The following is a 144,179-nucleotide window of genomic DNA, read 5'->3' as shown; positions in this document are numbered from 1 at the left end:
TGGGCTTCCGCAGGCTACTTAAGCATCTTGCCCCTTGGTTCTCCATGCTGTCGCCACGCACCCTTGCCTGTCGAGTCCTGTGGGTATCTCGAATGAGGGCTGGCACATTTGTGTCAGGTTTAGCCAGGCCCACTCCCACTGCTAACAGGCTTCTGAGGCCTTGCTAGGCCTTCCTGGAACGGCCAGATCATCATCATGATGACACCTCCTTTCTGCAAAGGCAGGAAAGTGGTTGATGCTGGCGGCAGCCTCCTTTGGGCACTTGTGCAACAGCTCAGGAGCTGTTGCACATGTAGTTGAGCTGCATGGTGGCCCTAACCACTGCAAATGCTGTGCCCTCTGAACAGGGGGAATGGGTCCTTCGACTCATGTCCTTTCCACAAAGGCAGAAAGGTAGCCGAAGTCAGCTGCTGCTGCTGACCCGTTTCTTTCTCTCCCTCTCTGGAACCACTCTGACCCATCCAAGCAACCTCTCCTGTCCCGTCCATCCCCTCTTTTCCACGAAGGCACGAAGGTGGTTGGTGTCTGGCAGTGCCACCCAAACTTCTATGAGTAGTGCCCATACTGCCTGCACAGGTGAAGTGTCTCGGAGTGGTGTGGAACTGCTCTGGCCCCCCCTCATTTCTTGGGGCTGCTTGTCCCTCTTTCTACCTCTCCCTCTGTGGAACCACTCTGACCTTTATGAACAACCTCTCCTGTCCTGCCCATCCCCTTCTTTCTTGCGAAGGCAGGATGGTGGGTCATGTCAGCCGCCGCTTCATGAGGGACTATCATGTTACTGCTCCCTCCTTGGTCATGAGGGACAGCTCAGCTGCGATTGCACAGCCAATTGTATCATGTAGGGATACAGCATAGTTGCATAGCATGGCAGCTCCCCTGTCAACAGGACTGACTGGACCCCTTTGAGCCTGGTGGGAATGTATCCTGCGACTCCTGTCCTTTCCACAAAGGCAGGAAGGTGGGCGATGGCAGCTGCTGCTGCTGCCCTATTTCTTCCTCTCCCTCTCTGGGACCCCTCCGACCCCTCCCAACTACCTCTCACTTGGGAGCTTTCCAGTTCCCGGTCCATACCTCCCTCCCAGGTACCACCACGAGTCCCTTCCCAACCACTTGAACCGCCCCGTCCCCTCCTTTCCATGATGGCAAGGAGGTGGGTGATGCCTGAAGCCACTGATTCAGGGTCTTCCATGCCCTTTCACAGGATCTTTCAGGTGCAGCTCGTTGCCACGCGCAGAACCCCTTGGTCCCCCTCTCCCAACCTGACCACTTTGTGTTCCCTCTGTCCTCCTTTCTCTCTCTGGTACTGCCATAAGTCCCTTCCCCACCACTTGCACCACCCCATCCCATCCTTTCTGTGACAGCAGGGAGGTGGGTGATGCCTGCAGCCACTGATTCAGGGTCTTTCCGTTTCCCTCACAGGATCTTCCAGGCATGGCTTGTCACCATGCCCAGAACCCCTTGGTCTTCCTCTCCCTGACCACCGGACGACCGCAGTCATCGACCACCTTGCTGCGTAAGCGGATACTTCATCTGCCTCTGACCCAGAGGCCTGGTGGGCAGGCACATGGAGGGTGCCGCCAGCAAGCTGCCAGACTCCCCACCCCAGGAGAGGAGGCCACCCGCCACCACCTCCCTAAGCCCGCCATGGGCACATGGGGGGTGCTGCTAGTGAGCGGTCAGACCCCCCCACCTCTGAGAGGGGAGCCGGCCTGCCACCGCCTCCCCAAGCCCGCCAGGCCCAGTGGCCGCAGTCTTCACCCACCTTGCTGCATAAGCAGATACTTCATCCACCTCCGGCCTGGCGGGCAGGCACATGGGGGGTGCCGCTGGCCAGTGGCCAGATCCCCCATCCCCAAGAGGAGAGGCAGCCCACCACTGCCTCTCCAAGCCCGCCAGGCCCAGTGGCCACAGTCTTCACCCACCTTGCTGCATAAGCAGATACTTCATCCCCCTCCGTCCTGGCGGGCAGGCACATGGGGGGTGCTGCCAGCCAGTGGCCAGACCCCCCACCCCCGAGAGGGAAGGCAGCCTGCCACTGCCTCCCTGAGTCCGCCAGGCCCAGTGGCCGCAGTCTTCACCCACCTTGCTGCATAAGCTGATACTTCATCTGCCTCTGACCCGGAGGCCTGGCAGGCGGGCACATGGGGCGTGCCACCAACAAGTGGCCAGACCCCCCACCCCCGAGAGGGGAGACAGCCTGCCACCACCTCCCTGAGCCCGCCAGGCCCAGTGGCCGCAGTCCTCACCCACCTTGCTGCATAAGCGGATACTTCGTCCGCCTCCAACCCAGAGGCCTGGCGGGTGGGCACATGGGGGGTGACGCCTGCCAGTGGCCAAACCCCCCACCCATGAGAGGGGAGGTGGCCTACCTTCAGGACCACCGCACAGGGCCAAAGTGAACTGGCGAGGGTGGCTCCATTTGTGTTGAATGGGAGTTTCCTGGGGGCATCGAATTTGGGAATGTATAACTCCGAGATCCATATTGCAATCTTGACCAAACTTGGATGATGGCTGAAGAGCCTGCTGCACATTCCCTGTGAATATGGGCTCTCTAAGTGCTAAGGGGACCACTCTGGCGCTGACGAACACCGGACACCGAACACATTTGTTAACAGGACATGTTCAGTTCCGTTCGTCTGTTCATGTTCGTCATTGGGAATGAACAACGAACAGCCTGTTTGGGTTTTTTTTTCCTGTTCATGCCCATGTCTAATCATGAGGAGACAAGACTCACTGGAAAAGATAGTAATGCTAGGGGAAGTTGAAGAGAGTAGGAAATGAGGAAGACCCAAAATAGCTGCAGTGATCCAGGCAATGGTCATCTCTAGACTGGATTACTGTAACTCACTCTACATGGGCTATCCTTGAGACTGACCTGGAGATTACAGCTGGTCCAAAATGCAGCTGAGCATGTTATTGCAAGAGTGCCAAGTGGGACTCATATAACACCTGTACTATGCCAGCTGCATTGGTTCTGGTGTTAACCTACAAAGCCCTATGCAGACTGGGACCAGCATATCTGCAGGACCGCCTCTTCCTATATATTCCTCGGAGGACGTTCCAATCAGGAGAGAAACAGCAGTTGGTGGTCCCTGGCCCCAGGGAGGCCCACCTAGCCTCAACCAGAGCCAGGGCCTTCTTGGTCCTGGCTCCGACCTGGTGGAACGCTCTGTCTATGGAGACCAGGGCCTGGCCAGATTTGTTATCCTTTCACCGAGCATGTTAGACAGAGATGTTCCACCAGGCATGTGGTTGAGGCTGGGCCAGGCCTCCACTGGCCTGGAAGGGAGGGAAGAGAATGATCTTAACCCTCCCAATTAGGTTGTCCATCGTTCTGTTTCCACATTGGTTAATACTGCCATCTGTTGTCATCTGTTTTAATTAATTGTCTGTAATGTTGATTGAATTTAAATGTTTTAAATTGTTTTTATAGAAATGTGGTATTTATTGTGGTTTTTAAATGATGTGATCTGCCCTGAGCCTGCTTGCGGGAAGGGCGGAATAAAAATCTAAAATAATAAATAAATAAAAATGAGATGGCTTGAAGCCATATTTTGGAAATCTTTCTTGCAAGGGTCGCCACAATCAGAACCAACTTGACATCACACAACACACAAAAGTTGAAAGGGTTTATCCTGCATACTGTACCTGCTGAGTTAAAACACCTATGCCAGTATTCTGTTGATAATCAACAAGAAAAGAAACTACCCGTCTAGAAATTAACCTCTCAGGTAGTGATCTGTGGGGCAAGCAACTGTACCATTCCGTAAATGGATCATTACTATAGAAACAAGTAGATTCCTGTGAAAAAGATATACAAATTGGTACTATCAGTGGATTTACATGCATATTATATATCTAGTTTAAAAAATTTTTTGCTGAAGAATATATCCATTCATTTAGAAACGAAACAACAAAGAAGAGGCTAGGGTCTAGAAAACATATGGAGACAGAACACTATAGAGTGCAAAAAAGCCTAACCAGAGCGCTGAAAGAAGGGTTGGTTCTGTGCGGAACTGCACATTACATTCAGTTCTGCAATATTTTAAAGGTTTTTTTCCTTCTATAGATCGCAGCCATTGGGGCTGTGATTTTCAGAGTGGTGGCAGTAAAAGCAGCACAGAGGTGGCCATTTTCAGAAGGAAATAGCACAGAAGCCCCCCCACCATCTTTTCTCTCACTGAAAATTGCAACCTGGGCAGCTGCAGCTGTAAAAGAAAAAAACTCTTATAAAAAGAGTCAGTGTGGTCTAGTGGTCAGAGCATCAGACTAGGATCTGGGAGACCCTGGTTTGAATGCCATGAAGCTCACCTTGGGCCAGGCACACATTCTCTCAGCCTAACCTACCTCACAGGGTAGTTGCGAGGATAAAATGGAGGAGGGAAGAATGATGTAAGCCGCTTTGGGGGCCCGCTGGGAATAAAAACAGAATATAAATGTCTAAATTATAAAATCAAACAGAACATGTAGTTCTTTCCTTGCATTGTTGGCACTCTAAGCAAAACAGTGATTTTAGCCTTTTAGCTTGTCTGCTTTCATCTTTGCCCATTTGATCCTCCTCCATGGCTTTTCAGGATTTCAGGGATCCTCCTTTATCCTCCCACTGCCAATGAGTCTGTTCAGGCCCTTCAGAGAGCTTGGATCATTGAATCAGAATGTGTGATCTGTTCATCACATATCAGCTGCAAGCAGGTCTTTTTTTCTGGGAAAAGAGGTAGTGGAACTCAGTGGGTTGCTCTCGGAGAAAATGGTCACATGGCCGGTGGCCCCACCCCCTGATCACCAGACAGAGGGGAGTTTAGATTGCCCTCCGCGCTGCAGCGTGGAGGACAATCTAAACTCCCCTCTGTCTGGAGATCAGGGAGCGGGGCCACTGGCCATGTGACCATTTTCAAGAGGTTCCGGAACTCCGTTCCACCGCGCTCCTGCTGAAAAAAAGCCCTGGCTGCAAGACTTCTAGAGTATAGGTCACCCACAATTCCTGTCTCCATTGATTGGCAGTGGCCATACGTGAGCTTCAGATTTTCTCTTCAACAGCATACGAAGCACATGACCAATGAAAAGGGAAATTGCAATGGGTTTTTGATAAGGGATATTCCTGAGCCAAAAATAAAACCAAAATTCCCAGTTTCATTTTGGTTTGGGGACATCTGAAACAATACAAAACACTCTCCAAATTTATTTCTTTTTAGTCCCTTAAAAATGTTCTTTTAATATTATTTTTGATAAAGGCATGATTTTCAGGTGCTGACGTTCCCAAACCTGAATTCTATGCCCAAACAGTGATCAAATCCACATTACTCATTCTAAGTCGCATGTTCCCCGCATTCCCCATGCAATCCCGAGTGCCGGTCACATTACCTCATTAAACAGCATTTCATTCGCATTTCTCCCGAATATGTGGTCACAGGTTTTCAATGGGAGTTTCACGGTGGCCGTGAACGGGCCAATGCGCAATTTACGTGGTTTTTTAAAAAACCACCCCCCTTCCTGTCTCTCCGGCCGTTCCGAGAGTTCCTATTGGCTGATTCAACTTGCAAGTGCTCCGTAGTCTGCAAAAGACTGTTTTTGACTTCATAGCATTGGATTTATTGATTATGCTGTTTCTGAATCAAATCTGGTAGTTTGAAAAATCATTTTGGGGTGAATCCGTCCTCAGAACGGACTCGCGAAACTTCCTTTTAACTGTTTTTTATTTTTTTATTTTATATTACTGTAATATCGAAATTACGAAATATCAAAATAATGACACTCCAAGGAAGTGAAACTTCAGTAAAATTCAGGCACTGAACTGTCCTGCATAGGAAATGCCCACGAAAGCTTCCCACATGCTTCCAAATTTCCAAAAACGAAACGGGAGAGAGCCATCAGTGCTGTCAGTGGGGGAAAAAGAGGCATCATTATCTTCAATGATGTTTCTTTATAAGGCAAGATCGAAATAACGGAAAAGTGCGCTCAAAATTTTTTTTAAAAAAATGGGTGGGAAAAAAGGTCTCGCCCAAAAAAGCGGTTTTCGAGCAGCCATGTGACCGGAGGGATGCGCGAGAAAGGCAGATTGGAAGCAGGAATGTGAACGAATAGGAAAAAATTGCGGCTTGGAGGCAAACGGAAGATATCCGATAAACATGCGGGTAATGGGTGAATGTGGATTTGACCAGTGTCCTAAAACATTATCATGCCCCTGAAACTGAAACAAAATTAAAATAAACTGTTTCAAAGTACAAACTTATAGCTGAGCCTTTATCAGACATTAAAAATATCTATATATTGCAGCTATCATGGAATAAATATTATTGAACTAACACAAAGCTGATCAGGAAACAAAATTCTTTGCCACATTTCAGCTGTTATGCAGAAATGAATAACCAGATCCCAACTAGTGCTCATCAGGGTTTTTCATCCTTTCTCATACCTGACTTAATGTTTTATCTTTGTCGAATGTGAGAGAAATATAATCCACTGGAAGAAAAGGAGAAAAATATTATTCATGCAAACGTGTCTGGATTTCTACAATATGTTTTTTAAAATGTATAAATCAACCCCATTTTCAGTGAAGATCTGCATATAACTCATGACCACATGTTAACATGTTATGCACTTCAACAAAATGATAACTATATATAAGACAGAAACAATCAGGAATCATCTTGGTAGATGATAATTAGCCTTTATGTTACTGATAGTGCAATCTTAAGAAAACTTTCCTGGGAATAAGCTACATCACATAGACATAATCTGCACAGATTTTCCATGTAGAGCAGCAAAATCAGTGAAATAACTCCCCCTGGCATAGTTTTCATGAGAAAAAATTGTGTTAGGAGGATGGCAGGAGAAGCTGGAAAGGCAACCAAGATGATTAAAGAGTTGGAGCACAATTCCTATAAGGATGGTTAAACAGGCTGAGGTTTTCATTTTGAAAAAAAGATGTCTAAGAGGGGACATATTAGGAGTTTATGTGTGGAGAAAGTGGAGAGAGAGAACATAAGCGTTGACCTATAAAGCCCTTTGCGGACTGGGCCCAGCATACCTTCAGGACTGCCTCTCCCCATATGTTCCCCGGAGGTCGCGTTGATCAGCCACTAAGAACTTGCTGATGGTCCCTGGCCCCAGGGAGGTCCGCCTGGCCTCTACCAGAGCCAGGGCCTTTTCAGTTCTGGCTCCGACCTGGTGGAACTCTCTGTCTGACGAAACTAGGGCCCGGCAGGATTTGTTGTCTTTCCGCCGGGCCTGCAAGACGGAGATGTTCCACCAGGCATTTGTTTTTTTATTTAAAGAATTTTATTGGGTAGGTTAATACACACATATATCTAATACATATATCAGTTCCCTATAACACTCTACAACTTTTATACCATATATTAATTAATTAAAACATATATTCCCCACCCTTCCTCCCCTTTTCTTTCTTGACCCCCAACAGCACTAAAACTTTTTAAATTCTCTTCATATTTTATCTATTCTAGTATTTCTAATATTCCCGTTTCTTAAAGGTAAAGTTTCTGCCTAAACTTTAATTCCACTATCATATAGACATTAGTAATTATCCATAGATCGTAACTGTCCCTTCACATCCCACTTATTTTCCAGATATTCTTTAAATTTCTCCCAGTCTTTTAAAAATTCATTTGAATTTTGGTCCTTCAATTTTCTAGTCAACTTGTCCATCTCCATCATGTACAACAGTTTTTGTATCCAATCTTCGGTCTCTGGGATCTCTGCCTGCTTCCAATACTGCGCATATAATAATCTTGCTGCCACCATCATATAATATAATAATGTCCTGTTGTGACGGATCCCCCTTGCCTTATCTGGCTGACACCCTTCGATGCCACCCCTTGTGAATGATTCTGCTAGCTTAGGACAGTTCTGATTTGGGATCTCACAGCTCCTGTCACCACATGTGAAGTATTCACTGGTCGAGGGACCCTTCTGACAGGGAATAGAAATAGGGACCACTTACACTCCGGCTCAGCAGGTGTGTTGTAGACCTCTCCTCATGAGGCTAGAACTCAGGCTGGAAGCGGGTTCACTCTCTGGACAGAATGGCATCCTCCTCAGCTCTCACAGACACACACTGGAACTAGAATGTCACTTCGTTGCACCAGCACCTCCTCAAACTCTGCCACTTAGTCTGACAGGCTGAGAGCTGGTTCCCCTCAGGGCGTATAAGATAGGCAGGAATCATCAAACCGGACTCAGATGGTTAACAGAACAAATGAACTTTACTGAAGCACATTTTATCTTCCTCCTGCACAGCCTTAAATGGTTAAACGTTCCAGATACCTCATTAACTAGTCCTTCTCAGAGAACTCGCAAAACTCATCTGCCTTCTCTGGTTGCTAGCCCTCCACTCTCCTTTTCCAGTCTCCCTTAACTGCCAAAACTCCAAACTCCCTCTTCTAAACGGTCTTAACTGCCACTCTCCACATTCTATTCAGGACCTGTCACTCAAACAGGGCCTGTCCATCACACCTGTCCATTACATTAATTTTTTCCATGCTAAGTCCTAACAGAAACAGCTCAGGGTTTTTTGGCAAGTTACCTTTTATAATTATCAACATTTCCGCATATATCTTAGACCAGAATTGTTTAGCCTTATCACAAGTCCATCACATATGATAAAAAGAGCCTTCATGTTGTTTACATTTTCAACACTTGTTTGACATAGCATTACTCATGTTTGCTAATTTTTTTGGTGTTAAATACCATCTATGTCAGGATCAGAATGCTCTTTTGTATACCTATGCTTAACCGACTCCATATTTAATCCTTTCAGTGTGCAGTGCTTTCTTCCCCAGGTGCAGAGGTTCCCAGGCAGCTATCTCACAGACCAGCATTGTTTTGGCTACCGACATTCCACCAAGAACCGGCCTTGGGGAAGCTTTCGCTTTTGCAGCTTCAAAGGGAATATTTTGAGAACTGTGGGGGGAGGATGGGACAGCTATGATATTTAATATGTATCTCTTGCTTTGCCTGGCATTGGTAACAATGCATATGTACCAACCTGGATATTGCATTCAGGCCAGTGGACTATAATAATCTTTTTCTTCATTAAATGCTTTTTGGAAACAATGGACTTTTGTCTAATTGCAGAAGGCAGACTGGAGTAAGGATTTTATCTAGCCACAGTTCTGACATTTTGTTACCAATCTTCTTTCCAATGCCTCAACCGGATCAAACGGACTCCAAAGCTGTCCCGCCCTGGGACCCTTTGTTCGATCCGTATGTCTCTCCCGGTCCCCGAGGCTCGGAATCTTCTCAAGTTGTGCCAAGGAGACAAGGATCCACGGTTACAACCATTTTTACCCTCGCTCCTAGTATGGAGAGAACGAGGCCCAGCGCATCAGCCGTTCCATTGTTCAGCGTGCCGACCCCGACGCAGTGGGGCGCCCGGCCCAGAGAGACGAGGGAGCGGAGGATCAGCGCGATGTTTACCCAAATACAGTTGGATAGCCGGCGTAGCCTGGGATCTATACCGGAGCAAGCTGAGGGCCGTCCATGGCTGTTCTGGAACCGGACGGCAGAGCGAACGGAAGGGGATACTTCCCAATGGAGTGCTCTGAGCTGGGACTATGCCGAAGTCACCCCGAGAGCGGGGGAACCAGATGTCGGAGAGCATCAATGGGCACAGCTCCAGAGTAGAACCATTGCCATTGATTCTGGGATTTCAGCAATCACTGGATTAACCAAAGGTGTACTTGCAGCGCGGTCGCAGGAGGAACAAGGGGTGGAAGCCCCCCTGCCGTGGCAACAGACGCTGAGCACGGACCACCCGACAACCCCTCCAACTACTGGGGATACGGGGGATCCGCAGCAGTCCACAGACAGAGTACAGAGGTTGGAGAACAGACTACAGAATATGGAAGAGAGTCTAGCCAACGCTGTACATCTGCTTTCAGTTTTAGTGGCGGGAGACAGAGACAGGGCCCCGCCAACGGGCCTGTCTGGCATTAGCCAGAGTCTGGCTAACTTGCAAGACCAGATATGGCCGCAGCAACCGTCGGAAACGGGTGAGGAGATTGGGGCCACTGGAGGGGGATCCCTCTTGACGGGAGAAGGTGGTGAACCGTGTCCGGACGACCGGTACCCAGACCAGCCTGCAACCACTGATACCAGCAGCAGCGAGGAGACGGAGGAGGAGGAGGAAGAACCGCCATGCAGACCGGTTTCCCCTATAATTCCTCCACCAACCACTCAAGCGAGTCAGCCCCCCACACCGACGGTGGTTCCAGGAACTTTGCCGGCACAACCACGCGGGCCGACTTCCCCTATAGTTTACCCACCGACAACCCAAGCAAGTCAATCAATTACGCCGCGGGTGGTTCAAGGAACGCAGACATCGCCGAGGGGACCTCGCCCCACCCGACCAGCGCCAACCCGACCGACGCCGCGCCAGCCGACACTGAGGGGACCCCTGCCGTCTCCGGGGTCGATACCGCTAACGGGGCCGGTGGCCCCTCCGCCCCTACAACCTCTGCACCCGCAGCCGACGCCAAGGCAACCGGTCCCCCAACCTCAACCGTATTCCCACCCGCGCCAGCCTCCGCTGCAACTGGGGCCAATGGACGTTTATCCCATGCCAGATCAAACCCCCAGACAGGATTTACCCATGGGATGGGTCAAACTGGACGCTACTTTTGATGGAGACCCTTCCAAATTGGGATTTTTCCTGGTACAAGTGGTGCAATTTTTTAATCGTTGGGGACACCTGTTTGGAAGCGAAGCCAGCCAGATAGAGCATCTGGGATCGCGTCTCCAAGGTAAAGCTGCTGACTGGTACGTGGGATTATATAATGTGGGGGCCCCCGAGTTAGAAACTCTCCAAGGGTTAGTGGATGCTTTTCGGGCACAATATGAAGATCCCTTGGAGGAAACTCGGGCTAGAACGGAGTTGCAAGCAATTAGACAAGGCAGCATGTCGGCTAGAGACTATGCCACACAATTCCGACAGCTCGCTGCCAAATGCCCGAGGTGCGAGGAGTCCACCAAGATCATCTTGTATAAACAAGGATTGAATCCAAAATTACTAGACCGAGCGCTCATGCAAGACAATCCGCCTACACTGTTAGGATGGATACAGTTGACTTGCGAAGTTGAAAATCGACTCCTGGAAGTTCGCCTAGCGGAACAACATCAGCAACCCCCGAGCCAAAGACGCTCCTCCACACCTTTGTCTCTGAGAGGGAGCAGGGGAACTGGGTATGCCACCCGGGGAGCGCGAGATGCTAGATGGCAACAGGGATTGTGCTTACAGTGCGGCCAGGGTGGCCATTTCGCAGCGCAATGTCCATATCGGCCTGTTCAAAGACCTCCGCTCCAATTACGACGCCCAGCTCCCCTCACCAGCCCGGCGCTGCCGTGCCCTTCTCCAGTACCCAGAGCTGCCCCGAGGAGTAGGGGAGCGCCAAGAAAAAGTTTCCCAGATAGAGGACTGGAGTTGGAGGAGATCACCGAAGACGATCAAACAGCCCTGATCGGGGAAGGAAATCCCGAGAGCCCGGAGTCGGGAAACGAAATGGATCTGTCGTAAAAGGACCCAAACGGCAGATCACACGTAAGTCTGGTCCGGTGTTAAACCGACCCCCGGGGTCCATACTGTTCATTCCTGTAACGTTAGTAAATGCTGACAAGAAGATGCACATCCGTGTGCAAGCTCTTATTGATTCGGGCTGCTCTAGAGACATTATTGCACCTGCCTTAGTTAATGGACTAGTACTCCCAGTGAAAGATTTGGATATACCTGTCATTTTTGAACAAATGGATGGCACTAACATGAATCCGGTTACCACAGAGACTGCTCCGATCATAACCGGCATGGGATCACATTGGGAAGTCAGATCCTTTGTCATTAGTGCCACAGCTAAATATCCCCTGATACTGGGAAGCCGATGGTTGTGTGATCACAACCCCCACATTGATTGGGCAGAAGGGAGTATTACTTTCACCCATGAATCTTGCAAAAATCATCGTTGGGATCAAAACTGGGGAAGAAATCCCACTATGTCTGATTCAGCTCTACTCACTCAAGAAGAAATTAACCAAATACCTAAACAATATAGGGCATTCACTCAAGCCTTCACAGAAGCAGAGGCCAATACGCTCCCTCCGCATAGGAGGACAGACTGTGCTGTGGAAATTTTACCAGGGGCCTCACTGCCGAAGGGTCGGTTATACCCTATGAGCCCCAACGAAAGAGACGAACTTCGGAAGTTCATTGATCTCAATTTGCAAAGGGGGTTCATCCGCCCAGCTAATAGTCCCCATGCAGCCCCAGTTTTGTTCGTGAAAAAGAAGGATGGGGGCTTGAGACTGTGTACTGATTTTCGGGGGCTAAACGCTGTGTCCGCTAGCAACGCCTACCCCATTCCCCTCATCAAAGATCTACTCAACGTCGTGGCCCAAGGTAAGATCTTTACTAAATTGGATTTAAAAGATGCTTACTTTCATGTCCGTATCCGAGAAGGGGATGAATGGAAAACCGCGTTTAATACCCCACTCGGACAATATGAATATTTAGTAATGCCTTTCGGCTTGACTGGCGCCCCGTCAGTTTTCATGTCCATGATCAATGAAGTCCTACATGAATTTCTGTACCAGGGGGTAGTGGTGTATCTTGATGATGTGTTGATTTACTCACAAACGGAGGAAGAACATGTGGAACTTGTACGAAAGGTGCTAACTACGCTCATGAATAACAAACTGCCTATTAAACTTTCAAAATGTGAGTTCCACAAAACAAAACTCACTTATCTGGGCTATTGTATATCGTCAGAGGGCTTGAAAATGGACCCAGAAAAAATACAAGCTGTATTAAATTGGCAAGTCCCCTCCACCAGAAAAGAATTGCAGTCGTTTCTAGGGTTTGCCAATTTCTATAGAGAATTCATTGCTAATTTCGCCCAGACCACGCTCCCCTTAACTGAACTGTTAAAAACAAAAGACAAGGGGGAGCAAGCAAAAAAACCTGGTGCAAAGCTCTCATGGACACCCGAATGCGAGGCAGCATTCAATCAGTTAAAAGAGCAATTTGTCTCAGAACCCGTCCTACAACACCCCAATGAAAACCGCCCCTTCATAGTACAGGTCGATGCCAGCGATATGGCAATTGGGGGTGTGTTATTGCAGCGAGGAGAGGACGGAAATCTCAAACCTTACGCCTTCCTTTCTAGAAAGTTTTCTGAGGCAGAGAGAAACTGGAATGTGTGGGGAAAGGAAGCCTTCGCTGTTAAAGCGGCGCTCACAAATTGGAGACATTGGCTAGAAGGAGCCCGACATCCGTTCGAAGTCTGGACGGATCACAAAAATTTAGAGGCCCTGCGCAGCCCTCGCAGACTAAACGCCAAGCAATTGCGGTGGGCGGAATTCTTCTCGAAGTTCAATTTTACCTTAAACTTCCTACCAGGCAAAACTAACTTCCTCGCTGACGCTCTATCACGCATGCCCCAACATAAAAGCAAAAGGGAGGAGATGGTCGACACGGTGTTTTCGCCTACGCAATTAGGGGGTGTGATGACTACGCGCAGCCGCGCTAAGCCCTCCCCGGCTCCCGATCAGGGGTGGAGAGAAAAGCTGAAAGCCGAGGTGGAGAAGGAGGGGGGGGAGGCGCCCAAAGACAAACTGCAACAATCCGCCATGGGGGAATGGCTTTGGGGAGACCGTTTTTATGTGCCTAAATGTCTGAGAAAGGATGTTTTACAACGATGTCACGATGCCCCCACAGCGGGGCACTACGGTTACTTAAAAACGCTCCACTTGGTGCAACGCCAATTTTGGTGGCCAGGCATGCGCAAGGACATTTCCCAATACGTAGCCTCTTGCCCCATCTGTCTCAGCGCCAAATCCCGAAAGGGCAAACCTCCGGGGCTTTTGCAACCCTTAGAAACGCCAAGTCGACCATGGGAGATTATTTCTATGGACTTTATTACTGATCTACCTCCCTCTAAGGGACATAATTGTATTTTGGTCGTGGTCGATTTGTTTTCCAAGCAAGCACACTTTATACCGTGCACCACCATTCCCTCCGCTAGAAAACTGGCTGATATTTTTATGAAAAACATTGTGAAAATACATTCTTTTCCATCCAAGGTGATTTCGGATCACGGCGGGCAATTCGTTGCCAACTTCTGGCGGGAGCTTTTGCAACTACTGGGAATTGAACAAGGGCTCAGTTCAAGCCATCACCCAGAAACAGACGGACAATCCGAAAAAACTAACCAGATATTAGAACAATTTCTAAGATGCTACATCAACTCCCAACAAGACAATTGGGTTGATTTGCTCCCATTAGCAGAGTTCTCCTATAATAACAGTGTACACGCGTCTACAGGAGAAACTCCTTTCAAAGTAGTTTATGGCTTCCACTTCAAGCCGTTCCCGTTCGAAGCGCTCCCCCCTCCAACTACAGCTTCCCAGGACGTCACCGAGTGGTGGGGGGAAGCAGCTCAACAATGGACTCTAATCAAAAAACACCTCGACAAAGCCAAACAGAACTACAAGAAATACGCAGACCGCCACCGTGTGGCGGAATGGGATTTACAACCTGGCGATCTTGTCTATCTGTCTACAAAAAACCTAAAATTATCTCAAACCAGCAGGAAACTAGCTTTAAAGTTCTTAGGACCTTTCCCAGTGCGTAAAGTAATCAACAAAGTGACTGTTGCTTTAGATTTGCCAAAGAACCTACGCTACGTGCATGATACTTTCCATGTCAGCCTCCTAAAAAAGGCTCCAACAGATAACCAGTGGCACAGCTTCGGCCCCCCTATTCCAACGTTAATCGATGACCAGACCCACTACGAAGTACAACAAATACTGGACTCAAAAATTAAACGAAACCAGCTGTTTTACCTAATTAGGTGGAAGGACTTTGATTCTGGGTTTGATGAGTGGGTCAGTGCTGTACATGTCCATGCCCCTAGACTGGTGAAAGCGTTCCACTCTCGCTATCCACATAAACCGGGGGGGGGTTCTTAGGGGGGGCAGAATGTCAGGATCAGAATGCTCTTTTGTATACCTATGCTTAACCGACTCCATATTTAATCCTTTCAGTGTGCAGTGCTTTCTTCCCCAGGTGCAGAGGTTCCCAGGCAGCTATCTCACAGACCAGCATTGTTTTGGCTACCGACGTTCCACCAAGAACCGGCCTTGGGGAAGCTTTCGCTTTTGCAGCTTCAAAGGGAATATTTTGAGAACTGTGGGGGGAGGATGGGACAGCTATGATATTTAATATGTATCTCTTGCTTTGCCTGGCATTGGTAACAATGCATATGTACCAACCTGGATATTGCATTCAGGCCAGTGGACTATAATAATCTTTTTCTTCATTAAATGCTTTTTGGAAACAATGGACTTTTGTCTAATTGCAGAAGGCAGACTGGAGTAAGGATTTTATCTAGCCACAGTTCTGACATCATCTTATATCCACAGTTCTACATCATCTTATATCCATTCTCTTTTAAATTTACACATGTAGATATTTTCATAGTATTTTTCCACAAGTGCTCCCATGCCTCCATTGTAATCTCTTTATTAAAATTTAATGCCCATTTCACCATTTGTGTCTTTACCATTATAAAGTATACCATTTCAATAACAACTTATAAAACTTAGAAATTATCTTTATTCCTTCTCCAAGCAAAAGTTCTTCTAACTCTGAGTTTCTACTTCTGAAACCTACTTTCCTTCTGTCTACTTCAAATAGGTCTTTAATTTGTCGATGTTGTAGCCATCCATATTTAAAAGATAAGTCTTCTTCTTTCTTCATTTTAACAGTGTCTCTTTCTGTCATCAATAGTTCCTTATAAGTTATCCAGTCTTTGCCTTGGTACTCTGTATGTGGTTTTATCACCTCTGCCGGAACAATCCACAAGGGCCTTTTCTCTTCTAGGTATTTTTTATATTTTTGCCAAACCGAGAAAACATTTCTCCTTACATAATGATGTTGAAACATATTATCCGCTTTACATTTGTCATAACATAAATATGCATGCCAACCAAACAAATTGTTGTGACCCTCCAAGGTTAGTAATTTTAAATTAGATAATTTTACCCAGTCTCTTAACCATGTTAAACATACCGCTTCATGATATAATCTCAAATTTGGTAACTGTAATCCTCCTCTTTCTTTTGCATCACATAACACTTTCATCTTAACTCTTGGCTTCTTCCCAGTCCACACAAAATCTGATATTTTCCTTTGCCATTTATCGAATTGTTTGTTGTCTCTCACAATTGGGATAGTTTGAAGCAAAAACATCACTCTTGGTAACACATTCATTTTCACAACTGATATACGTCCCAACAACGACAAATTCAATTTGTTCCACTTTATCAAATCCTTTTCTAATTGCAACCATAGTTTTTCATAATTATTCTTAAATAAATCTATATTTTTCATTGTTAATTCTATTCCCAAATATTTTGTTTTCTGGACCACTTCACACTTCACAACACTCATTAGCTCGGCCTGTTTCTTTTTCGTCATATTTTTACAGAGCAATTTAGATTTAGCTTTGTTAACATAGAAACCCGCCAGATCTCCAAATTCTTTAATCTTGTTTAATAATAACGGTAATGTCTGGACCAGGTCTTCAGTAATAAACATCACATCATCTGCAAAAGCTCTGAATTTGTAAGAAAAACCTTTGAGCCTTATACCTTTAATACAGTGGTCATCCTTTATCTGTCTTAACAATATTTCCAAAACCATAACAAACAACAAAGGTGAAAGTGGACATCCTTGTCTCGTTCCTTTTCTAACTTCAAATTTTTCTGTTGTATCATTATTTATACATATTGTTGCTTGTTGGTCCTTATAGATGGCTTTTATAGCTTCTGTAAATTCTTGCCTCAATCCCATCTTATCCATTAATAAAAACATAAAATCCCAATTTAAATTGTCAAAGGCCTTCTCCGCATCTGCGAACAGAAAGCCCACCTCTTTCTCAGGATGTTTATCATAGCACTCTATGGCATCCATAACAACTCTCAAGTTATCCCTTATTTGTCTATTCGGTAAAAATCCAGCTTGTTCTTCCCCCACGAAGTCCATTAAAAATATTTTCAATCTCTCTGCTAAGACTCTTGAAAAAATCTTATAGTCGTTATTTAACAACGATATAGGCCTATAATTTTTAACATCTGTCAAATCCTGTGCCTCCTTTGGAATCAATGAGATACTTGCCTCGTTCCAGGTTGTTGGTAGTCCTTTTTTCTTCACTATTTCATTCATCAACTCTTGCGTAGTTGGCACTAGGTCTTCTTTCAGTATTTTGTAAAATTTTGCTGAAATTCCATCTGGACCCGGTGCTTTTCCTAGTTTTGTTGAGTCTATGGCTTTTGAAATTTCCTCTTCCGTAATTGGGGCATTTAAATTTTTCTTCATAATATCTGAAATCCTGGGTATCTTCGCCTTATCCAAATACTGTTCTATTTCTTTTACATTAATAGTTTTTTTCTTGAATAATTTAGCATAATATTTGTAAAATATTCTCTTTATACCTTGGTGTTCCACAACTTCTTTTCCTTCTTCAACTATTTTGCCAATTAATTTTCTCTCTCTCTTTTTCTTCAATTGCCAGGCTAAATACTTCCCTGGTTTATTTGCTCCTTCAAAAGTTTTTTGCTGTAAACGTTTTAAGTTCCTTTCTAGTTCTTTGTTCGCAAAAGACCTCAGCTGCTCCTGTAATATTCTTATTTCTTGAATTATTTTCTTCTTCCCTGGCCTTTTCTTCTTCCCTGTTCTTTTTTATTTATTTTCTCCTGAATCTCCTGGAATTTCTTCTCTCTATTTTTCCTTTCTTTACTATTCAAAGTGATCAGGTTTCCCCTGATCATTGCTTTATATGCATCCCAAACCATATGTATTGGCACTTCTTTCCCAATATTATATTGAATTTTTTTTTGTTTCCCTTTGAATATAGTCCACATTTTCTTGTCTCTGAAATAAATCTTTGTTCAATCTCCATCTAAATTTCTTATACCCTGTTGCGGCTTTCCACATGGTTGGATTATGATCAGAGCTCACCTTTGGCATCACTTCTATTCTTTTGATCAACAAACTTATGTCCTTGGTTGCCCAAATCATGTCTATTCTTGAAAAAGACTGGTGTCTTGCAGAATAATATGTGTGGAGAAAGTGGAGAGAGAGAACATAGGTGTTGACCTATAAAGCCCTATGCAGACTGGGCCCAGCATATCTTCGGGACCGCCTCTCCCCATATGTTCCCCGGAGGTCGCGTTGATCAGCCACTAAGAACTTGCTGATGGTCCCTGGCCCCAGGGAGGTCCGCCTGGCCTCTACCAGAGCCAGGGCCTTTTCATTTCTGGCTCCGACCTGGTAGAACTCTCTGTCTGAGGAAACTAGGGCCCGGCAGGATTTGTTATCTTTCTGCCGGGCCTGCAAGACGGAGATGTTCCACCAGGCATTTGGTGGGGGCTAGGCTGTCCTCTCACCAGCCATACCACTGAAGACCTTCCACCACCCATGCAGGAAAATGCTGTATTTTAATATTTTATACCCACCAATTTTAATTGTTTTGATATAATGTTTTAATGTTTTTATAATGTTTTTACTGTTTTAAACTGTTGTTAAACCACCCTGAGCCCATCTGACGGGGAAGGTGGTCTAGAAATGTGATTAAATAAATAAATAAAAATAAATAAATTTTCTCTCTTTTTCATAATACTACTCAAGGCCAAGGCCCTCTGACAAAAATTGGATCTGCCCCTCCCCTATGACCCTGATCCAAAACAAATATCATAACAAATCACTTGGATTTCTATTGTTGTGAATAGAATAATAATTCTTCATTAAGTAGGAAACATCAAAGGGAAGGGGACAGGATTATTAAATAACAGAGGGTCAGAGCCAGATAACACTTTCTCCAATGATGTGGCCTTCAAACGGAGAGCCCTCTAATTTCTGCCCTTAGAGGTGAACTGTTGGCAAAACTTGGCTGTGATATATGGCCTTACCCAAGCAAAGTAGACAGAGATCATGCTCGTCAGTGTGGGTCATCTTAGTACCACATCTAGTACACTTCTTAAAGAGTGCCCTCTGAGACATTTTGAGGGACTGTAACAAGTTCAAAGAGTGAAGTGAGGACAAGTCAAGCTTGGTCAAAGCCATTCAAGAAACCCAAGAGCTGAATCACAAACCATAAACAGAAATCAAACAGTCCAAGGTCAATATCAAGCCCAAAACACAGTAAATGAAAGATAATGAAAACAGAGCTCACAAGCAAAGTTATCTTTGTGGAGGCAAAGAGAGGAAAAGGGTTCACTCCTCCCAGGTAGTCATGTGCCCGTTTTCAGTGGGAAAATGAGCTGGGATGCAACAGGGCGAAGCAGCCCCTCCCACCAATGGAGCTCTATGGAAGCTATAAAAACTTCTTTAGTCAGCAGGTCTGTGTGTACACAGTCCCTGAAATGTGGGACTGTACAGAAGAACAACAATGAACTGTTGGTAACTGTGACTGTTAGAGCTCCAAAATCTGTCCTAGCAACACAAAAGCCCATCAGAACAGAGTTCTGAACCAACCAATAGGAGCAGTGTTATTATGGAAAAATTAAGAACTGACAGGAGGAGGTTTAACCAGAAGATAGACTTTTGTTAGGATAGGACAAACACTATCCCTTCCTCAGGTTTCAAAATGGGACAAACCAGAAAGGTAGAAGGATAGAGAGGTCAGATATCTGTTTATTCTACTCTTTACTGTCCTGAACTATCCTTTGACGTGTAGATTGCTAACCTCAGGACTTCCTCCTTGTGACACCTTCTTCTACCTCTTTTTGTCACAATCCATACACTATTATCTCCTCTCCATCTTGTACAATGGATGCGGGACTTGTCTTATCAGAGTATGGGGTTCCTATAATAACTCATTTCTTTTCTAAATCTAAGCCAAGCCTCAGAGTGTTGTTTGTTGTTTTCACATGCACACTAACCAACAAAGCTCCTGCACCCCTCATGCTCTTCCCTGCAAATGTTGTAACTCTGCAACCCTCCTAATAGGTTATAAGTTCAAGTCCAGTCTCTTTAATAGTTTTGAGAGTGAAGGGAGAAAGGTGAGTTTAACAGAAGTGTAACCTGAAGATCTGAGGAAACATCAGATATTTGGTTAAAGTTCCCTGCTTTGATTTTCTCCCCACTATTTTTTCTCGTTCAGTCCTCAACATCAGAGAAGCCAGGTCTGAAAGTTTTAGACAAAACATTAACAAAGTGATATTGAAAATCATCACATGGTACATACGTGGTTCAGCCAACATATGCTTGCTTTCCTTGGCAATAAGCCATTGTAATGTTACAATCACATTAAAGAACATCTGAATGTATACCAAAAATATTACTTTTAAAAACCCACTTCATTAATTTTTTTAAATTTTATACCATGTAAATATTTCAACTAACGTAACTCTGTATTTTATAAAACTGATTGATGGGCCACTGCTTTGCCATAAACTATGCACCTCAAAATGTTTTAACTTAAAAAAAATTACCATCCCAGCTACCCTTCATACATTTATACTGCTTGCAGATCTGGTTACCCCACCTTCGTAGCTTTCTTGGTTAGCCAGACATTGGACGTTATACCATATTTTTGCTCTGAAATAATCACTCTGTGGGAAAGAAAAAATATGTAATTAATATGAGTACAATTATTCTTGTAATTTGCATGATGTAGCTGATAAGATACTAAGGGGTTCAGTAGATTACAGACTGCATTTTCTGCTGCCACAGCAATTTGCTGAAGATGAGGGAGATAGTCAATAGGATCATCAAAGAGAAGTGTGCTGGTACTGGTGGCAATGGCATTAATAGTAATGGTTGCTTATCCAGAGAGGCATTTACCATGATACCATGAGGGATGAAGGATGGAAGTGCCTTGCTGTGAGAGGGCAGGAAGATCTTAGCTTTGTTAAAGAGAAAAGAACAAGCAAAGGACATGAATGGCAAGGAAAGGTATCTGCCTATTACATTTGACAGGTAAATGAAGGTAACCTGTAGGATCTCACTGGTGGGAGAAATGTAAGCCTTTACTCAAGAAAGAAGTGTTAATGTATAAAGATTGGAATCCAGTGGCAAGTGGTAACACTTACGATATTTTCATATCACAGGTTGTAGAGTTAAGCTACATATTCAGTATAGGCTGTGATCCAGAAGAAATATACTTGGAAATAAGATATACCAAAATAAATGCCAGGAGAAAAATGAATGGGCTTATAAGAGTTTCATGTTATTTGAGTTCTTCTGTCTTTTGTATAATGTTATTTGGCATGAACAATATTTTATGATTTCTCACCTTTTCAAATCCACAGAAGTTTGGTTTCTTGAACTAGAAGAAAATAGGATAATAAAATAATACATATTACTGTCCGGAACTGGCCAATGGGAACATATCTTGCCAGTATAAAAATTATTGCCATTGCATTTCTGGCTACAATTGAAAATGCTGGTCTTCACAAATTTTCCTGGAAGTAAGCCTCATTGAATAGATTTCAGTAAGATTCTATGTAGGGGTAAACTTACTGGGATTCCCCCCCCCCCCCGAATGCCTATCAAAAGCTTTAGAACACTAGATTACATATAAATCAGAGCTTACTTACGTACTTTTAAACCTTGGAAGCTTCCATAGCGCAAATCTTCACTGATAAATAGCCCCAGTGTAGTAAGAAATACTATGTGTGTGTTGGTTAAAATGACATTCAGAAGTGAAAGATCAGCACAGTCTTGTAAGAGAAGAAATGGCATGATGAGTAATCTTTCCGGTTTGTGTATTCCATTCCTGCCTTTTCTCATTTCTTGGTATATATGTGTTTTAAACATTAAATATGAATCCTTTCCTTATTTTAGTCCTACTGTCTCTCTCAAATTTGATGTACAAGATACACAAATTAGCTGGTAATCCCACATACTAAATGTGCATTTGAGGTAAGGCTAGTGCTGTGGGACTCAAGGGGGTCTGCAACTTTCCCCTTTCTTAAAATAAACAATTTATGAAAGAGAAAAGAAAATGGTGTACTTAGAACACTAGTCTGCGGTTTCAACCTTTCAGGTGAAGATCAATGTGATAGAACATTGCCCAGTATTGCAAAGTGTAAGGCAGCAATACACGGTGCAAGGAATTATATAGTGTCCAATGACCACACGTGTAACAAATTTAGTACATTTTGTGGTGGTTGCAAATATTTAGTTACTGTTATTTTCTTAAACCCTTCCTATAACATTGGTTTCTTGATTTATATTATTCACAACTAAAACTAAAATTTACTGTTTATGAGGTAGTATAAAGGATATGCCCTTCAAACTGCCAAGAAAATAAGTTGTAGTTGACTATGCAGAATAAGTAAAAATGGGTTAATATGTTTGATTCAGATTTGGGGGATTTAAATTGGATTAGTATGGAGAGTATGACCTTAAATAAGCTGTATATTTTGAAACCCTATAAAATTAGAGCCCTACAATTTACAAGGACATAGGGAAAATTCCATCTTAACCAGGACAGGAGTCTATTACCAACCTAAGAGGAAATAAAATTGAGCAAATTGTCAGTCTCAGGATGAGGTAGCAGGGCCCCATCAGAGACCATGCAACACAGTCTAGAGAGTCATGTTGGACAAGACCAGTGAGCCATTTAGTTTAGCATCCTGTTTTGCACAGCACCAAACTGCTGCCCTGGCCAATAAACAGGGCATAGAGGCCAAGGCCTTCCCCAGACATTGCCTCCTGGCACTCTGCCTCTGAGTATGGAGGTTTCCTTTACTCATGCTAGTAGCCTTTGATGAACTTGAAACTCCACAAGATCACACCAAATTCCAAACTCTCAAGATGGTCAGTGCTTGTGAAACATCAGAAAATATTCTAGGAACACTTAACAAATCTCCAAAATAATGCCCAACTATAAGACAGAGCAAGGAATTTGTTGCATTTCCAAAGACAGAACCACATCCTATCAAAATTAGGACAGTCCCCATAAACGTTCCCGGGGAGGTAACATTTGAGCCCTCACAACAATCACAAGATTAGCACCAAAAATGTGATACCTATCCCAGCTTTCAACTAGCATTTCAGGTTCATTTTCAAGATCTCTAGTTACCCTCCTCCTCCACCAAGACCATTCTTATTCTTCATACAGGCAACATATGACTTATTTCTCTCTCTAATTCCCTCTCACCACAGCGGTCTCTGCCAAGGCTGCTGTCCCCCTCCTTTCTTGACTCTCCCTCTCCCCCCCTTTCCCCCCCCCCTCCAGCCACATCCACCTTCCTTCCTAGAATCTGCAAAGCTGTTTTGTCGCCTCAGATTCTCCCTTCCTCACTCTTCAAGTGCTAGTCTCCCAGATCTCTTTTCAGGCCTGCCCTCAATCCCCATCTAATTTCCATAATTCTTGCTTCTTTGAGAAATACTCACAGATGGGTTTCATCAGAATTAATTATGGGTGGGATTCATCTAGTTATGTAACATATACAATGTTACAATTAAAGTACAGAGAAGTAGAAGCAATTACCATATTCAAGGATAACACAAATGCTGTCTGTCAAATTAGTCCAATATGTATCCGTAGAAATAAATGCAGACCAAGTAATTCCTAAATATATTCCTATGAATAAAAAAGTAAATATAGGTGTGTAAAAGAAGAATCAGTATAGAAACAGGTTTCTAGCAGTAAAGCATTGTAACATGACCAACATGAAGTAAGGATTTTTCCATACTTGTAATTTATGCAGCACAGAAGGGGAAAGAAATCCTTATGCTGAAAGAGCTGCACTGGTTACCCATTTGTTTCCAAACACAATTTAACATGCTGGTGTAACCTCCGAGAACTAGTTGATCTAGGCCAGTAGAGTGGAATCAGTGTATAGAGCTAAACTGGTTGCTGGGAAGGTTAATAAAATTTTCTGGGTTCTTATACTTTGTATAAGGTAATTAGAAAAGCTACTATGTGGAAATTAATTAGTAAAGGATGGACTAAATTCAGTGTAACTGGTATTATTGTAATAATACCAGGGCTATAGTTTTCAAGTTACAGATCACATTCTGATTATTGCATTGCCGAGTTTGTTGGAACTGAATCCTTGAGAAGTGTATGAGAAGAATAGAGCAAGTGGACTTGAGAAGTAGGACTTAACTCACTACAAAGTTTTGCAAGCAAGAACCTGTTCTCTAATTGAACAGAGAGATGATCTGTTGTAATTTACTGTCCACTGCTATATAATTCTGTGTTATCTACATGAGTTTTGTTGCATTGTTCTGAATCATGGAAAGGATGAGTTAAAGAAATTTCTTTTCTTTTTAAATTATTTGGCTTTCAAGTTCTGTTCCTGAATTAGCCCCATAGAACCCATACAGAAAGAGGTTATGCTTGATTCTTACCTTTAAGGCTATAAATGGGGGCCAGGAGGACACCTAAGAAACATCTCCTTCCATATTATCCAATCTACCAGTTACAATCTGCCTCTTAGGCACTGTTCTGGGTGCCCCCACCTTCACACATGAAGGTGGTGGCATTTTCTGTGGTAGCGCCTCACCTTTGGGACTCCCTCCCCCTTGAGGTTCACCTGGTGCCTACTTTACTGTCTTCTAGGTTCCATGTTAAAATACATCTTTTAGTCCAAGCTTTTAATTAGTGGTTTTACCTTACTAGTTTTTTTTAATGGTCCGCTTCTAGTCTGAGATCTGTTTTAGGGATAGTTTTTGCACTGTTTATGTCCAGTGACTTGTTTTTTATGGCTTATTGTTTTATATTTTATATTATTTTAATTGTAAGCCACCTGAAGTGGGATTCTGAGGAGGTGGCATAGAAATATTCTAAATACATAAAATAATAAAACTGTCCAAAGAGCATTAAACATGCTCATTGCCTCCCAGAACTATAGAATATTGGGCATCAATTAAAGGAGAAAAAAGTACAAGGCAGAATAAAGGGAAATTGGCCTGTGAAAACCATTGCACGGAGAGATTAGGGCTAGGAGGTATGTGTACTGAAACATGTGTATCCCCTGACCCTGTCTCCCCCACTAGTCCACAGTGTTAAATACTTTTAAATTCTCTGACCATATTTGATGCAAAAAGAGTCCTTGCAGAATTAATTGGAGGAAAAGCATGCAGCTCTTCTAGACATATCATGCCACTCCTGGAGATCTCTGAACATCACCATGGCCATGAAGTTCATTTTAGCAGAGAAGGAGGGGAGAAGAGGGAGAAATAGGCAAGCTTGTAAGCTCCTCCCCTCCACCAGAGGTCACGGGGGGGGGGGGGAAAGCAGGAAAGCAGAGCGTGCAGCCACAAAGCTCACCGAGGGGGTCTCATCTCCAGAGGCTCCATGTGCCCAGCTGCAGCAGCAACAGCAGCACGAAGTGAACCAAGGAGCCAGACCGCCAGCTGGCCAAAGCAAGCACATGCGCTCCTTACCCTCCCCTTGGCCAGGCAGTTGGGCTGACAGTGGGCGGGCATGGTGCAAGGCCAATGTGGTTGAGCCAGACTAGAGATGTGACCATGGCACAAAACCAGGTGGCTTCTGACAGATGCTTCCCTCCCTGGCTGTTTAATCAAAATTTGCAGCATTGCCCCTCACCCCCATGGAGGTAAGACAATAAAGACCAAATGGACAACTGTACTGAAAGCCACTGATAGATCCAAAAGAATCAACAGTGCTGGCAAGCTTTTGTCCAAACATAAATGGAGATAGTCAACCAAGGTAACAAGAGCTGTCTCGGTACCAAACAGGCCTGAAGCCCAGTTGAAAAGGGTCAAGGGCAGATGTCTCATCCAGAAAAGCTTGGAGCTGCATGGCCACCGCTTGTTCAACTACTTTCCCCAGAAAGAGAAGATTAGACACTGGTTGGTAATTAGCCAGCTCCTTTTTATCCAAGGAGGATAGCCTCCTTAAGGAAGTTAAGGAAACAGCCCTGTGTGAAAGATATATTAATTATTTGTCATAGAGGGCCTCTTACCACTTTGTGGTATGAGTTTACCAGCTACGAAGAGCAGGGATCGAAGGAGCGGGTAATTGGCTTCATAGCTACAAGAATTCTGTCAACATCCACAAGGGTGAGCAGGCAAAAGAAATCCAAAAAAAGACGCACGAGATGGTGCAAATGGAGCCAGCCTCCATCCCATTACAGTTATCAAGTTTGGCAGACAATTCTAGGCAAAGCTTAGAGACTTTGTCCGCAAAAAAGGTCACAAACGAATCACAGCCAAAGGCGAAATCAGTATCAGCCCCTCTGAAGGAGCATGGTAGCATGGGGGTGCTGGGACTGCAGCCCTCCCCTGTGACATGCTGTCCTTTCTGTCAGCTTTGGCAGATGCACCAGCTGTGGCCTTTCCTTTAGAAGCAGCATCAGGGAACAGTGATCCATGCTCTGCTCATATCCATTTTTGATTACTGTAATGCATTCTGCATGGGGCTGCCTTTGAAATCTGTCCAGAAATATCCAAAGTGGTCCAAAATGCAGTAACCAGGTGCATCCCTGTATCCCATCACCCCTTTGCTGAAAAATTTGCACTGACTGCTCACTTGTTTCCAGGCACAAAATACTGCTTCTTACCTATAAAGTCCCAGATAGCTTGGGACTGAGATATTTGAACAGCCACCTTCTCCCTCACTGTCCAGCCCCCAAAGTAAAAATCCTCCACACAGGCCCAATTTTCTATGCCCAAACTTGCAGACATGAAGAAGATGGTGACCAGAGACAGGGCTTTTTTGGTGGTGGCACGTCATCTGTGGAGACTCACCTGGTACTGACTATACACTTTTAAGCACCAGGCTAAAACATTCCTTTTAACTCAGGTTTCTGTTGATTTTTAAAATGGTTTTTACACAGTTTGCTCTCACCCCTTTTATGGGACTTTTTTAAAGCTGTTAAATATTGTATACTGTACCTATGCTCTGGCCAGGTCTTTTAAAATTAGTTTTTAATGCTGGTTTGTGAACAGCGGATCTTGCCTTCAGGTGTATATAAAGGGCTGAAGGAATTAATGATCTAGTGTCCGTTTGAGCCTGCACCATTTGCATGGAGAATATCTTGTAAGAACCATACCTTTCATAGATACAGCCAGGGCTTTTTTTCAGCCGGAACATGGTGGAACAGAGTTCCGGCACCTCTTGAAAATGGTCACATGGCTGGTGGCCCCGCCCCCTGATCTCCAGACAGAGGGGAGTTTAGATCACCCTCCATACACAGCACAGAGGGTGATCTTAACTCCCCTCTGTCTGGAGATCAGGGGGTGGGGCCACCAGCCATGTGACCATTTTCGCTGAGGACAATTTAAACTTTAAAAAACTCCCCCCTTGTTCCAGCTGACCCAAAATGATGTCATTGCGTGGTCCCAGAAGCATGCGCACACTTTGTGTGTGTACATATGGTACCAGGAGCACCACCTGCCGCCAGGATTTGTCCCCTGTGCTGGCAACCCACTGAGTTCCACCACCTCTTTTCCCAGAAAAAAAGCCCTGAATGCAGCCATTTGTTGAACATACCCTGAGAAAGTGAAGCTGTTCAGATTCAGTGGATACAGCCTGCACTTCTCTGTTGATATACCATTATAAGAGACACTGCACTTACCACCCTTAACGTTTTCATCAAATATCAGGCCAAGTATACCCACATCACTTGCACAAGGGCTTTTTGTTACTGTGATGTTTATTACATTTGGTATCACTCTGGATATATTTTTCCTATAACCAAGATCCCACTGAAGGATAGGCTCTGTGAAAAGAAACAAAAATGTGGTTTAATGTACAAGAAAACAATAATACATGCAACTTATACTTTAAAAAGGAAGAGTAGTTGAGTGGTAACACTAGTTGACTCTGTCATTGATGTTTGTGCAAATCAGTATCAAGAACACTGAAAAATATGTATTTGTTTGTTTGTTTAGATTTGTATTCCTCCCTCCCCGCACCGTCAGGCTCAGGGCGGATCACATTTATATTAAAATTACAGCCACGAGATAAGGCACAATCTTATCTCCCATGTTATTCAGCCTCTATGTAAAACCTTTAGAAGAACTCATTCACATCTATGGAGTTGGATGTCATCAATATGCAGATAACACGCAACTCTACATCTCGCTATCCAGGTCCCCACAGGATGCAGTGGAAATCTTAGATAGCTGCCTGACAGCCATGGTGAAATGGTTGAAAAACAACAAATTGAAATTGAACCCCGACAAGACCAAAGTGATGCTGGTTGAGAAAGCAGAGATATTGAAGAACATTGTACTCCCCACTTTCGATGGAGTTTGTCTGACCCTTGCAGATTCAGTTAAGAGACTAGGGGTTATACTGGATCCAGCATTATTACTAGAAAAACAAGTGAAGGCAGTGGCAAAAAATGCTTACTACAACCTCACTCTAGTCTGGAGGATGGCTTCTTAACTTGACACGGCTGACCTGGCCACTTGGATCCATGCTATGGTAACATCAAGGCTTGACTATTGTAATGCTCTATACATAGGTGTCCCATCTAAGTTAACTAGGAGACTCCAATTAGTGCAAAATGCTGCAACTCAACTGTTATCAGGATTAAGCAGGAGCATGAACATTACTCCCATCCTACAGTCGCTCTATTGGCTACCCATCAGTTACTGTGCTCAGTTCAAGGTATTAGTTATTACATACAAAATTCTTTGTGGCTTTGGTCTGGCACACCTATGGGACCGCCTCCCTCCCTATGTTCCTCCACGGCAGCTTCGCTCATCTGAACAGGGTCTTTTGCAGGTGCCAGGCTGCACACAGGTGAAGTCAGCAGGAGCTTGTACACGGGCTTTCTCTGTGGTGGCTCCTATCCTGTGGAATGACCTGCCTGAAGAAGTCAGAAGAGCCTCCACTCTCCATAGTCAAACTGCATTCGTTTCCTACCAAAGTGATTGAGGTGTACAGTTCGTTGCCAACTTCTGGCAGGAGCTTCTGAAAGTTGCTGGTATTGAACCAGGTCTTAGCTCTGCTCATCATCCTCAAACCAACGGACAAACCGAATACACAAATCAAGTGCTAGAACACTTTTTAATTTGCTACATTAATTATCAACAGGATGATTGGATTGATTTTCTTGATTTTGCCGAATATGCATATAACAACTTGCTACTAGAGATGGGCATGAACAGCAATACGAACAAAAAAAAGCCACAAACAGCCCAATCTGCTGTTCGCGAACAAGCTGTTCCTGAGGTCCCATTCTAAACGAACAGGTGATTGTTTCAAGCCTCTTTCATTGCTGTTCGTCAAGCCAGACAGTCTGGCACCTGCAATCAATTCCCTTGGCAGCTTAGGCAGGGATTGTCTGAACTCTGTCTGAACTCCTGCTGTTGCCCTGGAAACCCCAATCTAGGCCCAATTTAGCTTGATAGGCAGGTCTTCCTTTTAGGTGTGGAGCTCCAAATTTGTTACAACAAGGGAGCAAAGACCAGGGGGGAGGGGGGCTCCCAGCTCTGACTTTGCAGACAGTGGAGAGACAGTTGCTGTTGGCATTTTGATAGAGTGCATTGGAGTTTGAATTTTCTTTGTGTGTGGTGGGATAGGGATCTACCCCTTCAAGTTCCAGGGCTGCTGCCAGGCTCTGGGGCCAAGCTATTATTTATTATTGGTACCTTTCCTGGTGCCTGCTCAGGTCAGGTTTCTGGAAGTGCAGTAGAGATCTTGACTTGGATGATGGCTGGAGGAGAGCCTGCTGACCCCCACAAACATCCAACCATGAACATGTTCATGAACAGGGCCATGTTTGTGGTTGTTTGTGAGTCCCTGTTTGTGGATGGCAATGAACAACGAACATCATGTTCATTTTTTTTTCTGTCCGTGCCCATCTCTACTCGCTACACAGCTCTACAGGAGCTACTCCATTTAAAATAGTACATGGATATGAAGGAAATGCCTTGCCTTTTGCTACAACACCTAACCCCCAACAATCAGGAGATTTAGGAGAATGGTGGACTACTTTAACTTCCCAATGGGGAATCATACAAAAGACTTTGGCCAAAGCAAAAGAGGACTATAAAAAGTTTGCTGACAGAAAACATTCTGAACAATGGGCACTGCAACCAGGAGATTTTGTGTATATCTCCACAAAATATATAAAAGAGGAGCAACCAAGCAAAAAAATAGGATGGAAATACTTAGGGCCATTTCCTATTAGGAAATTAATAAATGAAGTGACTGTGGAAATAGAGCTCCCCAAAAACTTAAGACAAATCCATCCCATTTTCCACTTCAACCTTCTGAAAAAGGCTCCCCCACCTGACCAATGGCATCCAGAAAGGGGGGCTCCACATCCAATGCTAATAGATGGGCAAATTCATTATGAAGTAGAAGAAATCTTGGACTCTAAACTGAAACACAACAAACTTTTTTATCTTGTCAGGTGGAAGGACTTTGATGAATCTTATAAAGAATGGGTAGAACAATCCCACATGAATGCTCCTAGACTTATTGCAAAGTTCCACAAACTTTATCCTGATAAACCTGGCCCTTGAGAGGAGGGGGCCATCTTTGGGGAGGCAGAAATGTCATGTTTGTACCCCATCCATGCAATGGTACAGGGATCTATATGCCATAGCCTGTCATCCATAGCCTGACATCATTGCCGCCAAGAAGCCTTCTGGCAGATGTCGTGCAAGATATACCAATGCTAAAAGGAGGAAGCAACTTAGAGATGCGGCAAAGAAATAAGCACATCATACTCCTGTGGTGCACTGAGCAGCAAGGGCCAAGTACCAGCAAGTCCCGAGTCCAAGAGAAAGGTGACCATCCCTGCAGGCCTGGGCACAGCAGTGACAACCCTAGCAGAATTAACAGCCACGATATACCCTGATATCGTCACTATCATGAAGAAGTTCATGGCCTGGCTGTGCAAGCGTGCCACTCTGACCCCCAAGAACAACAAGGCTGCCATCCTTAATGAAACACAACTTAACTCCCTTGAAGGGGCAGAAATGGAGTACAGATCTGTGGACTCAGTGGTACAAATGGATGATGTAGTACACTACTCTGTGGAATTCCTCAACATGCTCAACCCTCCAGGCTTCCCAGCCCACAAGCTTCTCCTCAAAGTGGGGGCTCCAAAGTGGGGGGAACCACCAATGATATCTACAAAGAGATCCTTCAGTAGAAAAAAAAAGGTTGTAGCTATTTTTCACTTTATTTATTGCACTACAAGCTTTTCCTTTTAAAAATCTCTTCAATAAATGTTATATTTAGAAATTCACTTCATCAGTTTTTGGCATCAACATGCTTCGCTTTATTCAAACACCCTCGTGACGCTCAGGTACTATGCTATTATACTACAAAACCAACTCAACCCCTCCCCCAACAAACCAAAAAATATTACATATCCATAAATATTATAACTGGATTTAACATAGTTAAATACCATAGCGAAGCACGGGTATCAAGCTAGTACCATATAAAATATTTAAACAGCTACAAGTGGCACAAACAGTTCATTAATCCATTTCCAACTGTCATTGAGAGATAGTTTAAGAGGAAGGAAACTTCTTTTCTGGAAGTGGATGTTCTAATAGGGACTGGATAACTGAATTGGCAATGCAAGTACCACGGAAATACAATGCAATAAAGCAGAAAATTCCTATTGTTATTTCATTCAAAGCAGTGCAATCTGGCATCCCACTCTCCTTCCAAAGCTGAAAGCTACAGAAATTCCATTCTGCCACATTCAGCATCATTAAAGACAAAAGAAACTTAAACTCCACAAACTAAGATAAAGGCATTTCAGGGGAAGAGGGATGCCTACTATTCTTTATTGGAACTAACATAAAGATATCATAAAGGTCTTTCCTTTCTGTTCTCCAGTCAGCACTAACCATGAGTTCACAAGGCACCCCTTATTTCCCCAGCATGTTTTATCCAGGTTCTGTTAACTCAGATTAGAAAAACAATTAATGTGGATGTATGTTGTTATTTGCAGTTTACACCAATCAGTTTACACCAAGTTTTATAGTGAATGTCCACATAGAAACCATTTTTGAGGTAAACATAGAAAGATCTACAGCTGTGAAAGAAGGAGAGAAGGAACACTTCCACTTGCTTTGTCGGGTTCTGGTTTGGACAGGAAACGCTATATAAGTCAACGGGGGGGGAGCATTCCATGCACCTTGGAAAGTGCTGGAAAGCTTTAGAATCTTCATCTCTGTAGGCGGCCTGTGCACACGGAATTGCACAGAAGCCACGACGATGAACAAAAGCTTCCTAAACAATTTAATTTTACTCTTAAAATATTAATTAATTCCAGATAGTTGCCTTCGATATTAGTTCTCTATGTTTGAATCGATCTTCATCTTTTCTATTCTCCATACTTGAAAGAATACTTGAAAACATGCCTCATGCAGCAGTGAACTACCTTTTATAAACATCCTAATCTAACTTTAATATACGGCAATTTATGAAATAAGATGAGTATGTTCAGAAGACTTTCACTGAATGAATATGCAGTGATTAATTTCCCCATGGCCATAATGACTTATAAAAAAACACCAGGCTACACAAGCTATGGCTTACCTCTAGCAAAATCCAGTAGAGTTCCTGTAGTAGTAAACATATTTAATCCGTGATGCATACTGAATTTTAAATACCATTGTTCTGTGGGAGCGATATCTGTTTCAAGAGCATGTACAAAAAGGAGCCAGATTAGTCATATAAACAGATAAGAATGATACTGTTTCATATTTGATCTAACTTGATGTGTTGTTTAGTGTTCTCTTTTGTAAAGTGGTGGTCCTCAATGCTCTGCTGTGGGTACCATGGTGCCCACCAATGTGCTTCCTGGTGACACTTTCTTTTTCACCAAAATATCTCTTCCCCAAAGTAAAGCGCCAATCCTGACTGTCCTCTACCTCACTGTAGCAGAAGATGATTCAGAAGATTCCAGGAGACATCTATTTGGGTCTTCAGGGAGCACCCATTTGGAAATAGTTGCTTCCATCACAGGAGGACACTTGGATTGGAACCTCTAAACCTCTAAAGAGAGCTGGCAGTGCGCTTGGCTCCCTCTAGCTGCTGAGTGCATTTAGGGGAGCAGAGGGAGCCAAGCTCTCTCTGACTGTCATCATCGCAATCGACTCCCTCTCGCCGCCACCTGCATGCTCAGCTCCCTCTGGCTGTGGAGTTCTTTTAAGGGAGCAAGGGGAACTGGCAGTGGTGAGAGGAAACCGAGTGGAGTAGACAAGATGCCTAGATAAAGAACTTCCACCAGGGAGAAGAGGGATTCTTTCCCTCTTCTACCTGGAAGGGTTTTTTTCTCACTACACTTCCCGTTGAACCTTGTGGGAAACCGATGCGTGTCCTTCACGCATCAGATGTCTTGCCTGTTTTGGCTCTGAGAAGAAGTGATTATTCTCAGGTTAACTTTGGAGAGTGGCTGTCAGGTCTTGCCAGGTACTTCCCCCAATCACTGCACCACCCCAATGTATGAGTTAAAGATGATTTTATTAAGGAAAGATATCCATTTCAAGCCACTGTAACAGAGTCATTGACCGGAATGCCTGAAGACAGTAAAGTCAGTTTGATTATAGATCAGTGTCCCCTCCTCCAGGAGGGAGAAAGTCAGTTAGGAGTTTAGCTGTGCTTTGCCTGGGAAGAAGGGAAAGGAGAGGAGCACCACTAAGAGCCTTGCTACAAGTGACATTTTACACGTGCAGGATAAAGGATCATTTTCGCAAGTCTTTCTGGGAACTGAAGTTCCTCTCCCCCACCTCTTTTCCTTTTGTTCCTTCCCCTCGCTGCCTGAAGAGACAGAGAAAACCTGCGGCAACAGCAACTTTTGCAAATCGTTTCTCCAGTCACAAGCCTGCTCTCGATGATCTTTGGGGCAGGCAGCTGCAACTTTCTCAGCTTTCTCCGGAGCATTCCCCCCGATTTGCAAAAGCTGATGTTGCCGTAGGCTCTTTCTGTCTCTTCAGGCAGCGAGGGGAAGGAACAGAAGGAAAAGGGGTGGGGGAGAGGAACTTCAGTTCCCAGAAAGACTTGCAAAAATGATCCTTTATCCTTCACGTGTAAAATGTCACTTGTAGCAAGGCTCTGAGTCTGTGCAGTATCTTCAAGGACACATTCCCAGCCTCAGCAGGAACTATGAATCAAAATACCTCGCCTGAAAGATAAACGGTTAGCAACAGGTCCACACAACTCTGGTTTTCTCTGCACTCCCTCAGAGGTACTGAAACATATATGAAACAAAAAGCATGAAACATGGCAGATATGCTGGGGCTTATCTGACACTGGCTCATCACAAATTTGTGTCCTCATTCCCCTTCAAGAGATGAGATAAAAATATATGATGAAAGAGTGTCAGACCATCTCCATCAACAACAAAGAAAGCAGAAGTCATGTTGTAAACCTTCCTTTGACTGGTGGTGCTTTGTCCATCTACTAGCCAGGAGCAGGCAGTTTGTGGTAATGATATCCCAGTCCCTGTGACCAAAGAGGGAGGGCTTGGGGGAAAGCTTTTGCTTGTGGCTATAAGGATTAATGGAGGTGAAATGGAAGAACTAAAAAAGATGGGCTACAAGCACATTAATGAAAGATCAAGTTGCATAGAGAAAATACAGGGCCTTAACAGCAGTGGCCTGGAAACAGTATTTTGGATTTGTCATTAAATCTCAGGAACCATAAATGAAATATTAAGACCAATTTACAGTGTGAAAGTCTGTTCAGGATAATTACTGCTCTTGAACATAACATTAAAACATTCCAGTGATTAAAAAGCATTTAAAATGCAAATATCAATAAAACAGTTAAAACAATTAAATAAAATATAATATAAACACAAACACATAAAACCACACATACAGGGAGAAAGACTAATAAGAATTAGTGAGGAAATACCAAACAAAGCAAATAAAGTCTTCAACCACAGGTGAAAAGCAATGGTTAAGGGAGACAGACAAATCTCCCTGGGGAGGGAATTCCAAAACTTTGGTGCAATGATTGAGAAGGTTCTTTTTCATGTTGCCCCTGTCTAGCCTTTAGATGGCATGGCACCCCAAACAGGGCTTCTGAAATTGACCAAAATGGTTGGGTAGATTTATATAGGAATTGGTGGTGATATGCCTAATGTGAACCGCTGCCATGCCCGCCTTGCTGTCCCTGCCTTCAGCCATCTTCCCGGGCACCTGCACCAGGAGCCTTCCCTCAGCCTCACAATGGCAGAGGAGGAGGTTGCATCACCTGACCCTCCTACTGCCTGCTGACCATCGACCTGTGTCTCTCTCTCTCTGTCGCCCTTGGTCTCATCAGCTTTCTCCTCCTCGGCTTCACTGGGAGTCCCCCCTTTATAGTGCCCTTCCTTCTTCCCTCTTCTCACATTACCAATCCACGCTGTGCTCCCCTCTTCCCCATTCTCCACACCTGGGCTCCTGTGCTGCGATTCCGTCCTCCTCCTGTCTATCCCTCAAGTCCCACCTTTCCTTCCCAATACCCCACCCCAGTAAACTTCCTCCTTCTCCTCACCCCGCCCTCCCTCTCCCAGGTAGGCATCCTCTCCGCTGGCCCGACCAGGCACGGCCATTCCTGGGTGTTTGCTTGGGCTGCCCCATTCTGGCTGGCTTAGGTGGGGGTTGCCGCAGCAGCGACTCTGGAGCCGGCGATTGCTGCCGCACTACTGCGCAGATCAGCTGTCTGTCAGGCAGTGGTTTCGGCGGTGGCTCCAGCACACTGCTTCATGCCTCCATCCTGCTCCTTGGTGCTTGCCCCGGCTTCTTCCGGCTGTTGCTGCTGTTGCCCTCCTTGGAGTTGGGTAAGGAGCTTTGGGGCCATCTGGGGTGCTTGGCTCCAGGCGAGTTGGTGTGGGGGCAGGCGCAAGACCAGAGTGGCCCTGGCCACTTCTGGACACACACCCTCCCTGGGCCCCAGGCTTGGTAGATGAGGCCCTTCCTCGTATAGGCGCGACATGTAGTCCACATTCGCATGATGATGGCCAGGCCAATGCCAGAGCGTGAAACTAAAGGGGAGCAAGGAAAGATACCATCTAAGGATACATGCATTGTGGTCCTTCATCCGAGCCATCCAGAGGAGGGGTGTGTGGTCCGTCACCAGGGTGAAATGGTTATTGGCCAAGTAGAATTGCAATGCCTCCATGGCCCACTTAATGGCCAATGCCTCCTTCTCTACTGTGGCATATTTCACTTCTGCTGGCTGGAGCTTTCAGCTGATGAACAGGACAGGGTGTTCCTGCCCATCCACCTTTTGTGACAAGATGGCCCCCAGGCCCACGTTGGATGCGTCGGTGTGTACCAAGAAGGGTCAATTGAAGTCCGGGTTGCGGAGCACTGGGGACTGGGATAGCGCCTGTTGTAGCGTTTCAAATGCTTGTTCCCGTGCCAGGTTCCAGTGAATGGTTGTAGGCTGGTCCTTTTTGAGGCAGTCCGACAGTGAGCTGGACAGGCTGGCGAAGTGGGGGATGAACTAACTATAATATCCCACCAACCTCCAAAATCTCCATATTTGCCACTTGGTGCGTGGTCGAGGGCTCTGCTCCAAAGTTGTCACTTTCTCAGGGATGGGACATACCTCCCCACGGCCCACCCGGTAGCCAAGATAAGTCATCTCCTGGAAGCCCACACAACTCTTCCAGGGGTTGGCCCGCAGGCCGTCTTCAGCCAAGGCTTGGATAACGGTGTGTAGATGATTCATATGCGTGTCCCAATCTGGACTGAAGATTATATCATCCATGTAGGCGTGGGCAAAACCCTGACAGTGAGCCAGCACCTTGTCCACCAACCGCTGAAAAGTTGCTGCTGCCCCATGTAGACCAAAGGGCATCACCCTAGATTGGAAGAGCCCTTGTGGGGTGGCAAATGCCGTCTTCTCTTTATCCGCTGGGGCCATGGGTACTTGCCAGTACCCCTTCATGAGGTCCAGGGCTGACAGGTAACGTGTAGTACCCAACTGGTCAATCAAGATATCGGCCCGGGGCATGGGGTAGGCATCAAAAGTCACTATCATGTTGACCTGGTGATAATTGAAACAGAACCTCACGGATCCATCTTGCTTAGACACGAGTACTATAGGGCTCCGCCAGGCACTCCAAGAGGGTTTGATGATCCCGAGCTTGAGCATATCCTCCACTTCTTGAGAGATGATCTCCCATCACTTCTGAGATAGCGGTCTCCATGGGGCCCTGGTCACCTGTCCCAGGGGGTGTCAATGGAGTGTGTCAGGACCTCAGTGCATCCTGGTTGTCAGGAGAATACCTGAGGATTTTGTTGGAGCATTTCCTGGACCTGAGCCTGCTGGGCCCTGGACAGCCGTTCATCCAGTTGGGGCCCTTGTTCCGGCGTCGGGTCACTAGTCCAGGGTAAGTCCCCCTCTGACTATTCCAGGGGGTCTTCCTCCAGTTCTCAGTGCAGCGACTGGGGCTCATGCCAGGCCTTTAAGTCATTGATATGCAGTCGTTTTTTGTGTCATGGTAATGGTACACACTGGACCTTGTACGATAGTGGCCCCAGTACCTGGGTCACAGAAAACAGTCCACGCCAGGGGTCCCTCGGACCTGGCGCCATCACCCGTTGGACCACTAACACCCTGTCGCCTACCTGGAAGCTGTGAGGCTGTGCTTTCTTGTCATAATACTTCTTTTGGGCGGGTTGTGCCTCTGTCAAGTGCTTCCTGGCTGTGGTCCGGGTGGCCTCAAGGCGGCTCTGTAGGTCTTGGACATATGCCAGTGTGGGATGGCCCTCCTCCCAGGCTGGGGTGTCCCATCATTCCCCCACAAGCTTCAGTATGCCCCTAGGTCCATACACCAGCTCAAATGGGGCGAACCCCGTGGAGGCCTGGGGGTCTCCCTCACGGCAAACAGTAAGGGGTCTATGTAGAGGTCCCATTGTCATGGGTGATCATGGCCTAACTTACGGAGCATCTCTTTCAAGATCCAGTTGAAACCCATCCGTCTGAGGATGATAGACACTCATGAAGATCTGCCATACCCATAGGGTCTGGCATAGCTTTTGTCATGGCCCAGTCTGAGAGTGAGGTCTCCTCTGGAGGAGAGGAGCCTCATGTAGCCAGCCAGGACTCCTCAGGAGAAGAAGAGTTCTGTGTAGCCAGCCCTAGCCCTGACTCAGCAGAAGCTGGCAATCTGGAGCAGCAGCTGCTGGCTGATCAAAGCCCACAGCCAGCAGCTGAGACACCAGCACCCTCTAGCCCCAATACTACAGGGGAAGCTCAGCCAGAAACTTCCACAGGGGAAGCTCAGTCAGGGACTGCCAGCACCACAGGGGAAGCCCAGCCAGGGGCTTCCACCCCCTCAGGTTCACCCACGCCTAGAGAGGGCCGCAGACAGCGCCAGAGACTGGAACTGCAGGAGAGACGGTGCAGTGCTCATCTCCTGAGCCAACGCCAGCTGCTGGAGAGTGACGATGAGTAGCATCAGGATGGAGCCCCAGCAGCTGGCTGAAAACCACGCCTGGCTATAAAAGCCAGTCAGGAGCAACTGCCAGGTGTGGAAGCAATGTGTCTACTGCCTGCAACCACTCCGTGTTCTGTGAACCTTGCCCGTGCCTGCTTTTGGACCTGACGCCATCAGTGACTGACCTTGGACTGTGCCTGACCTCGCTCTTGGAATCACTCCTGACATTATCTCGTGCTCTGACCACTGGTTTGACTTGGCTTTCGCTCTTGGAACTCCCTTTTGACTTTGGCCTTAAGGTTTGGACTGGAACCACCTTGCTTGGGCTAGCCCAGCCCGTGACAGCTGTTTTGTCAAGTTGGCCGTAAAGGGCTTGCTGCAGTCCATCAGGATCTCCTGGGGGATCCTCACCTGTGCAAAGAAGCGCATCAGCACCCGTGCTACCCCCATCGCTTTCATGTCATGCAAGGGCACCGCTTCTGGATACCTTGTGGCGTAATCCATGAGGACCAGAATATACCAAGTGCCCTGGAGCATTTGAGGAAGTCCATTGTGACCCGGTGGAACGGCTCCTGGATCACGGGCATCGGTGCTAGAGGGGCTTGAGGAGGAGGCCGAGTGGACATACGCTGGTAGATGGGGCAAGCTTGACAATAGATCTTTACATCCTTTCCCATATTAGGCCAGAAGAACTTCCCCACTATCTTGGCCAGGGTGCTGGGGGCCCCTTGGTGGCACCCCAGGGATGGTCATGGGTGGCAGCTAACACCTCTTTCTGGAACTGGGTTGGCACCAGCAGCTGGCACACCTCCCCAGCAGCACCTTTCACTAGGCAGAACCACAGCCCCCTCTCCTGGATGATTCGTGGAAGGCGCATCGCCCACTGCTGGTCAGTGATCACCCCTTCACTTACCATGGTCTATCTACGGAGATCTTCCAAGGATTCATCCCGTGCTTGTTCAACGGTGAACCCAGGGTCATTCTGCCAGTTCTCCTGGATCCCCTGGGCTCCCTGTTCGTCTCCCTGGGATGGTCCTGGGTCTTCCTTGGGGTTCTCCTCTTCACCCCACAGCCCTGGCTCTGGACCCCAGTTGGTCATAGCTGTGGCAGCCTCCAAGGCAACCCGGAAGTGGGGAGCATCCCTCCCTAACAGTAGTGGATAGGGTAACTTCCGGACTCGGGCCAGTTTGATCTCCCACGTCTGGTCTGCGGAGTTCTTCCCTTTCGTTAGGGCTCATGAGGTATAAACGGCCTTTGGGCAACGAGGCGCCCGGTAAAATTTCCACAGCACAGTCCGTCCTCCTATGGGGAGGTAATGTATTGGCTTCTTCTTCTGCGAAAGCTTGGGTGTAAGCTCTGTATTGTTTGGGTATCTGGTTGATTTCTTCTTGGGTGAGGAGGGCTTCTTCAGTGAGGGTAGGATTGTTACCCCACTGGTGATCCCAACTGTGATTTTTACACGCATCATGGGCGAACGTGATGCTTCCCTCTGCCCAGTTCATGTAAGGGTTGTGATCGCACAACCATCGGCTTCCCAGAATCAAGGGGTATTTGGCAGTGGTACTAATCACGAACGATCTTACTTCCCAATGTTGTCCCATGCCGGTTATGACCGGTGTGGTTTCAGTGGTGACTGGATTCATGTTAGTGCCATCCATTTGCTCAAAAATAACTGGCGTTTCCAATTCTTTAACCGGGAGTACTAATCCATTCACTAGGGCTGGTGCAATGATGGCTCTAGAGCAGCCCGAGTCTATAAGAGCTTGCACGCAGATGTGCATTTTTCTATCTGGGTTCACCAATGTTACAGGTATGAAGAGTATGGACCCATGAGGTCTGTTCAGAGTAGGAACTGACTGAGGTTTGATCTGCCGTTTGGGTCCCTTTACGACAGATCCATTTCGTTTCCCGAGGTCGGGCTCTCTGGATTCTCCTCCCCGGTTAGCGCTGTTGAATCATAGTCCATAACTTCTTCCAGCTCCAGACCTCTTTCGGGAGGATTTCTACGAAAAGCTCCTCTGCCTCTTGCAGTTCTGGGAGCTGGTGTTGGACGAGGCGGCGCCAGGAAGACTGCAGGGGCTGGACGCCTTAATTGGAGTGGAGCTCGTTGCACAGTTCAGTATGGACATTGCGCCGCAAAGTGACCGCTTTGGCCACATTGCAGGCACAAACCTTTTTGCCATCTAGCATCTCTCGCTCCTCGGGTGGCATATCCAGCACCTCTGCCTCCTCTAACAAGTACTGAGGAGTGCCTTTGTCCAGCATGCTGCTGTTGTTCAACTAGGCGCACTTCTTGTAGTCGGTTTTCTACTTCACAGGTTAATTGAATCCACCCCAACAATGTGGGAGGGTTATCCTGCATGAGGGCTCGATCTAGCAACTTAGGATTCATGCCTTGTTTGAACAGAATTACTTTAGTTGATTCCTCACACCTTGGGCATTTGGCGGCAAGTTGTCGGAATTTTGTAACATAGTCTCTGGCCGACATGTTTCCTTGCCTAATGGACTGCATTTCTGTTCGAGCCCTCGTTTCCTCTAAAGGATCTTCATATTGGGCTCGTAGTGCATCCACTAGCCCTTGAAGAGTATTTAACTCTGGGGCACCTATATCATAAAGACCTACATACCAGTCTGCAGCTTTCCCTTGGAGACGGGATCCCAAGTGTTCGATTTGACTGGCCTCATCTCCAAATAGGTGTCCCCATTGATTAAAAAATTGTAGAGCTTGTACGAGAAAAAATCCCAATTTGGAAGGATCCCCATCAAATGTAGCTTCCAACTTTACCCAGCCCATTGGTAATTCTTGCGGTCTAGCTACTGGTGCAGGTGCCGGATAGTAGTCGAGTGGTACGGGTTACGGTACAAGTTGGAACGGAGATTGTTGAGGTCTCAGCTGAGGTAGCTGTGGAGGAGGGCCCTCCGGAATTGGTTGTAGCGGTGCGGGCCCTCTTGGTGCAGGCAACATCGGTGCAGGTTGCAACGGTGCCGGCTGTAGTGGTATTGGTTGAACAGGGGGCGTACCTCGTGGTGCCGGCAGCAGTGGAGCCGGCGGCAGTTGGGGCCGAGGCGTCCCTCCTGGTGCGGGTAAACGGGGCACTGGTTGTAATGGTGCTAGGGGGGTCTCTTGTGGTGCTGGCTGCAGCGGCGCGGGTTGCAACGGCACAGGCTGTAATGGGGGAAGGGTATCTCTGGGAATCGGTTGTCTTGGGACGGGAGTTCCTCTGGGCCCAGGTGTTTGTAGCGGCCGAGGAGTGGTCCCCCTTCCAATCGATCCCGGTAGTGGAGAAAGATGCGGAGTGGTACCTCTTTGTAACGGCGCCAAGAGTCTCGGCAGAAAAGGTTGCCCCCCTCCTTGGGATGTTGTTGGGATGATTGGTGGTGTGATGGCGGGAGGCTCTCCTGGAGGGCATTCCGGTGTATCGCTCGGGGTTGTTGGAGGTTCCTCTCTCGGTACTCCCCCACCAGCCCCGTTCTCTTCCACTTCTTCCTCTGTATTTGGGTCAGTACAGGGATCCTCTGGTTCCGGGTGGGATCCTCTATTGGAAGCGGCTGACCTGCTCCCGATTCCGTCCTGGGAATATACTTTTGTAAGTTAGATAGGCTCTGTTGCAGACCTTCTGGCAGTTCCCGATTTCCTTTGGGGGTACTAACCACGAGTACAGACAGCAGGTGAACTGCATGGGCTAGACTCTCTTCCATACCTGCCAGCCGTTCCTCTAGGATTTGCATGCGACCCAAATTCCTCTCAGCGGTGTCGTTATAGGTATACTGTCGAGGTGGTTCCTCGACGGCTTGCGAGGTATCCACATATTCAGCGCCTGGCCCAGCACCGGCTGTCCCGGACCAAGGCCTTAGCTCCCCCATGCCTTGGGCCCCTGCGCCTTGCTCTTCTTGGGACCTTCCCGCTAGGACCCTTTTCACCAGTCCCGTAACTGCTGAGATCCCAGCATCAATTGCTACGGTTCTACTTTGCAATTGTATCCATTTGTGTTCACTTAGTTCGTGTTGCCCCATCCACGGGGGTAACTTCTGCATAGTCCCAACTTAAAGCATCGCGACGGGATGTTTCCCACTCCAACTGGTCGGCTTCCCTATTCCAGTAGTACCAAGGTTGGCTACTGGGTTGCTCAGCAATTGCTTCTAAGCTCTGCCGGTTATCCATCGGGGGTTGTGTGAACAATGTACTCGCTCTTGGTTCTCTCGCTTCCCGCGGCCTCGTGCCCCACTGCGTCGGAGTCGGCAGGGACATCAACGGATTTGCCTTGGCAGTTGGCCGGGTATCCGTTTTACTGGGGGCGAGTGTATAAATTGTAGTAACAGAAGTTCCTGTCCCGCTGGGCACAGGTCCTTGAGGTTCCAGTCCTTGAAGGCCAGGGGAGGCATATGGATCAAACAAAGGGTCCCTGTCGGGAACGGCTTTGGTATCCATCTTCTCCGGCTTAGGCATTGGAAAAATGGGATTGGTAACAAAATGTCAGAACTGTGGCTAGATAATGTCCTTACTCCAGACTACCTTATGCAGTCAGACAAAAGCCCGTTGTTTTCAAAAGTTTACTGAAGAAAGAATCAATTATAGTCCACGAGCCTGAATACAATATTCAGGATGGTACACGTGAATTGTTACCAATGACAGGCAAAGCATAAGGTACAAAGTAACAGATCCCAGCAGGCCCAACCTCCCCCCATAGTTCTCAAAACAATCCCTTTGAAGCTGAGAAAGTGAAAGCCTTTCAAGGCTGGAACAGCGGTAGCCAAAACAATCCTCCTCTGTGAGAAAGCTGCTTGGGAACATCTTGGCACCTGTGAATAAAACACTCATAATACTGAAAAGGTTAAAATGGAGTCTCTTTGGTTACAGCACATAAGAAAGCTTTCTGAACCTGACAACCAGTACCTTCACAATGGGACACTCTTCCACGTGCTGATGGAAGAAGGCTATCATGGCCGTATGCACCACCGGGAGGTCCAGTTCCAGGAGATGAGAACGTATCATGGATATTGAGTTTCTGTTGTCAATAATAGCCATCAATCATCAACCCGCCACGTGCATCAATACCAGCATCGGGGGTGGGCAAGGGCTCTTGGAGGTGACCTGCATGGTGGCATCCCACCCTAAGTTGCACTCCATCAGGGGGCACTCATTCTTCCCATGGCCCCACTTCCCACAGGTGAAGCAGGGTCTGGGTTCCCAGGAATCCCTCGGAGTACTGGCGGCCCGTAGTCCCCCAGACTGTAGGTCGGGTGCTGGCCCCCATGACCCTCCTGTCGTGGTCGAAGGTCGGTTCTTGGGGGGCTGAACAGGGTTCCACGGTTGGGGCCCTGATCTGGCATGTCCACTCTGGGCACCCTCCCCCAGGGTGGGGCCACCCCTGCCTGTTGACTTCGGCCCTGGATGCGGCGCCTCCTTCAGGTTTAGGGCCATCACATTTTCCCACAAAGCTGTTGCTTCCTTCAAAGTCTCGGGCTTGTTGTAGGCCACCCAGTTGCAGGCTTGCAGAGGAATGACCTGTAGCAGCTGCTCTAGGATCACCTGGTCCACAATCCACCGGCCATCATCTGTCATGTGTTTCAGCCACTGGTAGGCTGCGTCCCTCAGAGCTCACACCAGGGCCCTAGGGCGGTCCGCCTTTTGGTAGGTGAGGGCTCGAAACCTTTGCCTGTATGTTTCAGGTGTGATTTTTGTAGTGGTCCAACACGGCCTCCTTCAGCCAGTCGTAATCTGCACTCTCTTCTTTAGGAAGGGCTTTTTGGGCCTCCCTGGTCAGATAGGGGCCCACTATGAATGCCCACTGGGCCCGCGGCCACTGAGCTGCCTTGGCGGTCTGCTCAAATGCCTCCAAAAATGCGTCCACATCATCTTCTGGCCCCAACTTGGCAAGATGGAAAGGAAGGTTCCAAGGGTCTCCCTGGGTGCCAGGACCGGTTGGCCCCCTATTGGCATTAGCCCCTCCCCTGGCCCCTTCCAGGGCCTGTCATAAATTCCTGATCATAGCCGCTTGGGCGTCCAGCTGCTGTTGTATAATGGTGGCCTGAGTGTCCCGCTGCTGCTGGGTCACTTCCCGGAGAAGCTGCCCCTGGTGTTCAGCCAGCCATTGGCCTAACTGGGCAAAGTTCATTGTAGGAGATGGGCTGGGTGCCTTGGTGTCAATGGTGGCCGTAAATGGGTTGTCGGTGCATAGGAGCACTGGTGGGCGCAGAAGGGGTCGCCTGCTGCTCCACCCTGCTGGGGTTGGAATATGGGGAAGTGGCTGGCTCACAGGCTGCCCAGTGCCTGGATTCTCCACCATGTTGTGAGCCGCTATGTTGTGAGCCGTCCTGAAAAACACCAGGCTAACAAAACACTCTATACCTGACAATAGCCCTGCAGAGAAGATTAGCACATCAAGCACCAATACATATGCAAAAGAACCTCCTCAGGATACAGTGAAGCCTCCCTCCATTAGCATTCCACACCCTGGGAAACTCTTACAGGATGACTCAGCCCAAACCCACTTTCCTGAGTAGATATAAATTACCTGCCAACATCTTCTCCACACTGTGACACTGGTGCTACACCTCTGAAGATGCCAGCCACAGCTGCTGGCGAAACGTCAGGAACTACAATGCCAAGACCACGGCTATACAGCCCGGAAAATCCGCAACAACCAACGTTCTCCGGCCATGAAAGCCTTCGACAATATACATATAATACAATTTGGTATTTTCCAAATAAGTAAATTGTATGCAGTTTTATGAGAGAGGGAAGGTAGCACGACATAGCCTGATCTTGTCAGATCTCAGAAGCTAAGCAGGGTCAGTACTAAGATGGGATCCCACCCAGGCAACCTGTGCTTCTCATGTGCTTTGAAAGGCCTCTGGGTGAGGTTGCTAGAAATTGGGTATGGCTTGAAGGCACTTTATATACACTCACTTACTCACTCTAAGAAATTATCTTTTTATAAATCTGGATTTGGGAGATGCATAAATCCCATCCTTATATTAAAAAACCCCTTCAGTACCAAGAACTTAGGAAAAATATTGAGGAGTTATAGGCATTTACTCAACTATGGAGAGCACACAGCTGCCAATTTATTGATATTTCTTTTTAAAAAGAACCTTTGCCAGCTTTGTATATCATCAGTAATATCACTGGGTCATAAAAATCAAATACCCAGAAGAGAAAGAGTAATTTTATACACAGATTGCAAATACAGAAGCTGGAAGAGTCCAACATTTGGATCGGTGGGAAATAAAAGTTTGTCCCAGATTAAAATCCCTAGATAGTTTCTGGTTGCAAGTGTTCAGTCACAGCAGCCATTATTTCTATGTGTAGAACTGCATCATCTAGTAAAAACAATGGACATTATCTGACCCAACATGCACTTTACACCACATTAAAGTGGAAGAATTAGTTAATTAGTTAATAGAATTTAAACATTGAACTGCATTTTTTAAAATAGCAAGTCAAATTGATATGTGAGGAGTGGTTATGAGATTAATGTGTAAGAATACAATCTGCAAACATGTGAGATTTAGAAATGCAACATACAGGGTTCCTGTATATAAAAGATAATAACCAGCCAAAAAATATCAAAAGTCTATGAGGAAAAATATGATGAAATTATAACAGGTGCTTACCTGTATTATGTGCAATGTGTTGTCGGGGAACTTGAAGAGACCAGACAATATTAATATTGTTTTGAATTTTTTCCTTTTGTTTAAGAAAATAAGGCAATAAAGGATTTAATTATTAAACTATTTTAAATATTAAACTATTCAAAGAGGCACACATTTTAAATAAACTACAAATAAGTGGCAGGGTCTGATGGTGTCAAGATGCTGATTAGTCGAGTTATTTAGAATACTTTCTCAGTTTATTTAGTCTGATGCGGACATAATCCTTGGATGTTTGTGGCTTACCCCCTGCCTGAATGACCCTTGCCCTTCTTGGATGCTTAAATCTGCTGGGAATTGATAGCTGGCTAACTGGGTCTAGGAGGTAGTTCATGCCTTCTTGAGAGAGGGGCTGGTCATTCCTGGGGGCTTTGGGGGGGCTGGACAATGCGGAGCTATTTGGAAAAAAATGCTTGGTACCTCCAATCAAAAAACTTCCATCATCAAGTGCAGTTTAAGAGGAAATGCCTCATTCTGTTTACTACAAGCTAATAATATTTTTAGCATTTTTATTTCTGCAGTTTCCAATCTTGTAATCCTTGAAAACAGCCCTCTATGGTAGTATTAGGGTCAATCTTAGCTATGACAATTGTGGAACATGCAAGGAATTAGGGGAGGGCGGGTAACTTCATTCTACCCTCACATCCTCTATTTCCTTTTTCTCTCCTCTTAGCAGCCCCTATATCCTCTCCTCTCTTTCCCTGAATCCTTCTCTTGTTCCCACTCATCAACCAACTTTTATTTTATCTGTCCCCAAGCCTTCAGCTTTATTTATTATTATTTTTACTTTATATCATACTCTTTTCCCCAGTGGGAACTCAAAGAAGTTTATATTTTTCTCCTTTTTTCAATTTTATCTTCACAATAACCCTGTGGGGTAGATTAGGCTGAGAGAGTGTGGCCGGTTCAGCCAGTGAGGTGTAATTGTTAAGAGTGCCAGACTAGGATTTGGGAAATCTGGGTTCAAAACCTCACTGTACCATGGAAGCTTGCTTGGTAAGCATAGGCCAGTCACACACACAGCCTAACCTACCTCACAGGGTTGTTGTGGGGATAAAATGAAGGAGAAGAGATAGATATACCGCTGGGGGGAAAGGCAGCAAGCCACAGAGATTTCCAGAGATTTCTAGGAGTGCCACGTCTCCCTTTGGTGCTTTCCCGCAAAAACATCACATGAACAGCAGAACAGGTGCTATTCGCTCAGTTCGCTTTTTGCCATCACAGAGAGTAGATCCCCATTGTGGTTCTGTTTTTTCCCTCGCTCATCCTTGAGGCTGAGGAGACTGATTTCTCTTTAAAATTTTTAACCATCAATAGTTATTCTAGTGAAGAATAAAATTACATTTAAAGAAAAAAAGTTTTTGCCTTTCCCTTCATTGCAATTGTAATGGCTCAAGTGGGGGCTCTTCAAGATGCTGTAAAACACCAGCTTGGTTAAAGTTACCTGTCCCCTCTCTGGCACTCTTGATTACCGAGGGCTAAGTTCAGAGGTGTGGCTTGTCAGAGCCTCCTCGCAGTGGCTTTTTCTCTAAGGCAGTGGCTTCATGCTAGCCTGATTATCTCCCTCGCACCCTTGATCACGGAGGGCTAAGTCCAGAGGTGTAGCCTGTCAGAACCTCCTTACAAGGGATCTTTTTTCAAGGCTACAGCTGCATGGCAGCCTGATCAAAGGCACCTGCCCACTTGGTTCTGAGGGGAGAAACCTGGAAATGTGGCCTAACAAAGCCCTTGGTTCCAACGCTCTTTTCCAAAGGCTTGCCTGCATGCCTGCCTGAATAAAGGCCCCTCCCTCTCCTTAGCTATGTCAACTCTGAGGGGAAACACCTAGAGGTGTAGCTTAACAGGGCTCTGGGTTTGGAGGGTGAGAGGGTTTTTCCCCCAAAGGTTTTGGCTGCCTACCCACCTGCGAAACAGTTAAGGTTGCCAGTGTACGGCATTCACCCTGACAGTCTGGGGGAAATACGGTCAAAATACCAGACACCTGGCCTGAGTGAGAGAAGGAGGCTCTGCCGTAATCTGGGCTGGCCTTGCTCTGCAACTCTGCCCCTCAGTGAGGCCAGCAATGCAAAAGCCATTGGGAGGATGACATTACTTCAGGAAGTGGTCATCATGCTGGCCCAGGATTGTGTGCAGGTTTTTTGTGTGTGGATGGAATAGAAAGGTATAAAATGTTATAGCCACTTTGAGTCCCCATTGGGGCCAAAAGGTGGAATTTAGGTAAACTCCACACCCATCTTTTTAAAGGTTGTCTTATTTTCTACTCAGAAAGGGTGCCCATGTATGTTGTTTTTTAAAGTTAATAAAAAGTTTATTTTTTTTAAAAAAAGGTGCCCAGTGTAAGAAGTCCTTGACACACAAGCTTTCATTAAATTGGCTGCTGTCAGGGCCCCTACTGTAATGGCAAATTTATACTTCATTCCAGCAATCATTGTTATTGTTGTTGATGGCCTGCAGATTAAATACCATCTCTAAATCAGTTACTGTAAACTGCAAATGCTATGTTAGCTTATGTGGGAAGCAGCATTCCCCTGCTGCATTTTTTTTCTTCAAGCTGCTAATCAACAGGTCTTTATGATCTTTTTACCATTCCCTTTGAAGGGAGCATGACACATTTTAACCCCTTCTTGGGGCATAAAGGGTATTGGCCAAAGTGTTATAAATGGAGGGTATTGAACATTTCCAATGGCAGATTGCCTCTTTGTATAACAAGTAGGGGTATGTGATTTGGGTTTCAGATTCGGGTAAAGTACCCAAATCGTACCTGATTCACAATGATTCAGAATTTCTGAAGTGATTTGTATTGCTTCAGGAAGCTTCAGGTCAAAGGGTTTAAATGTCCCTTTCCCTGCCGCTGCAAAGCAGCACAGAAAGGGGCATTTAAACCTGCAGATCAGTTGTTTGGCAGGGAGATCCCTGCCACTGGGACAGCGGAGGAGGAGGTGCAGCCTGCAGGAGCCGGCTCCGGTATTCCCTGCCACCCAGTTGACTGCTGCGGCGGCAGCAGCATGAGCACTGCAGGAGCTGGCTACATGCTTCCCTGCTGCCCAGCTGGCCGCTGTGGCAGCGGGGGGCCCCACAGGAGCCAGCTCCGGTCTTCCCCACCACCCAGTTGGCTGCTAAGGCAGCAGAGGTGGTGGCGCAGGCCCAGCAAGAGCCAGCTCCACTTTTCCCTGCTGCACAGCTGATCAGCCTCCCCTCTCCCTGCTGGTTAGGTAAGTGGTGTGAGTGGGTGGGTTTGCTCCCCCTAGCTTCAGTATGCTCCTAATCTTTATGGAGTTTACCGAAGAGAGCTAAATACCAGAATCCCGAAGCGGCTTCTGGATTCTGGTAATTCAGTGCGCACCCCTAATAACAAGATAAAAACCCAGCGGCTCTCTAAGGACTAACACTTATCTGATATCAGCTTTTGGGAGTTCATTATTCTGGTGTGGATCTCTTGGGCCAGCTCCTTTCCCTGCACTATAGGAGTAGTCTCCATTTTTTTAGTGCCAACTGTCACTCCTTGACTACCATATCTTACACCTCCAAGTGGCAAGAGTCTCTTCTGAGGCTAGAGCAGGACTTGGATTCTGCATCTTGTACTGATTACATTTGGGACTTAAACAGTCTAAACGTTCCTCTTCCTTACTAGATTTCCAAAGACATTCAAAGTAAGCATATAACTGCATGTTAACTTTTTGGAACTTCATTTTTAGCATGCAGTGCATCCATGGAGGCGGGTCCAGCAGCTGCCTCAAGTGCTGAGGCGCCAGAGGGGGTGCCGGGGGCAGAGACACGTGCCTCAGAGCTGGCAGCAGCAGCACCAGCAGCTGAGCAGGAGGGCTTGGAAGCCACCCACGTGCCACCCCAGTCTCCTACCGTGCCTACGCACAGCTGCTACGCCCGGCTGGGAGCACGTGCTAGCAGCGGCAGCACAGGGCAGTCTGAGTGGGCAGTCTCCCAGCCCTCCCACTCAGTTGCCCCCCTGCTGCCGCCTGCACACAGCTGCGGGCCAGGCGCAGCAGGTGGCCAGGGCAGCATGGGGCAACTGAGTGGGAAGGCTGGGAGGCCACCTGCACGCCATTCCAGCTGCCTGCCGCACCAATGGGGCCATCACGCAGTCTGGGTGCACACGCACATGGGGGTAGCAACAGCCACGAAGCTCCCCCTGGCCTCAGGTGCCAGAAACTCTGGCACCAGCCCTGGCGCTTCCACCTGTGGAATGAGGACATTGAGGGTTCAAAACTATGTCCTCCCCATCATAGAGTTTCACAATGTTAATGTGCCCAATGCCCTGGCCAGTATTCCCTATCGGGGTGGGCTTTCAGCCCTCATGTCTCACAACAGACTCAGTTGTATTAATCATTGAGGCTCCAAGAGAGACCTGGCAGTTTCCTCATACAACCATTCCTTTGTGGGTTGGTAGAGACTAACACACTCTCTTTTGAATGCATGACTGTTCAATGTCTTTTACTTTCCATGGTTCTCCCCACCAGAGCCCTGGTTTTTTCTTGCCCCATTCCTGCTTGTACTTTGGCAGGATTACTTTTAGAGAGCTCCCTGTTTCTTTAAAATCAACTCTGCGTGAATGTCAACGAAAAGCTAAGCCATCTGTTAGGAAGGTGGTCCTCTATATTCTCTTACTTGGAGAGCTTCACACCCTCCTCTGTCAGTAATGAGCTTCCTACTCTCCTAATATGGGACTGCACAGAAGCCACAAAGATGAAAACAGAGTTGCACTTGCCTGTAACTATTGTACATCCAGTGGTCTTCTGTGCACGCACACATCCCTCCCTCCTGCCCCACTGTGAACTCTCTAGAACCTTAGTTTCGGGGGGGGGTCACTGGGGGTGGCATGAAGGGGTGGTGGTGGCATGGAGGGAACTGAGGAAATAGTGCACCTCCTCCTGGTCATGTGATGTTTTTGGCATGAACGTGCCAAAGGGACAAAGGTTGCTTCCAGTCTTCTAGAAAGCTCTGGAAGTCTGTAGTTGAGGTGATGGTGGTGGCAGGAATTGGTTGAAACTACCAATTTAGTTTGGATCCATCCCAGAGTCTGTAGCCTTGCATGGGGAGCCCTGTTGGCCACTTGTGCCACAAAACTAACAAGGGCAACCCTAGTGCAAATTAGCAAAGACAACAAGCCAGGGCTACGGTATAGTCAATAATTGGAGTATAATCTATTATTCACAGTACAAAGTGCAAAAGTGCTATAAATACATACATGAATTATAAGCCAATTTATACAAAAGCAATCACAAGTGCATAGATACAGGTAAGTAGCAAGTATATAATTGTGCAAAATGTCACTGTCCGGAACAAATCTTATCAATTAAAGTGCAAATGCCAAAAAAGTCAAGGAAGAATCGGTAGGTGGGAGCTTGTGCCAAAGAAATATTAGCAGTCCATAGAATCAAAGTATATATAGAAGAAAACGCCGACGGGGACTTGCAGGCAAATAACATTAACCCGTTTCGTGAGGATCACCCCTCACTTCCTCCTGGGCGTGTAGCAATTTGGACTGTACACACTGTGAAGGAAAATTAACAATAAACAAACATACATTCAATTTTAATAAATATTTAAAACAGCAAACCACAAACTCTTTTCAAGAGTTGAAAAACTTACAGGATTTTATTTAGACGTTCATAAAAAACAGGAAAAGTTAATATCCAGATTCAAACCATGCGGGGACAGAGAATGTGCCTGAAAGATCCATTTAGATTCTAAGCGTGATAGTAATTTAGCCCGATCAGAAGCAAAAGGACAATCCAGCATGTCAATTACTGAAACTTTAAAATCATGAGGAAGGTGTTTCAACTCATGAAAGTGGCTAACAAGGGGTGCCTCCCAAACTAGGTTCCTAATTCAACTCTTGCAAAGCCTTTCCCTCGCCATTTTTGACTCCTCCTATGGTGGATATATTAGTAGCAATGGTTACCTTTATGGGTACACGTCCGTGAATTGTGTGTCGGAGGAACGGTGGGAGAATCTGTGGTGCTATTTTCATACTGTGAGTTTGTGGTTTGCTGTTTTAAATATTTATTAAAATTGAATGTATGTTTGTTTATTGTTAATTTTCCTTCACAGTGTGTACAGTCCGAATTGCTACACGCCCAGGAGGAAGTGAGGGGTGATCCTCACGAAACGGGTTAATGTTATTTGCCTGCAAGTCCCCGTCGGCGTTTTCTTCTATATATACTTTGATTCTATGGACTGCTAATATTTCTTTGGCACAAGCTCCCACCTACCGATTCTTCCTTGACTTTTTTGGCATTTGCACTTTAATTGATAAGATTTGTTCCGGACAGTGACATTTTGCACAATTATATACTTGCTACTTACCTGTATCTATGCACTTGTGATTGCTTTTGTATAAATTGGCTTATAATCCATGTATGTATTTATAGCACTTTTGCACTTTGTACTGTGAATAATAGATTATACTCCAATTATTGACTATACCGTAGCCCTGGCTTGTTGTCTTGGCCACTTGTGCCAAGCAACCCTTGCTGACTGATAGCTGTAATACTATTCTCTTTCCATCTATGACAGAAATGTCGCAGTGCAGTAGAGAGCAAGCACCATCTCTTCCTTCTGGCATGTTCCTACTGCGATGCAGAAAGCAAGGCATCTGGGTTTTGCTTCTAAGACAGCATACTTTGATATCCTTGGAATCTTACTTACTCAAACATGCAAAACACACCTAGATTCGCAGGAAAAGCTCCATGATCAGAAAACTAGATTCCTGTCCACATTTCGTTTTAAATTTGTATGCAATACGTTTCGCATACATTCCTCCATAAAAAAACGTTTTGTGGAATCAGCCATAACACTGGCTATTCTTTGCAAGATTTGACCCACCCCCCACCCTCAACTGTTTGCTAATTCTCTTTAACAAAGTTGCTTTGTGATAGTGTTTCATTTACCGTAACCAATTTAAAGTCGTACACTTTTGAGAAGGTACTGTTGAAGATCTCAACACTGGGAGCAAGCCCAAGTGAAGCATATAGAGCTATATTTTTCTTTCTGCTCATCTCAGAATCTCTCACATTCTTGTCAGACAAATGACAGAGGACACTCTGTGGAAAAAGGGAGAAAATCACCATTATTAACATCTGCATTACAGGTGTACAACATCTAGCATCATCAGTCACCTTAAATGAGTTGTTAGGATTTTAAGCTATGATGCTTCAGCTGCTACTAACTAACATGTCTGCTATTCTCAAATTCACAACTGTTTTCCTACTCTGCATATGGTGTGTGTAGATCAAGGGAAATTCTTCCAGTGTGAGGAAACTTTCTTAAAAGGAGAGTAAGAATGAATTTGTTTTTTAAAAGAGGAGGGCAATATCTCAGGAAACAAGAAAGATGTACTAATCTAGTTTCAACAATTTCTAGATACTTGTAGTGGCTCTAAAATGTAACTTCAGGGTATGCTACTTCCCTTTACAGAATATTGCACGCAGCAAACAGTTATTCTCAACAACTGCGCAGAAGAAGAGGAGTGGTTAAATATGTAAATGATGGGGGAGGTAGAAATGATGGCCAGAGGAAAATACAGAAAAAACATCTTTACCCTGGCAGGCATGCCTCATGATCAAAAAGCAGCTGCTCACTGCAATATGGCAGCCAATACATAGAGCTTGGGAAAGAAAACTACTACTCCTGCCACTGAGCCTTGCATTCAGCTGCTCAGTTTAAAATGTTAAAATGGCTCTTGCAAATCCTCATGGAAGAAAACTGCTCCCCGCACACACTATTGGATGACAATACTGAAAGCTGCTCCGACAGAGTAAAGCTGGCTAATTATATGAATGGGCAGGAGAATTACCACACATAACAGGATTTACAATTCCCCACATACACAAACACACATATGGAAGGGAAAAACTCTGTGATGAAGCACCCACACCAGTGCAGTTATCTGTTGGCACTGGCCAAGAAAAAAGGTATCAATTTAACAGAGAAATGCAGGTGTGTAAAGAATCTTGTGAGAGGGGAATGATCAACTGATTTAAGAAGAATCAAAATAGGGGAGAAGTGTGCTCAGGCACTCGCTGCTAATGCAGGAAACAAACACTGTGTATTTCAATGAAAATTGACCTGGACAAAGTGAGTGGGAAGGACACAAGTGACAAGGTTTGTCTCATAGTTAACCTTTTAAGAACTGTGTGGCAAGAGGGGGGATCCAGAGGGCCATGAAGTGAGTCACTTGGAAAATTGCCAAGATGATTGCCAGAGATGGATGTCCATTTTCCATGGTCGAGGCTATTGGCTTCCATGGACTGCTCCAAGAAATCTATTCTTGGTATACACCCCTTGTGTGCACCACTCTGAGCAGGACCATGGTGCCCTCGCTTTACAGGGCTGACAGGTAGTATGTGAAGGCACAGTTGTCCCAGGCTGTTGGAAGAAGTGTTCACTTCACATTAAACATATGGACCTTCTGTACGGCATATCTGCCATGTGTTATGAATTTCTTGCTGCAATGGGTAGTGTACCTCTGAGAACATGCAGAGGGAACCTGTTTTGCTGACTGGTTGCTAGCTGCTTATCTTGCAGGTGTTTTGGTTACCATTTCCTGGCCGGCCTGTGAATGTGGCCTTGAAGTTCCAGCTGAGACCATATCAACCTCCTAAGAGACTGAGCAGAGCTCATCCTTTCCCTCCTCCCCTCTCTCCTGGCTCCATGATCCAGCATGCCAAAATCCTAACGGACATTTTCTTTCCCATTGGGGGTGGGGAGTTTGCCCTATAATTAACCTTGCGTTGCTACCTTGCGTCACTTCAGCCAAGAATCCTGTCTGACCATCTTGATACTGGTATTCTTCTTTAATAAAGTCATTTTAACTCATACACCTGAGTGATGCAGTGAAGTGCTTGGGGGAAATACCTGGTAAGACCTGACACCTTCCCTCAGTCAAAGCATATGTACCCCTTGTTGACTGCATACTGGTGACAACCCGATGACCTTCTGGGTGGGTGGGATTACCAGCACCAGGCCGAGTGAGATGGAGGGGGGTTACCAGGCCAGCTACTGCAAGGCTTTGTTCCTCGCTGAGGTTCTTGATGAGATACACATGATGCCATCAAGAAGCAATTACTGGATTGGGTAGGCAGGGATATAACCATGAAATATATGGTGACTGATGGTGGTGCAGACATCAAGCCAGCAGCAGTGCAAGTGGGCCTCAAGTGTATTTACTGCACAACCCTCAAATTTCACCTCACAGTGAAGGATGCTCTGCGTCTGGGTTCTTCTGAGGAACCTGGCCTGGACACTGCAACTTGTAAATTCCAGTGTCTCCTCCAGAGATGCTTCTTGTGCAGCTTGAAAGCAACTAACCAAATATGCCAGAAACAGGCCCTAGCAGGCATGCCAGAGGACAGCCTGATTGGGGATGTTAGCACTCACTGGAACTCCACCCATGACATGCTTGAGTATTTGGTGGAGCAGCAGGCCACCCTCAGTATATCATTCTTGATTGATTGATTGATTGATTGATTGATTTGATTTGATTTCTAGTCCACCCTCCCTGCAAGCGAGATCAGGGTGGGTTACACAACGATAATAAAAATACAAGGACTAAAATAATAAAATCAGAAGTCTTAAAAAGTATAACTTTCAGTAATTAAAAATATCAACAGATATAAATTCTAACATCCCAAGATGGGCCCCCCTTCACTCTTCCCTGCCCACCAGATATAAATAAGTGGAGGTGCAAGTTGATATCGCTCTGTAGCATGGTGCGTGGGGGACAAATCACTGTATAGATGACTATACAGCCCCCCTGCTGGCAGGAAACCGGTAGGGAGGCTCACTTGATGGACCTAATACCAGCCTCAACCATATGCCTGGTGGAACATATCTGTCTGGCAGGCCCACTGAAAGGATACAAGATCTTGGCAGGCCTGAGTATCCTCCACCAGAATGGGGCCAGGACTGAAAACAGCCTGGCCCTGGTCGAGGTCAGCTGAACCTCCTTGGGGCCAGGGACCACCAGTAGATGTTTACCTGCTGATATAAGCGCTCTCCAGGGTACATACAGGAAGAGGCGGTCCCTCAAGTATGCTGGTCTCAGCCTATTTAGGGCTTTATAGGTTAAAACCAAAACCCTGAACCTGATCCAGAATTCAATGGGGATCCAGTGTAGCTGCTGCAAGATTGGAGTGACGTGTGCCCTGTATGGGGTACCCATCAGGACACGTGCAGTGGTGTTCTGGACCTGCTGTAATTTCTGGGTTAGGCCCAAGGGAAGCCCTGCATAGAGAGAGTTACAGTAGTCCAATCTGGAGGTGATCACTGTCACTAGGACATGGGTTGAAAGATAGGAGGCAAGCTGCCTGGCCTGCTGAAGGTGGAAAAAAGCAGATCGGGCAACTGCTGCAACATGGGCATCCATTGATAAAGAGGAGTCCAGCATCCTGCCAAGGCTCCTGACTGATGGAACAGGCACAAGTAGTTCCCCATCAAAGGCTGGGAGCTGCATCCCCATATCGACACCCCATGGCCCAAGTACAGGACCTCCATCTTCTCAGGATTCAACTTCAATCTGCTCTACTACACCCATCCAGACACAGCTTCCAAAGCTCTAATTAGGGCACCAGGGACAAAGTCAGGCTGGCCGCCCATCAACAGATACAACTGGGTGTCATCTGCATACTGGTGACAGCCCAGTCTGAAACTCTGTACCAGCTGGGCAAGGGGGCGCATGTAAAGATTGAACAGCAGAGGGGAGAATATTCCCCCCTGCAGGACACCACACACCAGAGGTTGGGGTGCTGATAACCTCTCCCCAAGCTACACTTGGAGGCAGGAAAGTCACTTCAGCTAAGAGGTGTAGCTGACCATCTCCCAGAAAATGGAGACCCTTAGGCCTTTTATGAACTTCATTGTCACAGTCTTTTCTGACACCAAGACCCTGGGTCTAATCATTCCTCTGGTCCAGATGCTTCAGAAGAAGATGGCCTCCTTCCTGGACCCAGGCACAGAACATGCAGAACTTATTCCAGCGGTGTACACACACTTGTGAAAAGGCTGCAAGAGGGCATTGAGTCCTGCCTCCAGCTTCTCACTGAAAAGGAGCTGTACATGTTAGCGACCATGTGTGACCCTCACATCAAGGACAGCATCACTGAACCAGCCATGACACTCAACAACTTGAGGGATGAGCTCTCTAAGTGGGTGTGGTATATGCAGGCCAGGAGGGGCAACTAGCCAGTAGAGGCAGAGGAGGGGGAGACCAGCTTTGTTGTTGCCCACACCGCCCTGTCTGAGCAGATTCCCCCTATGGTCACTCCGAGATGTCCGTGAAGATGGAGGCAATCTGGGGTGCGCTTGGCCTCTCTGGGAATGTGAGGCACGTGAGCCAGGATTCAGTGGAGGCAATAGTCAAGGATCACTTTTCAGAGCCCTGTGAGTTGCTTTCTACCTGTTCTCTGAGCTACTGGGCTAAGAAAGAAGTGGTCTGACCAGACCTCTCTCTCTCTCTCTCATGGCTCAGAGACTCCTCTCATGGCCTCTGATGAGCATGCAGAACAAGCGTGTCTTTTCCCAGATGGGTGATATTGTCAGCCCTCATCACACTCGCCTGGTCCCCTGGAGAGTTGAGGAATTGGTCTTCCTGAAGGTCAACTTGCTGCTCTTCAATTGCCCAACTCTGGACTTTCAGCGTGAGTGAAGTGAGCATACACCTTACGGCCTGCATCCTCTGTTAGTCCATGTTGGGGAGGTGGGGAAAGCACTCTTCCCAAAGTCAAACTTAGGTAGAAAATCAGCAGGAGGGGTACTCAATCCAGTTCTCATGCCATAAAATGTACACTCTGGGTTGGATCCTGCCTCCAAAAAAACCCACTCAGCCAGCACATTCTTGGACCTTGGTACAAATCTGTGTAAAAAATTTCCCTAACAGAGAGAGCTGTCGGGGAAATTCAAAAAAGTGATACACCATGTAAAAGTGCCACAAACCAGCAGAGGCAAACCCACAGAAACACTGAAAATGAAACTACAGAATGCTGTTGTGTTGTTCTTGTGCGTAATGTTAACTTCCTTCATTGCAGGGGTGGGAGGGATGGCCAGGGATGAAGGGCTGCTGTAGCCTGCAGCTCTTTCAGGTTCTCCTGAGCTAGTGACAATGGCAATGCAGTGCAGAGAGCAGACTGCGGGGAGAGAGAAGAACTTGGCTTTCCCCAAATTACCTCTCCATCTCACTTTCATTCTGAGGCCAAGAGAGATCCATCTTATACTAAGTCACAACAACTGTGTTTGCTTGCCATTGCCTTGTGCTTGTGGCTTGGAGTTTTTTCCCCAGCCATTGGAAACAAAGGAGAATGGCTGGGGTAGCTGGGGGTGGGGGAGTCTGTACAAAGTTCTGTACAAATTTGTTGGAGTTTGCTTGAAAAATACACCCCCCCCAGATAGTTTTCCCCATAGGGAATAATGGCCAGATAACTCTGGGATTCTCATCTTGCCAAACCAGTTAGAGAATCATACCCAGATTTCAGGGATCCTGGATACGTATTTTTTTTGTATCCCTGAAACCTGGATCTGAATAATCGATTTTTTTGGTGTACACACCTGCAGTGGAAATCTGTGGGGGATGGGTAGGCAAAACATGAGTCTCAGTCTCATTCCCCCTTCCCACCAACAGAGTTATTTAATAATATAAGGTCTCTCTCCCCTTGAGATCTGATTAGCATGTGCCACAACATCTGATCGTGTTGATGCAAAATGTGTACTCCAGGACGAGAGGCTACTGTCTGTAAGGAATATGGGGAAACAGAATGGTTTCCAATTGGCCAAGGTGTTAAACAAAGATATATATTATCTCCCTTTCTGTTCAACCTATATGCAGAACATAACAAAAGGAAAAGTGGATTCGATTTAGATGAAGGTGAAATTAAAATTGCTGGAAGGAACATTAACAATTTGAGGTTTGCAGATGACACACTGTAGAAAATAGTGAAGAGTTAAAATAACTACTGATGAAGGTTAAAGAAGGAAGAGCCAAAATAGAATTACAGCTGAACATCAAGAAGAGAAAAGTAATTATTACCAAAGTATTACACAATTTTAAGGTTGACAATGAAGAAATTGAAATATTTAAAGATATTCTATTCCTTGGCTTAGTCATCAACCGAAAGTAAGACTGCAACCAGGAAATCAAAATACTGAGACTTGGAAGGGCAGCCAGAAAGGAACTAGAAAAAGATCATTAAGGATACGGATGCATTGTAGAGATAATTCATACTGTGTCATTCCTTTATTCCCCATTACTCTGTCTGGATATGAAAGTTAGACGATGAAGAAAGCTAACAAGAAGAAAATTGATTCATTTGAATTGTGGTGCTGTAGGATAGTTTTATGGATGGTCAAAAAGACAAATAAATGGGTTCTAGATCAAATGAAGCCTGAATTCTCCCTAGAAGCTAAAATAATGAAACTGAGGCTATCATATTTTGGTCACATCATGAGAAAACAAGGCTCACTGGAAAAGGCAATAATGCTAGGAAAGGTGGAAGGCTGTAGAAAAAGAGGAAGACCCATAATGAAATGGCTTCAATAAAAGAAGACAGGCCGTTTTCACACGTCTTACCTGCCACCAGAACATCATGCAAAACACCTGGAAGACAGCGTCTTCTTGTGTGAAATCATGCCGGGAAGATGCAATTTCGTGCATAACTCCTGGATGACAGCGTCTTCCTGGCGCAATTTCGCGCAAGAAGGCGGTGTCTTCTGGGTGTTTTGCGCAATGTTCCAGCGGCAGGTAAGACGCGTGAAAACAACCATTGCATCCAGTTTGCAAGATCTGAGCAAAGATATCAATGACAGGACATTTAGGGGTATGTTAATTCATAGAACTGCCATAAATCAGAAGTGACTTGATGGCACATAACAGACATATAAAGAGTACACAAAATTCATTAGATTACAATGCATATATTTGTACATATTAAACACACTGAGTATTTCTTTATATGTATGAATCATAATCTGTGACAAGAAATGTATAAATGGAAACTTACCAAAACTTTCTTATCAAGGAGTAATTTAATTACTGTAGGTTTAGAGGAAGAATTTTTGAATACGCTGGAGTAGCAGGCCAAAGTTTTATTTGTGTCTGCTAGGGGAGAAAAAATGGTACTTTAATATCAGATGCATATTTGAGAAACATGAATTAATTTATAACAATTGTCAAACTTAAGAGGCTGCTTGGAAACAAATAATACAAAACACAATTACTTAATTTCCACACTGAACTTAAAGCACCTTATTTCTATCTAATTGTCTTAAAGAAAAGGATTAAGCTGTATTTTAGTCAGTATTTCCCCAAATGTTGTCAATCTGACTCATCATGAGATTTGTACATAGTATTTTTTAAATTTTGTATACCCCACCTCTCCTCTTGGTGCAAGGCTGTACTTGTATGGTAGCAGCATTAGTGAGCAGTTCTTGCAGGGAAGGAGATGTTACCCCAATGGGGTACATGTGCAGGTCTTTTAAATTTGAAATATCACCTTGTATGAGTCAGGTCTACCTTTAGGCAATTTACATTTAGGATCACTGCCTGTTGTATATTGGAATCCCAAAGTGAGCAGCACTTCATAAACAGGCAGAGGGGAAATTAGAAAGGAAGAGGCAGGAAAACTGAACAAATTCACCTTTACTGGAAAAATAAGACACAAAAATAAGGATGGTGGGGGCGTGGCATCGACGCCTGAGAGCTGAACTCTGTCCCACCCTGCTCCAAATTCCTCTAAAATCCACATCTTAACTTAATGAAAATCACCCCCAGACATGGGGAAGCACAATGAGAAGACTAAGAAGCAAAATGGCACATTTGCAAAGCGTCTGCAGGACTTTTTCCCTCCAACCCAGGCCGAGCAAGCAATTGCAAGCAAAGCAAACAGCACAAGCAAAATGCAGCTGATGGGAAACGAGGTAGGAGCTCTAATGAATACCCCTCCTGACTCTGATCTAGCAACTTTGTTTGAAAGCATGGAACTTAATATCTTAAATAAAATGACAGATCTTATAAAGCCACTCTCTAATCAGATAGCTGACCTTCAAGCAAAAATGAATAATGTTATTCAAAAGACTGATCATGCACTAGATATTACTAACTCTTTGCAATCTGAAATATGCACTATGAAACAAGAGAAAGAAGAGATGCATGAAAGAATTATAAGCCTGGAATTAATAGTGCGCCAGCAGAATCTTAAATTTAGGGGGGTGAATGAGTAATTTACATCAAAACTAAATCTATCTTTGTTCCTAGCTAAATGGCTAGCCAGTTTTTTGCAGCCAAACAAAAGCACTCCAGTAATTTCCAAAGCTTACCGAGTGGGACCCCTAAAAGCAAACAGGAAAACTCCAAGGGATATTATAGCTACGTTCCCAGATTGGGAAACAAGAAAAAGAATTCTGGAGATTGCAAGAGAACAAAAAATGCTTAAGTGTAATGAAGCCCAAATCCAGATTTTTACAGATCTTCCCAAGGAGATATTAAACAAGAGAAGAGATCTCAAACTGACTACCGAAGCATTACGTGCAGCAAAAATAAAATATAAATGGATCAAATACTCTACACTTTGCGTCCAATTTAAAGACAAACGTCTTTATGCATCAGACCATGAATCAGGACAAGCTTTACTGCAGAAACTGGACATTACCTCAACTGACCTATCAAAATCTGCACAAAAAAGAAAACTCATTCAGCCACCTACTCCTCATAAAGGAAGCAAAATTCCAGTTAGAAACAACTGAGCCACAAAATAGAAAGCATTCCAGAGTCAAGAAACACTGATTTTTTTTCTTTCCTTAAAAGCTGTATAAGTGGGGAAGGGGGAACAATCAAAACTTAGAAATGATAGTTTAAAATGTAACAAGCAGTTTGTGCTACCCAGCAGTATTGAGGTTTTGGGGGTGGGGTGGGGGGAGCCAGTTTTCTCTTGCTCCCACCAATGACAGCCCCTTGACGCTGTACTTTTGTTCAACAGACCCAAAGGAGGGTACTTCCCATAGGGTCTCTCAGAGGCTGTACATATATCATATTTTTAGGTTTAGCATTTGGTATGTAAATCACTTGCAATGTGTTGTTAATTTGAGTTCAGTAGTTTTTGTGGAGTGAAAAGGGGGGAGGGAGGTATAAACATATCGTTATTAATAATATATAGCCTTTTAGATGGGTGGTGGGTAGGGGGTAAAATTTTCACTGTTATTTTATAGATAGATTTCTTTTTTAAGGGTTTTTGTAAGAATATAGAAATTCCTTTTTTATAGGACTACTAATGTAAGAGAGAGAGTCACAAATTTATAAGCCCTACTAAATGTTGCACTGTTGCTAATTGTATTACTCAGTTATTTAATCTGGCTTCTAGTATCACAATCGTTATACTGCTAGTATAACTAATCTATCAAGTTTAATAGGAACTGATCACTAATATTGTACTATCACAAAATTAATAATCTGTTATTTTTACTACATTCACTGTTTAATATGTTGTTTGTTTATGAAAAATTAATAAAAATAATTTAAAAAAATAAGGATGGTGACAAATGGACTAATGTAATGCACATACATGGCTATTATGCAATCAAAACCTATTACCTAAGATACCTGAGTTCTAAAAGGGGAATGCTAAGGAGGCAAAAAGGAAGGAAGAAATCATATAAGGCTGATCCTGCTGGGAGGAAGTGTCCAGGACAGGGTGGAGGGAGATGAAGGATACACCCAGATGCTGTGTGGGGTGATCCCAGGTGGTGATTGGGGTTCAGAGGTTGAAGAAGAGAAAGGAGACTGAGACTTGTTCAAAGTTTCCACTGAAAATCCTTTGCAGAGTCACATGGCCAGTAGGTGGGATAATCCTGTTACAAAGTTACTGGGGGAACTGAGGCTACTTTTACGGGCAGATAATCCTATCATCTGTGGTCCCCCAGACTGGCATTGCACCATGGGGAATAGTTTGAATTTTACTGGATGGTTTAAAATCAACTGCTGCCAAATTTAGCTGGAAAGATTCAGGGAATATTACAGGAGTCCAGGTGGGCTTGCTTAATTAGGTGAGATTTCACATGCTCAGTTCAGAAGATAAAAGACCAGATGGAATTGATGACTTGGTCTGGAATGGATAATGAAATTTGGTTCTTGGTGTATGTCTTGCATAAACATGGGCACGAATGTGGGAAAAAACCCAAACAGGCTGTTCGGTGTTCATTCCTGACAACAAACACGAACAGCCGACCAGAACCGAACATGTCCCGTTACCGAACGTGTTTGGTGTTCAGTGTTCGTCGGCACCACAGCAGCCCCCTTACCACTTAGAGAGCCCATATTCACAGGGAATTTGCAGCAGGCTCTTCTCCAGCCACCACCCAAGTCTGGTCAAGATTGCAGTATGGATCTCGGAGTTATACAATCCCAAATTCGATGCCCGCAGGAAACTCCCAATCAACACAAATGGAGCCACCCTCCCCAGTTCACTTGTGCAGTGGTCCTGAAGGCATGCTGCCTCCCCTCTCGGGGACAGGGGGTCTGGCCACTCACCAGCAGCACCCCCCATGTGCCTGCCCACTAGGCCTCCAGGTCAGAGATGGATAATGCATCCACTTGTGCAGCAAGGTGGGTGAAGACTGTGGCCGCCGGGCCTGGCGGGCACGGGGAGGTGTTGGCGTGCCGCCTCCCCTAAGGGGGCGGGGGTCTGGCTGCTCACCAGCAGCACCCCCCATGTGCACACACACCAGGCCTCCATGTTGGAGGCAGACAATGCATCCGCTTGTGCAGCAAGGTGGGTGAAGACTGCAGCTGCGAGGGGGTCAGAGAAAGGAGGACCCAGGGGTTCTGGCCACGGTGATGAGCCGCACCTGGAAGATCCTGCGAGGGGGATGGGAAGACCCTGATCTGTCAGCAGCTGCTTTCTTCACCCACCTCCCTGCCCTCACAGAAATTAGGGGACGGGGCGATGCAAGTGTTGGAGAAGGGACTCGTGGCAGTACCTGAGAGGGAGAGGGAGAAAGAGGGAACACGAAGTGGTCAGGGTGGGAGAGGGGGACCCAGGGGTTCTGGCTGCAGCGATGAGCTGCACCTGGAAGATCCTGCTAAGGGGATGGGAAGACCCCAATCCGTCAGCGGCTGCTAGCTTCACCCACCTCCCTGCCATCATGGAAATGAGGGGATGGGGCAGTGCAAGTGTTGGGGAAGGGACCAGCAGCAGCATCCATGTGCCCACCTGCCAGGCCTTCAGGTTGGAGGCGACAACACATCTGCTTGTGCAGCAAGTTGGGCGAAGACTGCAGCCGCCGGGTGGACAGAGAGAGGAGGGTCCAGGGTTTCGGGCAGCAGCGACGAGATGCACCTGGAAGATCCTGTGAGGGGGATGGGAAGACCCCGATCCATCAGCAACTGCTGGCTTCACCCACCTCCCTGCCATCACGGAAATGAGGGGGTGGGTGGTGCAAGTGTTGGGGAAGGGACTGCCGGCAGCACCCATGTGCCCACCCGCCAGGCCTCCGGGTCGGAGGCAGACAACACATCCGTTCGTGCAGCAAGGTGGGCGAAGACTTCGGCTGCCAGGTGGTCAGAGAGAGGAGGACCTAGGGGTTTCAGCCGTGGTGACGAGCCGCACCTGGAAGATCCTGCGAGGGGGATGGGAAGACCCTGATCCATCAGTGGCTACTGGCTTCACCCACCTCCCTGCCCTCATGGAAATGAGGGGATGGGGCAGTGCAAGTGTTGGGGAAGGGACTCGTAGCAGTACCCGAGAGGGAGAGGAGGAAAGAGGGCACATGAAGTGGTCAGGGTGGGAGAGGGGGACCCAGGGATTCTGGCAGCAGTGACGAGCCACACCTGGAAGATCCTGCGAGGGTGATGGGAAGACCCCAATCCATCAGTGGCTGCTGGCTTCACCCACCTCCCTGCCATCAGGGAAAGGAGGGGACTGGGTGGTGCAAGTGGTGGGGACAGTACTCATGGCAGTACCTGGGAGGGAGAGGCATGGATTGGGAACTGGAAAGCTCCCAAGCAAGAGGTAGTTGGGAGGGGTCAGAGGGGTCCCAGAGAGAGAGAGAGAGAGAGAGAGAGGAAGAAATAGGGCAGCAGTAGCTGCTGCCGTCACCCACCTTCCTGCCTTTGTGGAAAGGACGGGAGTCGCAGCCCGGGACACATTTGCCCCCAGCTCAAAGGGGCCCAGTCAGTCCCGTTGATGGGGAGCCGCCATGCTGTGCAACCAACTGTATCCCTATATGGTACAATCTGCTGTGCAATTGCAACCGAGCCATCCTTCGTGACCAAGGAGGGAGCAGTAACAGGATAATTCCTCATGAAGCGGTGGCTGACATGACCTTTGTGGAAAGAAGGTGATGGGCAGGACAGGAGAGGTCGTTCGTAAAGGTCAAAGTGATTCCACAGAGGGAGAGGTAGAAAGAGGGACCAGCAGCCCCGAGCAATGAGGGGGCCAGAGCAGTTCCACACCGCTCCGAGACACCTTACCTGTGCAGGCAGAACGGGCACTAGAACAGTTTGGGCAGCACCGCCATACACCAACCACCTTCCTGCCTTCACAGAAAGGAGGGGTGGACGGGACAGGAGACATTGCTTGGACGGGTCAGAGTGGTTCCAGAGAGGAAGAGACAGAAACGGGACAGCAGCAGCAGCTGACATCAGCCACCTTCCTGCCTTTGCGGGAAGGACATGAGTTGAGGGACCCATTCCCCCCTGCACAGAGGGCTCAGCATTTGCGATGGATGGGGGCACCGTGCGACTCAACTACATGTGCAACAGCTCCTGAGATGTTGCGCAAGTGCCCAAAGGACGCTGCTGCCAGCATAACCCGCTTTCCTGCCTTCGCAAAAAGGAGGTGTCATGATGATCTGGCTGTGCCAGGAAGGCCTATCTTTTTTTTTTTTGAGCTGTTGCACAAGTGCCCAAAGGAGGCTGCTGCCAGCATCACCCACTTAACTGCCTTCGCAGAAAGGAGGTGTCATGATGATCTGGCTGTGCCATGAAGGCCTATCAAGGTCTCAGAAGCCTGTTAGTAGTGGGAGTGGGACTGGCTAAATGTGCCCCAAATGTGCCAGCCCTCATTCAAGATACCTGCAGGACTCGACCGGCAAGGGTGCGCAGCAATGGCATGGAGAACCAAGGGGTGAAAATTTTTAGTAGCCTGTGGAAGCCCACACACTCCATGATGGATATGGGCAAGCCATGTAGGGCAATCGTCTCTGCTGAGACACAAAGGCCCGCCTCCTCCTGAGCCCTCAACCTCGGCGTTCTAAGCAGCGCTGCTGTCCCAGACCCTGAGGGGACAACCTCTGCAAGCGCGGCCTGCCTGAGCACTCCGCTCCCACCAGCATCACCCTCAGGACAAGGTGACCCTCCCACTGATCCCTGCTCAGAAGGGCTGGTCACCCCCTTTCTCCCCCCAATGGATGTTTCGCTGGGCCAGGATGGAGACCACAGGCTAGGGTGGTGCGTCTTCAGATGCTGAGTCAGGGCCGTCGATGACAGGTGCTACAGGTTTTTGCCTCTGCACACCAGGACATCACAAGCACAGCACCGCACCACACGGGGGTCATTAGGAAGGGCCCGAAAGTGCCTCCATACGGAGGTGTTGAAACGTGAACCGCTAACTGTCCCAGGAGGAGGATGAACGGTTACAGGCTGCGCTGCGGAGCTGGCCACAGACAACGGAGTGAGGGGTGGACTGCAGGCAGGGACACCACCGAGAGTTTGGGATTGGAACGGGAGAGATCTTTCATAAAACACAAAGCATTCCTCCAGGGATCCGTCACCCACCCCCTCCTCAAAATGTTGAGAGAGATCCTCCCCACCAGCGGAAAGACCTCTTTGGCCTCCTCCACAGCCCCCACAGGTGAATTTGGGGGAGCGACAGGACTCTCTGCTACCCACAAGCCACACCCACTACTGCTTTCCACAAGTAAACCAGGAGGACTGCCTTCGCACTTCACCCCACGACCATCCTTGGCGGCCAACACAACAGGAAGACTCATTGTGCCACCAAACTAGAATTAAGGATGACAGAAAAGGAGAGAACACTGTGAGCCCTTAGCCAAGGTCCTTGGTCCCAGGGCCTGGCAGCAGCCCTGAAACTGGAGGGAGGGTAGAGCCCTAGCCCAGCACTCCCAGAGACCTGACCAGATCAGGCAGTGATAATAATGTGAGCCCTCAGCCGAGGTGCCCACTGAGCTTGGCTCCAGGGCCTGGCTGCATCCCTGGAACCAGAGGGAGGGGGTAGAGCCCTAGCCTAACACTCCCAGAGACTTGACCAGATCAGGCAGTGATAATAATGTGAGCCCTCAGCCGAGGTGCCCACTGAGCTTGGCCCCAGGGCCTGGCAGCAGCCCTGGAACAAGAGGGAGGGGCTAGAGTCCTAGCCCAGCACTCCCAGAGACCTGACCAGATCAGGCAGTGATAATAATGTGAGCCTTCAGCCGAGGTGCCCACTGAGCTTGGCCCCAGAGCCTGGCAGCAGCCCTGGAACCAGAGGGGATAGCTCCCTATCCCACCCACCACACACAGGAAAAAGCCCAGCTCCAATGCACTCTCCCACTCTCTCCTCCCAAATGCTGTTAAGAGCTCTGTCCCACCCCACTGCTTGTTGAAAGTGAAACCAGAACTGGGAGCGCAGTGCCCTTTTATAAGCTGAAGACTCATGGAGAAACGCAGGAGGTTTGTGGTTGGCAGTCAGAATTGCCTAACAGGGTTTCCAGGGATGAGATTGGAGTTCCCATGGCCACAAGTCAACCCCCTCCTCCCTCCCTTCCCCCTGGTGTCTGCTCCCACGTTACCAATTGTTACCGATTTGCAGCTCCACACGTGGAAGGAAGACCTGCCCATCAAGATAGGTTGGGCTTTGATTGGGGTGTCTGGGGTGATAGAGGGAGTGCAGACAGAGTTCAGGCACTCCCCCCTCCCTCCGTTGCTGAGGCATTTGATTGAAGGCACCTAAGTGTCTAACTTCCCGAACAGCGGCCGAGCGCAACAAACAAGGCTTGTGCCGAGTGCTCACTTTCTCCCATAAAGGTAAAATCACCACAAGGCAGAGTGCTTCCTCGCCAGAGGGTCTTGCATCAGCTGGTCGCTAGTTGCACCTGTGGAGCTCCCGCTGCTGCTCTCCACTATGTGCATCTTCTCAGATGTTGGAGTTTGGGCTTTGGCTCGGATGAGTTAATTTGCTGCACATCTGTGTCTTTCCCTTGCAGGCACATCGTGGCCCATCCAGGAGACAACCAAGCATGTCTGCTTCGCCCCCCCCCCCACTTATCCTCTGCGAGTGTCATTCAGATCCAGCCCATGAAGCAATATCTCAAGGTAGTCAGCATCTCCGCCCCACCCCTGGGAGCGCAGAATGAGGGCTGCTCAAAATGCGTTGGCTACCGAGGGACAGTGGCACTTTTTCCAGTTTAATAAAACATGTTGAAAAACAACAAACTTCTGTGTTTGCATGCCTGATTGACATTGCCATTAGCCCCTCTCTCAACTCCCTGTCTCACATGTCTGCTCACACATCCCCACAAATGTATTGGCACCCCATCCAGCCTCCCTGCCCCCTTCCTCCCCTCAATGTAACTTCAGGCAGAGGGGTGGGAATTGAACTGTTGCCCATAAATGCCCGCAGGGGGTCGGGGGAAGCACTGAGGACTTTCATTCTCTGATAGACTGAGCTGCTGGCATCTGATAAGCCAGGAAGATGGTCGCTGCAGGTGGAAAGCTGCTGCCAGGGGGTCGGGGATGTGTTTGCAGAAGCAGGGATGGACTTGGCGTGGGAGGGATCTGTCCGTTCACTCTGGGGTGGCATCTCTTCAGTACTGGGGCATGACTGTCAAGGCCCGGCCCCCATTCTCACTTTGTAGAGATGCAGTAATGTGTTCAAGTTATGCAGCAGCAAGTCTGAGCGCGCTTTCCATTCCCCTCATTTCCAAATGGCCTCCCAGCCTCCCACGTGGTTCCCAATGGGTGTCCCTGTCACTCATTGACGCCCTTGCCTCCCCCACACCTGCTTCTTTGGAACCTGGGGACTACTTAGGGTTGCCAGTCTCCAGGTGGTAGCTGGAGATCTCCCAGAATTACAACTGCTCTCCAGGCAACAGAGGTCAGCTCCCTACTATCTGGCCCTACTTTTCAGGGAGGGAGAACCTTTTTCTTTTGGTGGTGGCAGTGGCAGTGGGTATTTGCAGGCACAGCAAGCTGCAGCCACCAGCCTGGCCCCCACACCTTCCCCTCCCACTGGTGGCTGCGCCGCTGGTTGCCCCTCATCTAAATGTCAGGGGAGGGGTGTGGCCATTGGCTGGTGTAAGCGGGGTTGTGGCCACTGCATCTCGCCTTGCTACGCTCGGGCGCCAGCAGGACTATCCTGCAAAAGTCCATAGGGAGCCGTGCAGTGATGCTCCATTTACACCGGTGCACGAGCGACGATGCTGCCTGGGGGGTTAGGATTGGGCTGACCGAAGCAGATATAACTTGCAACTTACCTTCTAAATTGTAGCTAACTCCTAGTGAAAGTTTTGGCACTGTCAAAAGTGTCCCAAGCATAATATAAAACCATTGCAACGCCATCTGTATAGCAAAAAAAAAGGTACATTTACAATTATGTATGTAAAGCCAGTTCCCAACATTCCACTCCTCCCAATGCTTCACCACATTTTAGAATTGCCAAGGAACAAATGTAGCTATCCAGGTAAGAACAGCAGGCTTTTCTGGTTCTCAGTGGCTCTCCTGAAATTCCAAGAAGGCTGCAATCTACAACACTGTTTAGAAGGGACCTTATTTATAAGAAGGTTTAGACTGTCTTATAAATAAGAAGAAAACATTGGTGGCAAATAAAATACAACATGCTAAAACATTTTTAACCAGTGTACATATTGCACAATCCCAACTCTGATCAATTAGGACAGGGTAGCCAACCATCAGATGACAAAACAAAACTGAAGGGGCACAGCCCCTTCCCCATCTGGCAGGAGGCCGGTCAGGTGGTTCATCTGTGTCAATCACCATAAGCCTGATGGAACATCTCCATTGGGTGGTTCATCTGCCTCAAACACCATAAGCCTAAGGAACATCTCCATCTTACAGGCCTGGCAGAATGATAACCGGTTCTGCTGGGCCCAGAGACAGAGAATTCCACCAAGTTGGTGCTAGGGCCAAAGGAGTTTTGGCCCTGGCCGAGGCAAGGCAAACCTCCTTGGGGCTGGGGATCACCAGTAGATGTTTATCTGCTGAGTGGAGCACCCTCTGGGGAGTATAGAGTGAAAAGCAGTCCCACAGTTATGCCAGTCCCAGTCCACTAAAGGCCTTGAAGGTAAAACCAAAACCATGAACCTGATCCAGAACTCCACTGGCAGCCAACACAGCTGGCTCAAGATAGGTGTTATATGTGACTGGAGTGAAGTCCTGGTCAAAACATGTGCCGCTGCATTTTGAACCAGTTGTAACCTCCAGAGCAGGCCCAAGGCCAGCCCAGCTTAGAGTGAATTACAGTAATCCAGCGTGGAGGTTTTTCCTGTTCCAGACACTGTAGGCAGAGAACAAAATTAGCTTCCACCCTAGTTATTTCCCTAAAGCTGTGCCTTTATTTTCCCCATTAGAAGTGAATAATTGTACTTCATTTCAAAGGGGGAAAGTCAGGTTCTGTGTTTAGGGATAATATTGCACTTGGATAGGGTTGCCAGCCTCCAGGTGGTGGCTGGAGATCTCTCGTAATTACAACTGATCTCCAGGTGACAGAGATCAGTTCCCCTTGAGAAAATGGCTACCTTGGAAGGTGGACTCTATAGCATTATACCATTCTGAGGCCCCTCCCCAAACCCTGCCCTCTCCAGGCTTCCCCCTCCCCCCCAAATCTCCAGGAATTTCCCAACCTGGACTTGGCAATCCTACACTAGGATTAAAACTAGCTCAGCAATAGCACTCTAGACAAAGCGATGTGATAACTGCAAACTTCCCCTCTTGAAGTGCATAGTTGTGATGGAAAGGCATTGTGTTTCTAAAACTGTTGCCTCTGGATTTACCTAAAACTAGAAGCTGGATTTATGAGGGAGAAGGAAGGTTAATTTTTTTGTTTTGAGAAAAAAGAATGCAGAGACAGGGCTGAAACCTTCTATCCCTTGCCTTCCATTCTCCTGCCCATCAACAAATGCCCATATTTCTAAAATATGAACTGTAGTTGATTTTATATTTGTATCTTATATTAATAGTTAAGCATTTTAAAATTCCTGCTCAAACTTATATCCTGAATGCTATTTTATATATATCTTTTCTATATCTGTTTTACTGCTGATTTTCTTTAAAACTTTTTTTGCTAACCACTTCAATCAAATTCTGAAGTGCCAACATGCAAAGATCACATATAGGATAATTCTTAATGGCTATTGGTTTCAGTATCAAAATTATCAAGCCATATAACAAGTGGTGGCCTATTTTTGTTTCTGACCTGTCCTAATTGTATGGGAAACCAGTTTGGTCAAGTTCAAGGAAAATAAATGGAGAAATGACGCCATTTGTCTTTGTTTTGAACAATGGTGACTGCCTTTGTCAAATTGCCAAGATCCATCACAGGGCTCTACAAAGATACTCCAGGTGATCTTTGCATTCAGATGAATACATACAAAAATACTTGATTGTAATAGGTCCCCCACTTTGCTTGGTTCCCTAACCTCCTGAAGTGAACTGGGCGCCAGAAATTGTACCCCAATTCCCACTCACTTACTCCCCTGGCATCCCTGTATTCACAACGGTATTGAATACAGGAGGTGAAATCACCAGAAGAGTGCAACAAAAATGTCTCTTGGGAAGCTGTCCTAAAAAGTACTACTTATCAAACTCTTTACAACTTATTTCTTTTCATATCTGTGTCCTGCAACATCTACAAATATCTATTTATATAGAACATAGGATAAAATATGATGGTGGAAAGTGCCCTCAAGTCTAAATTGACTTAGCGACCCCGGTGGGGTTTTCAAGGCAAGAGCCTAACTGAAGAGGTTTGCCATTGCCTGCGTCTGCAACACTGGTCTTCTCTGGAGGTCTCCCATCCAATTACTAACCAAGGCCAACCCTGCTTAGCTTCTGACAAGATCAGGCTCACCTGAGCTATCCAGATCAGAGCAGGGTAAAATCTAGACTTTGGTTTAAGAGTGTGGCTTTGGAATAGAAATTCTGTTTTTAATACAGAATATAACTATCACACACACATTGCTAAGTTATACTGTGGAGATTTTTTGTACAGAGCTCTGAGTGAGCAAAATATAGAAAATATTTTATACATTTACAATGCCTCTGTCAAATCTTTTGCCACAAGCCCCTCATTTACATTGTCTGCCCTCATATTGCTTGTCTCCCTCAGCTTAAAGTATGGCTGCTCTAAAACTGATGAAAAGAAGAACTGCTTCATTGTCTTTGCTTTATCCTTTCTCACCTGTCTTTCTCCTTGGCTTCACCAGGCATTCACTGAGCCATTTTGTCCACTTCCACAAGAGCCCGTTTAACAGTTTCTTGCTGTAGGTTCCAAAGGATGGCAGTTGGGAGATTCTAGCTGTCACCTCAGAGAGACTAATATCGGACTTCACAACTGACCGAGCTCTAAGAATGGCTGTTGCTTGTCATATGAAAATCATGTGGCAGTACTATATTATAATGGAAAGTTCCTATGTCATGTTCCCCTAACTGCAAATGGTGGCAGGGGAGGGCAAGTAGCAGCCCTAATATGTAAACTACACAGAAGATTCAGCCTTCCATGGGAGTTCCTTAAATTGAATTTATCTTTTACTGGGTTTTGGTGGATTTACGACCACTGAAAGATGCCCCCCATTCCACTCCTATAATAAATGAAGCAGGCCTGCAAAAACTGAAGATCATAAGGCTAAAACATCTATAGTTGCCTCACATCACTTTGAAACTGGGTATAATTTTTTTTTAATGGTATTTTCTTATTTTGTTTTGTGTACTAGATCTGCTGGGCTTTTTCTGTGTAGAATGAAAATTATTGAGATATATTTGTGATATATTTATATTTATCATAATTGTAGTTGTTTTGGTCTTTTGTATCTATCTATATGTAAACCCTGTGCACTTCTAGCAGTTAAGCAGGGGTTAAAATGCAGTAAAATGCAAGAATTCCCATTCTCTAAATTTTTCAAGTTTCTAGGAAAGAAAGGAGGGCTTTTTGAGGCCTTGTGGACCACAAGTAATTTAAAGGTGCTTCTTCTTTTTTGTTTCTTCCTCTCCTTTTGAAGCAGAGTTCACTTGGGAGGTCCCTAACCCTTGCAGAAGTTCCTCACACCACACCCACATGCTATGTGGAGACATGAATTTTTATCTCAGTGGTAGAGGCCATAAAGAAAACAGTTGGCTTCCTCCACTAGAAACTGCTCAGCTAGCCAGCCTAACAAGTTCACAACCCTACAGAGCTTTCAGCTACAACAACAACAAAAAGCCTTGAGATGGTTCACATGTCCAAGAAAGCTTCCAACCAGCAAAGAGATGGAGCAAATGGGACAGGGCCTGCGTTCTTCGCTACAGGAAGGGAAAGAGGCCATACAAGGGGAAAAGAGCTATCCATTTATAGCTGTAATGGACACTGTTTTCCTCTTCTCCTTTATTTATGATTAGGATTATCTGTGCTGGGTTGGGAAATTCCTGGAGATCTGGGGTGAAGCTGAGGAGGGCAGAGCTCAGGAAGGGGATAGACCTCAGCAGGTTATAATGCCATAGCAGCCATTTTCTCCAAGAGAACTAATCTCTATAACCTATTTATTATGACTCTTCTCATGTTGAATTTTCTGAGAAAACTCTAGAAGCTAGTTGTGGGGGATGTAGGGTTGCCGGGTCCCCTCACCTTCCAGATGGGAGACCTGGCACTTATCTTTCAGTAGACTTCATGTGCATGCACTTTGCATGCATACTCACAGGCTATGTGATAGGGTTGCCAGCTCCAAGTTGGGAGATTCCTGGGGATCTGGGGGATGAAACCTGGAGAAACCTGGTTTCATCCCCCAGTGGGGTTTGGGTAGGGATCATTCAGACTTATTTATTGAAGGAGCTAAAGGAACGGTAGAATCTGAAATATTTTTGCTGGTGTTTATGCATCAGTGTATAGTCAGGAGGAATTCTTTATGAATTCAACTAAGATCTTGGATAGCTTTATAAAAGGATACACAGAGAAATTATGTGGGTAAAGCTCAAATAGAAAACATTATTTTTACTGCCAGATAAAATGGCATTTACATAATTTCAGCAAGAACCAGAACATACTAACAAACAACTGGAAAAATAAAAATAAATGTTTGGCATCAGTTTTAAGTCTGATCTGTAATAAACAGGCATAAGCAGGAGGGTGAACTTGACGGAAATACTTCTCATCCTCCTAGTGGAGCCTAAGCATGAGGAACTGTAGTGGGATGGGTCCACTTTATTAAGATTCAGGACATCCTGGCTGAGTTTGTAAGCCCATTATCATGATATACTGGATTAATTTTATTTCTTAAAAATGTTTTTCATGATTTATGAGATGGGATTGTGTGTGTGAATGCATATACTGGTCCCAGAGGATCTCTGACTGGCATGTAACATAGATCCTTTGCATCCCCCTAGGGTTGCCATCCCCGCTCTCACCCTCCATCTCCTGCCCCCACTTACGTGGCCGGGGAGGGGGGTGCAAAAGGCAGGGGAATGTGTCTCCCAGGGAATGCTTCTTAGTGATGAGGCACACAAGACCATGCTACAGTAGGCCAATTCAGCCCAAATCAGACAGTTGCGGAGCCAGGGAATGTTCCTCCATTCCACAGTGGCCAAATTTGGCCCAAATCGGGCTGAATCAGGCTGCCGCAAAGCCTGGGAGCACTCCTTTTGGGACGAATTTGGCCTACTGCGGCACATGGGAGCATTCCCCGGACATCACAAGGCCCGCAGGATGACATTACTTCACAGAAGTGATGGGTTGCCAGCCTCCAGGTAGTAGCTGGAGAGCTCCTGGAATTACAACTGGTCTCCAGGCCACAGAGATCAGTTCACCTGGAGAAAATGGCTACTTTGGGTGGTGGAGTCTATGGAATTATATCCATTATTGTTATTTTGTTGTTCTTCTTGCTGTTGTTAAATTAGGGTATGAATATTACTTTCTTTAGGACTTTTTCTTTAATTATTCTTTCTTTAGCTTTAAGTGATAATGTTCAGAGGCATGTGGTACCTTGCCATGCAGTTTGATTCTTGATGAGGAGACTGCCTCAGAATCTGAGGACCATTAGTGTAGTTCCTGGATTGTAGAAATCTAATACTATATTCTCCAGCAAGTAATCCCTAAACTTAAACATTTAATTATGCTGGCACTGATTCACTGAAGTCGCTGGGATTGTGCCAACTATAAATGGTAGATTAGTCTGAAAGAGTGACTGACCCAAGGTCACTGAACGGGTGAAGGAGGGATTTGAACTTGGGTCTTCCTGCTGCTAGTATTACACTCTCATCAGTATACCAGCAATATGTTAGATGAGCTGGTGGATGATTGGCATGGCCGACTTTCCAAAGCCATCGATGTTATTGCCCCCTGCCGTCCTCTCCGAGCCCAAAAACGGGTAGCTCCTCGGTTCACTGAGGAGCTTCGCCAGATGAAGCGGTCTCTGAGACTAGAGCGAGTGTGGAGGCAGGGGTGCAATAAAGAGGCAAGAACATCTTATAGGACGTTTATGAAAGCCTATAAGGTGGCAGTGAAAGCAGCAAAGAGGGATTTCTTTGCTGCTTCCATTGCATCTGCTAGCTCATGCCCGGCTCAATTATTTCAAACAGTTCGGTCCTTGGTCTCCCTCTCTCAGGGAGACCACCAAATTCTTAATTCGACTATTGGCTGCGAGGCTTTTATGAGCTATTTTGCAGGAAAAATCTTGTCCCTTCGCTATGGCCTGTCGCCCACTGTTGATGCAGGAGACCCCTTGGCCATCTTCTGGGTCTGTATTAGATCATTTCAGGCTGCTCTCCTAGGACGAAGTTGACAGGATCCTGCAGGGGATGAGGCCAACCACCTGTCCTCTGGACCCCTGCCCATCTTGGCTGGTGAAGGCCAGCTCGGAGGGGCTACGGGACCATTTGGAGGCCATTGTTAATATCTCCCTGAGCTCTGGGTTTTTTCCAGGAGAGTTAAAGGAGGCGGTGGTGCAGCCCTCCTGAAAAAAACGTCTTTGGGCCCCACTGATCCGTCTAGTTACCACCCAGTGTTGAACCTCCCATTCCTAGGCAAGGTGACTGAGTGGGCAGTGGTGGTACAACTGCAGGAATTCCTGAATGATGCTGTAGTCCTGGACCCATTCCAATCCGGCTTCTGTCCTGGCCATGGGACGGATATGGCCTTGGTTGCCCTAACAGATGACCTTCGCAGGCATCTGGATCGAGGCAGGTTGGCGCTGCTTGTGTTACTCGATCTCACAGCAGCGTTTGACACAGTCGACTATGATTTGTTGGCCAGCTGCCTCGCCGATATGGGGATTAGGGGGACAGCCTTACAGTGGCTGGTCTCCTTTCTCCAGGGTCAGGGACAGAGGGTGGCGCTCTGGGGAGATCTTTGGTGTGCGGGGTTCCACAAAGGGCGATACTCTCCCCAATGTTCTTTAACATCTACATGTGCCCCCTCACCCAGTTGGTGCAGAGGTTTGGGCTGGGCTGTCATCAATACGCGGATGACACCCAGCTTTTTCTGTTGATGGATGGACGGCCAGACACGACCCTGGACAATCTGGCCAGAGCTCTGGAGGCTGTGACGGCATGGTTGAAACAGAGCAGGCTGAAACTGAACCCGGTGAAGATGGAGATCCTGCAGCTGGGATGGGGGTTGCCAGATGTTGGGATCCAGCTCCCTTCCCTGGATGGGACACCACTGGCAACTTTGCCAGTGGCGAAGAGTCTGGGCGTGCTCCTGGATGCCTCCCTGTAGATGAAGGCTCAGGTCACGGTGGTTGCCAAGTCTGCATTTTTCCATCTCCATCATCAGGCAACTTGCCCCTTACCTGACGCCCCAGGACCTGGCTACAGTGACCCATGCAACGGTCACCTCCAGGCTAGATTACTGTAACTCACTCTACGCTGGGCTACCCCTGGGCCTGATCCGGAAACTACAACTGATCTAGAATGTGGCGGTGCGGGTCCTGACCGGTATATCCTACCAGTCACATATCACACCTGTCCTGCGCCAGCAGCACTGGCTTCCAGTTGAATTCCAAATCAGGTTCAAGGTGTTGGTTCTTACCTTTAAAGCCCTGAGCGGGTTGGGACCAACATATCTTCGGGACCACCTCTCCCTGTATGTTCCCCAGAAACCACTTCGATCAGTGGATAAATGTTTACTGGTGGTCCCCGGCCCTAAGGAAGCCCACCTCACTTCATCCAGGGCCAGGGCCTTTTCAGTCCTGGCCCCAGCCTGGTAGAACGCTCTGTCAATGGAGACCCGGGCCCAAAGGGACATATTATCATTCCGCCGGGCCTGTAAGACAGAGCTGTTCCACCAGGCATTCAGTGGTTGAGGGGGGCGGTGCCATGTTGGCCTCCCACCTTTGGGGTGGGGGGGTTCACCCCACCATTGCACCTTAATGTATTTGGTTAATTTATTTTATTATTGTTTATTGTATGTTGATTTTAGAATTATTGTTTTTATTGATTTTAACTGTTGTTCACCACCCAGAGCCCCTGAGGATAGGCAGTTTATAAATCAAAATAATAAACAAAATACCTGTCAGGGTCACAGCCCCTGCCATACTCTGGGGGTTTGGGAGTCACTGGTGTGCTGCCGGCCTGATCCTCTTTGGGGGTTCTTTAGGCGTATTATTAGAATCTTTGACATACTTTGGGAGAAACTCTGGAATGCACAGAAGGCCGTTATCAATGTTACCAGGACAGTTATCTCTGTTGCCTAGGAGACAAAGAGGATCCAACTTTGTTTACTGTTCTTTTTCTTTCTGCAGCTTATTAGGAATGAATGTAGAGCTTAGTTTCAGGGGGTATAGCGTGGGCAGTAGTAAAGTGGATAGTGCCTGAAGGGGTGGGTAGTGCCTGAAGAACTTAAGGCTTAACAGAGGGAGGGAACAGCCATTCCTATCAAGAAAGTCTTTCTGTACTGAACTTTTGAATTATTAAAAGCTTTAACTCATGCATCTTTGGACTCATGCAGTGAAGTTACTTGAGATCTAAGCTGGCAGTCTCTGACAATACCACGTTAGCACTCAACTAAACAGCCCCCTACTTACCAGTTATTAATATAAAAAATTAATAATTATATGAATGATCAACCATATGACTGTGCATCAAAGTCCATTAGACTCTAGTAATTATTGTCGTAGGCAATCTGAAAGAGAAAGTAGAATATTTTGGTTTGGAACTGATTACTGGTGTTCCAGCTGTAATTAAAATGACCCCTGCCATGGAACAGAAAGGCAGGTGTGATCTAGAAATTACCACTATGAAACAAGTTGAATGATCACACAGCTGACCATGTTTCAGAACATATTAGGGTAATATATATGTTAAGGATGATCTGGTTACCTGGATCTGCACTACAGTAACATCAAGACTAGACTACTGTAATGCTGTCTACATAGGGCTCCCCTCTAAATCAATGCAGAGGTTCCTCTTGGTGCAGAACTCTGCAGCTCAACTATTATTAGCATCCAGATGGAGCATGCACATTACTCTCAGTCTGCAATCACTCCATTGGTTGCCCATCAGTTACTGAGCTCAGTTTAAGATACTGGCTGTCACGTACAAAGGCCTTTATGGCCTGGGTCATATCTATGGGACCACCTCTCCCACTATGCTCCATTTTGACATCTTTGCTCAAATCCAAAACTCTGTGGGTACCACCCTGCAAAAGTCAACAATTTCCTGTACATGTTGTAGCCCCCACCTTATGGAACAGCCTACCTGTTGAGATTAGAAAGGTTCCCACCGCCCTGGTTTTCCACAAACTATGAAAAACTGAATTATTTAAGAGGTCCTTTTGCACAGAAAATAGGGCTATGCTGTAACAAAATGGTTCAGAACAAAGCTTGAGGTAAATGCTTAGTGACTGTAGACTATACCATTGCATATAGTTTGTACTGTCTGTTGCTGAAAATAGATTCTTCACATGTAATTTTGCATAATTCAGTGTGTCATGTTAATACTTATGCTTTGCTTCACCAATGTTTTTGATCCCTGGTTGGTTCCATATTTCTACAAGTCAAATTATATTGCATTTTCTATGGGAAGTCCCTCCCTGTGGATTGTATTGAATCCCTGTGAGAAATGTGGGATATAAATAATGTAAATTAATATTGCTATTCTCTCTACAGACGCTCTGTGGCAGCAAAGAACTACTTTTTTTTCTTCCCAAGATTTTACACATTTCAAAAGAAGAGTCCTTCACATGGCTAGCTAGTATAATTGAGAGGGAGGTTAATTTGATCTCATGTATTATTTAGTTTAGTTTGGTTTAGTTTATCTTATTTGGTGTTTAACCCGCCATCCCCACAAGCGGACTCAGGATGGGGTACAACAATCATAAAATACAATTAAATAGCAAATTTTACAATAAAATACAGCAATTAAAATCGTATATACACAAAAACCTCAGACATTCCTGCCCCCAGCACATGAAGAGGAGGGAGACAGACAGACAAGATGTAATCGAATACTGGAGACCAGTGGGAGGCTCGATGATGGTCCTGACGCGGGCCTCAACCGTATGCCTGGTGGAACATCTCCATCTTGCAGGCCCGCTGAAATGATACAAGATCTCGGCGGACTCAGGTGTCTTCAGACAGAGTTCCGCCAGGTTGGAGCCAGGACTGAAAAGGCCCTGGCCCTGGTCAAGGCCAAACAAGCCTCCCTAGGACTAAGGATCATCAGTAAGTTCTTACCCACTGAATGAAGTGCTCTCTGGGGCACATACGGGGAGAGATGGTCCCTCAGGTATGCCAGTCCCAGTCCATTTAGGCCTTTAAATGTTAAGATCAACACCTTGAAACAGATCCGGAATTCCACGGGGAGCCAGTGAAACTGCTGTAAAATTGGTGTAATATGTGTCCTGTATGGAACACCCATCAGGACACGAGCAGCAGCATTCTGGACCTGCTGTAGTTTCCGGGTCAGACCCAAGGGAAGCTCTGTGTAGAGTGAGTTACAGTAGTCTAGTCTGGAGGTGACTGTTGCATGGATCACTGTCATTAGGTCCTGAGCTGAGGGGGCAAGTTGCCTGGCTTGCCGCAGATGGAAAAAAGCAGTCCGGGCAACAGACATGACTTGGGCCTCCATAGACAGGGTGGAATCCAAGATCACGCCAAGATTCCTAACTGATGAGACGGGCACCAACGGGAGAAGGGAAACTGATTCAATGGAGCATATTTTTTTCAATTGTCCACATCATAGGAAAATTTGATTAGAAACTATTAGTCCACTAACAGAAAGGTTCCCCGGTAGATCGAACAAAATTACTTGACTACCTCGTCTGACGGTAATCATCAGACAACACGCCAGGTAGCGAGGTCTATAAGTACTGTATGTCCAGAGTCTGGGGCCCAGCCCCTGGACTTGCCAGAAGAAGGGGATGGGAGGCAGCTGGGGGACTGCTACCCAGACACTCCAATGGACACTCAGGACCAGATCAGGCCGACAACAGAAGGAGAAAGAGAGACGCCACAGTCTCAGGAGGGTAGAGCAGCACCCAAGCCCCAGAGAGTCAGGCGGAGCAGGTGGAAGCCAGCTAGCCCCACCCTCTGGAGGAAGACCCAAAGGTCAGGCCAGGAGAGTGAGGACCACCAGGGAGGAAACAGCCCCAAGGGAGAAGGCTCAGAAAGCAAGAGCAGTCATCCAGCCAGCAATCTTATTGGCAGGGAAGGAAAACCAGTAGCAGACAGCTCAGGACCATGCCCCAGCCTCCAGGCAAACTAGAGGGGATTAGCCAGGACCAGGAAAAGCTGGGATCAAAGCCATCCCAGGTGTGGTGACTTGAGGCAATCAACAGGGAAAGCTTGGCAGCTGGCCAGGAAAGCACAGCTCTGGCTAATCAAGGCAGCCAACAGAGAAAACTCAGATGTAGCTGCCTGAGACATCGAAGGCTGTGGCTAGAGTGCAGGGGAGGGCATGGCTGACAGGTGGAGCTGGGAAAAGGGGAAAAGATATAAGGAGAATCCACCCACAGGGCATGGTGGGTTGTTGTGTAGGAGGGTGGTGGAGTTGAGGAGAGAGAGGGAACAAGAGAAGCTGAGAGGAGGAAGAGGACGGAAGATGAAGGAGAGAAAGGGACAGGTGTCTGGGGGCTGCAGGTGAGGAGGGAAGGCAGCCAGAACTCTGTCAAGTGGAGCAGGCCTGCGAGGGGAATGAGAGGGAGAGAGGGTGATGTAGGACCCCCCCCCCGTCCACAGAGCAGGAACCTGCATATTCCCTGATGGCATCCCCATCTCAAGGTCAGGTGGGCCAGTACCCCACAGGGTGATGCCCAAGACAGAACCTGATACCGTAAAATGCATATGGCAGTCTGAACGTGCTCTAACTGTAAATAATTAACCTATGGCATGTTTTACTTCTACTTTTATATCTGTATATCTATTTATTGCCTTCTCTTATGTTTAATTCCATTTGAACTTTTAAACCGTTTTAATGTCCTGCTTATGCTTGTCGCAGACTGTAATCAATAAACTTGGTAACTTGGTAAACTTCATCTGCGAAACAGACTTTCTCCCTTCTTGTCAGTCTATCAAATCACCCACTCTCATAATGGCTGTCTGGGCTGGACTGAGTTTATTCACTCTCATTCCACTGCCAATTACCTTGCAGTTTCGCAATGTCATCCTAAACAAGATCTGATCCTGTCCCTTTAGTCCAGCACTGGTTTTGGAAGCTGGTGTTATCAAATATATCTGCTAAACAACAAGCACCCCAGGTGTGGACACTCACCAGAAGATTCTTTACTGACAGTGCAATCCTAAACTGAGTTACCCAAATCTAAGCCCATTGATTTCAGTGGGCTTAGACTGGAGTAACTCTGTTTAGGATTGCACTGAAAGTCTAGTGTTTCTTCCAATCCTTGTAAATCTAAAGCAACCCCCCTCCCAACCCTGTTTTATTAGGCAGCTACACATCCAAGTTAAACAGGAGGTTTCAAGTGTCCTGTAGAACTGCATGAGGATTTAGGATTATTCTTCAGGCAGGTGTGTAGGTGACATCACTGTTAACACTTGGCAGCAAACTTGATGGGTAATTCCTTTCACACCCTTTTAAAACAAAGCACTGGCACCAGACCTTGTATGTTGCGTAACAAGTGGAGATTCTAGAGTACTGACTCAGAACACCTTATGTCGTCAACAGGAAGTTCAGAAGCGCAAAAACTTTCCCTTCTCAGCTACAGTGAATAAAAGGGTAGCCACAACTGAGTCAACACACACACACACACCCCTCTAAGATTAGGCCTAATCCTGTAAATTGAGGAAGCAGAATGAGCAGCTCTGATTCTGTGATTTTTTTTTTCTTGCATGATAATTCTGGGCCCATTGTTGCGAGAGCAAGGTGCCAATGCAGATGAAATATACATCCCTTTCTCTGAATTTAATCTTTATCTTAATAATAAGCACTTCGTATTGTTAACTTGCTGCAGCTAAGCAAACAAGCCAATTATGCCACAATAATTTGTTCCTCGTTAAGGTGCAACAAGGTTCTTTGATGTCTAAACAACTCATACAATCTAGTCAACAAAGCATTCATAATCTTCTCTTACACACCCTCACATTCTAGGAAGGCTCACCTCTCCACACATCTTATCAAACTTTTTATCATCTTCATTTATCCAGTCATGCAACTCATATATTACACACTAGAAAGAGGGAACGAGGAAGGCGTTCTGAACTCCACGCTTTAGATATATATATTTTTGCTGTATGGCAATTTGAAAAAAAGAGATTGGAATTTCTCTTTCCAGAACAGTACAGTTACATCACAGAAATGCTGTCTGCACTAGTTCCTGATGTTTTCAGTCCATGCAGCACAGAATATATGAAAACAAATTTGCATCAGTGTATGATAAACAAATGCGTATACAGTCAATATATAGCGTTGACACCTTTCCTCCTGGAAAAATATGGGCAGTCCAACCATTAATTGCTGTGGTGGGAAAGCAGGTCAAAATTCAAGAGGTTTGTTACAATCAATAATGGATACCCAGTAACACTGTTTAATTTTAGTTATATATGGGTACTTTGGTCACATCATGAGAAGACAAGATTCTGTGGAAAAGTCAATAATGCTAGGAAAGGCAGAAGGTAGTAGGAAAAGAGGAAGACCTAAAACAAGATGGCTTGACTCAATAAAAGAAGCGACATCCTCCAGTTTGCAGGATCTGAGCAAGTCTGTTAATGATAGGACGTTTTGGAGGTCTTTCCTTCATAAGGTCGCTATAGGTCAGAGGCAACGGCATATAAAAAACACAGACACACATGGGTGCTATTCTACATAGTATTTTTCTTTCTTAAAAGTGGGGAATGACAATACAGGACGCATTATATTTCTTTAAAAAAACCAACCATCAGGGTTTTTTTTAAAGTGTAGATGAGTTTGATTTATACTACCTGCCCAAACCCTTTGTTACAAACACATTTTTTAAAGCAGATGCTTTTGAAGTTGTTTGGACACTTTAGTCCCATCTTCTCAGAAATATGAACTAATTCTGTCAATAATAAGCCTTCTGCATATGAAAGAGCTGCTGAAATATTATGTGAATAGGCAGTAATCCTAAAACAGTAATAGGATGTGCAAAACGCTGAATGACCCAAATACTCGTGATCCCTACAAGTAACAGCTCTTAAGTAGAAACAACGATGTGTCCCGGAAACACCCAGCAGGAGGATACACACTAGGTAAAATCCCTTTGTAGCTGCATACCACAGCAGTTTTACAGCAAAGAGATCCTCTTTGTTAAATGCTTCTAATCTGATGAGAAAAGACTATGGATCCATGGAAATCAAATGCTTTCATGGAGTATCTCTAAAGCACATTTCAGATGTCATTTACAACATTTTTGTGCAGACTATCCTGGTTTGTAGGGCTTATCACAGTGATGGCCAAATCTGAGTCTCTCTTTAGAACCATTGCAGCCATATAGGCTATACTTGAGGCTGGTCCTGGGCAAGGAATGCACAACACACTCAACTTCGATGAAATTGGCCACAATTTTATTGATTATAGCCATTGGAGCATTGGCACAAAAGAGGCATAGATCCATGGCATTGAATGACCTGTCTGCCATTTGATGGCATGCATTTCATGGCAGGCGCTGTAGCCCTGGCTGTGTGTGACCCTTTTGGTACCTGCTGCCCAGGGTGAAGCCCGCAACAGCGAGCAACAGCATGTAGTCTTTGGCTTCCCCCCAGATCCCTTAAGGAGACCATGAAAGGGGGGGATGAGCTGCCCAGCCAGCATGACTTACCCCATGAATCTGGCCCAATGCCCCTAAACAGCCGAAAGCACCAAGTTGTGACAGGCATTCCCAGCAGTAGCTGGCACCTAGGAAGGAAGGGAGGAAAACCATCTGCCTGCCTCCTCCACTACCAAAGAATGCTGTTGAGGACTATGTAAGGCTGCTGACCTGAAGTCAAGCTCCTTGTACACTTCTCCTTACTCCACTCTCACAGACTCCATAACCTCAGCTGCAGGCATGCAGCCAGCTGTCCCCCCAGCTTCACCTTCTGGTGAAGCCCACAGGTAAGTCAGCAAGCCATGTTATAGCACTTTATCCTTGGAGTGATTCTACCACTAGACTACAGGGGGAAGATGCAACAACACCGTACTAGAGAGGCAGGCAGAACATGGGTCCTGTGTTGCTACAGCCAGGCCTGTGTAACCTCATGTTCAATTTCAGGAGTGACACATCACCAGTATGGCTAATTTTAGTCCCTGTATTTTTCTTACTGGTCGGACCCATTTACTTGAGTGGACAGAATGAAGTTTAATATGTTTTACAGGAAGGAAAGGCATCTGAACCAACTGGAAATCCAGGATTAGCTGCTGTTATTATCTTCTGTGGGACAGAATATGTACATAAAATACTTTAAAAATGAACTACCTCTCCTTGTTATCCTCTTAATGCCTCTCCTTGTTACCTTCTCTAACCCTATCTGTCTCTCCATGTATTCTTAACTCCCCATTTCCCCCTCCCCCTTTCTTTTCTCTTGCTTCTCTCTCTTGGACCACACACACCTTACAGGTGGGATCCACTTGGACGAGCTGAGGATACATATGTCTAGTTTTAACAAGGCTTCCACTAGGAATTGTTTGAATTCCTTGTTGATTTCTTATGTCCCCTTTTGCTGGGGTTGCATTCCTAGATTCTTATGATTTATTAGCTTTTAGTATATTCCATGCCCTGACCTGGATTGCCCACGTAAGCCCAGTTTTTGGAAACTAAGCAAGGTTGGCCTGGGTTAGTAATTGGATGGGAGACCTCCAACAAAGACCAGGGTTGCAGAGCCAGAAAATGGCAAACCACATCTGCTAGTCTCTTGCCTTGAAAACCCCAGCAGGGGTCACCATAAGTTAGCCGTGACTTGACAGCACTTTCCAACACCAGTATATTCCACAGTCTTGGTGCATCTTACTGTCTTCTTCTAATGGTAGCTTAGATCCCACCCATGGTAACTACAGGAAATAATCTAGAACAAGGGGGAAATCTGACACTCATTTTTAGCGACCTTATGCTTCCACAAGTATACATGGCACTTAGCAAGACCAACTTCAGAGGTTCCGCTTCAGCACTGAAACCCAACTTCATTTCATTAGAGGCTCTATGTCTATGAAACAGCATCTATGTTAAATTTTGGCTAGTTCGCCAATTCAATTTGGCAACAACTTCTTAATGACAAAACACCTTTTTTTGTATATCTGAATAAAGACAACCTTGGTTCAGATGGGTGAAGCAGAACTAGGGCGGTGGAACAAAGACTCTGAGAAGGCACGCTATGTAATCTGAAAATACAGACACTTTAAATGCATCCACCTATATTACAATAAATATTCTCAAGCATTCCTCAAAATTATTTTTTAAAAAAACTTTATTTGAACTGAGATGGTCTAAACAGATACCAACTCCCCCTCTTCAGCCTGCCTGACCTGTCTCGTTCATCATGAACTGAAATCTTTTAAGGCATCTATGAAACAATTTTAGGAACAAGGCAGTAGTTATGATAGGGCTTTCAACTGACAAAAAAGAAAATCTTCATTGAAAGCCCTTTTGCATCATTTTTGTGCAGTTTTCAGAGAACATTAATTTAGTTTTTCTACAATGAGCATAAATATACAAAGTTCTATATGTAAATCCTTTCCAAAAATAAAACCACAGTATTTAGTCTGCTTTTCATTGAAGCAGGCAAGGCTGGAATTCCCCCCACCCTTTGTCTTATTTATATTTCTTGCCAGTGTTACTTTCTTCCCTTATTTTGTCAGAAATGGCATTCTACAAAGTTTATGCAGTTGTCCGTTGTCCTTGTTCTCCTGTTTAGTTCTCGTTCATTTCTCAAGAAGGTGCAGCAGTCTCCATGGGCCCAGTCCGTATCATTACGAAGAGAAATACTGCCCAACAAGCATCATACTGGACAGACATTATGCCATTTAATGACAATCTTTTCCGGGTTAGCAATTGTGTCTCTCCACTGATCCACAGCTTCACTGCTGGTGCTGTCACTGCTTAGGCAGACCTGCAGGGAAAGAAAAATGCAAGGACTCGAAACAAAGCTCATACTGAGAACCTTCTTCAAGATTTGTCTTCATCACTTACATAAACAGCGTCTTTTCCTTCTTCAAGACGATCTTGACAAAACAGCTGCCTGAACATCTGGAATATCTAGAACCAGGGCTACTAGCAACTGAGTGAGAGTTACTGCCACCTAGGGAAAAGTCAGCTTCCAGTGTGGCAGGATTCTGCTCCACAGCATGGAGGGTAGGAGGCTATTTCTCCTAATCTTGCCAGCTTTGTCCAGGTCCACTAGGAGAAGCAGCCAGAACAGTTAAGAAGGGTGGGGAGAACATCAGTGCTCCCTGCCGCAATCGGAACGAATCCTATGATTTTAATTGTTAAACAGTTTAACTTCAGACTCTCGTGAGACCAGATATTGCTGAAAGGTGGCCTATAATAATACATCCAACAACCAGTGAATGCCAACGCTGGCACTATCCAAAAGAGGTTCTAAATTGGATCTTGCTACTGCTCACTATTAGACATTGTCTAGTTTTGTTTTTAAATAGACAAGTTGCCTTATTTGCTATTTAAAACACTCAAAGAAAAATATAAAATAACTAATAAGATGTGTTTATTTGAAAAGTTATTCAAATATATAGCCCACATGGAACTCAAGGACTACTTCTGTCCGAGAGTACAAGGGCTCTTTTATTTAATATATGCTTTATATATGTTTTTTAAAAAACCTGTATCCACATAGACTCAAACAAGTGAGAGGCCTGCAAAGGGGGTGGGGGTGGGGATTACGTTCTTAATTCCTTTTCTCCATCTTGCTTGTCCTCTTTGCCACCATGGCAGTGCCTGCCACCTCTCTCCTTTTCTTCCTTCCCTTTTCTCCCATCCACCCAATTACCACTTTCTAGCCTGCCCCCCCCCCCGTCAGCTTTCCCACCTCCTGGCAGCCATTCCCCCTTTTCTTCTCTCTAGAGTTCCCAGATGCCCGCTGGTGGTGGGCAAACTCCTGGGGGTTTACCTTCTTGCCTGCCGATCCACTAGCGATCAGCAGGAGGTGGCAAACCTCCTGGAAGTCACCCGCCACTGGGAGGCACCCCAGGAACATGCATAGAGCGCGTGCTGCTGGGAGGCATGACAACGTCATTTCCAGGAATGATGTTGTCGCACCAGCCATGCGAGCAATCCCACACTTGATTTGGTGCCAATTTTGGGCCGAATCGGCCCCACACAGAGCATGGGAGCATTCGTGCAGTTGGCACAATGACGTCACTCCCGGAAGTGACGTCATCGCACATGTGCAGGGAGTATGTGTGCACTGTGCACACACACAAGGAAGAACACACAAGCAGCATGAGGTAAGTGCCAGATCCCCGTCCCACCGTGAGGGGAGGGGGACTTGACAACCCTACTTCTCTCTCACCCACTTACCTACCCTTTTCTGTTTCTCTCCTGGCAGCCACCACCACCAGCACCCACTCGTTTGCTCACCATTTTTGTTCCCCTCAGAGATGAAAAAGAAGAAAAGACAGACAGATGGATGGATTGATTGATTTAGGAGGAATGTTTTATCCTAGGACAGGGTTCCGCAACATGGTGCCGACCTGTTCTTTCAATGGCATACACTGAGCTTTTCAGGAAGTAGGCAGGCCATTTTAAGACAGTGTCGTTATTAGCTGACTTTGTTCAAAAGAGTGGGTTTTCTATGCAACAGCAACCGCAGGCACTGGAGGATCAGGAAGGCTGTTAAACATCTGCAGGGCTCATTTCAAGGGGGAATGTGCAGGAACGCAGTTCTGGCAGTTCCCCAAAGAGGTCACATGTCAGGTGGCCCCGCCCACCTGACTCTCGGCCATTTTGGGCCCATTTCAGCCTGGATTGGGGCCAAAAGAGCCTGGATCGGGCCTCTGACAAGTGGTGGATCATTCTCCCACTCAGCAGCAGCCCAATCCTGACCATTTTGGGCCCCTTTTCGGCCATTTTCAGCCCCTTTTTGCCATTTTGGGCCCAATTTTGGCCCTGAATGGCCAGGATTGGGTCCAAAACAGCCAGAATAGGTGATGTCAGGGGGTGTAGCATACGCAAATCAGTTATGCTAATGACACACTTCTGGTGATGTCAAGGGGCGTGGCATATGCTAATGAGTTATGCTAATGAGTTCCTCCCGGTCTTTTTCTATGAAATGACCCCTGAACATCTGGGCTTTCTTTAGTCAGTATGTAGATCCATACCCCCTTCAGTGTTTTGTTCTTTTTATTCCCTTTCCTCTTTCTTTCTTCTTCCCCTTTATTCCTCTTCTGCAATTTTTTTTTTGCAAAACAAGGAGGGAAGTATCATGTTTGACTCCACCTCCTGTGGCAGCCATTTTGAGTTTGGCTCCATTTCCTCTGGCAACCATTCTGAGGTGGTGCTCGTACCACCTCCTCTCAAAATTTCAAAGGTATCTGCACAGTCAAAGAGGTTGGAAAACCTTGTTCCAGGATTATTTTTTCATGAAAAAAGTCTGAGGGGTTTCTGGTAATTGTACATCTCTAGTTCCCCTCCCACAACTTCAGATTTATCTTGCATTCCTCCAACATTTTAGCTTTTTAGTCCCCAGAACTGACACTAATTGAGGCCTAGAATCCTTAGCAAAGTTGGCAACTGTGATCTCACAGTGTAATCTTGTGAGAACTCTGATACTCTTTTCTCAATTGTTTTTTAAAAATTCTAGGATTCCAGATTTCTTTTAAAAAAACAACCACAATATATATTTTTAAAAAAAACATTTCATATTTTTCTGCAAACCTGAGGATTCCTCCAGGCTTGTTGAGAAATACTGCCTATCTGCTAACTCAAAGCTTCAGTAAGTTTCCAAAGGTTTCTCTTCTGTGGCCTGACTAGGCCCAAAAGACTGAACCAAAGTTTTAAAAAGCCAAGAAATGGATTAGCAAAGGCCAGTTTCTTGATACTGTCAATATGAGCATGTATAAAATGACGCTTTATGATCTTTAGAACATTCATCCACTGCTTTAGAGTTTGGTGTATTAAAAAAGGTTATATACTTAATACAAATATTCAGCCTCTATCTGAGCTCTCATGAGTCTTAACCTTCACACTGCTTGGATTCTGCCTCAGTAGATTTTGTGGCTTTTGTACTACGTAAAACATTAATCACCTTTAACTTAGAAAGTGAATTATGCACAGCACTAGAAAGACTGTTGTACAGGGATGGGTTACGTATTTGCTGCAGAAGCCCAAAAAAGGACTGACATGTTAAAAATATAGGGCACCTGTCAACCAATAGCAAACACTTTTGAATTCTACAGGGGAAAAATAATCAAGCTTGTAGTTAAATAAAACTGTGGTGACTGTGCCCTTTTGGGGGGTGAAAAGTTTTCATGGTTTTGAGCATACTCTAAGAGACACCAAGGGGCTGCATCTTCCAGTGCTAAGATCTGCTGCGAAAAAAATGGCCTCAAAATTCAGCTTAATCTAATTAAGTTTATGGCGCTCTGGAGACATGTGTGAACCCATGAAACAGTCAGGTCACTGATCCAACTAACTCATTACTGTTATCTGTTAACAGTGAAGAAATGTCTTTCCCAGCCCATGCTGCCAAAGATCTTTTAACTGGAGATACAGGGACTGAACCTGAGATCTTTTTCATGCAAAGATTTTTCTCAACTACTGAGCTTTTGCTCTTCTCTTTAAAAGCATATACTTTAAAACACTTTAAAAGCAGAACACTTTAAAAGCATATATCTATGGCTACTTCCACAAAGAGCTTTTGTTCTGCATTCTCTTCCAAACTGCAAACTATAGGGTTTGAGGGTATTTTTTTCCTTCTACATGATATTGTTATGCAATTGTCCACCTTCTGGGTTTCCCTCTGCTTTGTTCAGTGTTTTCCCAAAACTTCTTTTGGTACCATCTCTTTTGGAAAGATGACAATCAAAATGAGTTTGGGAAAGGTATGGATGGGAAGGTGCAGATTTCCACATATCTCCAAACACATCTGACACCATCCCTCCTCTCCACTGCCAGAGTGCTTTTGCCTGCTTTAAAAAAAATGGTAGTAGGTGTATCATATAGCAACATTACACTATAGCAATACACCTACTGCAATGGGGAGGGAACTGCAGGCACAAAGGAATACCATTGAGAATCCTCCCACCTCAACAATATAGATCCTCTGTTGCTGTTGCAAGTATCTCTATTTGCAGTGGCAGTGAGAATAATCTATAGTGTTGCTAAAAATACTCATTGAGTATTTTTAGAAGGTAAGGAGGACCATGGAAAACTAAGATTAATGTATTTGTAACACACAGTCTTCATTCATCTCACATAAACAGATCAAACACTTTCCCCCTATTCATTTCAAAGCAGATTGGTATATTAAGAGTACAATCAGACTGTTACCATAGTAGATGTAATAAACATTTGACATCAAAATCAGGAGTCACTGTTTTATTAGGTGAGTGCACAATCCACAGGAAGTATTTTTTTTCTTACCCTGCATAGTTGGATAAGACTGCCAATCAGGAAGCAATACTTTGAAATACAATTTTATCCAACTTCCCTGGAAGCAGATGCAAGATAACCTGACATTTCCTTGTTCATAATTGTAATGACAGCACTGTTAAGTAATATATCACTTTGTTGCAGATAAACTTCTTTTTAAAAAAATCAGAGATCTTCATCAGTCAATACCCGGCTTTTTATTTTTGAAAATTTAAGTTGGCCATCTCTGTCAGTCTGTTATTTTAGGGAACAATTATCAAGCTCGAGGCAACACTTATCAAGGTCTGAGAAGGTCCCCAATACAGCCACTGCACTCCAACCACACTCCAAACAAATGACTGAACCATCTTCTGGCTTAAGAAACTATTAACGTGAGTAAGACAATGGAGCTGATTCATCAATGCAATAGCATAGGCCATTCTGTCCTCTAAACAGTACCAGAAAGGTCAAACAGTGCGCTAACTATGGGAGAATGAGAGGCAGGATATGGGAAACTAAACCTGTAAGTGAGCTAATCTGGGCACAAAGAATGTTTGAGCTGGCAGAACTGCTACAGCAGATGAAAGGATGAAGAGAGCTGTGGTTCTCGAAAGCTTATGCTACAATAAGGTTAGTCTTAAAAGATGCTACTGGACTCTACTACTTTGAAACTACAGACTAACATGGCTAACTCCTCTGGATAACTGGCTGAAGGTTATTTAGGGAGCTTCATTTGTTTATGGATTTTCTTAGTCCTAACCCAAAACTTAAACCATTTTACCACACTTGCTTTCACATTCTAAAAAGCAGATGCAGAGGAGTAGCCGTGTTAGTCTGTAATAGCAAAATCAAAAAGAGTTCAGTAGCACCTTTAAGACTAACCAACTTTATTGTAGCATAAGCTTTCGAGAATCACAGTTCTCTTCGTCAGATGCATGGAGGGCAAGAAGAAACTGGTCAGATAGTATTAACGGTGCTACTGGACTCTTTTTGACATTCTAAAAAGGAGCTAATTAGCATTAGCCAAAACTCAGAAGGCATTTCAGAAAATTCTTATTATTTTCCTAAATGTTACATAAACAGTAGGCATTCCTTTTGCTAAAAAAAAGCACAACCAAAGTTGAGCTGTAACCTAACAAAGTTTATTTTTGAGTTCATGCTAGTTTCCAGTTGTAGAAAGCGGGGCGGGAGGAGGGGGAAGAGAACAACCAACCTGTCCCAGGAAGTGTTTTCTTCTCACTGAGCTCCTGCTGTATAGTTTGATGAGAACGTTAATCCCGTGTTCGTTCTGGCTCACTGGAAAAATCATCGTTTCACCCCATTTTACTTGACTATTGGTAGACTTCAGTAGGCGGGTCTTCTTTTTGTCAACTAGCCCTTCAGTGCTAAACATTGCAGCCTTCACAAAAAAATCTATTACAGAAGACAGACATGGACGCAGTATTTTAAACGCAAAATGAAACCTGGGGAATTTAAAAATCAAGTGGAAAAACATGCTTATCATCTGAACCAGCCCAACAGCAAATATCTTTGGTATGATGGGCAAAAGGAAAAGATGTAGAGGAACTTTGTATTGCAAGGCCCCTAGTGGGGTGAGGAGAAGGCATCTTTGCGCATCCCTCTCAGTGGAAACAAGCCTTCCCCCCAAGTCAGGCAAGAGGGGTGACTATCAACACACTGGTGTGTTTAAGTGTAACTTTTAATCACTCCAAAGGAGCAAATTAAAGTGATAGAGTTACCACTAGAAAAGGGTATGCACTTGTCTTAGCAGTCAGAGTTTTCCTAAAAGCAGCAACATTTCCTGTCTCCAATAATTTTGCTTTTATAGCAGAAAGCCATTTACTTGGTCCCACAGAACTTAATGGGTGTCACTGAAAACTGAGCCTGCTCCTTTATTCATATCCTTTCATCTACATAGAATTGCCCTTGTCTACAGTTTTTGGATTCCTAGGGTCATTATTAAAAATATACATAAAGTGAGAATGGGAGGGGTTGTATCAACAGTTACTTATTGCTTTTCTTATTACTCACACCTTCATGAGTTCGAACAGCACTGGGCAGAGAATTACCCCATTTAGAGCAGTGTGTGTATAATGTTCTGAAATGTCAGTACTCATCTTACTGGCATTAAAAAAGAGCAGCCATGGTAACCCAAACCAAATAAAACATAATTAGTAGGACATCTACTAAAACTTACTTTGGCCAGAGGAATTAGCCTCCAACTAGCACTCCACAGATTAGGCCATGTGGAATGTTGAGAATGTGTGAACTACTGAAGAACTACAGGAGGGCCAATTCCAGACGGCCCTCCACACCCTGAAACGTCACGCGTCGTCGCACGGAAAACGCGAAATATCGCATTTTCTTGCGCGACATCGCACAAAACTCACATGAGAAAACGCGATTATTTCGCGTTTTCCGCGCGACAACGCGCAACGTTTCAGGGTGGGGAGAGCCGTCTGGAATCGGCTAAGGTCAACTCTACCAGTCACAAATTACTCCAGAAGAACAAAGTACAAAAGATCTGTAAAGGCTTACTTGAAGATAACGGTGTGGATGAGCTTGGGAGATTCTGGGCTTCAAGAATTTGCAACTGGATCCGGCTATTTACAGGTTGAAAACAGGTGCCTATTTTCAGTTCTGCAGAACACACCTACAGGAACAAGACATGTTTCATTTGCATCTCTACCAAGTTTCACAAAGCACATACAGAAGAGTTTGCTATATAGGTGCTAAGAGATCAAATTTTATCCATGACTTTCAATTATAGCCCTGTTAAATTCACAAGTTACAATGTATAATCTACGTATAATCCATTTGATTTTTCTTTATACATATGCTGAGTAATTCTCATGTTACAGTCAGTGCATGAACAGCTGAACGTGTGAATAATTTGTTTATTTAATCAGAGGAGTTAGCCATGTTAGTCTGAAGTAGCAAAACAGAGTCCAGTAGCACCTTTAAGACTTTATTGTAGTGTAAGCTTTCAGGAACCGCAACTCTGATGAAGGGAGCCATGGTTCTCGAAAGCTTATGCTACAATAAAGTTGATTAGTCTTAAAGATGCGAACAGACTCTTTATTATTTTGTTTATTTAAAACACTTCTATGCAACCTTTCTATCCAAATGGAGTCCCCAGGGTGGTGAACACCAAAATACTAAAACATTTCAGCATTAATACATTTAAGACATTAAAAAATGTAAAGCCCACATTTATCCAGGTACTGGCTCCCAGTTGTATTTGTGAAGTGAACATACACTTGCTGTTTCTTACAGACAACTGCATGCAGGTACATGCTGGCCACACATATGTTCACTATAACATGTAAACAGAGCTAACGATACACTGAATGTAGACCAAGGACCAGGGCCACCCAACATATTTATGGGGCCTGGTGTGATGTTGCAGTCTTGTCATACTCCCCTACAATGGATGCAAGAATTCCTCCCTTTGCACCACCAAACATGACTTGTTTTCACATTCTCCTGCTATAGCACTGCTTGTTTCTTATGTGATGTTTTCATAATCCCCTGCAAGCAACGGAACATATGCATTCACCTGCTCCAGTTTCCTTATTTACTTTCACCAGTCTCCACTCTTCCACCACTCTTCTTTGACAATACCACAAAATTCCTCCTTAAAGCCCTTCTTGTTCCTTCTCTCCTTTTAAGACTCTCTGACCGGGGCTATTTGGCTTGGGACAATCATAATCCTACCTTATCTCTTTAAGTGCCCAAACCCAAGAAAGATTCAACCTTACTGTTGGAGTGCAGGCCTACCTAATAAACGGGCCCTTCTCTTCTAGTCATGTGGGAATGTATTTTTAGCTAGTTCTGTGCAGAGTTTGACCACAGGACGGGGGAGGGGAGTATGTAGCCGGTTCCACATTGCATGCACAAGCAATCTCATACACTGCTTTCAAATGTCTCATTGTTTTAAGAAGGCACAGGCAATTACAGTCTGAAGAAGAGAGTGTGCGCATGCACACACACACACACAGGGTTCATTTACTGTCATGGTCCTTTGATACCGGCCCAGGTTTATTATTATATGGCAGCAATCCAACCTCGCTGCTTACTAAATGAATTTTTTTTATCATTTCCTTGTCAGAAATTATATTGTAGCACAAGCCTCCATAATTAAAACCTATCCACCCTCCAGTAGGTTGAATACATCCCTCTAGGAATTGCTGTCCACCCCAACAAGTGATTTCCATACCTCCCTGGGTTTAGATGTCAAGCAAAGGACTTTCTATATCATACTTATGTCCAAAGACAGTGTTTGATTTATTTAATAACTTTCTCAATAGGAACGGTAACTTAAGTTTCACATTTAGTGCAGGTCATAATTTTTTTTAAAAAAAGTGTTGTGTTTTTCCTGCAATGCTTAGTAACCAGCAGCCACTGACTACAATTAACGGAAGTTAACTCCCAACTTTTGTTTCAGAGAATACAATTGTAAAGAATAAAACAATAAAAAGGGAACAATACAATGTGGAGAATTTAACCACACTGGGAGCCTAAAACCTATTAGGAATTATTTCATGTATGACAAACAGGATCCTATTACAGATTACTGCAACCCATTAGCTAAGGAGCTGCTGTATTTCAGGGCTGTGATGGTTATGGATATTTAAAGAGAGAATATAAATGTTGCAGGTGACATCTGACTGCCTGTGATTATTAGATGTGATTCAACAGCCCTGTAGCAATCGAAACTTCCAAGATTTAACTATTTTCTAAGAATTAACCATCCTCTATTCCAGTATCTTCTAGTGTAACAGATCATTTTGGTGAATGAGGGCCACATTCCTAAGATGTAATGTAAGGTCTCTAGCCACTGCACTACATTGGTTCACCTTGTACACTTTTTAGTAGAAAGGAGAGATTAAAATGTTCTGAAAGAAATATACCCATTTATTTATTCAATGAAATTCAAACTAGGCTGAGCAAGAAAAAGAAGGTGCTATCTAATGTATGTTCACCACCAACACTCTATGGTGGCTCTCCTAACAACAGCAGACATAACAAAGTGAATCAAAATAGGTAAAAAACATTACTTTAAAAATCTGTTTCATTTATAATTACCATCAGAATAAATAGATTCTCAATCAATCATAAATGCAGTGTACATTTCTGGGTAGCTATATTTTTTTCCTGTAACTAATCACTAACTTTTAAAAGATTATTCTGTTTTATGCCTTCTTTAAGCCGTTACACAATTAAGCTAAGGTGGCAGGATCAAGTATTCTCTTTTCCTGTTGTGCTAGGCTGTGTACAGTTTATGTTCACCCACCAGTATTTAGCAAAAAGAAATCCTGCTGCACTGGACATTAAGAAAAAGTTCTCTATAAGATCTGAGTTAACCTTTTTAAAAAAAGATGGCATAGGATCCAACTTTACAAATGTATTTATTATTTTAAAGATTAGATTTCTTATATTTAACCATGCACTACTAGGCAGAGTCACCATATGTGATTAAGAAGTTCCCTCTTCTTTCAGGTTACAACAACTGTAGGTCTACCCCTGGAGGTCATCAAGAAACAACCAGCAACTTCATAGCAGATTCTGAAAGCTATTATTTTTAGTATTTTGGGGGATTACAGTACTTGTTTAAACAGTATATATTAAGGGTCAACTCCAGGATCCTAGACTATACTGAGGACTGCCACAAGGAAAAACAGTTCCAAATTACTTCCACTTACTGAAGCTTTCGATGGAGGTGCTATTATCAACCAATAGTCAGTTTCTTGTGAGCTGAGTTCTCGCAGTGGCAGGGCACACTCTCCTATGGTTTTCTTTCTGGGGGTCAGAGCTTGTACTTTGAACACTAGTCTTGCAGTCTGTAGGAGTTGCAGTTTGATAGCAAAGACAAAAGTTTCCATGAATTCAATGTCCTAAAAGGAAAAAAAGGGTAATTATTGAACAAAGCTGTCAACATTTTCAACTTAATCCTAATTTCAAAAACACCTCAGGTTGAATCCTGTTGGGCAGATCTTCATGTACCAAGTTGGGGTGGATAATTTTTCCTGATTCTCTGCTCATGCAGCAGCCCTCCAACTCCTCTTTTGCTGTTTCTGAGGGTCTCTTATCCTCCAGGAAGAGTTTTTTTGGAGAAGGGGAAGCAAGAATGTCATGCCCTGCAAATGGAAATCCTACCACCTCTGATAAACTTTGACAAGATTCAAGCCATCAGTATTGCTACCTGAGAGCTGCTTTGCTAGGGCCAATATTACATACACAGTAAATAAGGGCTTTTACAGATAATTAGAACCCCCACACACTTTACCTGCAGAATCATTCTTACACTAATCCAGTAGCACTAGGGAAACACCCTGCTCATATGGAAAGACTGATGGGGGGCACTTTGTGCTACAAATAGCCTTATTACTATTCACAACTTAGTCCTTCTTCAAAGAATTCTAAGCCAGTAACCTTAATCATAACTTGTGGTAATGAATTCTATAATTAGATGCTGCCTTATCTGCTTCCTTTTGTCTGTCCCACCTTCACAATCAATTTCATTGGGTAACCCTGTGTACTAACACTAACAGTAAGAAAATGGAAGTTTCCTCTCCACACAGTTCTTGGTGTTCTAGACTTTACTGAGTCTCTACTTAATATATATATATTTTATAAACTGAAGAGTTCCAAATGTTCTAGCCTTTTCTTTGAAGAAAGGTTCTCCAAATTTGATCATTTGACTTGTCACTTCCTGTACTTTTTCCTTCTTGATAGTATCTTGTAGGAGATCAAAATACCAGAATTAGTGGTGAATTTGGGTGGGGGGTGTACTTTGGTTTCTGTATGAATAATTTGTTTAACTTGTGGGTTAGGGACAGTACTCAGGTTGCAAAGCAGGAGAATGCACAATAGACATTTCAAGTATCGAAAAAAGAATCACAAAAACTGAATAGCTATTGAAAGGTGGGGGAAAGCTGCACTGCTCATTACTACTGACATCACAGATGGCAACTGTTGCAAACCGTTTGCTTTCTCTAGCTGGTGCTGTCCTTCCCCTACTTTAAGGTAAAATCTTCCTCCCAAAGTGTATGAAGTTGTCTCCTGGGCTGGGAAGCCTTCAGTACCATGTTTGTGACTTTCTTTATTGTCCTATCCTAAAGGACCGCATAGGCTGTGATGTGATTCACAGGTAGGTTGGATAGGTAGAAGTGTAGGCAGGTACTTTAAAGTTTCAGTAAGTAGGTAGTTTTTTGCACAGATTTACTTTACTTGCATGGGGAACAAAAAAACGCTTGTATGGTTAAGTTTCTTATGGTTGCTGACTTAGGCGAGAGAGGTTGGTGTTACCAGACTTGATCTCTTTAAAGTGTAGTTCCTCCTTTGTCACCCCTTTTCAGATCAGGTGCTCCCATTTATGCATACACAGCACCCCTTCCTTTTAACTGCAGACCTCAGGGTACACCACTAAGTTAAAACCCTCTCCAGATGCAGGGTAGGAGTTATACTTAGTTCCTAAATAGGAACTATGTCTAATAATGGGGGACAACTGACAAGGCTTACAAGAGGGATCTCCAAAGTCAAACCTTCCCTGATAATCGGGATACCTATCTTTTTCCCAAATGAAAAGATACTGTTCTTTCTATAAGGTCTGCAACAGATAACTCCTCATCCACCAACACTCTTGCACCGATGCAACACAGAAACCAAGTTAATCCACATGCAGAAAAATCTTCAGTATTTTTTATGCATCACTTACGCTGGCAGCTTCTTTGGCCATACACTTGAATTGCACTGGTTTAGACAATGTAAGGATCCCCTTGACTGAAATATGGGGGTTTTCTCCACAGCTAGATGACCAGCTCAGATCTTTACACTGTAATGTTGAAAATTGAGAATGAATTTATTTGGTTGATCAAACTACTTGCTGGGTTGATTTTTTAAAAGTTTATTTATAATATCTAGCATTTCTCATCTTCTCATTAGAAAATATGATTATCTGACCGTATATAAAAGCTCAAACTGAAAATGCATCTTTGGAAATTCAGACTATGAGCCAGAACACAAATAATCATTACTGACTATGCTAATGTGTTAAGGGCATCTCAGATTCACTTGCAGGAGCCAAGCTTAATCCATGCTGTGGATGACCCACCATGGGTTCAATTCCTAGCAACTTGACAAGCATGCTTACTTGCAAGACCGTGATCCAGATCTGTTCCACAGAAGGAACATAGCACAGCTTCACGTTCAGCCTGCCAAATTCTCGTTCATCACTTGATAATGTAATGGTATCTGGGGATAAATTCAAGAATTTGTTTAGAACTTGTTCTCAAGGGCTATAAAAGTAGTATGCAATTCTGTAAACCAGATTTTTTTTTAAAAATTCTCAATTGCTTAAACATTTCTGCTAAAAAAAATTCATAACACATGCCAGGATTTAAGTATATTATCTATAAGGAAATAAAAGAATTTGGTCCAAGAAATGCTACAAATGTTATCTGTATTTCAAATATTGTGCAATTTAGTCCAAGTATAAATACAGCAGTGACAGATCCTCAGCATTCCATTGACAGGGTAAAGGTATGCCAACTCCCCCCCCCACCTCACTCACTCACTCACTCACTCACTCACTCACTCACTCACTCACTCACTCACTCACTCACTCACTCACTCACTCACAGCTCCTTCGCATTTAACACTTGCACAGCTGGAACAAAAAGAGATGTTTGTGTTTCCCATTGTATATCTGCTGCAGAAAAAAAAATCAGCTACTGAATTTCTGTCATATTGCTGTTAAGGGCACAGGAACTCTGTTGGAAACCACTGGCAATTCCTACAGGGTAACTGTGAAAGGCAGAGCATAGAAATTTACCACAGCAACACAAGAGTCAATAAGAGCAGCATTCTCAACCAGCCAATAGGAGCTGAGTACTGGGAAATGGTTAAGATCTGACAGTTGGTGGTTTCATTAGAGGTTGGACAGTTAAAAGTTGGGAGTGAGAGAGAAGGGTTGTTGAACGGTTACTTTAACAGGTGTGTGATATTACCACAGATCTTTTAGTTCCCCTAGCTGTGTAACTGAGGAATTAGAGTATGACAGGAGAGTTTGCTGGGTCTAGTGTGTCACTTTATTTAGCTGCCACAGAGTGCAGTACTTTAGATGTTACAATGCTGTTTGGAAATGTTTCCCTTAGGTATATACTGTTTAAAACCTAACATCCCACACCTCCTTGTTAAATGTTAGTATTTATCACCACTGTATATTTCCTTCTGAATAAACTTCATTGGTTTGCTTTTTTAAAACTGAACAACTTACATTAGTTTACCTCATTATCCTTCAATTACTTACCAATCAAGATTTGGGCAAGTTTATATCCAGGCACAAACTCTGTCCCTCAAACTTTTAAAATTCCCACTGGAAAACCCTAGTGCAGTGGAGTAGCTGGGAAACTGACAGAAAATCTTTTTGAGGATGATGTTAAACCTTGAGGAAACTGTCATATTTTCAACCTGAAAGTGGTTTTGTATTTCCCCACTCCAGGACAGACTCCTTTATGTGCAAGAAAATTCACCTTTATTTTCATAAACATAGCCACTTAATTTCTTCCCAGCATGAGGATTTCTTCCTGTCGCTTGTACAGAAACCTTTCCACAAATATGTACCAATGAGGATCCTAATATCAGCCGAAGTGTCATACAATGAACTTGGAAACCAGAGCCAGTTCAATGCCCAAGCAACTACTTAGGGTGCCAAACTGGAAGGGGGAGTCAGCGTGGCATGGAAGGAGGATACTGGCACCACTTGTGATAGTCATCATCTCCCAACTGACTTGCACCACTGCTGCCTGGGTTGAAAACATGGTAAAGAGGTACTGCAACCTACACTGGCATCAGCAAGCGAGAGGATAACATCCCACTTGTGCCACAGCCAAACTCCAAAGCAGACAACACAGAAGGAGACGTGTGATACACACTCCTGCTGCAACTGGGCTCCAAGACATGGAGCGGGGGGCGGGGGTGGGGGGGAGCAGTACAGCCACCTGGGCAGCAAAATATATTGAACTGGCTCTCTTAGGAAACACAGACCACACAAAATTAAACTTGACACCAGCACTTGTTGGGCATATTTATATTTACATTCACATTTATATGCCCAACCCTGGACCCAAGGTGGGTTATATCAGTAATATGAAACATAAAAATTGCACAAAATCATATAATTAGAAACATTAAAACAATAAATTGAATACATTAATAAAAGTTTTGGCAAGTTGTCTTCAAATCTATTCCCATACTTGCTCTTAGTATCTGGCTCCTTGCTTACTCAGATCCAATTTTCTTTTAATTCTCCATCCTAAACTTGGCTGCCTAATCAATTTGCTTTGCTGTGATTTTCTGCCCAAACACAGTACTAAAGTCTCTGTGATCTCAAAAAAAGTGGCACAGACTTGAAAACAGCTGTTCTATTTAGGTCAGTATTCAAGAATTCATAAAAAGTACATGGTCAGAGTCCTTCCTGGACTGTGTTAGATCATATTGCATAGGGGGTTTACATATTTGAATGATTCCCTGTAAATAGCTCCCTCTATGTTGGAAAATAGGTATATAGTCTATATATAGGTGTTATGCTGATAAGATCCTTTAAAATCTTTTAACATTTCAATAAGAATGAGTACTATGGAACAAGCAATATAAAAAGTTTGAACACGGACAGCCATAATAGAAGCACATCATTGCAGTGCCAGAGACTGAAAAAAATCACTGGGTCAGACTAGCTGAGATGGACATCACCAAGTCTACCCTGGGGACATGACACCATTTTAAAGAGCAAGCTCCCACCTGGGAACTCCTTTAAATCATGCCACAGGGTCCTGATTCTGATCGAGACCACTGCTACACGGGGGAAGGATTTTTTCAACCCAAAACGGCATCAGAGGCAGAGGTTTTTGCAGAGGTTCTAATGGCACATAGGCATGGGAAAGATTCCGAAGTGGCTACAGAGCTCACAAGCCTTTCTCAGAAACAGAGGAGCGTACCATTAGCTCCAGCATTACATCTTATGTATCTTCAGACAGAGGTGTTCTGCTCAGGACTGTGTCTGTAAGCAGCCCTCTGTACACACAATCTGTATTTGCAGTACATATCCCTTAAGTCATGTCTACACATCCAGATTATTGTCTGATATGAAAACTAGACAAGCAAACAGCATTTATTACCTAGACTCCTGTTACTACCTTGCGAATCTTTCCTCGATGAAGTGCTGCTCGGAACACTGGACACTGAATCATATCTCTGCAAAGAAAGGGCCTGCTTAGTCAACAATAATGCAGCACCTATGCAAGGCAAGACTACCTATGTAAACCTGCACAGCTTGTAAAATCACTGCATGGACAGCTAATTATTTGCCTTCTATGCTACTAAAAAGGGCGAGGGGTTTGCCTGTAGTTTTGGAACACTGCTTAAATCCCGCTAAAGCAATAGATCTGCCTGGCAATGTGTAGGATTGCATGAAGCTACCCATGCTACAGTATCATGTGAAGCATCTGATTTCAAATTGCATACGTGTTTACGCGTCGCACAAACGACTATGCATCAGCCTAACAAAGAAGGCTCCAAGAGGAGTTGTTAATGTATATAATGCCAGACAAGATGAAAACCTGGTTACTAAGTTCAGTCCTCCTGATTTTTTTTTTCAGGCAAGTTCTAATAACATGCCTACCATCTAGCAGGAGGAATGTTCCACATTTACTCCTTTCAGGTGTTCCAAAATTGCTCTTGGGACACCCATGTTCTCCTGATGTAATATCTTGCTAAAACCATGAATGTAGCCTGGCCTTTTTTCAGTGTGCGCTACAATAATGCCCTAAGGCAGCAATTTTTATCTTAGGGGGTGATACTTTCTATACTAGTTCATGCAATATGGTCCAGACCAAGCCAGATATAATGGTGCCAACATGTGTGTCTGCACTGTTTATGTAGGGGTGTGTGTATCTTATTTACCAAACACTCCTTCCCCTGAAGTCTGTTGCTTGGGATGATTTTTCCCCTCTCCAGCTCTGATATCAGAAGAGGAGAGGGAAAACAGAGGCAGGAGGCAAGAAGCTGAAGGGCTTGGTGGCCCACTACAGAATGCTCCTTCTAATGTTAAAACTTTCCCTCCCCCTTCCGGTATACACCTGGTGCCCTGGCTGCACCCTCGGCCCTGCCACCCTCGGGATGGTCTGCGCCGTCCCTGGTGCTGCGTAGGTTGGCAGCTGAGGCCCAGGAAGGACTGGCATGCGTCCACTGGCTACTCTGGTGGCTGCTCCAGCCCGTGCCTCTCCTCCTTAGGAGACAGCGTTGATAGGTCCCTATGACTGAGAGCCAAAACACACGTTAAGAAATACCCAGGTTCAGCACGTGTTCTCTTACCTCAAGGTTTGCTGGGATCTGTAGGCGTCCTGGAAGCTTAAAGATCTGTAGGCGTCCTGGAAGCTTAAAGTCCTGGAAGCTTAAAGGATCTGTAGGCGTCCTGGAAGCTTAAAGGCGTCCTGGAAGCTTAAAGCTTAAAATACAGGCGCTTGTATTTCCCTTCCCCTTTCTGCTGCTCTGTAAATGCTAAACTTTAAGCTTCCAGGACGCCTACAGATCCCGGCAAACCTTGAGGTAAGAGAACACGTGCTGAACCCAGGTATTTCTTAACGTGGGTTTTGGCTCTCAGTCTAGTCAATATTCAGGCTGCAGCATTCTGCACCAACTGAAGTTTCCAAACACTTTTCAAGAGCAGCATATTGCAGCAATCTAATTGAAATGTAACCAGGGCAGGCATCATTGTTATCAGATCTTTTCTGTCCAGGAAAGGCTACAGATGGTTAACCAATTAAAACTGGTAAAAGTCACTCCCGGTCACAGCTGCCACTTGCTCATTCAGCAGTAGGCCTGGTTCCAAGAGTACCCCCAGACTATAGACTTGTTCCTTCAACTGGAGAGCAACCTTAAATCCCACCCTTCAAGTGGATGGCACTTTAAATCCCAGGTCATGTCTTCCACTCACCAGTAGCACTTCCGTTTTGTTGGGATTAAGCTTCAGTTTATCAGCCCACATCCACTAAAAGTGCCTCTAGGCACCAGTTCAGAATTTCTACAGCCTCCCTGGGATTGGTTGAAAGCATGATATAGAGCTGAGTATCAGCCACATACTGGTGACAGCCCAGCTCAGCTCTCCAGATGACCACACCCAGAGGTTTCATGTAGATGTTAAGGAGCGTATAGAACAAGGTGGACTCTTGTAGGACCCGACAACCTAATGGTCAAGGGACTGAGCAACAGTCTCCTAGACATGAACAGAGCGCACATGTGAAGACAAATACATCTTTCATGGACCCTTAAATAAGATGCACAATGCTTTATTAATCATTTAAGATGCTTTTGCTAACTCAACCAAAACTATTCCTTGTAATAAGAAATCATAATTTATTTTGCTTATATGGCCATAGGCCTTAAGCATAATTAAATACAGTTAAAATCAAGTACAAATATGCAATTACCAAATAACAATAGTTTAAAACACAAGATCTATTAAATGGAGAATATATGGTAAATAGGATACTTTATAAATAAAAATGGACCATATAATTTAAATTCAGTATTTAAATATAAGAAGAATATAATAAAAACTTGGCTATACCGAAGTGCAGATGACTGTACAGAGTCTCACCTCAAACTCATTTGAGACTGATTTTGCATTTCAGTGAAATTATTATTGCCAAAACTATTTATACTTCAAATGCATTTGGACTGAGGACAAAATCATTTCTGTACGTATTTCATCAGCTACACAAAATTCTTGACATTACTTGGCACTGTAAGCATAAAATTAACAATGCACAAAAAGAAAACACAATTCTGGGCGCAGCTTTTTAAAGTTGTGAGAAGAACTTACCTGGATGAATCGGTGGGGTGGGCTTGTAAGATCAAACATAGAGTGGCTTAAAGTGGATGAGCTAGGCAACGTGCTACTCCTTAAGTCACAAACTGAAAAGAGAGCAAGAAAGAGAGGAAAACCCCTTGCATAAATGTCAGGAACTCCTTAGTCATCTGTACAGGCGGTAACACAATGGGTCACAGTTCAGATTGTTAAATCAATTGCATACGTAAGAAATCAACAGTCAAAAGCAAGCAAGAAGCCACCACCACACACTAAGGATGGGCAAGAATACAGTACCTCAGGCTCATTCAGACAGTTTTTAAGTCAATTACAGACGGGAATGACTCAGATTTTATAGAGCACAGTCTAGAAGGATCTCTTCCTGTTCCAGTTCAATTACACATGGGAGCTGTTGTGCTAGTGATGGTGTGGACTCCTATTGATTTCAGTGGAGCTGCTGCAGGAGAACTTCACACTGGATTATGTCCACATACAATGTGAACTAATGGGTTCACATATGTCTGCTCAAAGATGGAAATAACACATCCCAGGGCCATTTCAAGCTGGGAAAACAGCTCAAGGAAGTGGTAGACATAAACCCTGCACCAAGGACCCATTCTGAATCAGGCCTCTATGCTCCAGGGAACTAAGTTCCCACCATGGAACTCCTGGCACATGTCTGTTAACAGTCCACATGCCTACAACATAGACTGTAATGTATGAACTGGCCCACAGTTAAACCACTGTAACTACACAAGACTAAACCTGTAAGCTACTTAGATGGAAAATGACTGCAGTTCATTCTCCAGCAGAGTACTGAAGAAGAATGGGATAAAACAGAAACAATATATACACATACACATACACACATTAAATTGAAAAGCAATATTGCCTCTCTCATGCTTCCACATTTTAGCAGAGATTCATTTTGGCTACACTAAACACAGAGATGAAGAATGCAAAAAGACTGTCCTTTGTCACTGGTGTTCATCACAAATAGCCATTTGTTCTGCCCAGAATATGTAACTCTGCATACTGAGCATGTTCATGCAGGCTCTCTCCATCTCTCTCTCTTTCCCTGGCTACTAATGGATAATAACACCGGAACATTAGATGCAGAGCTCTCTCGGCCCCACCCAGAGTGATTGTTGTGGGGATAATTTTTTTTTTTAAAAAAATTTTATTGGTGAGTTTAAATTTTTAAATTTAATACATACATTCCCTTCATATCTAATTAATTCTGTTCCCCACCCTTTTCCTCCCCCCTCCCTATTGACTTCCAACAGCTTTCCAACCCTTACCCCCTTTTATTGCTTAATACTATTTCACTTATATTTTTCTTCAACACATAGATCATAACATCTCTTACTCTAAGCATATTCTAATTCTTTTATACAAATACTCTGTCAACTATACTATCAATATAGTATTTGCTGTATACTATACCATACAACATAGCATAGCATGCATTGAAATATAACATAACCTGTATTTATCTATAACACATAAATTATAATATCTCTTACTCTAAGCATGTTCTAATTCTTTTATGTGTGTTCTCTATCCAATATACTATCAATATACTATTTGTTATATACTATTCCATGCAATATAACCTAGCATGCATTGTAATATAGCATCCCAATATAGTATACAGTGCAATATACTAACACCATACATCATAATATATGTAATATATGATATAAATTTTCTAATGTATCCATTTTACTTCAAATTTTCTTAATCATAATATTAGCTTAGATTGTCATAGTTAAATTTCCCCCTTAATGGTAAAGTCACTTCTCTCCTCCATTTACACCACCACCCTTTAGAAATTCTCAAACTGCCACAATTCTCCTTTCACATCCCATTTTTTCTCTAAATATTGTTTTAATTTCCCCCAATCAGCAGTATATTGTCCTAGGTCAAGATCTTTAAGCTTCCTTGTCATTTTGTCCATTTCTGCCATGTACAGCAATTTGTAAATCCAGTCTTCTATAGTTGGTATTTCTTGTACTTTCCACTTCTGCGTGTACAAAAGTCTTGCCGCTGTAGTCATGTAAAATAGCAATGTTCTATACTGCATTGGAACAGCTTCCATCCCCAAGTTCAGTAGCAACAATTCAGGATTCTTGTTTATTTGGATTTGTAAAATCTCGTTAATTACTTCAATTATATCTCCCCAATATTGCTTAGCTACTTCACAGGTCCACCACATATGATACAGTGATCCTCCATGCTTTTTACATTTCCAGCATTTGTCTGACATGTTTGTATTCCCTAGCGCAACTTTCTTTGGCGTTAAATACCATCTGTAGATCATTTTATATACATTCTCTTTAATATTCGTACAAGTTGAAATCTTCAATGTATTTTTCCACAGGTGTTCCCACGCCTCCATTGTTATTTCTTTATGAAAATTTATTGCCCACTTCACCATCTGGGTTTTAACTATTTCATCCTCTGTATACCATTTCAGAAGTAATTTATAAATTTTAGATATTTCTTTCTTGCCTTCCTGTAACATCACTTCTTCTAGTTCAGAGTTTTCCATTCTTATACCTCCTCTTAAGCAGTCCGAGTTGTAAAGATCTCTGATCTGTCTATATTGGAACCATCCATAACAAGGAGACAACTCTTCTTCTGTTTTTATTCTTAGCATTGAATGTTGTACTTGTGTTATCTCCTTGTATGTTAGGCACTGCTTCTCGTTGTCGACAGTTCTCAGATCTATTACTTCATACGGAACCACCCATGAAGGAATTCCATCTTCCATGTAAACCTTATATTTTTTCCAGACTGTGAAGAGGCTTCTCCAAATGTAATGGTGCAAAAACATCGAGTCTGCTTTTACTTTATCATACCACATGTATGCATGCCATCCAAATAATTTTTTATGTCCCTCCAAGGCCAGCAATTTACGATTTTTAACATTATCCAATCTTTTAACCATACCAGACATATTGCTTCATAATATAGTCTTATATTGGGCAGTTGGAAGCCACCTCTTTCTTTCGCATCCTGTAGTACTTTCATTTTCACGCGTGGTTTCTTGCCTGCCCACACAAAGTCTGAAATTTTCCTTTGCCATTTATCAAACTGTTTTGAGTCTCTAATAATTGGGATTGTCTGCAACAAGAACATCACTCGTGGTAAGACATCCATCTTTACTGCTGCTATTCTTCCCAACCATGATAGATTCAATTTATTCCATTTTATCAAGTCTCTTTCTATTTGTATCCACAATTTCTCATAGTTGTTTTTAAATAAGTCTATATTTTTCGCAGTCAGTTCGATACCCAAATACTTTACTTTATTAGTTACTTCACAGTCCATTATCACCATTAGTTCTTGTTGCTTCTGTTTGGTCATATTCTTGCATAATATTTTGGACTTCTTTTTATTCACATAAAATCCAGCTAGATCTCCAAATTGCTTTATTTTCTCTATTACCTTTGGCATGTTTTCGATTGGATCTTCTACTATTAACATTATGTAATCCACAAATGCTCTGACCTTGTAGGAAAATTCTTTTATTTTTATACCTCGGATTGTATCATCCTCTCGTATTTGAACCATCAATATTTCCAAAACCAGAATAAACAATAATGGAGACAAAGGGCAACCCTGTCTTGTTCCTTTACTTATTTTCAATTTTTTAGTTAAGTCCTCATTCACTACAATCGCTGCACTTTGGTCTCTGTAAATTTCTCTAACCACTTGTATGAACCTTTCTCCCATTTGCAGCTTTTCCATAGTGGCAAACATAAAGTCCCAGTTCAAGTTGTCAAAAGCTTTTTCTGTGTCCACGAAAAAGAAACCAACTTCCCTATCACAATGCTTGTCATAGTATTCAATTTCATTTATTACTGTCCTTAAATTGTCTTTAATTTGTCTATCAGGTAAAAATCCTGCCTGTTCCTCTGCAATAAATTCCACCAGCCATCCTTTTATTCTTTCTGCCAAAACTTTTGCAAATATTTTATAGTCATTGTTCAATAACGAAATTGGCCTATAATTTTTAACATTGGTCAAGTCCAGTCCATCTTTCGGAATCAATGATATGTTAGCTTCGTTCCATGAATCAGGAATTTTTTGGCCTTGCATAGTTTCATTCATTACCTCTTTCAAAAAAGGTGCCAATTCGTTAGCCATCACTTTATAGAACTTTGCTGTTAATCCGTCCGGTCCCGGTGCTTTCCCCAATTTCGTTGATTGGATGGCCTCTTTTATTTCTTCCTCTGTTACTTCTCTATTTAATTTTTCTTTCCATTCCTCCGACATCTTTGGTAGTTTCATTTTCTCCAAGTACTCCTCTATTGAACCCCTGTTCACGTCCTTTTTCTGGTACAGTTTTGCATAAAATTTATAGAAGGCTTTACTGATGGCTGTTTGGTCCAATAATGTTCTATCTTCCTCTCAGATTTTAATTATAGTTTTCTTCTCTTTTTTCTTTTTCAATTGCCAAGCTAGGTATTTGCCAGGTTTGTTGGCCCCTTCAAATGTCTTTTGGTTCATTTTTTTCAAATTCCACTCCAATTCTTTGTTGCTCATTGCCGTCAATTGCTCCTGCAATATTTTTATATCCTGATATATCCGCTTCTTCCCTGGCCTTTTCTTAAGTTGCACCTCTTTGGCTTTGATTTTTTTCCATTATTTCTTTTCTTTTTTCCTCTTTTCTCCTTCTATCTCTTCCATTTAAGTCCATCAGTATTCCTCTAATTACCGCTTTATAAGTGTCCCATACCTTATAAGTTGACACATCCTTGTTTATGTTGTATTGTATAAAGAATTTGGTCTCCTTTCGCAGCAGCGTCATGTTGTCTTCTATCTGCAGCAAGTCTTCATTTATCCTCCATCCTCTTTTTTTAGTATTTTTTCCGAATCTCCACATAATTGGGTTATGATCTGAGCTTACCTTCGGCATAATTTCCACATCTCTAGTCCACAACGTCAATTCTTTGGAAGCCCAGATCATATCAATTCTTGATAATGTAAAATGTCTTGCAGAGTAAAAGGTGAATTGTCTGTTTTTAGGATTTTGTCTCCTCCATACATCCTCCAGACGTTCTTGCTCTTTAATCGCAAAAAATGACTTTGGCAAAAGTCTTCTTTTTTCTGTGCAATTTTAGATTTCTTGTCTTCTTCTAAGCTTGTAACTCCATTAAAGTCACCCGCCATAATTATTTGGTCATAAGTCAACTCCTCTAGTTGTCCTTGCAAGTCCTTAAAAAATTTTTCTTTTGCACCGTTTGGTGCATAAATTCCAATCACCAAGATCTTTTTTGAGTTCCAAATTATTTCCACCGCTAAATATCTGGCTTCTACATCACTTAAAATTAATTTTGGCTGCAGCTCCTCCTTTATATACAATGCAACTCCTCTCTTCTTCTTTTTGGAGGCAGCTGCAAATTCATTTCCCAATTTTGCCAATTTTAAATACTTTAAGTCCTGTTTCCTAATATGTGTCTCTTGCAAGCATACTATATTGCATTTTTGTTTTAGAAGCCAATGGAAAATAGCCTTACGTTTACAAGGTGAATTAAGTCCATTCACATTCCAAGATATAATTTTACACTCCATATTTACATTCTTGTACTTTTTGGTAAGTCCTTTTCATTGTCCCTAATAAACACTTCCATCTCATGGCCAGATCTGATGTTCTTCCTTGTTCCACCAAATTCAAATGCCAGTCCTCCCGGTATTTCCCATCTATATCTGATTTTCAAGTCCTTTAACATTTGGACCAGCTCTCTGTATTTTTTCCGCTCCACCAACACCGATCTGGGCAATTCTTTCATGATTCTCACCACCTTCCCATCGACTTCTAATGGTTCTTGGAATTGTTTGCTTACAATTGTCTCTCTTATACTTCTGGTCGTAAATTGCACAATCATATCTCTTGGTAACTTCCTCTGTGCTGCAAATTTTGAATTAATTCTATATGCCACGTCCAGGAAAGCTGCAATCTCCTCTTCCTCTCTTCCCAGGTAGCCTGCCAAAATTTCTGAAATCTGTTCTTGGGCTGATTTTCCTGTAATCTCCGGAACTCCGCGCATTCTAAGTTGTTTTTCCATTTGTTTACATTCAGCTACAGCCATTCTTCCATTCATTCCTCTCATCTCTGTTCTCTGCACGTCAGCTAGAGTGTCAACTGTATTCTCTACTACATTTACTCTCTGCTGTGTAGCTTGCAGTTCGTTCTGTACTTGATCAATTTTCTTTGTGAGTTCTGCCATCTCCGATTTGAATGCCTCTTTAAAGTCTTTAAAGTTCTCTTGCATCATTTCTTTTAACTCTTTATTTCGTTCTGAAACTTTTTTGTCCAAGTTTTCCAGCGCAGTTTGCCACTCCTTCTTTGACATCGTGGGGCTAGATCTACCTCGCTCCGTGGCGCTAATTTACTCCTTTCTGTTATTTTTAAATGTCCCAGTTCAGCTTATTTTTTAAAAATTTATACTTGCGCGGTCCAAAATGTCCGGCGTCTTTTCTCTATGGTTTTATATTGAGGTAAACGCCCTTACCCTCATCCAAGATGGCCTACTTCCGTTTTCTTTGAAGCCACAGCTTTGCCCTTCTTCAAGATGGCGGCTCCCTACTTCCGCTTTTAGCAAACCGCTTCTCACCGGTCTCTCTATGATTTTGACGCACTTCCTGTTCCTCCTTCCTTCCCGGCAGTTCTCGTGATGTTAAAACTTTCTCACAGTTCGTTATCTCCTCTTGGCCGCAGGTATGTAAACAATAATCAGTTTTCCGTGTTTATTTCTCTTTATAATGTCACTTTTTTAAGATGTAACTTGCCGGAGTTCTCTCTTATATATAACAAGTCCCTTACAGTTCTTAAATCGTCTTAGTCTCTTTACTCCTTTTTATAATCTGTCCCGTACTGAGAGATAGCAATCTTTACCTTCTTAGACGTTTCTCTTGGGTTGTAATCGCTGCTTCAATTATCCGATCAATTCCAATTCCCTTCCTGATTTACTGAAGCTTGGGCATGTAGGTCTTATGCAAGAAACTGACTCCAGAGCCGCTGCAGAGATTTTAGCAAACCTTTCTTCGGGTGGGACCTCAAGAGTGGAAGGGGGCTCGTTGTGTAGAACCCCCCTCACACCCGAGATCAACGCGCCCTCAGGTTCTTGAGCGTACTTGCCTGTTCCCCGCCTGGGAACAGGGGGCTGCGGGCAGTTTGCGCCCCTCCAGCCTCCACAAACAACGGCACGGACAGCCCAGCTCTTTGAGCTGTGTTAGACCTCCATGAATCCCAAGCCGGAAGTCCGATTGTTGCGGGGATAATAATATGCTTTGTAAACTGCTCTGAGTGGACTTTAAGTTGTCCTGAAGTGGTATATAAATCAAGTTATTATTATTATCATTAAATTCTAAACATTTACACTGTTTTTCATATAATAATTGTAATTTTGAACTTTTACTGCAACTCTTGTAACATGTACCTTTACAATTGTGATGTTTAAGTGAAGCTGAGTTATTAGTGTGCTCTGAAATCCCTGTGAATTCAAGAACGAAGAGGAGCTGTCAGACTTTTTGGATCCAAATCCAATCACGTGTCTGGGGTCAGCCTCCCGCTGCCACACTTACCAGCTCCAAGGAAGACTCCAGGGCCAGCAATGGGAGCTCCAGCAGCACATGAGCTTGGCAAGCCACCTGGGCCACCAACAAGGGTGCCAATGCCAAGCAGTCCTGGCAGAGAGGGGGCAGAAGTCTAGCTCCAGTCGACGGGCACGTAGGCAAGGCCAAGAGACCCATGGCAAGGAAGGACTGCAGCAACCCAAGAAGGCCAAGCCAAGCTGGCAAGCCACAGAGCATCCCCCAGGCAAGGTTATGGCTGCTGCCACAGGCCCATGCCAATTGTAGGCCAAGCCTTTTGAGGTCTTGAGGGAGGGCAGGGAAGAGGCCCAGCAGGAGAGCCCGTGGGCGCTGGGCCCCATCACTCCCCAAAGCTCTATCCCAGAACAAGGGGATTTCAAGGGCCCAGGGCTGTCTTGCCCGCAGCAGACTGTTCTTTTACAGGCCAGATCAAGGGCAGGGGAAGGCAGGGAGGAAGAGCCAGGCCTCTCCCATGTGGTGTGAGGTAGGAGAAATAGAGGATCCTGGGTGAAAAAGAACCCTCCCCTCCTCTCTACAAACTGAGGCCTGACTAAAAATAAACCGGGAAAAGATGCTGGAGGGTGCTGAGACCCTGGATTTCATCCCACGTGAGGCAGAGCCTGAAACTTCTGAACCACATTAGGGCCGTTTTCACATGGCCACACGCCCGGAAGATCGCACAAAACTCACAGCATAAAAGCGTCTTCCAAGCGTGATTTCCCGGCATGATCCCGTTTAATGGCCCTTTTTCTGACGTCATCGGGCCATTAAAGGGGATCGTGCCAGGAGATCGCACTAGGAAGATGCTTCATGACGTGAATTTGCGTGATCTCCCGGGGCGCATATCTCACATTGGCTCACATATTCCAACTGTGGGTAGCAAAGAGAAGTGGCAGAAAGTTGCTAGTGCAGAACATGCTTCTTACCTGACCCATATAGTTTTCTATTGTCTGAAAGTTCCGGGTGGCACCTAATCAGATCTGGGGAAGGAGGTGGATGCTTCTGCATGTAGAATGGGTTATATACCACATCAATGAGAGGTCCTTGCTGGTACGCACTGGAAAGTTCTGCTTTCCGGTCACCAAAAGATGTTACAGCAGAACCTGTGAAGCACAGCAACAGATCAGTGAACATTCCAGCATCTGGTCAGGACGTCAGCATATAGAGTTCTTGTTTTTAAATAATTCCTCTCTCTAACTTTGTGATTAAAGCTCAGCAACTGAGTTAAGGGGAATTTTTTTTTAGAAAAAATATAAAGCCTTGACTCAATACTGACAGTGAAACAAAGGAAATGTCATTGTGTTAAAAGCCGGGTGGGGGTAGAAATGCATTAAAATGCATGGGAATGCTAGCTTGGTATAGCTAGCAACATTTGAACAATATTCTAGCATTTTAATACTTAGAACTATCATAATTAATAAACATTTATGTCTTGCAAATAATATGCTCCATGTTATGCAGAGCACAGGAGTGAGAATATTCCATGCCCCAGGAAGTTTGCAGTCTTAGGGACTATTTCGATGCAGCATTGCCATATACAGCTAGCAATATATTTCAGGAGTTATTACCATGTGTGCCTGCCAGGATTACAAATTGCTAGTCTGCCAAAACTGCATGTATATGGGCAAATGATCTTTAAATGCAATGCTGACTATGTGGAACAACTATAAAGGTTACATGCTTTTAAGAGAGTAAGTGCTACTAGGTAAACATGGGTTTGGGAGCCCTGCATTTTTCTTATAGTATATCCCAATCTTATAGTATCCCAATCTTATAGTATATCCCTGACGAGAGAAGAATGAAAAGGGAACACAGGGCTTAAGTAGCATCAGTGACTGAAGAACAGTAAGACACCGTATCCTAGTATTCCTATACAATAGGAAAGAATAGTTGAATAATCTTAACAGAATCTAACAACACATAGTTTACTATTCCAGCCATGTAATATGGTTTCTTTACTCCCCCACTAACAGTGCCTAGAAGAATGGACAGGTCTAAATAAACATACAAGGAGGAATGTGATTGTAACCTTTGTGGGCTCTGGCACATAATAATTTATCCAAAATAATAAGTAAGGAGTCGGGAGGTGCTGAAATGGTATACAAATCCTACAGTGAAGAATGATCTACTGTACAGAACTGGTGGGATTTAAAGGGAGTTGGCTTGACATATACAGGGGAAAACATTACAGCATATTTTTCTATAGATTCTACAATTCACCATGGAGGGTAAGATTTACATTAAAATGCATACATTAAAATGCATTACTTTAAAAAGACATTAAAATGCTCTGAGCAAACTTTATTTTATTCTGCTCAATTTGGCTCTACTCTCTAAACAAGAAAGCTATTTATCACCCCTCAGAAGTCTGAAGAAACATTCTTTTGAAGAATCGAATTCACTGATGAGGTTAGCAAATTTAAATCAGTTCCAAAAAAGTATTTCAGGAAAAAAGAGGAAGAATCCCAAAATTGGTATATATGCTTTAAATCAGCAGAAGAATAGCTTTTTAAACTGTATAAACTTAATTCTACTTAATTTGGGTTTTAAATTCTGGAATTGTCATTACTTTAAAAGTGTTTATTTAACCCAACATTTCTAGTGCCACAAGTTACTCTGGTTGTTTTCCAGATCCCAAGGTTACGAATGCACTATGTAGTAAACCTCCTGCCTTACAGAAACCTCTCTGGGCTAAGAATCTTGAGGTGCACAAATTTCACAATAAGACACTGTTTCCCGACTCAAAGAAGGCCAGCAGCTTCAAAAGACACAGACGAAAGAGCACATTGTCATGGGAACCATATCTTTTTGAAACAAGATCTTGGCTCTACCGTCCAAATCAGATTAAGCTGCAGAAATAAAGACAGTTGTAACACAAATCATGCTTGGAAAACACAGGTCTAATTATTTGGATTTAGGTTTGTTTACATGATGTTAGAATAACCACCCTAGCTGAATTCAAATCCTGATTGGTTTACATGTTCAGGGGGCGAATCAGGAGCTGAGGAAACTAAAACCAAACCTGGTAAAAGGTAAGAATTCTTCAACAAAACAGGTTGCCATATTTGATCTTTAAAATTGTGCAGAACTCCCTGTTAAGTACACACTAATCTACGAATGACCTCATGACCAGAGGACTGAAACCTAGTAGACCTCCTTGCTGAGGTAGGCAGGGATTGTTAATCCAGGGTAACACCTGTGAATCGGTATCCTCCCACCCCCAGTCACAAAAGACAGCCTAAGAAAAGGCTGCCATTTCAATTCCATATGGTTTTCTTCCCATTCTTTTACCTTGAATTCCTGTAAGGTGAGAACTACCAAGGTTCCTGGGCTGAATGTAGGCAAGTTTGAACTGTGGAACCACAAAAGGCACTTCCTTGCCTCCTGAGGGGAGTTTGGAAAGAAGATAATCCTCTGAACAGCCGACTTGCCGTTTCACTGACACAGATGACAAAGGAGGCTTCTCTACAACATCTGATCTGTATTTGGCTGCAACTTCAGATTCCTTCTCCAGAGAGGCTGTTATTTAACATAGAAAGCATAACAAGCACATTTCATTTTCAATAAGCAGCCTGAAATGATATTTTGTATTTTAACAGGATCAGAGGCAAATAGGTTTTCCCATCCCACTGCCTGCATCTAGCCAGAAAGAGCCGTGAATAGCTAAGACGCTGAACTTGAGAAGGTTTGTCCTGTTTCCCACATCTGGTAAACCATCTACTTTCCAGAACACCCACAAAGAAGATTTTAAAAGGAGTATTTTAAAGTTAAGTGGTCAAAGTTTTAAATGCAAGACTTAATCCAAACTTTGTAAGAACCATGGAAATTAACCTTCATAACCTGGGATAAGTCAACCCATGATGTACAGTCAGATTTACTTCACCCAAAATGTGCTATATAGAATACAAGAAACAGTCACCCTTGAAGCAGACAGGAATAACAAGGCAAGTGCCTACTAAATACAAATTATAAGCATATTCAGCAAATTAACATTTTTGCTCAAATCGATAGTCATGCATTTCACCTATTAATATCACAAAAAGTACTGTAAAACGTCTGACATTCTAGTTGTATAAAAAACCCAAGCCAGAACTGACAACATGTAAATTGGACTTACGGTCATGCTTTTCTTTCTCAATGTACAAACACCCTCTGCAGCAGCTCTTGATGCATTCTGTTGCCATTACCGTTGCTAATGCAAGTCAGAATGCATACAGCCAAGGAACCAAAAGGTTGAAATCAGGCCTTTAATAACAACAAAATTACATTTTATTAGAAACACAGTCAATTAGATTGTAGAGGCTTTAACATCTGTCCATCATCTAGTACAATTCTTAGAATCATCAATATACCTAATTCTCAACACGGTCATAACCTGTGGATACTACATCTGTGGGTACTTAAATCCAGAGACTCAAGCCATGAGCAGACAAAACAGATCATTCCACAAACCTGAAAAATGTCCCAGGTTTGCAGAAAACTACAAACACACAAATTGGGGGGTTTACTCCCCCCATAATACAAGCACTACACCTTTAAGAAACAAATGCCCTCAGTAGCCACTTCTAGGAAACCCCACAGTGCTGCTACACTTCAAGTCTTGGTTTCTGTCAGTAAAAGACAGGAGGAGGGGCTAAGTCCCTTTCCATGGCTGTTTTGGCCTTTAACGGAGAACTCATTGGGACCAGGCCTGGCAACCACCACTGGGTGACGAGATACCACGCAACTTACTTGATTCACTCAGGCCCAGCTGCTTGCTACTGTTCAACAGCAGCTACTCCAAGAAAGCCAGTGTGGTGTAGTGGTTAAGAGTTTCAGATCAGGACATGGGAGACCCAGGTTCCAAGCACCACTTTATTGTGGAAGCTTACTGGGTGGCCTTAGGACAGTGACACATTCTCAGCCTAACCTACCTCACAAGGTTATTGTGGGAATAAAATGGATGTTAAAAGAATGATGCAAGGTCCTTTGGGTCCCCACTGTGGAGAGAGATGGGGTATGTAAATATAGCTGACGATGAGGGGCAAGTAAAATATTGATTAGTTGGTGGGTGGAAAGAAGGAAGCAGAGAAAGGGGAGAAGATATGGGGCTGCCAGGAGGAAAGACGGTGCATCTGAAGAAGACAACTGTGATTCTCGAAAGCTTATGCTACAGTAAAGTTGGTTAGTCTTAAAGGTGCTACTGGACTTTTTTCGAAAGAGGGTGTGGCTCCCTCCTACAGACTAAGTGGCTTCCCATCATGTACCTTGGCCCAGCAGCTGGCACAACACCTCAGCCATAGTTTTCCTAGGCAGATGTTTCTAGGGGAAGGGAAAGAGAGAAAGCTGAAGATGGGGAGGGGACAGATAAACATATGTTGGCTGTAAGGTTCCAGGTCCCTCTCCCCTCCCAGTGGGGGGTGGCACTTATCTTGTGCTGCTAGTGTGTTCCTTTTCATGCTCATGCTCCCAGCAAATGTGCGGTAACATCACTTCTGGGATTGATGTCATCATGCAGACTGTGTGAACTCTCCTGCGCTCTCCACGGGGCCAATTCAGCCCATCTGCAGATAAAACCAGCCCCAAATGAAGCACTGCAGCACTCCCACGGCTGGCGCAATGACATCACTCCCAGAAATGACATTTCCGTGCCCCTCGCATACTGCGTGTGTTCCGGGGGTACCAGCCTGTGGCAGGTGACCTCCGGGGGGCTTGCTACCTCCTGCTGATCGCTGGGGGATCAGCAGGCAAGGAGGCAAACTCCTGGGAGTTTGCCCGCCACTGGTGGGCACCTGGAAATCCTGGTTAGCTGGTGGGTAGGAAAAAGGAAGCAAGAAAAGGCTATGAGGGCTTTCAAGGAAGGGGAAACAATATGCCCCACATAAGTCCTTGTGGGTTCCCTGCTTGTAATGTTCTAAATTTTTTAAAAATGGTGCTGTGTGTGGGTGTTGTTAGGCCCATTCTGGCTATCTTTGGTAATTCAAACAAGAACAGTTTATTTAACATTTATATCCTGCTTCATATTGCAGCTTACTTCCTGAATTAAAAGAAGGTTTCTTGCCTCTCAGGCCCGTTCCCCAGGGCCCTTCCCCCCTGCCAGCCAGAATTGTGGCAGGGGGCAGAGGCTGGGAGCAGGGGATCCCCCACCCCTACCAGGAGACTGGCAGCTCTAGCTGTGCTTTGGCAAACTTCCTCCAGAAAGCTACTCCACAGACCCACACCCCAGCCCCAATCCTGCTCTTTGCTGAAGCCAACTTGAACTTATGCAGTCAAGGGACATAAAACATAGGACCCAATTCATGTCTTCATTGCGATGCAGAATATATATTGGGAGAGGTGGTCCTAAAGATAGCTATTGTCAGTGCTGCAGAATTCGTTATATGCACTTGAACATCCCTACATACACAATTTGGTGCAAATCTTCAAAGTAAATATGGCCCTTGAAATCCACAAATAGCAAACTAAGAGTACTCTATTATTTTCAAGATTATGTACCAAGTCCATTACTTGGGACCAAGTTAATCCATTTTGCAGCTAGTTTCCAAGAATAAGAGTTTACGCCAGTTTTTAATAAACAGGTGCGCTTATTTGCAGACATCTTTGGCAATGTGCACAAAATATAAACTGTGGGAAATTAGCAGGAGCTGAGGAAACATGAAGCATGTCTTCAGATATAAGTTCAATGCAAAAGAAAAGCATATCAAAAATACAGATGTCTGTAATTGCATCATTACATAATGTCAATACATAAATACACAGAAAATTGCATTAATGACAAATTATTTGCACTTACCACAGATATTCCTTTCCCTTATAGTATTAGATTTGCTGTTGCCTGGTCCCCTCGTCTACAGCTGCCAGTCCTCCCACTCTCTGCCCACTGCCACCACTCACCTGGCCGACAGGGAGGAAAGGCCCATGGAACAGGCCTGGGAGGCAAAAATACCTTCCAGACCAGCAAACAGCAGGTGCAGTCCCGCCAGGCGCAGCAACATCACTTCCTCAAGTGATGTCATCGCTCCTAGCGGCAGGCATGCCCTCACTCATCACTGCACACTGGGAACTTCTGGAAGTGAAGTTATCATGCCTGGCAGGAGCACACACACGAGAAGTGTGCACACAAGAAGATCGCCCTAGGTAAGTATTGGGTCCCCCCCCAGAAGGGTGAGGGGTCATGGCAACCCTACTCTCACCTACGCAGAGCATGTTGCAGTACCAATTCTTGGCCAGTCCATACTGGTTGTTTGGATTCTTGCCCAGAATTTTACACTGGGCACACTTTTTAATATTACATTCTTAAGCAGGAGTGAATACTCTGTATCACTTAACAAAGGATACTTACACCTGCACTGTTAAGATATACTGGTGACACACTCCGGCTTTGTCAAAAACACAAATGAACTGCAAGAGTTTTTGATTAAAACAAAAAGAATAGACTATACAAGACCAAAGTCAGCCCATCTAAGTTAAGCTGCAAGATACTGTATTTTTCTATTCAGATTTCTCAAACATCCAAGAATTCTCTGTAACCACTTATAAATGAGACACTACTACTGTCTTAACATGCCCTGCTATGCGTACAAAACCCTTTTCTTATGAATCTAAGGAACAATAAGTATGCAGAACTCAGTACATCTGTTTTATTTTGCTTGAAGGAGTTTTATATATTAAGGACACAGCTGGAAAACATTTGGAGTAACTTTTTAAATAACAGCAACTGGGATCTTTCTTTAAAATGTACTGTCTAAAATATTTCCAAAAGACTCACAATGCCTTATCCCATCCCAAATCCTAGCAGCTGTTTGCACCCTTCAAAAACATGCATAACATTTTTAAAAGATCTAGAAAAGCCTTGTTAACTTCTCATTCATTTAGTAAATAACGGCTAATGAGGATGTTTGTGGCACTAAAATTAAAGTCTACGCCGAAGCTAGCAAGATAATCACATGGAACAATGAGAGTTATTCAGAGATAAAAGCACAGAGGATATTGGCACTATTTGGTCACAGGAAATTAATACTCAGGCCTCTGGTGCAGGCTATTCCTCCAGCCCCATATGAACATTATGTTTAAGAATAGTTTATTTTCCATATAATGAAGTGCAGTATCTGATAAAATAAAATGTGGTTTATTTACAATATTTTGTACGATTTTTCAGTTGCAAGAGTCCTAAAGTGGGTTACAGATGAAGATGCAAACATTAAAATCATAAAAGCCAAAGAAAACCTAACTACAGATACCAAGAACTGATTTTATTATTTTATTTGTAGTCCACCTTTCTTGCTGAGAAGCAAGAAAATTATAGGATATAAAGCAGTGCAATCAGGTGGCATAAGATAACCAATGAACAATACAATTGGACCAAGACCACATGTTAGAGAGAACAAGGAGAACAACTATCTAATACAAGATACATTCTAACCTAAAACTATGCAGAAAGTTGATTACAAGGTATAGGATAATACAGTAAAAGCAGGAAATACCTACAATCAGGGCTTTTTTTCTGGGAAAAGAGGTGGTGGAACTCAGTGGGCTGCCCTCGGAGAAAATGGTCACATGGCTGGTGGCCCCGCCCCCTGATCTCCAGACAGAGGGGAGTTTAGATTGGCCTCCGCACCACTAGAGCGGCGCGGAGAGCAATCTAAACTCCCCTCTGTCTGGAGATCAGGGGGCGGGGCTACCAGCCATGTGACCATTTTCAAGAGGTTCCGGAACTCTGTTCCACCGCGTTCCTGCTGAAAAAAGCCCTGCCTACAATAACAACAGCATTTGATTTATATTCCACCTTTCCTGACAACTTATTACCACACTCAGAGCAGTTTACAAAGTGGTTGTTATCCTCACAACAATCACCATGTGAGGTGGGTGGAGCTGAGAGAGCTCTGAGAGAGCTGTGACTGACTCAAGGTTACCCAGCGGAGGAAGGCAGAATCAAACCCAGTTCTCCAGATTAGAGTCTTGCTGCTCTTAACCACTGGACCACTTAACGAATGGACTACAGTCAATTTAATTATAAGGTGCTTTCCTGAACTGTTGCATTTGACTACCTTTCCAATCTCTTTTTAAAAAATGCCCTCCTAAACATTTGTTTTGCACGTACTGCAGAATGATAAAAGTGTGGGGGCTTCCTGACCTCTTGAGGTAGGCTGTTGCACAAGGTGGGGAACAGCTCTGAGACTGCACACGAATGGGCAGCTGCTGATCTTACCCATATACAGGGTGACACCTTTAGAAGGCTTCCCTTGTATGAATAAAGCTGTTGTAGGGGAGCATAGTGCGAGAAGTGGTCCTGCAGGTATATGGGTCCAAGACCATTAAGAATTTTGTAGGTGATAATCAGAACCTTAAATTGAATTCGGTAATTTACTGGTTACCTGTGGAGTGTCTGCAGAATGGATGTGTCATGCGAGTTCTGACTAGTGTCCAATAGTAACCAGACTGCAGTGTTCTTCAACAACTGGAGTTTCCAAGTTGTCTTTGATGACAGACCCACATAGAGTGCATTACAATAGATTAGTCTCAGGGTAACTATAGCATGGATCCAGGTGGCCAAATTAGACAAGTCAAGGCAGGAGGCCATATTCCTGGCTAAATGAAACTGGTTGAATGACTTTTTTTGCAGTGGCTTTAACTTACTTTGTCAGTAATAGTGCTCGGTCAAATATAAAACCAAACATGTAGCAGCCAAAGAGGCCACAACATTTTTAAAATTCAGCAGCAATAGAATAGAACAAACAGTTTTGTTGTATTGCTACTGTTCTATTCTATTATTAAATTCCAGTTATGAATGCCTAGTGGACTGCACAAAAAGTCATCATCTACAAATCAGAATTTGGTGGTAGAAAGTGCCATCAAGTTATATCTGACCGCTGGGGTTTTCAAGACAACAGACTAATAGAGGGAGGTTTACTGTTGCCTGCCTCTGCAATCCTGGTCTTCTTTGCAGATCTCTCATCCAATTATTAACCAAGGCCGGCCCTTGGTTTTGTCATGATTTTCATCTGAACACAGTCTATGTGTTTGGGATTTTTAACTGAGGATAATGCAACAGTGTTTAAGAGTTATACCTACACTGAGTCTAACAGTGCAATCCTAAAAAGAGTTACTCCAGTATAAGTCCATTGAAATCAGTGAGCTAGACTGGTGTAACTCTTTTTAGGATTGCACTTGATAGAAAAAAAAATCCTGAATGTCCAGTTTGCAAATATGACACCAATACTGGCTAACAGAATACCAGGCATCAAAAATACTCCAATTTGCTGCATTGCGAGAGTTGTACACAGAAACACAGAACTGGAAGGGACCCCCCCCCCCAAGTGTCATCTAATCCAACCTCCTGCACAATGCAGGGAATTCAAAGCTGCCCCCCTCCCTCACTGCCCCAAGTGACCCCTGTTCTATGCCCAGAGGAAGGTAAAAAAACCCTTCAGGATTCCCAGCCAATCTGGCCTGGAGGAAAATTCCTTCCTGACTCCAAAGTGGCAATAAAGTGAGTAGATTTCTCCTTCGATATAAAATAAGAGATGCACCTTTAATTTAGAACACTTTCATTTTTACTAAGGATGACTCCAGAAAGAAACCAGCCACATGAACAACTATTAAACTATAGCATTTATTCTAGCAAGAAAACTTTGCTTTTTTTTTACTCAATGTCTGGTATGCCCACAATAGTTTAACGAGTATTTATTTATTTACTTTATTTATAGTCTGGCTTTCTCACTGCAACTCAAATCAGTGGGAGGGGGGGAAATCAGCAATGAACCCCTGCCCTCCCCCCTTTTGTTTGTGAGAGTTTCCTTGGGATCTGAGCCGCTGTTTCTTTTCTTGTCTGGAATTTGGTATCCAGTTCGCTTTTCTCAATTAGGCTACGTGTAAGTAGTCATTTTAAGCGTCACCTGAGGTAGCCATGCAGAATATAAAAACATTCTTCAGGGTTTTGGTTTCTCAAGAAAACAGCACTCTCCCAGATACATCTGCCGCAGTGTGTAGTACTACAGTTTCTGGGTCTCTTCCAAAACAACTTTTTGTACTGATGGATTTATTTTTTTAAAACAAGACTTTGAGTGACGACATATCAAAATTTGGTTGGTTATTCACAGATTGTCTGGAGCCAAAGCCACAAATCTGCTCCAGCAGAAGGTTGCAGATCCATCAGGGGAAAGTTCTCACATTCCATTCCGTGAAAGTTTCGATTCCATGCAGTTTCGATTTGATTCCATGCAGTTTCGATTTGATTCCATGCAGTTTCGCTCACAAAAGAGCGAAACTGCAGGAGCAAATGCTTCATTTTAATCAACTCTCAGTACGTACTGTTGCTGATACCTTAAGAAGTGAGCTGTGACTCATGAAAGCTCATACCCTACCACAAATATTGTTAAGTCTTATAGGTGTTACTGGACTCTTGCTCTTTTCTATTGCTATAGACAAGCATGGCTACCCATCTTGATCTATTCGTGATCCACCGTCAAAAGCTTGGCTGTAATCTATAAAACACAGGAAGATTTTCTTCTAAAATTCTCTAGTGTGCTCCATTAACCACTATAAATTTGCAATATGATCTCTAGTGCCTCTTCCTTTTCTGAATTCAGCTTGAACATCTGGTATTTCTCATTCCATATATGGTAAGAGTCTTTTGAGAATTTTGAGCATCACTTTGCTTGCATTGGAAACTAATACAATGGTCCAATAGTTGCTGCACTCTTAAGCACTTTTTTCAGATTGGAATGCACATTGAGTGTTTCCAGTCTTTGGGCCACCGTTATGTTTTCCATATTTGTTGACATATTTTGATGATGGACTCAGTTTCTGAAGCTTGAAATGGCCCTAATGATATCCCATCTACTCCAGGTGATTTTTTTCTGCCAATTGTTTTGAGTGCACCTTTCTAAAACTTCACTTTCTAAAACTGCACATTCCTCATCAAACGATTCTTCTTTGAAGGAATCATTCATCCTTTCATCTCTTCTGTATATTGTTATCACTTCAGTATATTATATATCTTATTACAGATCATATATATTCTACATATATTATACATCATATTATATTTTTCTTTTCGTCCTGATCCGATTCTGCATTTCTGTGTTGATCTTTCAGCATCCCTAGTTGTGGTTTGAACTCTCCTTTGATTTCCCAGATCTTGTAGAATAGATCCCTTGTTCTTTTTGTGTTGTTCTCTTCCATTCTTTGCGCTGATTAATATAATTCTCTTAGTCTCTGCATGCAAGTAGCTGAAAAGCTGCGTTCAGAATTCTGATTCTATTTGTATTACCTTTTCTTTTTTGTTTCCCCCCTTTCTTTAGCAATTCTAGATTGCATGCGTTTGCAATGGACAAATTGTCGGCTTCACAAAACTCTATGAGCCACTCTCCTGCTTCATTTGGTAATCCCAGTCCAATTTTTTTGACAATGTTTGATTCTATTTTGTCTCATACCTTTGCATTCCAATCACCTGTGATTATCAGTGCATCTTGTTTAGGCAGACGAGCAGAAGCAAATTTTTTTGTCTTTACTCTATGGTTTACTCTGGGTTTTAAAAAAATTTCAACCACTGCCTTCCTTGATCAACAGCAGGCAAAAGGAGCTGGGGGGAATAGGACCCCTGATTCTGCACTTTCACACCTCATCTTATGCTGGAAACACTTTCCTAGAACTCCTGTCTTATAGAGGTCTGAGAGGTATTTCACATCACTTATTACCTGGAGATACCAGGGATGGAACCTGGGACCTTCTATATTCAAAGCAGATGCTCTACGACTGAGCCCTACCTCTGTCTTCCTGCCTACTCATCAAACATCTATCTTTTCCATGAGATCTCTTCTGCAACACCATATTCCTCATTCTCAAAGTACAGGTCACTACAGTTCTTCAAATGCATCCTTTGTAAACCGCCCTGTTCTCCCACCTTCCCTTACTGTCACCCAAACTGCTGAAATTTCAGCTTGTAAGGTTCTTGAGGTAAGGACTGAATTTTGCTTATGTTTCTCTGAAAGGTGCCACGTGCATCAATGGGACTATGTTATACGGGTGTATTTATAAAATTAAGGGCCAACCACGTATTTTGTGGCCCAACAGCAATTCTCACCACAGCATGTTGTCGTGCCAGAATAAAAACTACAATCTATAACCCACCCACTCGCAGTGCTCAGTTTGTATGTTTAAACAATGCCTAAGCACCATCCTTTGGCTCCCTATTGAAATGAATTAAATCTGTAGGTAAATAATCATATATTTAGAACAAGCACTTGTCAGGCTATGGATGACAGGATACAGCAGACAGATCTCTGGCCCACTGCATCAAGACACAGGTTCTTGGTCAAAATGGCTTTTATTCAGAAATCAGATCTTTTCCATATAAAGGTGCATAGGACTACTTAGAAGCAAGGTAGACATATAAGCAGGATGAGTAGAAGTTCACAGGAATGACATCATGTGAGAGAAACTTCTCTTTTAACCTTCTAGTTTACTCCTTTCTCTCCCCCCCTCCCAACTGTAAACAATACTTTGGCGCTCTCTTTGTGTGAGAACGTTTAGCATATTTGTGATATCACATTGAGTTACTAGGAAGCAAGACACAGCACTGTCTGGGAATGAGCACAAGGTCATAAACACTGGAAGCTGTTGCAGCCCAACAGATAAACACCTGTGAAAGCCTGAGAAAAGAACGGTTATGACACTAGCAAAGTGATATTGAGCTATAGCTAGATACACTGTGTTCAGCAGAACAGAATCAGATTTCCTGGGATTACAGCTGATCTCCAGATCACAAAGATCAGTTCCCCTATAGAAAATGGCTGGCTTGGAGTGTGGAGTCTATGGCATTATATACTGCTGAGGCCCCTCCCCTCCAAAACCCAACCTCTTCAGACTCCACCCCCAAATTTCCAGGAATTACCCAACCAAGAGCTGGCAAGGAGTCAGACTGCAACTAGATTCCATTCATTATCAATCTTACAATGGAAGTACCGCAGAACCCTTGGCTTATACAATTCTGAGTAGGGACTGATCACAAGAGTATGATGGTGCTACTCAACAATAGCATGTCTTCCTCCATAGTGAAGTTCTGTTTGCCTTAAGAAATGGCTTTCCCTGTTCTGTTTGTAATGTTATCTGCTACCCTGTTATCTAGCTACTAAGACAAATACAACACATATCTATAGAAATGGAATAAGACCCAAGAGACCGTAAAAATGCGATTAGTGCTTAAGATACATGAAACATAAGATGGGGTTTTTTTGCATGTGAAAGCCTGCCAGACACACTCCTAAAGAATTTAATCATTATTGCTTTAATGTACTTAGACAAGAGAACATAATTATCTTAATGATATCCAGATTTGCCTGACCACACCACACAACAAAGTTAATCAGATAAACATGGTATCAAAGACTTTACTCCCAGACACAAGACACAAATATCTGAAGAGGGAAGAAAAGACATTCAACAACCAATTAAATAAATTTGGACATAATAGGAACCGACTGTAAAGAGAATAAATAATAAAGCGTTGAACAGATCTCAGAAGAAAGCAGGTCTTCTCTTTGTGTTTGCTGTAAATAAGTCGTCACCTATCAGGCAATACATGAATTACTTATCCGTTCCACAGCCCCACAGATGCATCTTAAATCAGTAACCAGAACTGAAAAAGATATAACACTAAATACTAAATTATGCATAACACCCATACATACTATGAAATTAAGTGAGATCAATGATATCAGAATTAAGGCCACATGACAGGCAATATAGAAAATCCAAGGGGTTTTGTTTTTTCAACTTTAAAGAAGAATTAAGGGACTCAGATTTTGATCAGCAGCAACGTTAGGAAGGAATTTCCTCTATAAGACTGGTTCAGGTGCTCAAATTCTTACAAATAGATTTGATTTGTGCATAATGTAAAACAACAATTTGCAAATACATGAACAAACCCAAGAAGTCCCTTTGGCTTGCATTAGGGTTGCCATCTACAAGTTGCAAAACTCCTGGAGATTTTGTGGACAGAGCCTGGAGAGGGTGGGGTTGGGGTTGGGGTAAGGACTTCAGTAGGGTATAATGTCTTAAGAGTCTATTCTCCAAAGCTGCCATTTTCTCCAAGGGAACTGATCTCTGCTGCCTCGAGATCAGTTGTTATTCTGGGAGATCTTCAGCCACCACCTGGAGGTTCGCAACCCTAGCTTGTATGCTCCCTACTTCTTGTACTGCCTCCCTTCATACTTCCTACTTTTCTCATAAACTGTGGGGAAACTGCAAGGCAGGATAAAACCAAAGTTTTGAATCCTGGTTTGCAAGGAAAGCACAAACCATAGTTCGCTGGTTCAGAGACAACGGCAAACTATGGTTTGCTGTATCTGGCTGTGTGTGAGAGAAGGGATGGGGAGGGGCATCTTGTGCAAACTCAAAGATCCCCCCAAGTTTCTTCATATTATGTCAGAATCAAGCCAGGGAGCAGCCCCCAAGGATGCGGCTACACGGAGGAACCTCTGACCTAGCCCATCCATAGGAGAGCTCACCCTTCCCAGGATACTATTCTGATATTTTGTTCAGCAGCTGTGTTCATGCAAATCATGAGCAAGCCTAGGTGTTACCTTCATGTCAAATAACCAACAGCCGAATGAACCACCCCAACACACTAAAGCAAGCAGTCTTATATGACATAGTTTCACACCATGGCTCCTTTATGGGAAATTTTCCTGAGAGAAATTGCAAAAACATCAGAATGAAAAATAAGAATTTCATTCACTGCATTGGTTAACCATGTTGTTCCTGAAGAGTATCCCAAAGGCACACAACGTGAAAGGACAAATGATTAACTAACTGAAATTATACAATAAAATAACTAAATCAATAGAAGTCACATCTTAAGAAAATGAAGTTATTAATGGGCTGGAGCACCAGTTTTGCCATTATAGCAGAAAAAAGTCAAAGACCAACATTTCTGTTCTTGTTTGAGGCTTACATACTGTATGAACAGATGTTTAGCTTGAAAAAATGCATCTGATGCACCTGATGAAGAGAGCTGTGGTTTTCGAAAGCTTATGCTACAATAAAGTTGGTGAGTCTTAAAGGTGCTACTGAACTCTACTATTTTGCTACTACAAACATGGCTAGCTCTTCTGTTGCTAGAAAAAAGACACCACTGCAAAGCTGATGTTGCACTGATGCCTCGCTAAGAAAAAGGGTCACACCAAAGAAAGACAAATGTCTAAAGTGAAAAGGTATTCGAATACCTACAAAGCAACACCAAGCTGGTGATAATATTTGGCTCAAGGAGTGAGGGGCAGAAGAAACTGTGTTTGTTCTATGGGATTTCTGTGTTTATTTGTGAACCCAGTGAACAGTGGTAGTAACAAGGAAACCGGATCAGCAAAATTTGCCTCCTGGTACGGTGGCAAAGAAGAAAGGGACCAGTATGCATTATCCAGTATCTCCTTGGCATCCCGATACCAAAGCAGGAACAGGCAGGTTGGGAAAGAAAGGAAAGGAAGTTTCATTTTAGTTCCTCTGCCATGTCTGGTTTATATCATAAGACACAAAAGGAACAACCATGCATGAGGCTATAGATACCTCTAGCTGTGTGCATTTTGCCAACACCACTGTTCTTCCATTTCTTCTAAGACCTGACTGTTTGTTAATCTTCTTATAATGAATATCCCTATCATGATTCTCTTACATAATCCTCTTTTTCCAATAAGAGATTAAATACACATACTGAACACGTGACATCTAGTTCTATCCTCCTTCTTAGATAACTCAGCTTGTTGGAAGCCTCACTGCCTCAATTCTATACAACACGACTGGTGAGGCTGAGTTTCTTCCGTTCTTGTAACTGCTCATCGGGTTGCCAGATGGGCTCCTTAAAAATACCAAAGCCTGGGGAGGTGGGATGATACTCACCTTAAGAATGCCAACTCCTCATGGTCAAGGTTACTAAAAATTTCTGAACCCCTGTAAAATGCGCAGGGTTAAAATTCTTCTGCTGATCTTCTGCTAATAAATCCGTAATACTTCTGGATTATGAACACCCCTGACAGGCGAACCCAGGAATCAGATGTTACTGAAGGGAACTGGGATCAGGATACAGTTTCTTGAAGGAAAGCAACACACACACCCAAATACTTATTAGTGGTTTCCACAGAGGTTTGTTAGGTTTCCAATATAGTGCAGCAGCAACCGTACTTCTACACGGCAGGTCTCCCCTGCCTTCAGCTATAGCCATTTCCCAGCCCCTGGGCCACTGAGGCTTTTTCAGCTGTTTTCTTTAAAATCAGCAATTGAAGAGTGTTATACTGATATTCTGTATCAGGTTCACCAAAATCCCCAAGTTTCATTTAAAAAACAAACAAACCTAAGTATTGTAGGTTGGAGAAAGATCACAGAAAAGCCAGGGAAACCTCTTGGGAAATGCATGAATGCACCATAAGGCAGGAAAAGAACCTGCTTCCCAACAGCATCAAACACAGGGCAAACAACCCATGCGGAAATGTCCATAGTCAGTACCAGCTCCATCCATTACATTGTTTCTCCAGTCACCAAGACCTGAAGAGGCCCAGAAGGAGATAATCCCATCACAGCAGAGCAGGGCCATGACAAAATTCACTTACTGAAATGTCAGACGGTGGGAGTATTAATTCAAAGCCCTGAGGTTCATAGCAACTTAAGTTCCACTGAAAGCAGTTAAACATTATCTACACATGAAGCTGCCTTACATCGAGTCAGACCATTTGTTTGTTGGGGTCAATCCTGTCTACGCTAACTGGGACTTCACATCACTGCGACTTTCTGCATGCCGAGCAGATGCTCTCAGCCACAGCCCCTCCCTATTTACTAAGTTACCTTAGTTGGATGTAAAGAAAGGGATAAAAGTAAACCACCATTATCTCCACACACAGCATCAATCCGAGTAGCACCATAGAAATGATTTTTAGAAGCATGTCAATTTGAAACACAATGAAGAGGCAACAACTAATTTTATTTGCAGAAAATGAAGACAAGGATAGGGCAGATTTTGCATCTCCCTTCTTTTGCATCTCTGCAAGGCGTTCCTCCCTAATAATAATCTTTAGAAGCACAGCACGGCCTAGCTAGTTAGGAGTTCTAGTAATTTTTACAAGAAAACAATAAATTAACAAAAAAAGGCCTTAGAGAGATTTGTTTTAAAAACCGAAAATCATTTTTATTAAGAGCATTATAACATGATACAGAAAGGAATAGGATGAAACTAAATATTTCTGAATAAGCTTTATAAAACCACTTATTACTGAACAAGCCACATTGGGGCAATGATTAACTGTAGGATTGTTCTCCCTTCAATATATTACCAAAACACATATGAAGACACCCAACCATATCACCCTAACCTAAAATTTAAACCGTATGGCCATTCCTTGTTATGCAAGGAAGCCACTAACTGCCTTTGGCTGGAAACTAACTTCCTCTTTAGGTTGTTTATTGCGTAATTATCTCTTTCAGTGTTTTATTCCTTCCCTCTCACATTCCTGGTAATGGTCTTTGCCAAGAAAAGAAAATATTATGAGAGGAATATTCAGTTTCTACTAACACCACAACTTCCTCCTTTAGCATTAGAGGGTTGGAGATACTTTATGCCACCACGGCTAAAAGAACTATTACACAGATTTTGACATTTCCTCTGCTGTCACAGTGCAGTGGGTTTGCCAACCTTCAAGTGGAGCCTGGAGATCTCCCAGAATTACAACTGGTCTCCAGAGATGACAGAGATCAGTTGCCCTGGAGGAAATGACTGCTTTGGAGGGTAGACTCAATGGTATTATACTTCGCTGACGTCCCTCCCCAAACTCTGGCCTCATAAGGATCCACCTCCAACTCTTCAGGAATTTCCCAACCTAGAGTTTACAATCCTGTAATGAAATAGCCTGAAAAAATTATGATCGATCGATCGATCGATCAAATGCAGCTAACCAGCCACAAAGGACCATCAGAATATGCCTACGGTAAGGTTGCCAACCTCCAGGTGGTGGCTGGAGAGCTCTTAGAATTACAATGGATTTCCAGGTGACAGAGATCTGTTCCCCTGGAGAAAATAACTGTTTTTGAGGGTGGACTTTACGGCATTATATTCTGCTGAGGTCCCTCCCCTCCCCAACCCACACCCTCTCAAGTCTCCACCCCCAAAAGCTTCAGGAATTCCCAAACTTGGAGCTGGCAACCCTACTCTAAGGATGGGGATGGGGGTTAATATATGTGTCAAAACTTTGCAAATCCAATACCTATTTGGTAAACAGTATTTGGCTTGGAGGGTCAGAAGTAAATGTTCTAGTTAAACAATATTCTGCATTAGAAATCCCAAACCCAAGACAGAACAACATGGCAGCTGATGACAGTTTCACAGAAAATTTTAAGTGTACTTGTTAAAGATCATGACACTCTACATTTGAGAAAGCAGTGGCAGGACAGACTCTGCAACAGGCCCCAAAAGTGAACAGCCCAAAATATTACCTGCTCCATAACAGTAGTACAGGTGCAAAATCTTTCTTCTTAAGTCTAGCTTATGTTCATGAATGAGAATACTCTGAAGCTTTGATTCTCAAAAGCTCATACCATAGAAATCTAGGTAGTCTTTAGAGCACTACTGGACCCGAATCTTGCTCTTCTACTGCAGACCAACACTGCTACCCACCTGAAACTATCTTCAAGGAAGAATACCTCTGAAGCACAAGGTCAGGGAAGATTCTGTACTGCTCAGGCTCTGACATACGGGAGGTGCACTTATTTATGTTGCGTTGCTCTTTAGAAGCATTCATACTGTACTTCACCTAAGGCCAGGGATCATCCCATGTTCCCCCATGCCTCAAGCTCAGCAGACCAGCATGGGCTCTTCAAACACCATGTGGAGCATGACAAACAAATATAACAACAACAAAAGGCTTCTTGGCCTTTTGGCTAAGATCAAGTGTAGTATAACATTTGATTTATATACCACCCTTCAGGACAACTTAACACCCACTCAGAACCGTTTACACAATATGTCATTATTATCCCCACAACAAACACCCTGTGAGGTGGGTGGGGCTGAGAGAGCTCCTAGAAGCTGTGACTAGCCCAAGGTCACCCAGCTGGCTTCAAGTGGAGGAGTGGGGAATCAAACCCGGCTCTCCAGATTAGAGTCCCACACGCTTAACCACTACACCAAATTGGCGCTCCTGGCTCTGAGGATTCCTGGTCAGCTAATCAGGGATGCAAAGTTGGTGGGGCAGTATGCAAACCACAATAGCAGCAATTCGCACAGTCAACCAGACTTTTAATCTGCTAAACCTGATGCACTGAGTAAAAACTGCCTTCCAGACAGGGAAGTTTCTGTAAACTGGAGTAGAGTTAGTTCTCTCTTGTCCCCCTCCAGGCTGTCAATAAAGTTTCCTTTTTAAAAAAATATAGGCTGCAGTTCAATCTTGATAAAAGTACGCCATGTAATAAAAAAGTCACATGCCATCAATATCAGATTCAATGGATTACCAACTTTCAGTCACTTGATTCTGAGCCTGCAGCGCCACAACTGGATGCCTTCAAGGTTAAACACAAACCTGAACAGCAAGCTCACACTTAACCACATGAGCACTGCAAACACTCTTTCAGATTAATAGGGTTTCAATTATTGTCCTCACTCAGGGCAACAGCAGGCCCTTCTGAACGAAAATATTCAAATTACTGAGAAATTGGGCAGCCATATATTTCACTGCTATCACTAATATGAAGATTTATAGTTAGGGATGCCAGGTCCCCCTAGACAACTGTCAGTGCAGTGGGAGTGTGTGGGTGCTTACCCTACCTATCTCTCACGAGTGCTCCTGCATGGGGATGCAATGACATCACTCCAGTTTGGGGTTGGGGCTGGTTCGGGGGTGCAATGACATCACGTAGTGTTTGGGGCCGATTCTTAAAGAATCGTTGCTTCTAGTAAAACCAGAAGTGACACGTGGCCATTTGCCTCAGTTACCTGCCGATGGCAAACATTCTCCGGTGGCCTGCCTCCTCCCAGCGATTGACAGCGACAAGAGGGCAGAAAGGAAAGTCGCCAGGAATTTGCCCTCTGCTGGTAGGCACCTGAAGAGCCTACTTATAGTTCAATCGTAAGAACACTTTCCTGGGAGTAAGCCCCACTGAACAGATTTGAGATGGATTCTGATTAGACCTGCTTAGGATTGCTCTCTTACAGAGCAAACTTAAGGACAGTCACACGTTTTCAGAAGAAGGGAGCTTTGGCTTTCAAAAGCTTATACCCTGAAAATCTTGTTGGTCTCTAAGGTGTTACTGGATTCAAATCCTACCTTTTAATCAACACGCTCAGATTAACAACATAATGCCTAACATACCTGATCTTTCTGTGCTGCTGCCCTTTTAGCAAAGACAGTTGCCCTTTTCCCAAGGCAGAAAAAAATATTTAAAAGAAAAATTAGAACTAAACTGGAAAATGCCTCATAAGACATAAGTATGTCTCATAAGTATGTTCTATCGTAAAGAACGAAAGGCAGTTAAAAACTTGGAGGAGATCCATTCTTAAGAAGTAACTTTGTGTTTGATATAGAGAAGTCTATAAGAGGCACATTAAAGAAAAATATATGCAGAATCAGGAAGGTGATGTTGTAGCAACTAAAGTTCTGTTGGGGATACACAAGACCGTCAAGGTCACAGAACTCTCCTATGAGGCATTTATTGCCTGCATGCATTTTTCTTATCTCTATTTATTTGAACTGTCATAGCTTGCAAAAAAATATGATTTTTAAAGAACTGATAACTTGTTTTGAATCACTGGAAAGTGCTACAAGTATTAATACTAATTCTCCGGCTTCCTAGTTGTGTATTATTTGAGCAGTCAAGCCACTGAGAAGTTCATTCACAATGAATGGTAACAGGCTGGTGCCTCAGACTGCATACACCCACCATACTGTCCCCAATTTCAGAACGGTTATGCACATCTTTAAAAATGCATGTTCCTTTTTAAAAAGACCAAGAAAAGTGATAAATGAAAATGAAAAAAGAAACAGCCTTGTATCACTTTTTAAAAGTGGACTGAAAGCTTGAAGTATGGAGAGAGGTAAAAGACCAATAACTGAAATTGCTGATTAGTCCATCTGCCAAACGCACGGTGAAGACAAGGGGAAAGGGGAAAAATCTGTCTAAACGTAAGCATGGCATTTCCACATGACCTTAAAGGGACGGACCACTCACCGAACGCTGGCGGCTTTTCCCCTTGACTCCAGATATCTCCATTTTCAAAACGGTTGGAAGCTGTTTAGCTTCCGGTTTTTTGGCGCCTTTTCTGAGACGGCTGGAAAGTGCGGTCCCAGAAAAGGCACCGAAAAAGTGGAAGCCAAGCAGCCTGCAACCGTTTTGAAAATGGAGACATCTGGAGTCAAGGGGGAAAGCCGCCAGTGTTCGGTGAGTGGGCTATCCCTTTAAGGACATGTGGAAACAGCTTCCATTTGCACATACACCCACAGAAAAAAATCATATGCCACTTCCCAAAAACACAGGAGCCAAAGAAGTTTCCAAGGAAAGTGGCCTGCAATCTCCTATAAGCATAACACTTTTTTGACAAACCTATTCTAAGAGAACACAAAATGGTGTACTAGGAGAGAACTCAAAGCAAGCTGTGTGACGTATCAAGGCCAGATTGCAGATCTGGTGATCATCTATTATCATCCCATAATTTTTTTAACCACTGGGGTTTTAACCATTGGTGTATCCTATGCTTTCTTCTCATGGAATGCTAGAATTTCTCATGGTATGCTAGAATTTAATCACAGCATTATAAAATTAATACAACTGATTAATTCTAGTAAGAATTGCCTGAATTTGGGAGGTCTTTTATCAGAGCAAGGGGAAAAAACAAGATGGGAATTACATAGTAAAGAGCATCAAGACTGAAATATACGTTAACTTTTTCATGTAGGGTTGCCAACCTCCTGGTGGGGCCTGGAATTACAACTGATCTCCAGATGACAACGATCAGTTCCCCTGGAGAAAACGCCTGCTTGGAGGGTGAATTCTGGTATTAAAAATGGTTGAGCTCCAGCCCCTCCCCAAACCCCACCCACCCCAGGCTCCATTCCCCAAATCTTTAGGTATTTCCCAACCCAAAGCTGGCAACCCTATTTCCACCTAGCCATCAAATGAGAAAAAATCTATTACACGCATATTCACAACAGCATTTTTTGTATGTGCATATCAGAGGGAAACAGGCTAAAATGTGCCTTAAGTAGTATATCTGAATCCAGTCTAACACTTCAGTCGCTTTCAGACCCCTGGGTTGTATTGCTAGACTGAAAAATTAAAAACTCTTGACTGCCCAGTTTGACAATCCAGCCCTGGTTAGCCATCAGCAGAGATTTTACCACCAAGAATGTCAATACAGAATTTAAAATACATTGATGCAAATCCAATTGAAACTATGAAGTAGAAAACTTGACTCAGTAGAGTAACCTTAAAAAAGAAAAGCAATTTTGCTTTCCAAGTTTTTTTAAATAAAGAAAAGCAATAAACTACGCTCTCTTAATATATGTGGCAACTCAGAAACAAGAACTCTAATGAAAACTCTCAGAATACAAAAGGTGAACAACAACAGAGCAAGAGAGCCCAAAGTTAGTATGATTCGAATCTGAAACAACTGTTCACATATTTGATTGACTTAATCTTGAACTAGACAGGGTACCCCAAAAATAAACCGAATACACTAAAAGGCCCTGATTCTGCTTAGTTTTAAATCAGTTTTAATTTTATATTCTATAGAGATTTTATTATTGTTGTTGTTGTTGTTGTTGTTATTTTATTTCAGTGCTGCATTAGGGAAAGGCCCGAGCTTATGCACTGCAGTTATTCCTTGGATAATATTGTTTCTGTGACCTGCAAATACACTCACTGAGTTGGATAAGGAAGCATGTAGAGGAAGTGGCAGATGTGATAAATAGGAGTGAATGAATCTATTATGTTTCATGACATGAGCGCTTTGATTAAGTTGAAGGCCAGGGGAAAAGCAGTTTGCTTACCAAGGGAAGGCTCTGGTTTTAGTTACCTGTGAACTTAAACTGAAGCCATTATAAACATACAAGGTAAGGTAAATTCTAGAAAAATGTAAATGATTTTTTTTTAAAGTCAACCTTCTAGCAAGTGTTAGTACTTTGTTGGCTAGTTTTAAAACTATATCGCCTACAAACAATACAATCCTAAGAAAAGTTACTCCAGCCTAAGCCTGTTGATTTCAACAGAGAAATTCTGCATAGGATAACACCGTAAATGTATTAATTTCCTCAGACAGAACCATTTCTGCCCACAGAGCACAACTTTTTCTCTTCCTCACTCCCACCGTAAACTAATATTGGGCTCCAACAGAATGGGGAAGGAGGAGTTATGCTCCACAGGTAGAAATTGTTCCTGTACGCAAAAAAGGTCCGTTGGATCCAAGCCACAGATGAACTGGACAATCTATAACAAATAAACTGGGTTTGCGCATGAGATTGTTTCATAAGCAACTAAAGCTCTCCTCTCTTACTGGTCTCATTCTGTGGACTACAATAATTAAAGTCCTATATATATTTAAACAAAGGTTGGCTCACACAAACTAGTATTTACGTTCATTTTTTAAAAAGAGTATTATTGTATTAGGAAAACTGTTAAAAAGCAAATACATAAATCCCTCAGCACTGGAAGAATCTAACCCCCCTCAACGTCCTAGGTGATGTAATAAAGGACACAGCGCTATTCTAGTAAAAACTCATTGGGCTAGGAATGTGCCAAGAGCATAATGAAAGTTACAGGACTAGTTCAAACTGAACCAAACTGATTTTACTGCCCCACGTCAAATGGCTAGACCTACTCATACACACCCAAGCAGCAGGTGGTTCAGAGAGTATGAACAAGAGCATAGTCTGGTATTGGAACAGAACGTTCTAATATTGCAACTTCCCACTGGTGGAATTTTGAATGAAAGGGGCCTGGGATAGTGGACAAAAAGTTAATTTTACTTGCACAAGCTGAATTCCCTTAACTAATTTAAATAGCTGAGAAGAAATACCTGCTTTGACAATGACGTACTTTTATCGGAAACAAAGCAAGACTATTTTGCTCCAACAGATCACCTCTCCATTCCAAAAGTGTGTCAGGATGACACATTTATGAGTTCTGAGTGATCCATAGCATTCAAGAAAAACAAGTTCCCAGAAGTCAAACTAGAGCATGATAAAGAAATGCTGCAGAGGGTAGGATCAGGACTATGCAGATAGAAATATTTTACCTGGATCCTCACTAAGCACAACAACCAGGAAAGAAAAAATTGTTGCCACACCGATGGCGCTGCAGAGGAATTCATACAAAGCAGTTTCTGCTCCCTCCGCTGCAGTCAAAATCCAGAGTGGAAAACTACATCTAATGGACTTACATGAATCAATCAAAGAAAGTAAATATAATTATGAAAATAAGTTATTTCTGTATTACTCATGATTTAGAGTGACCAAGTGCTATTAACAATAAATACAGCAAATTTACAATACATACAAAAATATAATCTAATTACAAAATACAATATATAATGCAAAGATAACTTTCTTTGATTGATTTATATAAATCCCTTAGATGTGGTTTTCCACTCTGGATTTTGGCCCTCTGCTGCAGTGACAGAGAAGCGATGTAACTCTGGATCTGCATTGTCTACATAACATGTTTCCACTCCCCCTCGAAGCACAGACAAACCTTAGAATTTCTGTCAACTGATTTAGAACACTGGCACCAGAGTTTAAAATGACTTTTTATTTTTTTTAAAGTGCAGTTCAGTACAAGATCCAGAAGCATACTGACAAGGCTTTCTGCTGAGTGGTACCACCTTATGTTGCCCATGAACAGGGAGGAATACATGTGAGTCTGTTCACTTGCCAGGCAACTGTAATTTGTCACTTGTAGCTTGGCTCCAGTGCCTTCGAATATAAACACATTTGGTACAGGGAGATAGGACTTGGGATTATCTGTACACTCTTGAATACTTCTCATTGGTTATTTACACAACATTAATCAGCCAAGGGATGGGTTTATCTGTGATTAAACTTCATTTGATCAGGCTACCTGTTCTACCAAAATTTGTAAAACTAGCCTCCAATCTAAGAAAGAAAGTTAGCTATGCTTATATTCTATTGAGATCAAGAGCAGAAATTTGGCGCAGCTCAGTTAAATGCTATCAATTTCAGTCAATGCAGCCCTTTTCTTCTGCTTGAGTCTATACGGGGACCACTACTTTATTAGAAAAAAACACATTCACTGACTATTAAGAATTTGGTTAATGTTTAGCAGGGAGAAGTGAATAATAATCATACTTACCTTAGCTGTTTTACAAAGATTTAGTATTACACTCTGGACAAGTCAGAGAGGATTGCTATATGCAGTTTCTAACCGTAATCCTAGTAGAGATAGATTGAGATGGGTAGCCATGTTAGTCTGTCTGCAGCAGTAGAAAAGAGCAAGAGACCAGTAGCACCTATAAGATTAACAAAGTTTGTGGTAGGGTATACGCTTTTGTGAGTCACATTTCACTTCTTCAGATCTTGACTCTCGTTCTTTTCTATGTCATCCTAGCATTACTGCATTGTTTACTGGAGGTCTCAGCTGTCTGATTGCTTTTTATCTTTTGTAATTCCCTTTGAGTCTCAGCAAAAAAGACAGGCTATAAATGAAGAGGGGAAGGAGCAGAAGTATAAGGCTTAGCTTCAAACTTATTCTGCTTTGATTCATACACACACATCAAATAACATGTGGCAGTCAGTAACATCTTTAGTATAGCCTAATTAGAAATAATACACGAACACTTGTTACAAAATGGATATTAATTCTTACAGGTTTGGGGTGATGCTATTCAGCAACTGCAGTGTTAGAAAAAACACAGTCAAGAATTCATTTCAAATATTATATCCCAAGTGTCAGGAACAAGTTCTGAGCATTGGACCAAAGCACAAAGCCAATCAGAGGAAGGGGAAACTTCAGTCAAGTTGCCTTTTAAAATGTTCCCAGCACATCAGGGGGAAGCAGCAATCGGGCAAGCCAGCAACCTCTGCCCCCCCCCCTTCTTCTGGCCGGTCTCCTTCAAGAACATAACACGTGGAAATCCCCAGCAGGTGCAACCATTCCCATCACTCGGTGTCCAAGTTAGGGAAAGGCTCTGGGGGGCCAAGGCGCAGCCGGCCGCCCTCACCTGGCCCTTCTCCGCCACCAGCCGACCCTTATTCAGAAACCACCCCAACCCGCGTGGAGAAGGGTCTACCTCAGCAAGGAGCCATCCTTGGCCGCTTCCCTTCATCTTCCATCTGGTGCTTTTCCCGGGACGGTCCTGCCGCAGACGAGCGCCCCAAAGCCAAGTCCCAGCCCTCTAGGCAGACGCTCCCGGCTCCGCCCCAGGGCGCGCGCATTACTCCGCCGCTCAGTCGAAGCTTTGCGCGCCCCGCGGGAACTGCCCCGCCTCGCGCCTGCAGGGAATTCGACGCACCTGCAGCCTCACAGGAGAGCCGCCGCTTCCTCCTCCCGCCTGTCTTGGCTAGAGTGGGGCTGACTAGCCTCTTCCTTCACAACGTGAGCTTACGCACGTTTACTCAGGAGTAAAGCTCACTTTAGCCAACGAGGATTCCGCTTAAGTAAGGGTCTCAGTGGCCGCTTTCTGGAGTAACAAAAGTTTGCGTCCTCAGTCTAACGTTTAAAAAAGCGGCCGGTTCTCGAACTTTACACTCTTGTTCTTGTACGCGAGAGTGCCCCCCACCCCCCGGGCCTTCCTTGCCGCCTTTCCTGCTTACAGGTAGCCTCGGTTTCTCCTAAGTGCTGGTTGTGCTTTTGTCTGGATTTTCCCGCCTTCCATGGACTCTCCTGCGCTCTCGAGTTTTCTGTCTCACCTATTCCTTGCAGCACCCCCCTTCCCGGTCTTTTAATCCTTGCACAAAAACAAAAATGGTAAACAGGTACAGCTGTTAACCCTCTATTCCTGAACTGAGTCCGAAAGCATGCGGCTCTACTACTTCCTTGCCTTTCTTTCAACCCGATGCACCGGCCTTTCTTATGGGTCCTAAAGTGAGACTGGTTTTGCTGTGCAACAATGGAATTTCCAACTTTGGAAGGTATGGGTGAGTCAGCCCCTCTTGGCCATTTATTAATCTTTGCTGCCATAGCTCTATTTAAGTCTCATCTGCTAGCGTGGTTTTAAGGGACTCTGTTTCTGCTCACATTGCCTTAATAAACTGGATTTATTCCTTGTGTTCTCCCTCTGTTTAATATTTACAGATTTTTTTAACCTAGTTTCTCTCTTCCCAGTTGAGGGCCCAAGGTGGAGAATTACATTGGCCATCTGTAGGCGTCCTGGAAGCTTAAAGTTTAGCATTTACAGAGCAGCAAAAAGGGAAAGGGAAATACAGGCGCCTGTATTTTAAGCTTTAAGCTTCCAGGACGCCTTTAAGCTTCCAGGACGCTTGCAGATCCTTTAAGCTTCCAGGACTTTAAGCTTCCAGGACCCCTACAGATCTTTAAGCTTCCAGGACGCCTACTTTAAGCTTCCAGGACTCCTACAGATCCCGGCAAACCTTGAGGTAAGAGAACACGTGCTGAACCTAGGTTTTTCTTAACGTGTGTTTTGGCTCTTAGGTGTGACGTCAACACATTCTGAGCTCTGCAACCAGGGCTGCATCCAGATGGTGAGAATTCTCTGTGATCACCACCAGAAATGCATTGGTATTTGCACTGGCATTGTAGTATGCAAATGGTCGCAATGAGATGGCCATGAAGAGGGCTATTTAGGGACTGTAGGGAATACTAATACTCTCCCCTTTCAGATCTCATGAGATTGTTCTCAGGAACATCTACATCACCCTAACTCATCAGTTGAACCCACAATCAAATGGGTAGTTAGTATCCACGCCATTGGCAGCAACCTCTATGCTTAATTTGTTACTTAGAAAAGACATTCATGTGTTGATCAAATGTAGTTGGATTGGATGATTCCATGCCTCTTAACAGCAGAGCTTTCCAATGGAACACACTTCTTCTGCCAAAAGAATTTCAAGGAAGGTCTTGCTGTTCCCAGAGCAGACTCAGAAACTCCCAACCAATTGAAGTGTGTAAAAGAAAATAATCAATAAATGTTCTTTACACATATAATTTTTCAACAATGTGATTTTGAATGTCCAGAAATGAGCCTTTGGCTCTGGGTTGAATCTATTACCTCATCTTACTGAAACCTCAAATGGCGCCCATGGTTCCATCTCATGGTCTCAAGATCTTATCTTCATTCTCTTGCTTCCTTTCAACCCCGAGGTTCAATTGTTTGGCAATAAGCAGTCTTGACAAATGTATGGGAAGACCCATAATAAGGAAGAAGTGTAATAAAAATAGCATTAACAAACAGGAAAAAGTGTCTTTAAAAAAAAACAGGAAAGGATCCTTTCCTCATTTACTCACCTTGTGTTTGAGGCAGCATTGCTTTAGGTAATGTTATTTGGTGTAACACCCACCCTTGCTATATTTTCTGACTTATAGGGGCATCTTGTAAATGTTATTGCTACTGATGAAACTAAATGAAAGTGGCCAGACTTCTTGAACATGTAGGCACTTAGAATTTTGGGAATGGAAATGGACACAACCACAAAATGGTAGCCAGGGTGGTTGACCAACCACAAAATGGCTGCCAAAGGGACTGGAGCCAGTCACAAAACGTTGAGAGGTTCCAAGCCAGGCATCTTCCAATGAGGGAAGCAGCTGGTGCTGAATGGGTACTCTCTGCCAAGGTTTTGCCTCCTGGGCTCTTCTAAAGCATATCTCACTCCATTATGGTGGAGAAGAGCCAGAACCAGCTTTGAGGAAGAAGGAACTAGGCACCAAGAAACACATCAGTGGGTACCATGGTATGAATGTTGATTACATTGAGAATCACTGTTATACACTATCTAAAAGGAAACTCTTCTATTCTAAGACAATAGTTTGCATATTTTCTACCCAATGGTAACAACTTTCCATCTCAGCTGTCAATACAATAACGACAACAACATTCGATTTATATACCACCCTTTAGGACAAGAAATGTATGTGTCAATCCAAATCCTTACTGTGCCATGAAAATTTGCTGGGAGACCTTGGGCCAGTCACTTTCTCTCAGCCTAACTTACCTCATGGAGTTATGTGAGGATAGAATGGAGGATGTTTGGAGGCAGTGTGAAATAACAAACAAGAAATAGAGAAGATGCCTTTTGCAAACCACTTTCAGCTTTATGTTGTATGCATGCTGGGAGTACAGATGGGGAAAGATCTGCAGCAGTCTCACATTTTACAGAGTCTGTCCTAATGTCATGGAGGGACCATGACTCAGTTTCAGGACATTTTTTGTATGCAAAAAGACACAGATTCAATCTTTGACATTTCCAGTTAAAAGAGTTCAAGTGGCAGTTGTTGCAAAAGACCCCTGTGTATCTGAGAGCCACTGTCAGTCAGAACAAACCCTACCTGGCAGTTATTTTTAAAGACAGACATAATATCAGGGAACTAACATTCCCAAATGTGCTGGTGTCTGATTCCACTTGAGATAACATGGTGTGGGAGGAGGGGATTCTGCCTTCTCTCCTACACCATTTTCCTGAGCCAATGAGAGGGCCCTACTGACCGTGGGGCTCCCCATGCTGTTCAGAGAACCAGATTCACCAGAGAATTCTGACTTGACTCATGTTGGATGTAACAACTAGTTTGGCTCTTAGAAGAATGTAAGTCTGCATAGCATAGCATGCATCTGACAAAGAGACCTGTGGTTCTCGAAAGCTTATGCTACAGTAAAGTTGGTTAGTCTTAAAGGTGCTACTGGACTCTTTTCTGTTTTGCTGCTACAGACTAACACAGCTAACTTCTGGATCTATAGCATAGCATTGTTAGTCTTTATTCTCACAGGCAGTTGCTGTAATTGGGAGCCAAGCTACAAGTGACGCCTGACACAGGTTGGACACTTGTCAGTTTCCCTCAAGTTTTGATGGGAAATGTAGGCATCCTGGTCTTGCAGCTGTAATGGAGAGCCAAGCTGTTCTGAAAAAACAGATTGGTTTTGAGTAACTTGGCATGATTTCTTAGGTCAGATGGTTGACTTGTTAACCTTCATTTTAATGGTATAATAATAACAACAGTATTCAGTTTATATACTGCCCTTCAGAACAACTTAACACCCACTCAGAGCGGTTTACAAAGTGTGTTGTTGTTATCATCACAATCGTGCTAAACACACACTGCTGCCATGGATCATCACCAGGGCTTTTGTGTATGTAGTACAATACTGAGTACCAGCATCTTTGGGGGCAGAGTTCTGCCGAGGACCTGAGGGAGGAATTGGTGGAAATCAGCACAACTATACAGGTATTGGTACCCTTTTTAAAAACAAAAATGCTGATTATCACATTTCTACATCCCTCACTAATGAAGGAGGAGGCCACACAGATCAACAGTTTTGTGACACTCAGTCAGCACAAAGCAAATTGGCAGCGACCGATGATTTAAATTAAACTCAAACATTGTGGCTCTCATGCAGAGGCCAA

The 144,179-nt window shown here is 44.1% G+C and overlaps 1 protein-coding gene across 6 annotated transcripts; it reads right to left on the bottom strand.

The window, feature by feature from the left end:
• Nucleotides 1-86,031: 86,031 nt before the first annotated feature.
• Nucleotides 86,032-140,532, bottom strand: TC2N (tandem C2 domains, nuclear). Of its 6 annotated transcripts, none has more exons than XM_054970934.1 (13): nt 139,898-140,532; nt 138,961-139,117; nt 116,765-116,892; nt 115,939-116,166; nt 113,574-113,750; nt 105,058-105,149; nt 102,371-102,428; nt 99,328-99,428; nt 98,893-99,009; nt 96,878-97,069; nt 93,711-93,825; nt 92,386-92,585; nt 86,032-86,697 (listed from the first exon to the last, which is right to left on the bottom strand). In XM_054970934.1, exons 3-13 carry the CDS (start codon nt 116,829-116,831, stop codon nt 86,587-86,589), a joined length of 1,458 nt encoding a protein of 485 aa, XP_054826909.1. In that variant the 5' UTR covers nt 116,832-116,892; nt 138,961-139,117; nt 139,898-140,532; the 3' UTR covers nt 86,032-86,586. The 6 variants fall into 6 exon arrangements, with proteins under 6 accessions (XP_054826909.1, XP_054826910.1, XP_054826904.1 ...); XM_054970929.1 differs by having other exon boundaries at nt 86,033-86,697; nt 102,353-102,428; nt 139,898-140,530; XM_054970931.1 differs by having other exon boundaries at nt 86,033-86,697; nt 102,353-102,428; nt 138,961-139,040; nt 139,898-140,530.
• Nucleotides 140,533-144,179: the final 3,647 nt, after the last annotated feature.

Source organism: Eublepharis macularius, chromosome 2, assembly GCF_028583425.1.
Source record: "Eublepharis macularius isolate TG4126 chromosome 2, MPM_Emac_v1.0, whole genome shotgun sequence".
In the NCBI taxonomy this organism is placed as follows: Eukaryota; Metazoa; Chordata; class Lepidosauria; order Squamata; family Eublepharidae; genus Eublepharis; species Eublepharis macularius.
This window is presented reverse-complemented; position numbering and strand designations above follow the sequence as displayed.

Excerpts from the sequence above, each read along its gene's own strand:
- TC2N (XM_054970929.1), bottom strand. The coding sequence starts at position 116,831 with ATGGCAACAGAATGCATCAAGAGCTGCTGCAGAGGGTGTTTGTACATT. Across the intron at positions 92,586-93,710 it reads ATCCACACCGTTATCTTCAA|ATTTTTTTGTGAAGGCTGCA; the intron begins GTAAGCCTTTAC and ends CTTCTGTAATAG. Across the intron at positions 86,698-92,385 it reads GAAAACACTTCCTGGGACAG|GTCTGCCTAAGCAGTGACAG; the intron begins GTTGGTTGTTCT and ends CTTTCCCTGCAG.